General features: G+C 37.6%; 4 protein-coding genes and 1 long non-coding RNA gene across 9 annotated transcripts in view; 4 read left to right on the forward strand and 1 right to left on the reverse strand.

The window, feature by feature from the left end:
• The first annotated feature begins 8,601 nt into the window (after window positions 1-8,601).
• On the forward strand, window positions 8,602-108,226 carry LOC131677824 (protogenin). Its single transcript, XM_058957885.1, has 9 exons — window positions 8,602-9,732; window positions 88,792-89,409; window positions 89,467-89,641; window positions 89,759-90,798; window positions 91,933-92,486; window positions 92,546-92,742; window positions 92,835-92,962; window positions 93,026-94,341; window positions 97,833-108,226. Exons 1-9 carry the CDS (start codon window positions 9,657-9,659, stop codon window positions 98,430-98,432), a joined length of 4,704 nt encoding a protein of 1,567 aa, XP_058813868.1. The 5' UTR covers window positions 8,602-9,656; the 3' UTR covers window positions 98,433-108,226.
• On the reverse strand, window positions 62,896-64,906 carry LOC131677825 (uncharacterized). 2 transcript variants are annotated; one of them, XM_058957886.1, is made up of 5 exons: window positions 64,359-64,906; window positions 63,970-64,299; window positions 63,768-63,882; window positions 63,571-63,695; window positions 62,896-63,514 (listed from the first exon to the last, which is right to left on the reverse strand). In XM_058957886.1, exons 1-5 carry the CDS (start codon window positions 64,464-64,466, stop codon window positions 63,188-63,190), a joined length of 1,005 nt encoding a protein of 334 aa, XP_058813869.1. In that variant the 5' UTR covers window positions 64,467-64,906; the 3' UTR covers window positions 62,896-63,187. The 2 variants fall into 2 exon arrangements, with proteins under 2 accessions (XP_058813869.1, XP_058813870.1); XM_058957887.1 differs by having other exon boundaries at window positions 62,896-63,695.
• Window positions 108,227-116,421: 8,195 nt separating the features above from the next.
• Window positions 116,422-120,108, forward strand: LOC131695840 (uncharacterized). Its single transcript, XM_058984379.1, has one exon. The coding sequence runs from the start codon at window positions 116,422-116,424 to the stop codon at window positions 120,106-120,108; it is 3,687 nt and encodes a 1,228-aa protein (XP_058840362.1).
• A 759-nt stretch (window positions 120,109-120,867) lies between these two features.
• LOC131695851 (uncharacterized) lies at window positions 120,868-121,515 on the forward strand. Its single transcript, XM_058984391.1, has one exon. It carries the CDS (start codon window positions 120,868-120,870, stop codon window positions 121,513-121,515), a length of 648 nt encoding a protein of 215 aa, XP_058840374.1.
• Window positions 121,516-133,023: 11,508 nt separating this feature from the next.
• The window catches only part of LOC131677826 (uncharacterized), a 14,437-nt gene continuing 3,281 nt past the window's right edge, over window positions 133,024-144,179 (forward strand). The window contains exons 1-4 of one of the 4 annotated variants that reach the window (XR_009303432.1): window positions 133,024-133,350; window positions 133,447-133,693; window positions 133,754-138,645; window positions 138,728-138,897. This is a non-coding gene — a long non-coding RNA (uncharacterized LOC131677826). Of the gene's footprint in view, window positions 133,351-133,446; window positions 138,646-138,712; window positions 138,898-144,179 lie in introns of all 4 variants that reach the window. The other 3 variants (XR_009303431.1, XR_009303430.1, XR_009303429.1) reach the window with 3 other exon arrangements.

Here is a 144,179-nt window from a genome sequence, read left to right on the forward strand (position 1 = left end):
TGCGGTCAGTTGGGCTGTGCTCTTCTTCACAGTTTTTGCAGTATTTGGGTTGTTTACAGCGTTGCCCTTCAGCAATGTCATGAGTACCGGAGCAGTTCAGGCAAATTTGCTGCTCTGCGCAGTTTTTTTGGGAGTGCCCGTACTTGGCGCAGCGGAAACATAATAGAGGTGACGGATAATATTGTCGAACTGGCAAGCGGATCAGTCCGTAGAAGATATATGCTGGAGGGGTTGGGCTGTTGAAGGTGATGATTGAGAGAGGAGTGTTATGGATGATGTCGTCCTGTCGTTTGGTGATTCTCCTGAATGCACTGACTCCCTGGTTTGACAGGTTAGCAAGCATGGTATCGTTGTCGATATTCATTGTGTCGACGTCGTACACTACTCCTTGTGAAAGGTTTAGGGAGGGATGGGAAATTACCTCAACCGACGTGCCGTCGATCAGAGTTTTCATCGCAAAAAGTTTGTTGAGTATCTTTTTCGAAGAAACGCGTAAGACATATCGCGTTCCTCTAGCCTCTTTGGTAGCTATAACCGCGTTTCGAGCTGTACCGCCTATTGCCTGCTCCACAGATTTATTAATAAGGAAGGGATTCATGGGTAGTTTCACTTCGGGGGTGGTGGGCTGGGAATGCATACTTGAAGTAGAATTATTATTATCCGTACCTTTTTCTGTAGCTAGTGTCGGGTTCGTCGCTCTCAGCAGCAAGATTTGTGTGGTTATCGCATCACCAGTTTGGTCTCCCCAGTGTGGGAAGGTATTCTGGTACGATGGTCCTCCTCCGTCAGGAGGAGCGTCGGTCGCCCCCATGGGCGGAGGCGTTATATGTACACTTTCAATAAAATAATTTTCTTCTACTTACTTCTATTAAATTTTATTGGTTTGAGGTTCGTCACTACACACCCCTTCAGGTCACTTCATACAAGTCAAGATCGCGAGCGATCGATAATTTGATGGAGACGGAGGTTGTTCACTGGGTTTAAATTTTTTCTTGGTGGAGACGCGATCGATTCGTCGATTTAAGATACGAAAGTCGATGGAGTCGCGATCGATTCGACGTTTTAAAATACGAAAGTCGATGGAAGCGCGAGTAGTTTTCCTACTTGAAAGTCTGCGCTCCTGGTATTTGCTACTATTTACACAGCACTATTTTTCACTAAGAAACCGTAGTAGGCGTGGAATTACGATCGGTTATGGTGAGAAACGGCCGTTTGGCGGCTTCACCGTCCCTCGGGGTAACGGATACCCGTCAGGAAGCGGAATATAACCACACTTTTTTCACACTCTTTAACAGGTTACGGGACACGGCACTCGCGTATACTATTGCCAGAGTAGCGAATTACCGCGGCGATTGATGCCGGAAAGATCCGGGTGGCTGAAACCGAGCGGGAAAAAAGATCAGGGTGGCTTAGGCCGAGCACTTGCTTCTTCAACCGGGCTAAAACACAACCGATCACTCCGAGTGATTGATACGATCTGATGTAATTTTATATTAAGTAATGTCTGTAAGAAGATATATTTTAAATTTTATTAAAAGTTCAGATTCTGAGGTTAGTTGCTGGAGCATCCAGTAGATGTCTTCTTCTTTCAAGTCCACATGCGAATTGATCGTGCAACCTTCGTACATCGGGCTGAGCTGTTTTAAAACTGCTCGGCGCCCCTGGGCACTATTAAACTGAGGCGGCCCTCATAATTGAACAGGTGTGAAAGAGCTCATTTCACAGAGACGATTAATTTTAGTATACCATACATAACTCAAGATTTCTAACATGAAACATATTATAATGGGAAGAAGCTAACAAAACATTTGAAGACTAGAAATATCTGTGTGAGTTTCTCTTATCTCTATCTGTATAATGTAATTAACATTAACCCTCTGCTGTCCAACCCCGCTTTTTTGTGGGATACGGGGAAATCGCTATAGTATATTTAAAACACGTGTTACCACTATGAAACCCTCTTCACAACATTCACATTAATCATACAAATACATTGTTTGCGTTTTGAAATCACTATGTTGAATACATACAACGTTGAAAGTTTAAAATTAGAGGAAACGAAAAAAAATAATTTTGTGAATGGCAATGTAATTTGGTGAAAAAATGTTTATGCTTTTTTTTATATTTTTGGAGAAAATAAAAAAATATTTTTAAGGTACTAACTAGTAGTACTCTTCTGTAGCTGTGAAATTATGTTGCGGAAATAAAAGTTATTAGCAATAAAATCTTAACTCGTAAAATGGCCATGTTGGACATTTTTGAAGGGTTTAATGGAAAATCAGTAGCTTTCGTGAGCTGGCAATATATTTTCGGCTTTCTCTAGCTATATTTTCTTCAGTATAGTATCTCAGATGGTATTATCTTGAGGTGCCCTGCATTAGCAATTGTAAAAAGGAACTGTTTCTGATCTTTATTAAAAAGTCTGCATATTTCAAGTAATTTAGCTGTGTATGAACAAAAGTCTCACGGTTTTAGAAAGTTATGTTAGCTGTGAATTCGGAATTCACTCTGGTTTTCACTGGAGTTGCTAATATAACGCCAAAACCATTCATAAAAGTTTCGCCTACCAAATTAGGTTTGCTAGGCTTATCATGTTAAAAAAAAATCCTCCATGTATGAAAATACCGTAAGTATACATCTATTAATCATTAGCACCGATCAATAACCGTTCAAAACAGAAATCAACGCAAAATTTTCGATAACTCATCGAAGTGCGTTGAGGATGAACGATGAAATTAACACCAAAATCATCGCCATTGATTTCAACGGAAAAATTATCGATTCAACGATATCGCGTTGAAACGATAACGTTGAATTTACCGAATTAACAACCCTGGTCTGCTAACTAGGGGTGTCTCAGATGATTTCACAGCCAAAATCTTCCGTCGAGAGGAATTTTGAGCGATCGTCTTTAGAACTGTCATTTTGTATTATTCCTAGATCAAAACTATATCAAAATATACGCAAGAAACAACAACGTGTGAGGTTGTCCAAAAAAAACGTGGGTTCTGGGTTGAGTGGTCACTTAACGAGTAGTTACCTCAATAGTGTACTAGCTTTGAAGTTTCTGTATAAATACTGAATAGACCTATTTTGAATACAACTCTCTTTAAATCTCATTCATAATTAGTAATACGAGAATAACAAAAAATAAAAGTCTACGTAGACTTTTTCAAAGACCACCCCCCTCCCCTCGTAGACAAACGTAGACTTTTGCCAGACCCCCCGTCCCCCCTATGAGTCTACGTGGTTTATGAACGGCTCCTTATCATTTCAATGATGGCCTTGGATCTTCGTTGCCTGTGTTCAAGGCACCAGAGCAAGGTCAAGGATGTATGAAACCCGCTAGCCACCACCCTCGACCCTAGCTGCCCATAAAGGGATAAAAAATAGTTGTTAAAAAGAACTTGCATCCACAGTGTTCTGTATAGTTTTTATATTACCCGATTATTCTGAACTAACCATGCTGAATTCTTGCAATTGCAAAGAACAATCATATAAGCTATATAAAACGTATGGTATGGTATATGTGTCGATGAGCAGTTCGTACAGGATCGTGAAATATATCAAAACGAAAAAAAGAATAACAAAGCCTTACAATTTATATTGGAACAATGCTGAAATACAGAAAATTTCGTTGGAACGAATAAAGTAATTTCCTTAGTGTATATAAACTTATGGCCCGGCCCGTACTAAATATATTTCACATATTGGTTTTATTTACTACATTACGTTTTTGTGGGGGGGGAGGGGGGGGGTTGCTTCTCTTATCTTCGGCCATCACATCATATGATTTGGTATTCTTAGTACGTATAACAAACATAACGGTGTGACACAAGGTGCTAAAAGCGGAATAAAATCCTGTCAATCCTATTTTGCATTGGATTGTCTGTTCTAAAGATATTACCAAGGGGCCGCTCATAAACGATGTCGAATATTAACAGTTAGGGTGGAGCGTAATGTAACATAATTTAGCGAACTGAAAATGAATTTGAGACGTCTAGCGGGTATAATAAAACTGACAACAAGTTGCAATGTGCTTGAAGGGGAAAGGTATTTTAGATTATTTCCTTTTTTCTGCGAGACATTATTTATGAATAGCCCCCAAACAAATAATATTCCATAACGAATATCACGTGGCATCGATGTCAGAGCAGTGGAATCAAGACCAAGTTCCCTCTGGTTCGTGCTAAACTGAGAAGCAACATCTATTTAGGCACCGAGAACAGACGTCCAGCGTAAACATAAAAGTTGAGAAAAAATTTACGGTGCATCCAAAGAAACCCAGTTAAACTCATTCCGGAACCGGTTCGGATTTCTGAATGGAGTCATTATGGATTCCAAATCAAATGCAACAACCGATTCCGACTCAGAATCGGTTGTTGCAATTGATTTGGAATCCATACTGACTCCATTCAGGATTCCGAATCAAATTCCGAATGGCTTGACCGGGAAATTGTGATGGTTCTACCGTTGTTTCATTTAGTGCGTAAGTTTTACTGAATTGACAGTGGACCACACAATTGATGCCCAAGTGACTATCACAATTATACTGGATTATGCCAATCTGATGTCCGTAGTGGTCTAGCGGAGATTAGTTCAACCAGCAAAAGAAGTATTTCAAACTTATTTGTTTGACACCTGGGTGTCTGTTCTCAGTGATTTAGCTATAATTATTAGGGCATCACAATTTTTTTTATTTTTGATTCTCAAAGCCCAAGCCCCTCTCATATTGTTACAAATGTCAAAGTAAGCTCAAATGCTAAATTTCACATCATTTTGACAATTCTAGACTTCTGCCCACTTCGCTTGAAATGGGAAAATATGGAGGAAAAATATATTAAATGCTATAATTTTTGCAAGAGCAATTAGAAAATTACAATTTATACCTCTTTTTAAAGGAAATAACCTTAGTATTTGAATGGAGTTTTCTTTTTTTTTCTATAAAAATACGGAAAATTGGAGAACTGGATCATTTTGGCCCCAAAATCCCCTATTTTTATTATTTTTCTGCTTCGGGACGCAAATCATACATATTTTGCTGTTTTTCTGATGTGAAAAAATCTCAGAAATTGAACGGAACCTTTTTGACCTTTGTCCGAATACGAGAAGTTGGGGTAGGGCCTTTTGTCATTCGTATTAAATTTTATCATTTTCAATATTTTTACAATCTGTCCCAAACAATTATCAGAAGATGTCGATTTGACTGACTACACAGCATTGAATCATTTGTTTGTTATACAAGATCTACTTCTTTTGAATGATTTTTCTTGGATTAGCCTTGGATAACCTAAATTCTGGTAATCACAATTACGATTAAGAAGACGAAAATGGGCATTAGGCAATCCATGAAACGTTTCTGATCAGCTGATTAATTCTTGTTTGCTTCTTCTGACGTTACTCCGAGGGGTGCGACGTCCAACAATATCGTTGATTCGATCCAACATCAAACGAATCGGACTAACGAAAGATGTTTGTCGAACGAGTTTTTCTGTTCGCAGGAGTAGACTTGTTGACAGAACCCACCGCTGAATTGTCTTTGGTCGTCGTGGTGGATTGCCTAATTCGCTGCAGAACATTTCGATGGGATGGGATCAATTTTATGCAAAGCATCTTTGGTTACCTTGGATGAAATAATTCAGCTGTTCCAAAGTAGAGTGCGATCAAGCGAAAAACGTGATATATCGAATCCGTTCCCGGCACAATTGGATCAGCATCACTCCGATTTAAGGTAGAATCAAATAATGGACGAACGCAGCGATGGTGGAAGTTTACCATCGATTTCCTGTTACTAGCGAGTATCCGAATTGCTTGGTCTTAAGGCAATTCAAACATACTAAAATCGATTTTGAAAAAGTTTGGATGTGCAGGATATTGGACAGCTATGGCATTCTGTACTTCTTTTCATGCAAATTTAAATATCCCCGGAATGCAAAATTGTATGTAATTCGTATAATAAATAATAATGCCATTGTATTCCTCGACTAAATATCATAAAAGCGACGAGATACGTTATGAACAAAGCATTCGTTTGTCCATCTATTTTAAAAGCCATTTCTTTCGCTTTAAGATTTGGTTTAGCTTTTAAGATTTCTCGCATAGATATTGTTCCATGCTGATTTGAGCGTAGTATGTGTTATCAAAAGCATAGTGAAAAATCATGTTCTAAATGTTATCAATCGAAATAATAGGTTTAGGTTTCTTCGACAACTTGTCATAGTTTTAAGGTTCAACTGAGAAAGCTCAGGAAAGCGTCCATCTTGGAAAACGAAAACAGCAGGTTTTCCCACGCCGTTGGTAAATTCTTCATAAAAATCATTCAGTATTACTTTACCAATGCCCTGAACGCATTGATTCATTGTCATATAGATTTTTCAATCGGTGTGAGTAAAAACTGCTTTTTTTTCGTTTTCCAAGATGGTCGCTAATTGAGGCGTTCTCAGTTGAACCTTAAACGTTCTAAAACTGCCGAAGAATCCAAACCTCTAAAATGCGAAATAAGAAAGTTAAAATTGCTGTGCCACCTATGCAGTGAAAATTCAAACTACTTTACATCACCGAAAGAGCAGGTGAAACCAAGGCATTTGGCTGAAGTCATTCAAAAAATTTGGCTTTTTCCTATAGCCCTAGTTCACTAACAAGAGTTTTAAAGTTTTTATGGTGAAATATATGAAATATATATGGAAAATCGTAAACAAGAAATCTAAATTCAATGAAAATTCCCACAGTTACTCTGCATACCTCAAAACTTCAGGTAGTGTAGCTTTTTTAATAACGAACAACTTTTTTGAAAGTTGCATAATGATTGGAAGTTACCGGACAAAGTTATTTAACTTCGAAGCTAAGGTTTGTAAATAAATTTTTGAACATGTTCATTCTAAGCATGTGCGAGAAAGACAGGCAGCATTTAATATTATATTACAATATCTTTTTACCACAAAGTCGGATCAATCTACAGTCTTCTGCAATGTTAATCCTTTCATATTCAACAATCCCTCTGATGATTTTAGGCTACATAAGATGATACTGACATTTTTACTGAATTTATTGTTTCCATTGCCGATATTGCATAAATTTTTGCATACTAACTTGAAAATTCTTGTAAGTAAACTAGAAGCATCCGAACAAGTTTGTATTTGGAATGGGTCGTCTGGAGCGAATTTCCATTCGATTGAGTGGTGCTCTGAAAAAAGTCAATTTGTTGTGCCGGTCTAACACATACTTTAGAGGTGTGCGCCGCGCTGCCGATTTCAGGTAAAAATCGGAGGCGCGCCGGCGCCTGCAAAAACTGTTATTCTGTATGGCAGAATAACAGTTTTTGGTATAACATTTTATTACATAGCGTTGAAGAAAGCTGTGGATTCATAGTTTGGGTAAACTAATGTCAATATACTAGCACACGAAGCTGTCATCACAGAGTATTCAGACTTGATAAAGTTACACTGCCTATGATCGCAAATCAGTCCCATAAAGATAAGAAATCTCATAGAAAGCGGGACAAATATACAATCATGGGCAGTACAGAAGTTTGAGACATGCGTTTTGAAGAGAAAAATGTTGCTCGGCAATTCTTTTGCTCGTGAGCGAAAACTGTCAAAATCGTAAATTGTCATAATATTGATTTTTTTTCTTGGTAGAAAATGGAGTGAATGAACGTTCACCAAGGACAAAGTTCTCCATTTTTAGCCTGTGGTAAAACAATATATTGCTCGACACATTCGAAAAGTAGTAATCATTTATTTACAAATTTTAGCCTATGGCTTCACCCAATGCTTACTCTCGCTAATCCCAAGGGTGAGTATTAGACGGGAATTCGATTTTTTATGAGAATTTGACTTTATTAGTATATAGCATAGCAAGTAACCACAAGCGTGAGCTTTAATTTTGTATCCTTTAAAATATTCTGAAACAATCTAATTGGTGCTACTAGTCTTATTTTTCGCTTGTATGTTGATTTTTCACAGTCTATTCTACATTGTCCAATAAATTCGAATAGAGAAATCATTCGAGCACTCGAAAAGTTTGTATTTCTGAATAAAATTGATCAATATGCTTTGGATTTTACATGCTTTAACTGTGAGAAGGTATAAAATTTTACCGGGTCTTAGAGGCCCGCCTTGCCTTCTAGCGTTAGGATTTTAGCTTGCCTTCACAAGCGTTAATAATTGTCCAAAGATTGAGTCATGCCGCACCGTATCTGACTAGTGAAAATCGAGCTTCGCGCAAAACGAACAGAATAATCTGAACTGTCAGTGGGGCCTATAATTTGTGTGCCCACTGAGATGTTGACTTATGTCAGTTCAATACAAATGGGATAGGGGTGCCATATACGTGAATAAAACCTTCATAAATGGCTGCGACCGTGAGCTACTTTTCGAAAGCCCCTTTTGGGCTTTTACCTTTTTGTAGCTAGGCAAATATTCTTGTGACTCTCTGTTATGATCGGAGCCACCTAGTGTAAAAAGATTTCCTAAACCCATGTCGCACGCGTTGCTTTTTGCCAGAAGCGTTGCCGTACGAAACTTATACGCCACACCAACACGGTTGTCCATCACGCAACCAACACAGTGTAAGGCGATCTTCAGTTTTCGGTCGGCCGCCTTAGTGTTGAGACGTAATTTACGCGTTTATGAATGGTACTGGAGTACTCCCGGAAAATAATATAATGGATGGATACAGTCAAGAGAAAAAAAATGAACCACGAAGTGGTTCTCATTAACGTATGAAAAGTGTATCTAAATCTGATAAAAGAAGAAAAATAATACCGCACCGGAGGCCTAAACATAAAATCGATATTTTTTGAGGCTCAGCGGAGTGCGGTGTGTGGAAATTAAGCAAATAAGAAGACAGGCAGGATAGGGTATAGATTTTGGCAAACAAACCCGAATGGTGGTTTGATTCGATTGTATTGGTCTTCAAGAATACCTCGAAATTGAGGAACTAATAAAAAAGGAATTTCGTAGCATAGAAACCGCTGGTACTAGAAGATGCTGCGAGTTGTGTAGTTGTTAGATGACAATAATATATTTGCGCTTGGAGAAAAGAAGAGCAGCCATCGGTGTGTCGTACAAGTGTTTGAAATTTAAATTGATAGAAATAGTCTGTAGAAGTGCTCTAATTTGTATTGCATGAATATATGCGGCCAGCGAAATTGAGATAAGCAAATTGCAGGCAAAAGTTTGTGTTTAGTGTTTGTATAGAGTGTACCGGGGTTTCACGTTTACTTTTTGCCTGCCAACGTGAAGCAATCCAATTCTCTTGGTGTATTTCGGTCTATTACCTTGAGATGATACGAATGAAAAGCAACTGGCGCAGCAGCAACAAATGATTCATTGGTATGAAGAAAGTGTCTAAAACGGAGATGTGTATTCGGGGAAGTTGCTATTTATGGTGATCGCACATACAAGCAACTTCGGAAGCATAAAAGAAATAAGCAAATTCTATATTGATTAGAACGGTGAAGAAGGCAACAATAATGTTACTTAATAAGAAAAATCGAAAAAAAGTTATGGTGTTTACATTTTAAGCAGCATACGTAGGAGAAGGCAGTTCAATTATACACAACATCAGCATCTCTCAATGGGCCACGTTTGCTGAAAACGCGAAAAGTATCGCCAAATCTTCTGGAAGTAAACTCCAAATGGTTACATATTTTTATGGCGCTGCTATTTCGATACTGCCCTATATTTGCTTTAGGACTACTTTTACTGAATGGATTTATATTTATTTCAGGTGAGTGCTTGTATGCTTAATACATACTTTTATAGGTTCGTCTCTGTATCGATTCTTTCTGTGATTGTCGACGAGATTGGTTTGGTAAAATGATTTGAAGTTTAAGGTCACCACCATAGTAGCGGCAGTTTCAAATTTCGATGGTATCAATGGCTTAGAACATGACTACTAAGTATGCTGCTACTTAGCTCAGCAATTCTCGTGGTAGGACAGTATAGTGTGTGTTACTTTTGCGGCACATTGTAAAACACATTTTAAGTTTGTTTTCATTCGTGTTTTTCTTGTCAAAACAATCAAAATGGCGTACGAATCGTGGAAGCTTGATTGAAGGATTGAGGGGCAACACAGCGAATGCGCCACACAGTGTGTTAGAGAAATATATCTATGTAGAGAGTGTTATTCGGCATTCACCATGAGAGATCATGTTGCCGAACAGAATAAAGTAAGAAAAACTAAACGCTAAAGAGAGAAATAATAATATACAAAATTCTCCACATGTAGTTGTGAACCTATTTTAATAGGATAGGTTGGTACAATTTGCAAGAGAGCAAAGACTGATTAACTACTTCGCTTACACGTTAACATTTTAAGATATCTCTCTATCGATATTATTGCAAACTAATCATAAATGTTGCATGTGATACGGATTGTGCATGCATCAATTACGTTGCCTTACAATAATGTTCAATTACCAATGCTCATTGCAACAAATGATAACTTTCGTTTCTAATCAATCTAATGTTATGTCGATTTTGACTGATTTGTGTTTTACAACTTTCACTAACTTTTTTATTTATAGTTATATCACTGCGCAATTGGTTGAGGGGGTCTCGCATCGATTCTTATCATTTCAGCTCTCATTTTGATAGGCCCGAAACGGTCTACGAACGCGTGCTGTCTGTTGGGGTTTTCCATTGATTGACACCGGTGTAGTGGAGTGCACTGAAACTGCACCGTTTTTGCACTTTCTAGCAGAAGTGCAGAAAACTGGGTATGTTCCATTGACACTTCTGCTATCCACTACACCGGTGTCAATCAATCGAAAATCCCATTTGTATTCATGGCAAATTCATGTTTTCATTTACGGTTGATTAATAACTTTTAAGGTGTATGGGAATCCAACGTGAATATAGTTCCTCTATATAATATTTGTTTTAGAATCAATTGCGGAAACAAGCATATGGAGCTATGAACCTATTTGCTATCTATTCCGTTTTGAGTTTTCGTTGCGCTCAAAACAAGTCTTTCTCCATTCCCAAGCCATGTTATTATTAACTAAATTATTATTATAATCATATTTTTATAGTATAAAATACAGAATAAATAGTTAGTTGAGCTTCTGGTTGACAAATCCGAATTCTCGACTCTTTCGTTTATTTCCTCCCATCTGATTCTACACATTTTGTTCTTCGCGCCAGTTTGCCCTGATCTGTTTTCTGGGTTTTCTTCAGGTTCACCGAGCACTTGGGAGACAACGTCCATGCTTCAGCCGTACATTACAACAGGGAGTATCAGCGATTTGTATAGAGCAAGTTTTATGTGTGTCTGTAGGCAATTGGGCTTTAGTTAACCATTCATAAATAACGTAACGCTTTTAGGAGTGGGAGGGGGTGAGTGGGTACAACAAAGTGTGACATGTTGTGGCATATGTGGGAGGGAGAGTAAGCTAGAACGTTACGTAACATGTTTTCACTGAAGAAAAAAAAATTTTTTGGGGAATTTGTTACGTAATAGGGGAGAGGGATAGAGAAATTTGTGACAATTTGTTACATGGGGAAGGGGAGATTCAATTTTGATAAATTGTTGCTTTACGTAATTTGAGGTGTACGCCGCCGCCGATAGTTTTTACAAGCCGCCGTTTTCAGAAATAAATGGCGATTTTATATTTGTTCACTGAGTGTATGAATTCAGGTATGCCCTTTGTGAAACCATTACTTTATTGAACATAACACTTTTGTGTGATACTTTCTATTTCCAGTTTTCAGATGATATTGCTGGCCGAGTAAGATAGAATATTGAACGAATGGTTATGTCACTTGTTCGTGGTTTTACACAATTAAAACTAAATGGATCGACATGTAAGCCAGCATGATTGATTCCCCTAAATCTGGGTAAATATCTAAATGAAAATACGTTATAAAGCAGCATGGCACACATGCTCACTAGCGTGAATCAGGGGTGGCATTGCGCATCTCGAAACGAAAGGTTTATTGTATGCAAGCTTGTATGAAAAAATCGATTCGAAATGGTTCCATAATGTCGCCCCAGGGTTCTACTCAAATTTGCACGCAAGACCCGTATAACGGTTGCTGAAAGTCTGCTGATCGATCGTAGCACAGGCGAGCCGCAAGTCTACTTGCTGTTGTCATTTCAAAATGACAAAGTAATTTTCTACACACGTTGCAACTTAATTTGGATGTTCTTAGTAATGTAATCAGACATATATTTGACAACAAATTCTATTTTAGTTCTATACTAAGACAAGATAAGATAACTCGTAATGCGATGTTGACTGTTGCTGAACACCCCAACATATAAACTTCTTGCATTAAATGATCGATCCATTTTTGTAGGAGACGCTTTCATTTGCTCTTTACTAACGTCACCGACAGGATATTCATGGCTTATTTGATTCAGGCTGCAAATCATAGTATTCCAATATGGCGCAAAACTAATAACTTTGGCGGTACAGAGGGTAAGGTTTTGGTTTTATAATCCACCCATCGTATGTTCGAGCACCGGCCAGGACGGATTCTTAGTAGTCGGAAGGATCGCAGTACTAACACTGCAATTGTTCTGTACATTATTATTACACGGATGCGACTTCTGCCAAAACGAAACATAGAACGGAATAATTGGCCTATACAGACTCATATAGATATGATGGGAAGTTTTCCAATCTTTGTTTATAACTGAATCACTCTCGAATACCTATCCGCCTTTCAATTATCATATCATATTAATTTGCCGAAAAATCCAACAAAATCGATACAGTAGAACTTTGCCACAATTAAAACAACAACGCATATTGACTTAATGTTCGAAAGCGACCATTAGGTTTCAACCAAGTGTTTTGGGCTGATCTGCAAAACGAATAATTCCACTTGGCCCAACTTATTGAATGATATTAGTACTCCATTGCGCAGATGATGATACTGAAAATATTAGGACACTTCCGTAAGCCTAAGCTCCATTTCTACCTTTAGAAAATATTCAAAATTAAAAGTCAATGATCATTGATATTTATTAAAATGAATTGGATGGTGTAAATTTGTTTACGATTTTCTGAAATTGTGTAAGGATTGAAATTCTTAACGGTTAACTTTCCAACTATTAAGAAGTATGATTTAATTTAATCTTCGCAATCGAAATTTGAAGTCCGTTGGAAATATTTATTTTTTTATTTATATTCACTCAAATATAATTCATTACCGGCTGAAGAAGGGAACAGCCAGAGCATAGTTGGTAGATTGATTGTCTTATACGCAGCTCATCAGGGTTCGATTCCCAACCCCGCAAAGAGGGTGACAGATTTTCCAAGGAGATTTTTCTAACCCGATAAAAGAGACGAATTACCCTACGGTTGAAACCTCTATAATCAAAACAAAAAATACCGGTTGAAAACCACTGTGTTATACTAAAGACTGATTATACTACTACGTCATCAATTCTCGGCTTAGCTTTGGAACACGCGCATACGACAGCCAACATGACAAGAGTGATTGAGAAAAAAATCGTTTTTACTTCCCATCGCCGCCGTTGATTTTAGCTAACGGCGTCACGCCGATACGCCGCCGGTCAAAATCGCACCAACGCCGCCGATAACGATAGTTTTCATCGGCGCACACCTCTATACGTAACTTATGAATAATCCCTTAGGTGACTACGCAAATCATAGAAGTGTCTTTTCGTGCCCACTACACGCCTTTTTACCTCGCGGCTAACATTAATATGGCAAGTCACTGGTGTTACAACATATATGAATCCGTCGACAACCTCGTACTCATCGATTTCCGCCTTTGCATCAACACTGTTCGGACTGCCCCGCTCTCTACCAGCAACCGTACTTTATCTTGTAAGAGTTTATGATAGTCCGTTTCTCTTACTGGAAGCTGTGAAACATTTTTCAATATTAAGAGCCATAGTACTCAAGGAAGAGAAAGGAGTTGAAGGAAGAAACTTTAGCAAAGCGTGGAATATGGTCATATGAGCATATAGCATATAGCTTAAAATTTCCCGACAATTTAGCCTTTTGTCTTCTACACGCAGGAGTCATGATTTTTGGCATTAAATGCGAATCACCTGAGTCTGTCGAACTAACATTCCTTAGGTTCGAGTTATATGCTTCATTAACTATGAACAATTTTATTCCGAACTATAGGCTTAATCCAACTTGAAATATTTGCTTATTCGTCTCATTCATATAGTGTACCCAAAAAAGCACGCAACGGCGCTTAGCTAAACTTCAAATGTGATCAGTGAATTACCGCCGCATATCGCATATATTAAACTTTGCGTCGATACCCACCTTCATTTTAGCTTGAAGAATCTATCTTATATATATATATATATATATATATATATATATATATATATATATATATATATATATATATATATATATATATATATATATATATATATATATATATATATATATATATATATATATATATATATATATATATATGTATATATATATATATATATATATATATATATATATATATATATATATATATATATATATATATATATATATATATATATATATATATATAGTCAATGTTTGTATCAGATTTTATGATTTATGGACTCCCAAACGGCTTAACCGATTGCCGCAAAAATTTATACATAGTAGGCATTTGTTAAGGAGCGTGTTTGTGTACTATTGGTTGGCGATTATCTCCCCGATAGATGACGCTTCGGAACAAATTGTGTTTCCTCCTATTTCGTTGAAAGTCGCAGCAACGCGCGATGGGTGTTAGCTAGTTCACTTTAAAAACAATCGTTACACGCAGCGGTAGGCCTAATGTTATAATACATGATTACAAAATACAAATGTTCATTTTTTGCCATGTTCCCTTCAGATACACTATCACAATCAAAACAATTTTTCTGCATCCAGCACACAGGAAATAATCAGAAGTGCGGCCATACTAAAACGTGAACACGAAAATTCGTTGTAATGCACCTTCCGGTACATGTATTCAATTATTTCAATTGATCTGGATACCTAGTTAGAATTTTTTCGGCGCAATGGAATATGAAACATTGTGTTTAAAACAGAATTTTTTTTATGGAATTTGGTGAAATTTGGAGTCGATAATTGCATTGTTGCAGTAAGTATAGATGGATAGAAAAGAACTGTTTCATACATATATGCTGAAAATTCAAACATTTATGTTATTTGTTCCTATTATTTAGATGTTTAAGAAACGGTGCACTGATATTTTATTCTGAGAAAGGTTATAAATAATATAGCCTAATTAAAAGATTGTTCAAAATAGTGCAATCATATCCTTAATAGGGCCAAAATAGGTCCATTACCCTATAGTCAAAATATTGACGACGGGCAAGGTTTTCAACGTCGAAATAGAGACACGCCACTGACGATTTCATCAAAACTTAAGCCGTAAGCAATTATTACCGGTATTCTTCGTCAACTTTTTAGGCTACCTCAAACTCTTTTCGCCACCTACAGACGCTGAAGGGAAAATGAAATTTTACAACATTAGGCCCGAGAAAATTACACACCAAAAAAATCTGAATTTTATCGTTGACGTAATTGCAAACATGAAACAATTCAACAAACCGTGTTTTACGAAATGACGGAACATTACCATGTTCCGTTTAATTTTACATGATACATATGCTTTACATGTGCAATGACATAAAATTACACTTCCTACCATTCAGAACAAACGCTGTATGTGGAGTAAAATTACATGATTTACGAAATTAAACGTCATGTAAAATTAAAATCAAACGTAAAACTAAGTCATTTTTGATGCTTGTATATGTCAGAGTCAGGAGACGTAAATTTACACTATTTTTTCTAGGTGTGTACGTAGGCCGAACACTTTCCTATGTGACTCACGTAGGAAGGCCGAACATAGCGCATGCATAGCTGCTGTACGCAGCTAACGTGGAAGTCAACTTCCCCTGACAAAGATACGATTTCGAACTTTAACTTCATTACACAAATAGGATTTTCGATTGATTGATACCGGTGTAGTGGATTGCACTGGTTTTGCACTTTCTAGCAGAAGTGTCAATGGAACATACCCAGTTTTCTGCACTTCTGCTACAAAGTGCAAAAACGGTGCAGTTTCAGTTCACTCCAATACACCGGTTTCAATCAATCGAAAACCCCAAAAGTAAAGCGGATTGATCCAATTTGTACTCAAGATTGGAACTTTTACCAGTATCTGCTTCCCTTGTATAAAAAATAAGATGCTCTATCCTCAAACATGTAAATTCCCGTACATGTCGATCCCGCGAAAAACACAGTTACACAGTTTCAAGCGATTTCGTTACACCTAATCCACTACAGCTGTGTAAGCACGTGGTCGTGCTTATAACTGAAACCCGTTTTCATCACGGGTATTTATCCGTCCGGTTGCTATCATCCCACTCGAAAGGCACGACATAGTCCGATCAGTTTCAACATGATGTGGCCTCACAAATAGATTTATTGGATTTTATTACTGTTACCTTTTGGGTGAAAGGGATCGTGTAGGCGGGCTGCACGTATGTTAGCAAATATACCTACAGGGACGGCTTCATTTGCGATCCAACAAAACCAAAAAACGCCTGTAACGTTGGGCCCGTGAAATCGTTATATTAAATGTGTGTCACAGGGGTCTTGCCTTCATCGAATGCCATGTCGTTACACCTAAATACGTTATTGTCGTCAAATAATGCAATGTAGCTTCTACTGTGTTGAATCAGACAAATCTCAGTCTATTGATTTTTAAGTTTCCAACTATTTTTTTCAGATTGATTTCATTACATTCTTCGTTTATCTATTATTGTTCTTTAAAATTTATCTTACGAAATTAATTTTTTTTATTTGAGGAATGGAATACTAAAATTGAATAAAATTCTAGCAATAATTTGTGTTGCAAATTCAATGGCAAATAAAAATCACTTTTGCCTCTATCTTCATCGAAAGGTCTTCCGAGCATAAAATAGGATGCAATGCACAATCTCGTTATTCTCTAGTTCTGTAGAAGAAATTCCACCCCATCGCACATTTATGTTTACTCCGTGGGCTTCACTAAGTATTAGAGATGGTCGGGTTCGGGTTTTTGGACCCGAAACCCGGACCCGACCCGAACCCGACGGGTTTCGGGTCGGGTTCGGGTACTATAAATTTAAACTTCTCGGGTTCGGGTCGGGTTCCGGGTTTTCAAATCTGAATTTCTCGGGTTCGGGTCGGGTCCGGGTTTTTGAAATTTTAAATTTTCGGGTTCGGGTCGGGTTCGGGTTATTCGAATTTGAAATTTTTGGATTCGGGTCGGGTTCGGGTTTTGAACAGATCGATGGTCGATGTTAAGTCAGACCGGACTAAGTGACAAAATATTGATTTCGAGAAAAACGGGTTTAAAGTTTGAATCGCAGCATCCTCTACGTTATAATTGGAAGTTATTTTTTGCAATAATTTTTGTTTATGGTTACGTATTTCAAATCTGGCAAAAGTCGAATGTAGCTGAAGAAATTCTTTATCCGGTGTTATCGTTATCTCATTTTTTGATGTTTTGCGACTTAGTCCGGTCTGAGTTAACACCGACCATATTTCTTGACACTGTTTATGTCTATACACAACACCCTGTCTCTTTTTCTAGTAACTAATTGTCATTTACTGATGCTAAAATGTTGTATATTTTATCACTTTTATTATGTACAAAATTTCTTCTCTTATTTTATTTTTTAAGCGAGCACTCATGAGAGAGTATTCCACAATAAGTGTTTCGCATCCAATATCTGTTTACGATTTATTTTTCATAATAATCATTAATAAACCAAGTCAAAGGAAATTTGTCAGAAAATATTGGGTCAACTTTCAAATACGGGATATAAATTTCGACATACTTTGAATGCCGATGTAGCCCGGGGACCAACCAGTAACGAGGACGACGTTGTGTAAACTGTCGAATACGAATTGCCGATTCGGCCATTAAGCTGTTTTTGATTTGTTCCGATGCATTTGACGTTAAAGATACGTAGTCGAATTTTTTTCACTTTTTTCTACGCAAAATTACAAATCCATTGAACTACCTTGATCACTATACTTTTGCTAGAATTACTTTAAAAGCTCTAACCCGTGTCGCTAAATCCACTGTCAAGGAATACCGATAGTGTCAAACAAGGACGTGTTCACATTTTTGTAAAAAAAAAATATTCAGAAATTTTACGGGTTTAACATATATAATGCTACATTTAGAAAAAAAAGAACTCCATCGGTTTATGTAATAAAAGGAGAATTTTATTATTCATTTAATGACCAAATTGCCAAGGCTTATTTATTACATGCTATAAATTATACAAAACTACTCTTGCAGGAATCGTTCAAATTAGAAATTTTGGTTAAGTACGACGGGCAAGGTTGTTTGAAACTGTCACCATTAAGCTTTTTGTTTCCCCGTGAGTTAGCCGCCGTTTTTTCCTACTTTTCGGTTAAGATTTCGACGATTTAAAGATTTCTTAGAACATTACAAATTCGAAGTTCATTAAGAGTTTTGCCATATGCAGATATAACTATCGTGTAAGGTGCTACTTCAAGTTCGAGTGATTCTATAATTCTTAGATGAGCCTATGATCCAACTCGGTGCTTAAAATTTGAAATATTCGGGATCTTTGGTTGATTCTTCGTATTAATAAGATTGGTTCGAATCAGATTTCTTCAAATTATAAATTTTCTGGTTCGGGTCGGGCTCGGGTTTTTCGAATTTTAAAATTCTCGGGTTCGGGTCGGGTTCGGGTTTTACAAAATTTTCATTCTCGGGTTCGGGTCGGGTTCGGGTTTTACAAAATTTTCATTCTCGGGTTCGGGTCGGGTTCGGGCTTTTCAATTTTGAAATTTTCGGGCTCGGGTCGGGTTCGGGTCTTTAAAATTTTAGAATTTCGGGCTCGGGTAGGGTTCGGGTTTCTCAATTTTCAAGCTCTCGGGTTCGGGTCGGGTTCGGGTTCGAAAAAATTGAAACCCGACCATCTCTACTAAGTATCACTAAAATGGTTCACATTGCTAGTTCAAATGAGCTTGCTACATACCAACGCCTCTAAGTATCGAAACAAATACCAGTCCAACCAGGAAAACCACACTTTTCGCGTAATGTTCTTTAAGTTCCCATTTAGCTAAAAAGAACGAACATGATGGAAAAGGCCTAAGTTTTTTTTATTGTGAGGATAAAAGACTCATGAAGTAATAATTCTAACGTGCTTGCTATAGTGTTCGTAGGCAATGCTATTTTCAAGGTCATGTTGTTCCTTCTTCCAAATATATATATATATATATATATATATATATATATATATATATATATATATATATATATATATATATATATATATATATATATATATATATATATATATATATATATATATATATATATATATATATATATATATATATATATATATATATATATATATATATATATATATATATATATATATATATATATATATATATATATATATATATATATATATATATATATATATATATATATATATATATAATATATATATATATATATATATATATATATATATATATATATATATATATATATATATATATATATATATATATATATATATATATATATATATATATATATATATATATATATATATATATATATATATATATATATATATATATATATATATATATATATATATATATATATATATATATATATATATATATATATATATATATATATATATATATATATATATATATATATATATATATATATATATATATATATATATATATATATATATATATATATATATATATATATATATATATATATATATAAAAATAAAAAAAAATATGAAATAAAATGATGCAAAAATTATTATAATCTGTTCCTTTTGAAACAGAATTTGGTCGCATAAATTAGTAGATATTGCAGGTAGAAACAATGAAGTACTAACGGAAGAGGACAACAGGTAAATATACAAATGATTAAGATTTTACTTCGCCATGTAAACATTCTGGAACGTCAATTAATAAGTTTAGACCGGTGTGTGTGTGTTAACCATCCCTACTCTAACTGGCTGGCAGGGGTTTACCAAAAATGATGTCTCCATGTATTTATTCAAGCAAATAATTTAGTTCAATGATTTGGGAAGATGTTAGCTCCGTTCACTTCCGATAACCCATTTGGTTTACAGGTCAAGCCATCGTTCCATCAATCAGCCCCACTTTAATGTATGATTCCCTACAGGAGGTAAGAACACGACTTATATTACGTGTGTTTATTTGATTTTGATATATATTGTTATATTGGGTGGATCTTACCAGATTGTTTATCACTTATATTATTCCTCTGGCCTTCCTTCTCAACAGTTTTTCTTGTGATTACTAAATGTGTCCACAAACATTTGATTAACCCCTTCATGCCCATGTTGTTTGTGGACAACAACGTTGTTAAACAGTCATAACTTTGGTTGAGGCAAGATTTGCTCACAAAAAAGTAAGGCTAATAAATGTGATTATTGCTTTTCATTTGAGTACTAACAGTTACAAGGATCAGCTCTAGAACTGAAGTTATTGCAATTAGTCTGATTGGATTCCGATGGAGCAGTGCTTCGAGGGACAGTTTACGTTGACAACGGAAAATGAATCTTTCATATATCTTCGTTATGTTGCAATATTATTGAAAACTGATAAAGTTTATCAATTAACACTGTCTTTTGCTATGTGTTCCACGCAATAGGACTATTGCAAATATTCTAGGATAACTGTATTGAGCATTGGAAGGTAAATATTGAGCAGCTTCTAGCACTGCGAGGTAAGCACCTATCTTTATGGCTTTTCGTCTTTCTTTTACTTTATGGTGTGGGAACCGACAGCATGAACGACGAACCGAGTCTGTTCCAACAGCATGAAGTAACAAGTTACTTTATGCTTGTCCAGACATGCCGTAGACTCAGGTGATTCGCATTTCTAATGCCAAAAAATCTTGACTCCTACGGTAGCAGACTAAAAGTTAAGTCGCCGGTGAGCTCTAAGCTTGCATATATGATCCTTCCACGCTTTTCTAAACTTTCTCCCTTCAACTCCTTGCTCTCCCTTGAGTACTATGGCTCTTAATATTGAAAAATATACTTCACCTTCCAGTCCCTTGCTAATTAAATGTCGTAACAACTGTTGACAAATTGACTCAATAGGTCGTTAACAAAAAATTGTTAACAAAATAATGGTAAAAATGTCATTTTATCGTTGTCAGTTTTTCGAAAATTGGAAAAAATGGCGTCACCTGAAAGGTAGCTTCGCGAATGGATTTTGCTCAAGCACTAGGAAAATCATCTCTCTCATCGTGACAACGGAAAACAACTCGGAATCGTGCAGTTAACGGTGAGTCGAGTGATTAAACGTTACTACCAAACTCTGAGCATCGAACGGCAGGAGAAATGCGGTCAGAATGGATTTTCTAATGGTGATCAGGATCACAAGTGTTTAGTGAAAGCATTTAAGCGGAATCTTAATACTTCGATCAGGGACACGGCCAAAAAGTTGAATTTGTCCATGTCTTTCGTGACATGGACCGAGAGGAACTGCATACGTACAATATACGGTGGGAAAGTCACGGGCCCGGAAACTGTACACCCAGGTGCTGACGAAAACTCATTGTCTCATCATGGATGATGAGACTTACGACAAGGCGAACTTCTGGCAGCTTCCGGAGCTACTGTTCTTCACCGCTCAGCATAAGTTTGATGTTAAGGAAGCAGAAATTTTGCCAATGAATACATGATTTGGCAAGCTGCTCATGTGACAAACTGATTCCGCCGTTCGTGACTACTGGGGCTGTAAACTGGGAGATTTACTTCAAGGAGTGTTTACAGAAGCGTTGGCTTTCTCTGTTGAAGTAACACGAGGGTCTTACGATCTTCTGGACCGAATCTAGCTTCGTGCCACTATTTAAATGTTGGCCTGGAGTGGTACGAAGCCAATGGGATCACTTTCATGCCCAAGGGCATAAACCCTCCGGCCCATCAAAAATACTGGACAATTATGACGCAGGCACTACGGAAGCATCCCAAAGAGGTCGAATCTGAGGAAATCATGAAGAAAAAGTAGGTTTCCGTACAGAACAAGCTTCAGCCAGGTATTGTACAGAACCTAATGAGCATAGTTAATCGTAAGGTGCGAGCGTGCGGTTATGGTATTGAAGTTAAATGAAATAAATATGCTGAAATTTTGCTAACGAGTTGTATTTTATTGTCTGGAAGTTTGGAAAGCTAAGCGGTAACGCGGGAGACGACGTGAAAACTGTCGAATAAGAGTTGAGAACAGCCAGCTTGAAGCAACATTCGGTGTAGCTCCTAGCGTATAAGATCCAAGACTGATTTATGTCCTCCATCCACACCGTGCGTAGCTAGGCTCACTGTTTTCTTTGTAACCCACTCATTTAATATTTAACAGCAGGTGATCATTTGAATTTATGTGTCAAATCTAATAGACCTGAGTTATGAAATTAACATTTGAATAGCAGTTATATTGAATTGCATATTCTAACTGACTTTAATAAACAAGTGAGCAAATAAGCTGAGTACAATTTTCTAGTTGACATTTCCCCAACCAATGATTAAATGGTTATCATTAACCTCGAGTGAAACCAATGACAATTGCTTGCTTCGCTCTAAATGAAATCTAGTACAAATAAGTTCAAAAAGCAAAGCAAATGTTTTAAATTCCATCTGATTTGATGAATTTCACAGCTAAGAAATTCCATCAATCCATCAGATTGATCCAATTATGTTAAAAATCGCTCGATGAATTATATGTTCCACTAGCATGGCGGACGACGCATCTTCCGCAGTCAATCAAATCAATTCCCTACAAGAGCATTTTTGGTATAAAGGCGCAGTAGTTTTTGCACCACTTTCAAAAAACAGCTCGAGAACCGTATTTTGTGGAGCATAAACTATCTGACAATCGGTTGCAGGGTTGATTCTACTTCGTGAAAAGAGTAATTTTCCCAAAACTTGGTTAATATAAAATTACAAAAAGCTTATTTTTATTTTTTTTTTAAGTGAAAACTTAATGAAAAAGGATAGATTTTTAAGGGGTTATATATGTTGAGGTCGGCCAAAAAATCAAAATATTTTTATCCTTCTATCATATCGGAGCAATAGACGCAAATTTATAGCGTTTTTCATTTTGCTCCCTTACGGAAGCGTGGCATATAGCTTTAATCGCGATTATTTAGAAATCATATTTTTCCAAAAACGTTTTCGCGGTGACTACGATTACCGAAAAAGTTTTCAACCGATTTCAAAACTTTTTTTGCTTGTTCGTAATTTAACTGCCGTGTCCTTGAACGATTCCATTTTCTCGTTAAAATTTTTATATTATGTTATGAATTTTTTGATAATTTTTTTCAGGTGAATATAGTGTTTTTTTGGAAAAATGGTTTCCGTTTCCAAAAAGAAGAAAAAAGATTTTAATCAATCGTTCAAGGACATCACAGGTACATATAATAATGATTTTTTTTAGCTTGATGCTTTCATTTGAGCTGTTGAATCGTAGTCACGGCAAACCAATTTGAAAAAAAATTGTTTTGTGGAAATTGCTATAACTTCGACAATTATTGATATTTTTATGTTTTGAAGTGGATTTTGCAAATTTAATATGCTAGACGTATAACAAGTATTTCATAAAAATATGGCTACATACCTTTATAAAAATTCAAACTATTCCCTTTTTTCCGCATCTCAACATATATAACCCCTTAATGTAATTTCATCATGAAGAAGCTATCAGTAATTGTTTTTCTAAAACAGATGATTCGCAGAACTTCGCCTTTTTAAGTAATCCTAAATAATGATAAATTAACGTATAGTTCTACGTTAATTTATCATTATTTAGCATTACTTAAAAAGGCGAAGTTTTGCGAATCATCTGTTTTAGAAAAACAATTACTGATTACATTTACGATGGCTCTTATCGTTATAAGGATGATTCCTGAATTCTTATATATTTATTGTTCGAACGTACACGTTTTTGCCTTTCTCAATAGAAAGGTATTGCAATTGCTCTGAAAACCGACTTTTTAACGGAGGCCCGGAGGGCCGAGTGACACATACCATTCGATTCAGTTCGTCGAGTTCGGCAAATGTCTGTGTGTATGTATGTGTGTATGTATGCATGTGTGTGTATGTGCGTATGTGTGTGTATGTGACCAAAAATGTCACTCATTTTTCTCAGAGATGGCTGAACCGATTTTGACAAACTTAGTCTCAAATGAAAGGTGCAATTCCATAGGCTGCTATTGAATTTCTAATGGATCCGACTTCCGGTTCCGGAATTACAGGGTGATGAGTACGAACACGCAGAAAATGTCGATTTTAATAAATTCTGCAATGAATGTATAAAGGTGAAATTTTTTCCAAAAATATGACCACAACTGCTTCTGTGTGGTATTAGGTCACTAACATCCATTCAAAGTCTATTTGGCCACATTGGCCACCATCATCGGTTCCGGAAGCCCCGGCGGAAGTATCTAAATTCAGAATAACAGTCACATCGTTTTCTCGGAGATGGCTAGACCGATTCGACTAAACTTGGCCTCAAACGAAAGGTATTGCGTCCCCGTAAATGACTATTTAATTTCATCCCGATCCGACTTCCGGTTCCGGAGTTACAGGTTGTGGTGTGCGATCACATAGCAAATTGTGATTCAAACCGATACTCCGATGAAAGCAAAAAAGGTAAAAATTTCGCTAAAATGTCTCTCAAACAACTTAAATTTGCTGTTCTAGGTCACCGACGGCCAACCAAACTTTCGTTGACTACATTGACCACCATAGACGGTTCCCGAAGTGCCCGGGAAAAGCGGCCATCTTTCAAAATTTACGAACTCACATCAGTTTCCCGGAAATGGTTGGGCCGATTTTCACAAACTTAGTCCCAAATGATAGCTATAATATCCCCACAGATGTCAATAAAATTTCGTACGGATCGCTTATATGGGTCCGGAAATATAGACTAAATCGTCCGGTCACATATGAAATTCCCATATAAGCCGGAACTCAATTCATGGGGGACCCCATGAAATTTCAGAAATAGAATTCGTATTTTTGATGCCAAACATCTTTAAAATGCATGAAACGAATTTTTTTTTTAATAAAAATCGACTTTTTGGGACTTTGCCGATTTCGCACCTTTTTTCAGTTCAATATTACCGTGGCTGTTTTTTCTTTTTCAAAATTTTAGAACTCGAATAATGATTTATTTTCCTGTATATAGTTGTCATGTGATGAACAATAATAGAATGCAATATATGCATTTAAAAGTTTTTAATGAATATAAACAACGCACACATTCTCGTGATTCATGATTGAGAAAGGCACAATTGCACCGCTAGGTGGATTAAAATAGGTTTTTTATGACTACTATTATCTAATATTTTTAAATGCTATTCTTATTTTGAACGCTTTTTTTTGATACGCATAAATATTTGATCTTTGTTTGATTTGCGGAAACCTTCATGAGAAATACACGAGTATATATATATATATATATATATATATATATATATATATATATATATATATATATATATATATATATATATATATATATATATATATATATATATATATATATATATATATATATATATATATATATATATATATATATATATATATATATATATATATATATATATATATATATATATATATATATATATATATATATATATATACTCGTGTATTTCTCATGAAGGTTTCCGCAAATCAAACAAAGATCAAATATTTATGCGTATCAAAAAAAAGCGTTCAAAATAAGAATAGCATTTAAAAATATTAGATAATAGTAGTCATAAAAAACCTATTTTAATCCACCTAGCGGTGCAATTGTGCCTTTCTCAATCATGAATCACGAGAATGTGTGCGTTGTTTATATTCATTAAAAACTTTTAAATGCATATATTGCATTCTATTATTGTTCATCACATGACAACTATATATAGGAAAATAAATCATTATTCGAGTTCTAAAATTTTGAAAAAGAAAAAACAGCCACGGTAATATTGAACTGAAAAAAGGTGCGAAATCGGCAAAGTCCCAAAAAGTCGATTTTTATTAAAAAAAAAATTCGTTTCATGCATTTTAAAGATGTTTGGCATCAAAAATACGAATTCTATTTCTGAAATTTCATGGGGTCCCCCATGAATTGAGTTCCGGCTTATATGGGAATTTCATATGTGACCGGACGATTTAGTCTATATTTCCGGACCCATATAAGCGATCCGTACGAAATTTTATTGACATCTGTGGGGATATTATAGCTATCATTTGGGACTAAGTTTGTGAAAATCGGCCCAACCATTTCCGGGAAACTGATGTGAGTTCGTAAATTTTGAAAGATGGCCGCTTTTCCCGGGCACTTCGGGAACCGTCTATGGTGGTCAATGTAGTCAACGAAAGTTTGGTTGGCCGTCGGTGACCTAGAACAGCAAATTTAAGTTGTTTGAGAGACATTTTAGCGAAATTTTTACCTTTTTTGCTTTCATCGGAGTATCGGTTTGAATCACAATTTGCTATGTGATCGCACACCACAACCTGTAACTCCGGAACCGGAAGTCGGATCGGGATGAAATTAAATAGTCATTTACGGGGACGCAATACCTTTCGTTTGAGGCCAAGTTTAGTCGAATCGGTCTAGCCATCTCCGAGAAAACGATGTGACTGTTATTCTGAATTTAGATACTTCCGCCGGGGCTTCCGGAACCGATGATGGTGGCCAATGTGGCCAAATAGACTTTGAATGGATGTTAGTGACCTAATACCACACAGAAGCAGTTGTGGTCATATTTTTGGAAAAAATTTCACCTTTATACATTCATTGCAGAATTTATTAAAATCGACATTTTCTGCGTGTTCGTACTCATCACCCTGTAATTCCGGAACCGGAAGTCGGATCCATTAGAAATTCAATAGCAGCCTATGGAATTGCACCTTTCATTTGAGACTAAGTTTGTCAAAATCGGTTCAGCCATCTCTGAGAAAAATGAGTGACATTTTTGGTCACATACACACACATACGCACATACACACACATGCATACATACACACATACATACACACAGACATTTGCCGAACTCGACGAACTGAATCGAATGGTATGTGTCACTCGGCCCTCCGGGCCTCCGTTAAAAAGTCGGTTTTCAGAGCAATTGCAATACCTTTCTATTGAGAAAGGCAAAAACGTGTACGTTCGAACAATAAATATATAAGAATTCAGGAATCATCCTTATAACGATAAGAGCCATCGTAAATGTAATCAGTAATTGTTTTTCTAAAACAGATGATTCGCAAAACTTCGCCTTTTTAAGTAATGCTAAATAATGATAAATTAACGTAGAACTATACGTTAATTTATCATTATTTAGGATTACTTAAAAAGGCGAAGTTCTGCGAATCATCTGTTTTAGAAAAACAATTACTGATAGCTTCTTCATGATGAAATTACATTAAGGGGTTATATATGTTGAGATGCGGAAAAAAGGGAATAGTTTGAATTTTTATAAAGGTATGTAGCCATATTTTTATGAAATACTTGTTATACGTCTAGCATATTAAATTTGCAAAATCCACTTCAAAACATAAAAATATCAATAATTGTCGAAGTTATAGCAATTTCCACAAAACAATTTTTTTTCAAATTGGTTTGCCGTGACTACGATTCAACAGCTCAAATGAAAGCATCAAGCTAAAAAAAAATCATTATTATATGTACCTGTGATGTCCTTGAACGATTGATTAAAATCTTTTTTCTTCTTTTTGGAAACGGAAACCATTTTTCCAAAAAAACACTATATTCACCTGAAAAAAATTATCAAAAAATTCATAACATAATATAAAAATTTTAACGAGAAAATGGAATCGTTCAAGGACACGGCAGTTAAATTACGAACAAGCAAAAAAAGTTTTGAAATCGGTTGAAAACTTTTTCGGTAATCGTAGTCACCGCGAAAACGTTTTTGGAAAAATATGATTTCTAAATAATCGCGATTAAAGCTATATGCCACGCTTCCGTAAGGGAGCAAAATGAAAAACGCTATAAATTTGCGTCTATTGCTCCGATATGATAGAAGGATAAAAATATTTTGATTTTTTGGCCGACCTCAACATATATAACCCCTTAAAAATCTATCCTTTTTCATTAAGTTTTCACTTAAAAAAAAAATAAAAATAAGCTTTTTGTAATTTTATATTAACCAAGTTTTGGGAAAATTACTCTTTTCACGAAGTAGAATCAACCCTGCAACCGATTGTCAGATAGTTTATGCTCCACAAAATACGGTTCTCGAGCTGTTTTTTGAAAGTGGTGCAAAAACTACTGCGCCTTTATACCAAAAATGCTCTTGTAGGGAATTGATTTGATTGACTGCGGAAGATGCGTCGTCCGCCATGCTAGTGGAACATATAATTCATCGAGCGATTTTTAACATAATTGGATCAATCTGATGGATTGATGGAATTTCTTAGCTGTGAAATTCATCAAATCAGATGGAATTTAAAACATTTGCTTTGCTTTTTGAACTTATTTGTACTAGATTTCATTTAGAGCGAAGCAAGCAATTGTCATTGGTTTCACTCGAGGTTAATGATAACCATTTAATCATTGGTTGGGGAAATGTCAACTAGAAAATTGTACTCAGCTTATTTGCTCACTTGTTTATTAAAGTCAGTTAGAATATGCAATTCAATATAACTGCTATTCAAATGTTAATTTCATAACTCAGGTCTATTAGATTTGACACATAAATTCAAATGATCACCTGCTGTTAAATATTAAATGAGTGGGTTACAAAGAAAACAGTGAGCCTAGCTACGCACGGTGTGGATGGAGGACATAAATCAGTCTTGGATCTTATACGCTAGGAGCTACACCGAATGTTGCTTCAAGCTGGCTGTTCTCAACTCTTATTCGACAGTTTTCACGTCGTCTCCCGCGTTACCGCTTAGCTTTCCAAACTTCCAGACAATAAAATACAACTCGTTAGCAAAATTTCAGCATATTTATTTCATTTAACTTCAATACCATAACCGCACGCTCGCACCTTACGATTAACTATGCTCATTAGGTTCTGTACAATACCTGGCTGAAGCTTGTTCTGTACGGAAACCTACTTTTTCTTCATGATTTCCTCAGATTCGACCTCTTTGGGATGCTTCCGTAGTGCCTGCGTCATAATTGTCCAGTATTTTTGATGGGCCGGAGGGTTTATGCCCTTGGGCATGAAAGTGATCCCATTGGCTTCGTACCACTCCAGGCCAACATTTAAATAGTGGCACGAAGCTAGATTCGGTCCAGAAGATCGTAAGACCCTCGTGTTACTTCAACAGAGAAAGCCAACGCTTCTGTAAACACTCCTTGAAGTAAATCTCCCAGTTTACAGCCCCAGTAGTCACGAACGGCGGAATCAGTTTGTCACATGAGCAGCTTGCCAAATCATGTATTCATTGGCAAAATTTCTGCTTCCTTAACATCAAACTTATGCTGAGCGGTGAAGAACAGTAGCTCCGGAAGCTGCCAGAAGTTCGCCTTGTCGTAAGTCTCATCATCCATGATGAGACAATGAGTTTTCGTCAGCACCTGGGTGTACAGTTTCCGGGCCCGTGACTTTCCCACCGTATATTGTACGTATGCAGTTCCTCTCGGTCCATGTCACGAAAGACATGGACAAATTCAACTTTTTGGCCGTGTCCCTGATCGAAGTATTAAGATTCCGCTTAAATGCTTTCACTAAACACTTGTGATCCTGATCACCATTAGAAAATCCATTCTGACCGCATTTCTCCTGCCGTTCGATGCTCAGAGTTTGGTAGTAACGTTTAATCACTCGACTCACCGTTAACTGCACGATTCCGAGTTGTTTTCCGTTGTCACGATGAGAGAGATGATTTTCCTAGTGCTTGAGCAAAATCCATTCGCGAAGCTACCTTTCAGGTGACCATTTTTTCCAATTTTCGAAAAACTGACAACGATAAAATGACATTTTTACCATTATTTTGTTAACAATTTTTTGTTAACGACCTATTGAGTCAATTTGTCAACAGTTGTTACGACATTTAATTAGCAAGGGACTGGAAGGTGAAGTATATTTTTCAATATTAAGAGCCATAGTACTCAAGGGAGAGCAAGGAGTTGAAGGGAGAAAGTTTAGAAAAGCGTGGAAGGATCATATATGCAAGCTTAGAGCTCACCGGCGACTTAACTTTTAGTCTGCTACCGTAGGAGTCAAGATTTTTTGGCATTAGAAATGCGAATCACCTGAGTCTACGGCATGTCTGGACAAGCATAAAGTAACTTGTTACTTCATGCTGTTGGAACAGACTCGGTTCGTCGTTCATGCTGTCGGTTCCCACACCATAAAGTAAAAGAAAGACGAAAAGCCATAAAGATAGGTGCTTACCTCGCAGTGCTAGAAGCTGCTCAATATTTACCTTCCAATGCTCAATACAGTTATCCTAGAATATTTGCAATAGTCCTATTGCGTGGAACACATAGCAAAAGACAGTGTTAATTGATAAACTTTATCAGTTTTCAATAATATTGCAACATAACGAAGATATATGAAAGATTCATTTTCCGTTGTCAACGTAAACTGTCCCTCGAAGCACTGCTCCATCGGAATCCAATCAGACTAATTGCAATAACTTCAGTTCTAGAGCTGATCCTTGTAACTGTTAGTACTCAAATGAAAAGCAATAATCACATTTATTAGCCTTACTTTTTTGTGAGCAAATCTTGCCTCAACCAAAGTTATGACTGTTTAACAACGTTGTTGTCCACAAACAACATGGGCATGAAGGGGTTAATCAAATGTTTGTGGAATAATATAAGTGATAAACAATCTGGTAAGATCCACCCAATATAACAATATATATCAAAATCAAATAAACACACGTAATATAAGTCGTGTTCTTACCTCCTGTAGGGAATCATACATTAAAGTGGGGCTGATTGATGGAACGATGGCTTGACCTGTAAACCAAATGGGTTATCGGAAGTGAACGGAGCTAACATCTTCCCAAATCATTGAACTAAATTATTTGCTTGAATAAATACATGGAGACATCATTTTTGGTAAACCCCTGCCAGCCAGTTAGAGTAGGGATGGTTAACACACACACACCGGTCTAAACTTATTAATTGACGTTCCAGAATGTTTACATGGCGAAGTAAAATCTTAATCATTTGTATATTTACCTGTTGTCCTCTTCCGTTAGTACTTCATTGTTTCTACCTGCAATATCTACTAATTTATGCGACCAAATTCTGTTTCAAAAGGAACAGATTATAATAATTTTTGCATCATTTTATTTCACGCTGCACATCACATCACATTTAAAAATGCGGACGCATTCCTAAGCGCTCAACAAATACTAAGCAATAAATACTAAGCTAATTTTAGTTGATCAATATTTAATCTCGTTAAGAAATGCCCAACAGTACCACTACTTGAAAATAGCCATGATTAATCTCCCCTAATCTAAATGAAATTGAACCACTCCCTCTAGTTATTTCTAGTTAATAAGCTTGTAAAATGTTCTGCTTAGTTAATAATTAATTGCTCCAATAATCTCCCTTCTAAAAATCGTAAAGTGTATTACTATACAGAGAACACACAAAATGACCCGTCCCCCTAATCTTACGAATATTATATTATCCCCTCTTGAATATGTATAAGTTAGCTGCAAAAGTTTTTTTAGTGGTATCATATACAAACAAAATAATATTGAAATGTGTAACCCCCTAGTTTTAAGAAATTCAAAATGTAAAACAATGAAAAAATTACACCTTTAAGCTAAGGCAAACGGTCCTTATCAACTAAACGAATTAAAAAAATACTTAATGCGTTGAAGATCCTTTATCATTCATTAGATGGAGGAGGAGAGGGGCCTATCTATACCGATCTGTCTGATGCATTGTATAAAATTACCCATGACATTACTATAGCGAAACATGCACTAAGACGATTTCCATGTAATTTCTCGACTGATTGAACTTTTACCTGGTAGGTTACAAAATGTCTTACATGGTAGGTTGTTAAAATGTGAGACACTATCTCTGAAACACTCACCACTCCCTCAGGTATACCACAAGGAAGCCATCTTGGACATCTCTTATTCCTGATCTACGACAATGACGTAAATCTCTTCCGCAAGTCTTCAATTCAGATTATACTTACGGAAGTCGCTTTCATCTAGATCCATCATATCAGGCATTCAGTACTGATAAAGTTAATCAAAATGGCCGATATATCTTTTTTACCAAATTTCACCGCATCGAATGAAAATCTAGCTGAAACGCAATGCCTTGTATTCCATTGCAACGGAAAATTTCTAATTAGGTATCCCGAGCATGGACGCCATAGCACGAATCACTCTACTTTTTGCACCCGATCAAAACACATATAAACATCGCACTCATGAATGAGCGTCATCAGCTGTTAGAAAGAGAGCTCCCAGAAATGCACTCGCAGGACATGACCACGCGAAGACTAACAACTGCGGTAACGACTAATTTCACATCAAACATTGCATTGTCGCGAGCCGAACTTTATGTGCAGATGAAAATAAATTCTCTGCAATCAGCAATCAGTCGAATAACTTGAAATAATTGACAACTTATATCTAAAATTGCATTTCAATGTATTTTCAAGTTTATGTTTTAGTTTGGCTGTACTGCTGATTCTTTCCTGTGTGTAGGATACATAAAGATTGTATTGATTGTGGTAGCGAAGCAAACATTGCACCAATTAAGCCGTCGTATCTCGGGATCACGCATCACGTTCTTTTATAGTGAACTAAAAGAGCTAAAATAAAGATATGTAACAGTACAATGTTTAGTACAATTATGGCGGAATAACGAGATATGAGGCGGCAATTGATCGCTCGTATTTGTGGTTTTGCTACCGTTGTGCGCCATTGCGTTTTGTTTCGATGAACTATTCTGGTTGCAGTTGAAAACTGAAAAATCCAACCAGCGTCTAGCGACAATCGTTCTTTCTCTGGTTCTAAACAATGGAATCACGGCGGAAATAGTGCGCTGAATTCGAACAATGATGCGCTATTCAGCGCACTACTTCCGACATCATGGATTAGCACTAAACAAGAGAAAAAATTATTATCGCTGGTTGGATTTTCCAGGTTTCAATTGTAACGATAATATATGAATGAGGCGAATTATCAGATATTTCATGAATGTAATTTAACTTTAACTAAATATTGAATTTAGCCGATAGTTCTGAATAAATATGGCCGTAATTATGAATATACCTTCAACTTATTTCTGCACACCTTTTCTAGCCAAATAGATATTGTCATTATCTAATATGCTTCGTTCAACACCAAGAGGCGCGAAATAGGGTCACAATAGTCTCTACTGCCGTGATAGGCGCATTATTCTACGTATCACTTCTGTGATCAAAGGGCACATTACAGAAAACCAGACTCAGAAATCGCGAAATAAAACTAATCCAAGAAAATCAAAAGCAATACTATTACCTAAACCACAAATTTTGTGGATTCATCGGTAAAGAAACTAATACTAACGACGGCGGATTCACACTCATTACTCGTAGGTACAAGAAGCAAGAAAAAAAATTCTGATGGTGACCATGAAGGTAGCATAAACGATGACGACATGATCTTGCAGGACAACGAGTAAGATTTTAATGGGTCCCAAAGGCGCCGTTCGGTGAGGAGACAAATTCTAAACCAATTGTTGTGAGTAGATTAAATCACCCAAGTCTAAAATTTGGCGAACCTACTTCCATTCTTTGGTTTGTTAGAGCACGTTATGTATAAAAATGGGTGTCCCAAATTAATAAGAATTTAGAAAATATTAGTTTTTCTGTCAAATTTATTTATTAAAGAACTTTAAAGATATTATTTCCCAAGCATTAGCCGTCAACCGAAAGCTCTTCCGTTTGAAATACTATTTTTATTCGGTTCACAAATAATTTTTAAGATCTCTAGTGCTGTTGTTATCCTATGCTCAACCGAAAGTCAAACTTAATTCTTCGCTGTTGTGCTATCTTATGACAAGCGCCATTTTGCATATTTCGAGAAAAACGACTTTTAAAGTTTGAGATTGAATATCATGAAACTTATAAATGGTAGAAACAATTCAAAGAAGATAATTGATGCTTCTACCTATTCTGTATTAATCTCTCAAATATTACGAAATTCGGTTGAGTATGTTGCGAGTTTTCACTAAAAATGTAAACAAAAGTCGCACTCACACGTGTCATAGGTATGTATTGATGAAAAAAAAGTATGACGTGTCATAATCGGGCATGGAAAATTTTCCATACAAATAAAGCATCAATTATTAACCTTTATTCATATCTTTGGTTTAATTTGGTCTATAAACAATCGGTTAGATGCATTTTGAAGGAAATGAGTCAGGGAATATTTATTTTTGGTTACAGTGTTGCCAAATAGGCAATATTTTCAATTTAAAGCTAAAACTGCGTTTTTCTCCCAATACATGTATTTTTCTTTTGAAAATTATTATGCCATTGTGTTCCTAAGACATTTTTACACACAAAAGCAACTAAAACTTCATTATAACTTGAGCCAATCCCAAGATATAATTATTTGAAGCAAAAAACTCACAATTTCTAATCACTTTTCTCGCTATATTTCAATAACCAAGTAAAATTTCAAAATTCTGGAAACGCCAACTTGTAGAGATTCGTTAGACGAGTAATGTGGCATATTTAACTCAGTTTACCCCAAAATGGCGTTTGTCATAAGATAGCACAACAGCGACAAATTATAATCGAGCAAAATAATTTACGAATCAGAACAAGATTTGGATAGTTTTTTCCTCAGAGTAAATTCTTCAATTCGCCGTATTGAGTCCATTTTCTAAATTCATGCCTTGCAACATTTTCAAAGGTCCTTGGTTTTGGTCTGATGATACAGAGTTAAGGAACAGTTCTAATCTAAGGGTCAGTTGCCATATACTCCAATTACGAGTAGAAAAATTGTTAGTAACAGTGGGGTTGTAATTATTGTGTATGCTAAAAATCAATAACGATGTTTTCATCAAGTTATTAAATTTGCAAATACCTACCTCAATTTCACTATTCTATCCACGATGTAAATTTGCATAAGATATCAGCTGAAAAAAGATTGTCTGGTAACAAAAAACGAATCCAATTGCACTAGGTTTAAAATTTCAAGTGCCGTATTTTCGCGTATTGGTCCCACACACCCGAAAATACGGCACTTGAATTTTAAACCAATTGCAAACAGATTTGATTCTCTCTACCAGACAATCTGACTTTCAAAACAGTCAAATTTATCCTCAAGGACAATATAAAATGAATATCATTTATAGACAGCAATTGTGAGTCAAACAAGAACCTATTCGAAACTAAACATTACGTTTGGGGAGTCGAGCTAGTAAACCGCGACGTTTAATAGTGACACTGTTCTTGTTGGGGAACATTTTGCACAAAAGAGCATTCCTTCGCTGACCAAAAAACCAATCGAATTCACGCCATGACGTCCGATTTGGGCATAATTTTAATATTCATGATCTGTAAGCAAAATATATGCTTGCGCCAGGAACAAATCACCAAGTCTATTCTTCGTAGAATAGTGCATTGGCACCATCCGTAAAACGTAAAATATTCTCGTTATTCATCATATTCAATATTGTCATCGAAATACTTAAGTCCGGGACGAGCGCAGCACAGGTAGTGCAAACCTTAAAATTACAATGCACAATTGAAACTAACCACTTTGTTTAAAAAAGCATCACGAAAATATACCAAACTAGTTTGTCCCATCCACAAGACTCAATCAAAATGTAAATCTTCAATAGCGTTTCTCTCGGTTTTTCATTATGGGACTTATATGCATTTATAGGCAGCATACCTTTAGAAATTCTATTGGAATAATTAGAATACGTTTCAGACATTACCAAATGGAAATATTAAATTAAATTCCTTGACATACTCAAGGTACATTCCTTGTATATTGCATAGCAATACTTTTAACTGCAATTCGCATAAGTTTTGGTATTATTTCAATTCAAATATTATCGTTGCCATCGTCCAACCTTTATCGTTTTAGTTTCTCATTAAAATTGCAAAAAAGCTAACCCATAACTCCTACGCAAAAGTATAAACCGTACCTATACGCAAACATTTTTAGTTTTAATATTTCCCCGCTCTTAATCCATCTGACCATATGGAGGCACCAGTCACAACGAGTGAAAGCGAGAGTTGTCCACAGCACCCTCCAGATGCGTACAGTAGAATAATTGTGGCCTCAACCCGTGTAATAACGTCACGCCCACCACCACTCGATAAATACATCACAGTGCACATTCAACCCAAATCGTCAATATTTAGTAAACATTCTGAGCTATTTTTTATTATATTTACTAGAATGTACATCAAATGAGTAAACATGAAGAAGTAAGCATTCGATCTAGGTATACAACGTCGTTGAAAATTGAGATGTAATAAAACAGCTGGATGTCTTGAACAAAAATAATTTTGCAGTATACAGCAAATGCCTACTTATTCTGACGGTGCTTTCACTAAAAGGTGCAGTTTGTGCAAATATACCCATTTGATTGATCTCATTAATGGCATATTCGTTTTTGACAGTCCACTACACCGGTGTAGTCGGTGCTACACTCATTCAAAATTGGGTGTAATCAGTCTATCTCTTTCTTTGCACTACACCGGTGTAGCACTAAGAAAAAACGAAAACGTCATAAGATTCAATTGTGTAGGCCTCGAAAATCGGCTGTCTCTGAAAACGAAAAAAAAAAACTTTTTCCTTTATTTCTAATATAACATAAATAAATAAATAATAACGTACCATTCTAGTGATGAGGCTGATTATGGCATAAATTGTCCTAAAAGATAGTTCTTGAAATCATTTAGAATTTTAGATGACGGCTAGGTAGACTTTTTTTACGAGCATGGTGCGGATTGCACACGTTGAGACAATTTTCGAGAAAACGATATGACTGTTACCCTGCAGGCTTGTTATTTGCTCACACAATGAGCCACAAAGAGCGAAATACACCGATTGAAAATAGAGCAGCACAAAAACACTGCGATGTGCAGAACGACCGCACAAAGAGAAACTTGAACGAAATTGTGCACCAAGAGCTGCACAATTTCGTTCAAAGAGTCACCTTGAAGAGCCACTTTTTTGTGCCTCCCTTCACTGGAAAGCAGGTAGGAAGGCGAATCAAACTACAATTCAGATAAAGTTTGATCGGAAGAACGTTTTAAAATGTTTTTTGGTTGCCTTCTCTACCTACGTGCGCGTGGGACCAAGATACACACTAAAGAGCCTCTTTATTTCTACTCTTTGTGGCGTGCAGCCATGAAGTAGAATACACGTGTGGGAGCAACACGTATCGGAGTGAAGAGGTTTATTGTGAAAGAGAAGAGCGGTGGTTCGCATGAAAAGTGCAAAGAGCTTTATTTGCTCTGAGGTGCATAACATCCCTGTTACTCTGTATTTGGATACTTCCGCCTAGCTTCCGGAACCGTCCATGGTGACCATAGGGACTCTGAATGGCTATTAGTGACCTAGAACTACAATTCAAAGTAGTTGTACTCACATTTTCAGCTTTTTGCATTTGTCGGAGTATACGTTGATATAGGGATTTGATGCGTGCTCGTACTCATCGCCCTATAATTTCGAAACCGGAAGACGCAACCACACATACATACACCGTTCCGGCGTATATGAGAATTTCATATGGGACCAAACGTCTATATATCGGCCGAATGACCATTTGGTTAAAGCTCTCAATCAGGGCTGGAAACGTGACATTTTTTTATGAACGTCATAAGCTTACAAACTTTCACGCTGCTGCCCAAGCAGGAAAGTCATACACGAATTTCATGGTTGGTGTACGTATGAATGTCGTTCATGAATGTAATCTCTTTGGTGTGCGTGAATGCCGCCACACAGCAGTTTTGTTTCCCGCCACCAGAAGTCATTTCAAAAGACATTTTTATGCGAAAGTTCGGGAAAAAACCAACGCGACCACTACGCTGCAACTGTACCTAAAGCTGTTATGCATGTAAACGGACGAGAGAAAAGCAAAAACGTTCGTGCTGCTGAGCGTGCCTGTTACATGTTCGTGAAAGTTCGGTTATTCGGCTTGCTGCCGTAGTTGAGTTTCGTTCGCTAGCTGTTGCGAATGTATGTGAATGGCCCGTGTGTTTATCTTTCATCATCTGTTCCGTTGGAACTGTTGCAAATAAATTTCATAGCAGCGGTTCAAAATGAATGTAGTGAACGACATTCATGGCTTATATTTGCAAGATTGGAATGTGCGGCAGTCCTTTTTTCGCTTGCTATAGGAAAGGACTGCAAGCAAAATATTAGAGGTCACATAGTATCGTTGAAGGGAAAGTTGTTGGCCATTGAAAATCGATAGTTTTGTATATTTACAATGCTCAGAGGGGGGGGGGGGTCCGCTGATGCCTCAAAATGGAAATGTTTTCAACTTTTCTGTGATGAGGAGGAAAAAGTTGTCCGTTGAAAATCAATCCGCCGATGTGTCAGAGTGGAATTATTTCCACCTTTTTGTAATGAGTTTTATTTTCTGGTTGCAATTGAAAATCGAAATAGTGAACTGGCGCATTTCGATTTTTCTCCTGTTTAGTTTTTGCCTAAATGAAGCGCATCTGGTATAGATGACGGGCAAGTTGATTCTCTAACATGTACACAAAAAAAACAAAAGGCACAAGTTCGAAGTTCGATTTTCAACTGCAACCAGAATATTGAAGGGGAAATTGTTGGCCGTTGAAAATCAATAGTTTTGTACATTTTGTAACCCGCCAGGGTAACAATTTTGCACTGGGTGGAAATATACCCTTTTTTGCGTATACACTCCGTAGAGTGTATTGTTCACGTAAAATTATGCTCACCGCTGTTCGGTACCGTTCACATTTAGTTGTAAATTTTTGTTCATTTTCGCGTTTGTGAACGGTTTTATTCGTACAGATAGGTTAGATAATTTTTGTTTTACGTTTGTGAATTAGTAACATAGGGTTTAGGTAGGTCTCCGCTCTCCTCTCGCTGTAAAAGTGATTGCTAACTATGCTGTACCATGGCAATGACAGCTATGCGGCGGTGTGTTTTTTGGTGGTTGGTTGGTGGAGTGAAAAAAGGCGGCCATCGAGATAAGGTAGAAAATGACAGACCACGGTGAAATTCAGACGTCCCCGTTACACCAGTTCGGGACAGTTTCCAGCCACAATAGCCGTAGTGCGAAGTGCGCGTGTGTGACGGAAAGTTATCCGTCGTAAAGTGCCGGCCCGTGGTTTGTGCGCTTGTTTATTTTGTGGTGCTGGATCGCCGTCGGGGGAAGCTAATCATCAAGGAATTTTCGCTTCCCCGGCTAACCGCAAAGGATCCAGACGCACCAATCCGCCCTCGCTGGGAAGGATAAGCCGAACGAGCTTTGCTCTCCTTCCCAGCTAATAGCCAAGGAGGGTGAAGCAGGGTGGACAAAGGCTCCCCCTGGGAAGAACACTGCGGTGTCTTCCGGGATTCTTTGCGGCGAGCAAAGAATCCGGTGATTCATCACCACCGTCGCTAGGGAGGTTCCAACAAAGGAGCCAAGCTCACCTCCCTAGCTAAAAGACAAGGACCGCTGCCGGAGCAGCCAACGTAATCAAGGAGAACTCGGCCGTTGCTGTCCCGGCCGGTCGGACGAGACCGCCCACCTTTCCGCCCAGCAGTAGCAGCTCAACGGCAACAGCAGCAGTGGAGAGTATTAGGAGGAAATAAAAGTCGGTAAATTTGATAATTTATTTGTTTAGTTTACCTTTTTTTTTGTTGTGACGAAAATCCGAAATTCTGTAGAAGCACCTAGGCCGCCCTGAAACGAAGGGTACGCCGGGCAAATAAGAACCCAAGTAGCGGGCAAACCCCTACTTACAATTTACAATGCGCAGGGGGGTCCGCCGATGCGTCAAAATGGAAATGTTTTCAACCTTTTAGTAATGAGTTTTATATTGAAGGGGAATTCGTTGGCTATTGAAAATCAATAGTTTTGTACATTTACAATGCACAGGGGGGTCCGCCGATGCGTCAAAATGGAAATATTTTCAACTTTTTGGTAATGAGTTTTATATTGAAGGAGAAGTTATTGGCCATTCAAAATCAATAGTTTTGTACATCTACAATGCGCAGGAGAGTCCGCCGTTGCGTGAAAATGGAAATATTTTCAACTTTTTGGTAATGAGTTTTATATTGAAGGGGGAATTGTGGGCCATTGAAAATCAATAGTTAAGTAATAATAGTTAAATTATGCGCAACAACAAGCTTTGCCGCCTACACACCCCATTGGTGAATTTTAGGCTGATAAAACGGGGACATTGACAAAATCGAGAAATATATTTTTTTTCTTTTTAATCAACCGATGTTCTTAAATTATTCTTGTTTTGTCCCTAGATACAGCCACTTAACTCTTTTCGGATCTCTAAGATAACAAAATTATGCTCAAGAAAGGATTTACTCGAAATTAACTTGGTTTATCTGCTAGAGCCCATCAAACTGCTATCAATTTCTTTTTTTTTTTTCATTTTTCTTTTGATACGCAATTCTCACTTCGACATAGATCTTTCATGAGGGCCTAAATCAGTGATGCCGCAAGTACAGATTTGTCTAGAAAGGTACAGATTTCTGAAGCATTTTTGGCACAGATTCTGTACGGTATCCCTAATAAACATCTAATGATCCAAGAGCCTAACGACCTGTACAGGGTATCATCCATACAATATGTGGAATCGTTGGACTATATGGGTTAAAGTTTGTGTATATTTTTTTTTATTAGGGTACAGATTTACACATTTTTTAAAAAATTACAGATTGGTAGAGATTTTTTACATGACAGAAAGGTAAAATAATTTAACCCTGCGATGCATCCCAGTAAACAGTTGAGTTAGGCAGCAGTGATGGCAAGAATCTGAAGTGGAGCTGGTACTGATTGAGCTTGAACTGAAGCTGACATTATAATGCAATATGCGAGAAACATGCTTCCAGCAAATCAAAGGGATGATGTCTAATAAAAGCTGAGTGAATCTTCTCGGAGTGCATACGTTTACTCTGACGTACTCCATTTGAATTCCTGCAAGCCGGTTTCTCGCATCTTATTGATATTTCCAACCCCATCTCAGCTTCTCGCCGCCACTCTGTTGGCCACCTTTGGTTGGCAAACAAAGTGGCAGTGAGAATTTGAGCTGGAGCTGATATTGACATTACCCAGTCATACTCATCCGGAATTCTAACTGGTTTCCCACTCTACTTTTACAGTGAACGGCAAGTTACGGCACCGCCTTTTAGTTTACTGGGTTCTTGCGGAATTCCAGCTCAAATAAAACAACCAAGTCAGAATGTCTGGTTTGATTTCCCCGAATGGAAAATTTTAACAACCTCGTTATTGTTTGGGTTCAGAATCCGGTCCTTTTTTCGATAGAAGAGTACAGATAGAAATGATTTTTCAACTCTCGGTACAGATTTAATTGTGGCAACACTGGCCTAAATCGCTAATGTAAACAAACTGAGTTTTCGCTATTATGTGACTAAAATACTGCAAGGTAGCGGTAAAAATGATCGAAAACATTTCCTTTTGAGATTTCCACTATGAAAATATGTCAAAATGTAATGGTGGATTACGCAAAAGATGATTTTTGTTCGTTTAATTGTTTCTTATGTATTGGCAGAAAATTATTAATGAAACAATTTATTTTCCTGATTAAAGGAGAAGAATGACAATGAATGAATTTTGTCTTGCAATACCATCATTCTGTAACCGGATTATGCTACTATTGCATAAAAACAGATTCCATTATGTCACATTGGCGGTTGCCCGTGTGCATTGTAAAAGTCCAAAACTATTGATTTTTAACGGTCAACAACTTCCATTCGTTTTCAACGGCCAACGAATTCCCCTTCAATATAAAACTTATAACTAAAAAGTGGAAAACATTTCCATTTCCACGCATCGGCTGACCCCCCTGCGCATTGTAAATGTCAAAACTATTGATTTTCAACGGTCAACAATTTCTCCTTCAATATAAAACTCATAACTAAAAAGTTGAAAACATTTCCCTTTTCACGCATCGGCGGACCCCCCTGCGCATTGTAAATGTACAAAACTATTGATTTTCAACGGCCAATAATTTCTCCTTCAATATAAAACTCATTACCAAAAAGCTGAAAACATTTCCATTTTCACGCATCGGCGCACCCCCTGCGCATTGGAAATGTACAAAACTATTGGTTTTCAACGGCCAACAATTTCCTCTTCAATCGAAAACTCATTACCAAAAAGTTGAAAACATTTCCATTTTGACGCATCAGCCGACCTCCCTGCGCATTGTAAATGTCAAAACTTTTGATTTTCAACGGTTAACAATTTACCCTTCAATATAAAACTCATTACTGAAAACTTGAAAACATTTCCATTTTGACGCATCGGCGGACCCCCATGCGCATTGTAAATGTACAAAACTATTGATTTTTGACGGCCAACAATTTCTCCTTCATTATAAAACTCATTACCAAAAAGCTGAAAACATTTCCATTTTCACGCATCGGCGGACTCCCCTGCGCATTGTAAATGTACAAAACTATTGATTTTCAACGGCCAACAACTTCTCCTTCACTATAAAACTCATTACTGAAAACTTGAAAAAATTTCCATTTTGGCGCTTCGGTGGACCCTCCTGCGCATTGTAAATGTACAAAACTGATTTTCCACAGCCAATAACTTCTCCTTCAATATAAACCTTATTACCAAAAGGTTGAAAAAAATCAATTTTGTCGCATCGGCGGACCCCCTGTGTATTGTAATTGTCCAAAACTATTGATTTTGAATGGCCAATAACTTCTTCAATATAAAACTCATTACCAACAAGTTGGAAAAAAACATTTTGGCTCATCGGCGCACCCCCTGCGCATTGTAAATGTACAAAACTATTGATTTTCAACAGCCAACGAATTCCCCTTCAATATAAAACTCATTATCAAAAAGTTGAAAACATTTCCATTTTGACGCATCGGCGGACCTCCCTGCGCATTGTAAATGTACAAAACTATTGATTTTCAACGGGCAACAATTTCTCCATCAATATATAACTCATTACTGAAAAGTTGAAAACATTTCCGTTTTGACGCATCGGCGGACCCCTCCCCCCCCCCCCTCTGCGCATTGTAAATGTACAAAACTATTTGTATGTGTTTTAATTTGTATTGTTTTCATTTATCATTGCTGCGTAAGTAAAACATGCCGTGCGCGATTAATAATTGTACAGTGAGTGACGACAAACATGTGTGGTACTGCAATGGATCATGCGGGAAAAAATTCCACGCTGCATGCGTTGGTGCTCAGAGGAATCATGAGCAAAGAATACTAACATACATGCTGCCAATATGCTACGAGTGCCAGAAGCGTCTCGTGATGGAGTTAAATTTCGATAAACTGTACAGACAACAACAAGAAGCCATCAACCTCAACAAGCTAGTTATGGAGTCGAATCACAAACTCACATCCACGTTTAGCAACTTCAATGTCCGTGATGGATTTGAATGTATCGAAATGCTCTTAAACGAGTTGAAAGGCGAAATTAAAACAACTGCAGCTAATCATAATAACGCGGTTGCACACATAGCCAAAACCTCGGAGTTGTGGAATGAGCTGGCTGCTTCCAACAAAACTGGCAAAACTGATGTCGTTGCCACAAAAAATCACTTAACATCATTATTCGACATATCGATGAAAGCTACGAAAAACAACATCGCAGCCTATGTCAATGAACTGACCACCGATATGACACGCGAGTTGAAACAAATTTGTTCAGAAATTGAAAAGGTCAGCAGCGTGATAACTGACATGGCTAACAACTGTTCGGCTCAGAATATGAGTTATGTAAACCCAATATTCACGGATGATATTATCGATGAGTTAAAGCAAATTTCTAGTGCAGTAAACTCACTGGAACAAAAGACTGCTGCTTCACCCGCAACAGATTCCTCCCCTAGTTTAGAGGCTGAGATGTCTGTCGAGGCAGCCAGTAACTCAGGCTGGCGTTTCCTTGGCAACTCTAAGGTATGGAAGGCTGATTGGTCCGAATACGACGCACGTAAATTGCGTCGTCTCAATCAACAAAAAGCGGCGGAGAAAGCAAGAATAAAGAAGAAACGGAATAAACAGAGGCCCGCTAATGCACGTGACACCACCCGTAACAGTAATAATAATACTAAGCGTCGCAAGAATCACGGTTACAAACACCACACAATTTTCGACAAAAATAACGGATGTAATTACAACCACAGCAGATTTGCGTACCACGATAACAAACGCCGCGACATCGACAATCTTCCGTTGGATAGAGAGCTACTGGCTGAGGCAAAGAAACGTTTTTCGAGGCCACCTTCAACTTCGTTCAGACCTACCATTGCATTCCAGAGAGGCGATGTTTTAAACCCGTGCCCTACCGATCAACCTAGCACCTCACATCGAACAGCTGCTGCCACACCTATGTACCCCTCCGGAATTGGCGCCTGTCAGTGTTTTTGCCGCTATCGACGCGCTCATTAGTGCAAGATAATAATGAATTGACAAATCATATTGCGATTCAAGATTTAGAAGAGGTAGAGCTAGGTCTAATTAATTCCCATAAAACTAATACTTCTCCAAGAGAATCTCAGTCAAGAACAGAAATCTTGGTCTATTGCCAAAACTTTAACCGCATGAAAAGTGCAGCTAAGATGAATGTGATTCAAAACAAAATATTAGGTTGTCATTATTCCGTAATTTTAGCAACTGAGACTAGTTGGGACGAAACAGTGAGAAGTGAAGAAGTTTTCGGGAGCAATTACAATGTATTTAGGGATGACCGTGATTGTCATGTATCTGGTAAGAAGTCAGGAGGGGGCGCTTTGATTGCGATTTCAGCAAAACTAAATGCAGAAGTTATCAAAACTATAAAATCAAAATAATTCGAGCATGTGTGGGTGAAAGTACATGTTAAAGACGAAACTCACGTTTTCGCTTCGGTGTATTTTCCTCCAAATTTTGCTCGAAAAACGACTTACGAAAAGTTTTATCATGCTGCTGAATGCATTATTAATAGTCTTTCCCCGCACGTAAAAGTTCACATATATGGCGATTTCAATCAACGCGGTATTGATTTCATACCAGATGCTGATAATGAGAGCATCCTACTTCCTGTTGTAGGGGAAAATGAAACTTTGCAGTTCATTTGCGATAAATCTGCCAGTTTAGGACTTAATCAAATAAATCACATAAGAAATCAGCGACATTGCTATTTAGATTTATTAATGACGAATATAGACGAAGACTTCTGTGTAACGGAATCACTTACTCCCTTATGGAAGAATGAAGCTTATCATACAGCCATTGAGTTTTCTATATTCTTGCATGTTAACGACAGACCTGGTGATAGTGAATTTGAGGAGGTATTTGATTACGAGTCCGCTAACTATGAAAGCTTGAGGCAAAAAATTAATGCAATAAACTGGCAAATGATTTTAAGAAATGAAGAAAATGTTGAAGCTGCCGTAGACATCTTCTACAAAATATTATTTGAAGTCATTCACGAAGATATACCATTGAAAAGAAGAAGGCGTCACTATAACTCAAAACATCCCATCTGGTTTAATAGAGAAATCAAAAATTTAAAAAATCGTAAGCAGAAAGCACACAAAATCTACAAAAAATACAACAGCGAAGATAACTTAACAAACTATTTAAATCTATGCGATCAATTGAACCTTGCCATTGATATCGCGTTTGAAGAGTACAATGCAAGAACAGAACGCAATATAAAAACTTGCCCAAAAAACTTCTTTAATTACGTAAAAACTAAAATAAAATCGGATTATTTCCCAACAGAAATGCATCTTGATGGAAAGGTAGGCGATAACTCAGAGGAAATCTGCAATCTTTTTGCAACATTCTTCCAGGAAGTTTACACTACATTTTCAGAGAAGGATCGAGAGCGTGAATACTTTTCATTCCTCCCAGAACTTTCAAGAGATATTAACATTAAACAGATAAAAGTACATACAATCATGGATGCCTTAAAAAACTTGGATAGCTCTAAAAGCCCTGGACCTGATGGCGTTCCACCGGTGTTTTTAAAAACTTTGTCAATAGAACTAACCGCTCCTTTATTTTGGCTTTTTAACATGTCTCTAGAATCAGGTTGTTTTCCTAAAACATGGAAAAGCTCTTTCCTAGTTCCAATTTTTAAAAATGGTAAAAAATCCGATGTGCGTAACTATCGTGGAATAGCTATCATCTCGTGCATTCCCAAGATTTTCGAGGCGATTGTTAATGAAAATTTATTCCACCAAATCAAGAACAGAATTACCCATGTGCAACATGGTTTTTTCAAAGGGCGTTCTACAAGTACAAATCTACTCGAATTCATTAACTACACATTAACAGCAATGGATAACGGAAACTACGTTGAAGCTCTTTATACAGATTTTAGCAAAGCATTTGATCGCATCGACATACCCATGCTACTTTTTAAATTAGAAAAAATGGGGTTTGAGCCAGGACTTCTTACATGGGTACAATCATATCTTACAAATCGTGAACAAGCTGTTAGATTTAAAGGGATAAAATCAATCCCAATTCAAGTTACATCAGGAGTCCCTCAAGGGTCTCATTTGGGCCCGCTATTCTTTATTTTATTTGTTAACGACATTTCCTTCATTCTAAAAAATGTAAAAGTTCTTATATATGCTGATGATATGAAACTATTTCTAGAAATAAGAAATGGTGAAGACTTTCAGACATTTCAAAACGAAGTAAATATATTTTATACATGGTGTAATAAAAGCCTGCTGAAACTGAATGTAAAAAAATGTAATTCCATAACATTGAGTAGAAAGAATAATATACAGAACAATAGAATCTTATTGGGAAATCAACAAGTAGAAAAGTGTGACAGAATAAGAGACCTAGGAGTTATTATAGATTCCAAAATAACATTCATAGATCATTATAACACAATAATTAACAAAGCAAACAGCACACTAGGTTTTATTAAACGCTTCAGCTATAATTTCCAAGATCCCTACACAATAAAAACATTATATGTAGCCTATGTGCGTTCAACACTAGAATATTGTAGTATAGTTTGGTCGCCTTTTTCAGCAACGCATGCAAACCGGATAGAATCAGTACAAAAGCAGTTTTTGATGTTCGCTCTTCGTAAACTAGGTTGGACTGGACTACATTTGCCATCTTATGAAGCACGGTGCATGCTAATTGACATACAAACCTTGAAAGATCGTCGTGAATTTTCTATGGTATCATTTGTAAACGACATTGTATCACATCGTATTGATTCAATCGAACTTTTATCGAAACTAAATTTTTATGCTCCTTCTCGACAACTACGTAACCGCAGCATCTTTTGTACAATTCGCCATCGCACTAATTATGCCAAGTTTGGCCCGTTAAACCAAATGATGAATATTTACAACAAACATTGCGAAAGCATTGACTTCACTATGTCGAAAACAAAACTTAAGCAGCAGTTTAAAGTAAACCAAAATTTTAACTAGTGTTAAGTTAGTTTAATAATTATTGTAAGAAACCGGTCTACATCTGATTGACGACTTGAAATAAATAAATAAATAAATATTGATTTTCAACGGCCAACAAACTTCTTCTTCAATATAAAACTCATTACTGAAAACTTGAAAACATTTCCATATTGACGCATCGGCGGACCCCCCTGCGCATTGTAAATGTACAAAACTACTGATTTTCAACGGCCAACAATTTCCCCTTCAATATTCTGGTTGCAGTTGAAAATCGAACTTCGAACTTGCGCCTTTTGTTTTTTTGTGTGTACATGTTAGAGAATCAACTTGCCCGTCATCTATACTAGATGCGCTTCAGTTGGGCAAGAGCTAAACAGGAGAAAAATCGAAATGCGCCAGTTCACTATTTCGATTTTCAACTGCAACCAGAAAATAAAATTACAAAAAGGTGGAAATAATTCCACTCTGACACATCGGCGGACCCTCTGCGCATTGTAAATGTAGAAAACTATTGATTTTCAACGGACAACTTTTTCCTCCTCATCACAGAAAAGTTGAAAACATTTCCATTTTGAGGCATCAGCGGACCCCCCCCCCCTCTGCGCATTGTAAATATACAGAACTATAGATTTTCAATGGCCAACAACTTTCCCTTCAACGATACTATGTGACCTCTAATATTTTGCTTGCAGTCCTTTCCTATAGCAAGCGAAAAAAGGACTGCCGCACATTCCAATCTTGCAAATATAAGCCATGAATGTCGTTCACTACATTCATTTTGAACCGCTGCTATGAAATTTATTTGCAACAGTTCCAACGGAACAGATGATGAAAGTTAAACACACGGGCCATTTACATACATTCGCAACAGCTAGCGAACGAAACTCAACTACGGCAGCAAGCCGAATAACCGAACTTTCACGAACATGTAACAGGCACGCTCAACAGCACGAACGTTTTTGCTTTTCTCTCGTCCATTTACATGCATAACAGCTTTAGGTACAGTTGCAGCGTGGCGGTCGCGTTGGTTTTTTCCCGAACTTTCGCATAAAAATGCCATTTGAAATGACTTCTTCCAGCCTTGCTCTCAATAAACAATTACAATTACGTCTATATATCCAGAACCATATAACCGATCCGTACGAAATTTTATATTAGTCTATAGGGATAATATGCCTTTCACTTGAGACTAAATTTATGTGAATCGGCCCACCCATCTCCGACAAACTGATTTGAGTTTGTTAATTTTGAAACATAGGACTGCCGAAACCTTCTATGGTAGTCAATATGACCAACGAGACTTCAGTTTTCCCTACCTGACCTAGAACTGCAAATGCAAGTTGTTTGGCACCAATTTTCGATTTTTTAATCTTTTTGCATTCATAACGTGATTACCCTCCATACAAAGGTCGGACAAAACCTCAAAAGTTTCCTGAATTTGATGAAAACTTCACCTTCACCCTTTTGTGACACTGAAATTATATTTAATGATTATTTTTATTTTTTTTAAACTTTACTTAGCACTTAGGGTAGTTTAAAAATCCAACATTCACGAATATAAAGTGCATTATATCTGAAAATTCATTCTCAAAAAACTGAATGTAGTGGATTTTTAACATAACACATTTTTTATAATTGTTCATGAAATTTCCCAAGTAATAATTGAAGTTTTATAGCACGCTACAAGTGCAATCTTAATTTTAATAGACAGCTATAAAACTACTATAAAACCTCAATTGTTACTAGGTTGAGAGACATTTTCAAATTATATTACGAGCCCTGAGTAATTAAACATTACCATGCTTCTCCTTCAGATATGTCATGGAAACTCACATATTTTCATACATCGGGGCAAAAAAGGGCAGAACAAGACATTCATTTCCAGAAAGTACACTAGTGTTCAAGCACATTTCAAGCGATCTTTCTGAACTGTTTCAAAACAAGTTTGGATCGGAATTTTATATGTGACCGCACGCCACAGCCTATAACTCTGGAACCGGATGTCGGATCGGAATAAAATTTAATAGTATTTTACGGAGATGCAACACCTTTCATTTGAGACTTAGTTTCAAATCGGTGTAGCCATCTTCGAGAAACCGATGTGACTGCTATTCTGAATTAGGATCCTTATACCGGTGCTTCCAGAACCGTCGATGATTGCCAATGTGGCCAAAGAGGCTCTGAATGGCTGTTATTGATCTCGAGCTACAAATCTAACCCGTGCTCGCATTTTCGAAAAAAAATTCACTTTTTTATATTCATTTCAGTAAGTATATATTGAAATCGAGATTTACTGCGTGATCGTACTCTACCATGTAATTCCGGAACCGGAAGTCGGCTCCATTAGAAATTCAATAGCAGCTGATGGGAACATTGCACCACAGATAACAGACGTTTAGGCTCGATTTGAATCGTGTGTAAATACCCGCTACTGAAATTCCGAATAAATCAGACATCTGAAACACGTTTGGCAAACGTTTGTAGATGGCGCAGTGATCGATACAATGCAGTTAGAATTCAGCTGTCAAATATGTGTAGCACACAGTTGCGCAGATGGCAATAGTGGAACACGGATTTCCAACGTTTATCAATTTGAAAGTTTACACGACGGCGCCGATGGTTGGGTGGTTAGCGTGACCGCCACCCACCCCAGTTGGTCTGGGTTCAATCCCAGTCGAGGTCGTTGAGATTTTTCAGAGGTGAGAAAAATCTGAGGTCACGCCTTCCTTCGGAAGGGAAGTAAAGCCGTTGGTCCCCGGTCCATGAGTTGATGGGTCGATATCCAATCCAGATAGTGGGAGTGTCACCTCTCTGGCGTCGGTGTTTGGCCTCGTAGCGGAAATAGGCCGACGGAAAATAAACAGAATTGGAAGAAGAAGAAAGAAGAAAGTTTACACAGGTTTTTGAAGAAATTTTGCTCCAGCGTGAATGTCTGTTATCTGTGATTGTACCTTTCATTTGAGAATAAGTTTGTGAAATTCGGTTCAGCCATCCTGAAAAAATTGAATGACGCTTTAAAATTTCGTTAAATCGAAAAGCTTTCATGATAGAAAAAAACTGTAGAATAAATGTGCGACTTAGGCAGTCGACAAAGGCATCGTTGAAATCCGAATATATTGCATTATTTTGAACGATTCCTTGCGTTTTTTGGGGAATGGGTATTTTGTGACTGCTTTGCACAATACTAATATTACTAGGATATTTTAAAATAAAAATCAGCGTTTTGGAAAATATGGAATACTTTCCGTGAAGACTTGCCATGTGGGATACGTTCTTACAATCCAGAACTGTTCCGTCTAGTTCTGGACGTCTGGAAACTTTAGTGTACACGTATTCTCATGAGAATACATTCGTATCGTAACAAAGTTGCTTGTAATAGCACTCCCGAAAACTTTAGTGAAAACATTAAGTCACAACTAACTTTATTTGAAGAGTTTATTCTCTATAACTACTTCTGGGGGAATTTAACGCAACTATTTTCTCAAAAGATGTGCTGTTTTATTTTCTAACATTTTCCAAAGATTCTAAACCTCTAAGGTTTTAAAATGATGTGATCTTGACCTTAAATAACAGTTTTAGAACATTTATTTTGATTATTCATATAATTTATAATACAACAAAAATCAAAAGCTCATAAAAATCGATCCTGACCTGCTAGACAAAACGGAAAACGCAACTTGTCTTTCTTCTACTTTCCAAAAGTGTTATTTTGTTATTAATCATACTAATTTTTCGTCTCAACTCACCTTCATCTCAACTTCACAAAAAATCATTTTCAGCAAATGTTGAAATTTATTAAATTTTTCGGTGAGCAGTTCTATGTTTCATAGGCATTCAACCTATTCTAACTGCGCTCCCTATCGAAAAATTGTCTCTAATCCATATTTCGATACATCCATTGAATGATTGAAAATCCTAAGGTTATGAATATTAATTTCCGAGCTCCGGATTCAGTTTCTATTGGAGCCTTCTCATGAAGATATTTTAGATGATATTGAAATGGTTTGACTACCATGTTCAGTTTCCCATCATAATAATTGTCTAAAAGTCCCCATGATGCCTAAAACAATCAATATGTTGAGAATTGCTCGTACGATTATTGTTGCGATATTCAATTAATTTAGTCAGCAGCTATACCTTTTTTCTTCAATTTAATTAATTTCGTTTCGAGGGGGTTTAACCCCCGCCACCCTGGGCTTGGCCATTGTGGCGTACACATGTTGGAATTTATTTATTCGTCAATCAATTGTAGACTACATTATACAAACATTAATTGCTTATATACTATACTGTATACTATTCCTATGTACTATGATGCCGCAAAGAGTTGAAAAATTGTTTTAAACTTGTTTGCGGCATGGTAAGGTCAATACTTTCACAATGCTCGTTATACACAGCCATCATCTGGTTTAGTGGTCCGAATTTAGCATAATCTGTACGGTGATGACCTATCGCGAACAAATTTCTATTGCGTAATTGACGAGTAGGAGCATATAAATTTAATTTTGACAATATGTAAGATGAGTCAGTACGCTGCATGACGATATCGTTTAGAAACAAGATCATAGCATAGTCCCGACGTTCTTTCAATGTTTGAATATCTATCAACATACAACGTGCGTCATAAGATGGAAGAGGGAATGCTGTCCATCTTAACTTGCGTAGTTCATATAATAGAAACTGCTTTTGGATTGACTCAATTCTCACTTCGTGTTTTTTATGAATGGTGACCAAACAATACTACAATATTCTAACATAGACCGAACATATGCACGTAAAGAGTTTTAGTTGTGTAAGGATTTTGAAAATGATATCCGAAGCGTCTTATAAAATTAAGCATATTACTAGTTCTATGAACAATTGTGTGGTAATGTTCCACAAATTTTAATTTTTTATCTAAGATAACTCCTAAATTTCTTATTTTATCGCATTTCTGAGCGGTTTGATTACCTAATGTAATTGACACGGAGGTCGTGATTTGTTTTCTGCTAAATGTTTTGAGATTACATTTTTTAACATTTAATTCCAGTAAACAAAACATGTATAAAAGATTTGTGTTTCATTGGGTAAAACATTATAGTCATTATTATTTCTATTTTCTAAAAATAGCTTCATATCATTCGCGTATATGAGAATTTTAAAGTTTTTTGAAATAAGAGAGATGTCGTTGACATATAAAATGAAAAGAAGAGGTCCTAAGTGTGAACCTTGAGGAACCCCCGAAGTAACTTTAATTATATCAGATTTCATCTCATAGAATTTTACTATTTGCTGGCGATCTGTTAAATACGACTTAATCCAATTAAGAAGTCTCATCTCGATTCCCAATTTTTCAAGTTTTAAAATTAACATGGGAATGTCCAGTTTATCGAAAGCTTTGCTGAAGTCAGTGTAAAGAGCTTCTATATGATTTCCTTTATCCATAGCATTTAAACGTAACGTGACAGACTAAATTTTTGCCCATACGCATACATTTTTGACAAATGCTTTTCAAATATTGCGATCAACTACAGTTCGTATATATTGTTTTCTGTTTCTACTGCATATGTTTGATACCGTTTACTACTGTTTGATTTCACAGCAACCAGTTAGCTGTGTAATGAAGATATCAATTTAATTTCATTACCTCTATGAATATTAATAAAAGAGGTAAGGGTGACTTTAGTTGGATGTTGATATAAATGTCACAACTAGATACCCTGACTACGAAATGAAGGATTTCTATTCATCCCGAGTTTTGTGGGTCCATGTCCCTATATTTAGCGCACGAAGACTATAACTATGTTCAATGAGAACAAAACTCATATTTTCTACGCATATGTTGTTGGGAAATCCCCACTCGCCCAAATAACCGTCGAAAATCGTAATGGTGCTTCTTCAATCTATCATTTTGTCTATTATATATTTCTCTTCTTAAGCTATGGAATTTCCGCTCTACGCATATAACTTAGCTTACGCCTTTCTAATTAGTTGAATCCTGTTCAGCTTCTGTCCGATTATAAATCGATGTCTTGCAGTGTAGGTACATGAGCGTGAACATAATATGCGATGTACAATGTGGGCACACAGCTACTGCGTGATTTCGTTGAAAATCTCCTCATAGATTTAAAACACTACTTAAGTCTGTTTCTTGCAGACCTTACTCGAAGCCTAACTATTGAACGCAATTTTCGGTCTACGCACTTTTGAATGCAGTGTAGAAGAGAAAGAACATCTTTGATCCATTAAAGAAACGAGAAAAGACCGGTTATTAGATGAATTTGACCATCCCACATCTCTCCTCTTTTATTTTACCTGTCCTCCCCACCTTCAGGTTTCACCGCACACCAAGGAACAAAAGCTAGATGGTCTACACTTCTTTGCGCTAACTCAACGTTTCCAAACCAACCGAAAATCCAATGGAATGCGAATTTGATTCACGCATTATTGATACCTGCTTTTCTACACAGTTCTGGAGCTCTGCCGAAGAACTAGAAGAGAACACGCACAAAACTGTTTCGCGGGTTGATGAACTTTTTCGGCCAACTTGTATCAACAACTTACGCATGGCTGCGTATAGTGTACAGTTATGTGCTCTTCGCTGAAGAGGCACCGAATTCGGATCCGGGCCTCTTCACGCACATTTCTATTCTCTGAATCCAATTCAGTTCTCAAGCGAAGAAAATGATTTGCAGCTTAAACTACGAATAGCGGATTTTGCGTCCGTAAATCTGTTGCTCAATTGCATCATAATTTACTATCACGATGTGTAACATCGTGACGGCATACAGAGAGACTGAAATAAAAATCACATTGGGGTATAACTAACCATTCCTATTAATCATTACTTTTTTTTACGTTCCTCGCCAGTTTTCATGAATAAATACGTATAGCAAGGTGATTGGGTTGTTTTTGAAAATTACTTTATTATAGACAAATTAAATGCTGCGAGCGTGTAACCGTCGGTATCAAATAGCGTGAAAGCGTTCGATACATTTGTCATTTGGGTTAAATAATCGAACCAAGGATTCCCAGACGATTAAATGTAATCCTGCACACTTATGTTATAGTCTAATCTGGTGTGAAATATGCAATAAATGAATAAGGACTGTTTGTTTCCATTTTTGTATATTGATGCTACTAAGGGAGATATGTGTTACATCCCATTATTCATGCTTAAGCCAAACATGATCCTTCACTGACAGAACGTCAAATCCGTTGTTTGGAAAACTTGAGCGAATTTTGCCTATGCTGATGCAAAAGAAATATAATATTCTCTAAAAATTATGTCTACCGATCTTCCTACCGGGTTCGTTCCGTAATCTTGGCAAGAAATAATTGGTGGATTTATTCAAAGGTTGAGATGATGAAATTGAGTATTTACGGTTGTACTCTAGGTGGTTTTGTAACCTTTACTGTTGTCGACAGCTTATTAAACAACCTTAATGAGCATCGGATTCCGAGTTTGATTGATATTAACAAATACTAACTGAACTTTGTATCTGCACAGTCTTTGACTGGCACACAATTTTTTTTCGAGCGCATAAAATGGACCAACATTATTTTTCTTTAAATCGGTTGGGATAAAAAAACGAAACAAAACTGTTTTGATCAAAATAGTGCTAGAAGCTGCTCAATTTTTACCTTCGGGTGCTCAGTACAATTCTCCTAGAGTAGTTCAAACTGATAGATTTTATCGTTTTTCAATAATATAAGAGAACGATTTTAATTTTTCATCGCTAACTAAAACTGTCGCTACCAGTACTGCTCTAACGAAATCCTTTCAACACAATTGCAATAATTTCAGTTCTCCAAATAATACTTAAAACGGTTTTCTTTCATTAAATTTATTACTTTTTGTTTTATAGCAATAGAGAAATGTCTTTTTGAGTGAATTTTATTATTATTCTCAAAAAGGCATAAAACCTAATTATTTAAAAAATGCATGTTTTTTTAAACTATTTTAGCTTACTCGGTTAAAAATATACCATAACAGAACTATACGCAGGCTTGTTATTTGCTCACACAATGTGCCACAAAGGGCGCAATACACCGATTAAAAATAGAGCGACACAAAAACACTTTGATGCGCAGAACAGCCGCACAAAAAGAAACTTGAAAACGAAAAAGAGTAAGATCTGTGCACTAAGAGCTGTACAATTTCGTTCAAAGAGTCACCTTGAAGGGCCACTTTTTTGTGCCTCCCCTCACTGGAAAGAAGGTAGGAAGGCGAATCAAACTACAATTCAGGTAAAGTTTGATCGGAAGAACGTTTTTAAAATGTTTTTTGTTGCCTTCTCTGCTTCCGTGCGCGTGGGACCAAGATGCACACTAAATAGCATCTTTATTTCTACTCTTTTTGGTGTGCAGTCATGGAGTAGAATGCACGTGTGGGAGCAACACATATCGGAGTGAAGTGGTTTATTTTGAAAGAGAAGAGCGGTGGTTCGCATGAAAAGTGCAAAGAGCGTTGTTTATTCTGAAGTATGGTTTTTGTTGTAGTGTTTCGGATTCTCCTCGTCAGTAATTAGCACCAACTGGGTGTCTAGTTAGACGATGTATCTAAACTAGTACCCAGTAAATCCATAGATATGCAAATCAAGTGCATGGAAATGAAGATTAGTCATTCTTCTGAAAGTTGAAATATGTAGGTCTATAGACCTAAGAAATACTGCTCCATGGAAAATTTTCTCTTGAATAAGAATGACAAGAGCTGAAAAAAATGTCTAAGATAAAATACATGGAAATTGGAATACAGTAATGATATGCTTTTTTCAAATAGCCAGAACATTTGGGTTGAAAAAACGGGGATAAAGATTTTTTTTCGATTTTTATTCGATATAACAAAATTTGAAGCAATCAAATAACGATTTTCAGATGTTTGGTTTCAGAGAATATCACCTAATTTCTGTACCGATTTTAATGGCTATTTTCGACAAATTTAAGATTAAGGGGGTCCTCTTATATAATTGTGGTAAAAAATACCTAATGCACAATATTTTTTTTTTGAAAGCAGTAAAATGACTTAGACATGTGATCGGAGGGACTGCTCTCGAGTCTTGTTCGTCTCGGACTTACTCTCTGCCAGAGTGGATTGCCCTACAATCCTCGGACGTCTGGATCTTCAAGAACGCGTTCGAGCTCTACGTAATAACACTCTTCTGCGAGTTCCGTTCAGGAGAACCAAATATGGTTTCCAGAGCGCTGTTACCGGACTCCAGCGAATTTTTAACAGTGTGGCGACGGCCTTTGACTTCAACCCGACGCGGAATGCGATAAAAGCGAAAATTTTGGCAATTTTAAAATGTAATTAGTTTAAGAAACCACCATTGGGGCCAAGGGGCCTGTTGGTGAAGGTAATAAACATAAACAAATGTGCGTTACTCTGCAAAATGTTTATTAAGGATTCATCTATAAAATCAAATTTTTCGAGTGTAGGGTGGCAAAAATGGCGGCTTTCTTGGAACAAGATTTTTCGAATCTGCGGGCATTTCTACAAAATCGCAATATTTTGATCATTAATGATTTTTACAAGTGGCCAAAGTGGAAAAATCATGCGAAAAAACGATACTTTATTTTCAAGTTGTCGCCATTTTGTTTCTATATCGAATTTTTTCATGTTTTTTAGGTTGGGGCGCCTCTACGGAATGTAATCTTTGAGGTTGTTTTGGTTTGCTGCTAGGAGATGACAAATTGCGACTTGTATCGTGTCCGCAGATAAGGTCGGTTTTCAAAACACCTTTGGCTGGAGCTATTAATGAATGTTATATTAATAGAAACACGGTTCTCTCACTTAGTTTAGAGTATATTTACATTTATTTCGTAATAAAAAGTGTTTTGAAAATATACTGCTACCGCCCGTTAGAAAATGTCAGTCTTTGTAATGTTTGATGTATTTCCAACGAGATGGTGCAAATATAAAGACATATCGAGCTGGATCAGAAATTCAAAAAGAAATTAAGGTGGGTTACTGGTTTTTATCTGATTAACAATAAATAACCCCTGGATGCTGAGGATAAGTTGAAAAATGAGACCACAGACAGCAGATGTTCATTTATTCATTTTATTTTTTTCTTTGCATTTTTACCATTCATAAACCAATTTTTTTGGATAAAAAATAGTTGTTTTTAAAAATTTGCATCACCAACTAATAGGGTCTAGAGTATTTTTTCAAAATCTAGCAAATTTTATTGTTCAAAAGAAAATCGTCGTATTATTTTCAAAAAGCTCTTCACCAATTTGACACTTTTCACTGTATCTCAATAAAAAGTAATAAGAAGTAGATTTCATAAGATTGGAATACTTCTCATTTCATATTCCTGCATTATGAACGAAACGAAAAGGTGGCAATATAGTTGCCACCAGTGTTGGGAAAATCATTATCGTTAAAAGTTTATTTCATATTCATTTATGAAAAATCTCTTCGAGAACTTTGCTAAAAAACATCGGCAGTATGAAACATTGTCTCCGAATAATTCATGCCCGAACAAAGATTCAATTATTCAAAACATCGAAATTCACTATCGAACTTTTGCTTAGGTTACACACGAAACGAATTTTCGCACCCATAAAACATCGCAAAAGAAAGATTCGGAAGTGAATTTTGGCATCAATGACTCCTTGAGTTAAAACTCGCGTGTTGACAATATCGCATGGGATAACATTTTCAATGATAGAGTAATGGCAGCATTAAAAAGATACACCAAGTATTTATTCCAACTCAACACAAGATATACACAAAACCACAAGAGCCAGTAAATCGTAAAATTTTTAGCAATCATCAGTGAAAATATACCTGGTCTACAAATACAAATGAAAATGAACAGCAACTTTTACTACCGGAATTTTTTTTCCAGTATATGGGGATAATTTCTCGTTTTTTCGATGGATCAAAGTCACCTTGTTATTGGTCCTTGTCAAAAGGGTTTTAGTTGAGGTTCAGTTTTTCACTTCGTATACACAGGTAGAAGAATAAAGTGAAATTTAATTGCAATGCAGAGGTAGATGCATATTGGAAAGAACGTCGAACCGAGGACCAAGAAACAGTTCAAGCGCGGATTTTAGTTTTCAGCCTTGCTTGAAGCATTTTAAAATCTCCTCGCATGGATCTACAATTTTTACGAAATCACTGGTACGTTAATTAATGTGACGTTAACGGTTGTCACATGTCGTTCTTTTTTTGTTTTTTTCAGCCAAGAAAATATATTTCAAGTAAAATTAATGAATTCAAGATATGTCTGGAGAAAATCTGATTAATCATGAACACGTACTCGAGTATGGATGTAACCTATTGTTCCACCTCCTATTCTCATTCGACATCGAATAGTATAACATAGTACCCGCCGAGTCGGTTGATGGCCTGTTCTTTTGTGAGGACTCCTCTGAAATACATCTGTCTACCACGCCGACCGCCACGATTTCAAATCTTCAATTTTTTGTCGATCATATTCGCCATTGAATCTGTGCGTGGATCCAAACGAGCAAATATTTCCATAAATAGGTCTTGTTCGACAAATTTTCGGGCGATAAGTAAATCAGTGTAGAGTAGGTTATGTTAGTTATGCTAAACTGGTTTCAGGACAGTTGCAGTGGTTTATGTTGAAAATTTGTAGTCCACGGCATCGGAGCTTGCTCTAAGTGATTCATCAACGTCATCCACACATGCGCCAATCCCAGTCCTCCTACATCTGGCGCAGATGGCATCGCTCCCTTGCCCAAGGGTGTAGGGACATTTGGGTGCGGTTAGCGGATTCGGCAGGCCGATATGTGAGAATGTTAGCATAAGCTCCGATGTTATGTACACAATTGTCTACATAACCCACTATAGAGGTTAACAAGGTTGTATGTAGTACGAATAGTAACTTTTTCAGAGTAAAAACAATGACGATTAGCAAAAACAAATGCGCATAAATAATTTCAGAATAATTTTATTGGTAAATTCAAAAATACAAGACAAATGTAGTTTTGCACAAAACAAAAAACAAAATCAGTTGAATCTAAATTATAACTGGTAAAAATATTATATAAATTTCACAAATTAACATTACGCATCACTTTCTTCCTCTATATTAGGAGCTTGGGCGACTTTTGTCAATCAATCGGGGTTTAGTTTCAAAACCATTAAGTCCTGAATACTTTTGTCGTTCAGGCGTTGCCGATGATCAGTTAGTATCAATTTCAAGGCGCTGAAGGCACGTTCTACCGTTACTTGCGTTGAAGATGCTGACAAAATTGCAACAGCAAGGCGAAACATGTCTGGGTGTCTGGTTTACCGATCAATCCAGTACTGAAGTACGTCGAAACGTTTCAGAGTTGAGGTTGTTTGTGGGCTAGATGATGTGGATGCTGAAGGACTGGACAAGGTAGAGTGAAGATTTCGAACATAATGTTCAGATGGTGGCATCGTTATCTCTTTAACGAGCTCAAGTAAACGGGTTTCAGTTGGTTCCTAGGGTAAATTCTCCTGTGACGTATCCTTGCCAAAATAGTTTTCAAGAAACGTCTCAAGAAAATCCGATTCGTCATAAACAGGTACTGACTGACTACTAATTTCTTTTCCTTCGATTCTATCCAAACCGCTCCACATATTTAGGAGATAAGTCTTAAAATGGATATTGTTTTATAATATGTATTTTAATAGACTATGTATATTTTACCTGAACTTGATCCTTGTCATAGACAGATAGACGATTCGAACCAAGATAGTTGAACCGAGGATCCATATATAAGCAACATTTGAACTGAATTGTGTCAGTAAGCGTTTTAAGCCGTGTATCCATCGTTATAAGCAGTTTTTGAGCTAGATTGTTTTCTGGAATGGCATTCAATCTTGCTTGACAAATCAACCATTCACAAAAAAATTCCGACAATGGCACATGTTCTCGCTTCAAACTAACAGTAAGAAAAAACACGGGTTGCAGGGCATCGCAGTAAAAGTCCACAAATTTCCATTGGAGTCCAGTAACAGCGCTCTGGCGCCCATAGTTAGTTCTCCTGAACGGGACTCGCATAAGAGAGTTATTGCGCAGAGCTCGAACGCGAGCTTGAAGATCGAGGCGTCCGAGGATTGTAGGGCAATCCACCCTGGCAGACAGTAAGTCCGAGACGAACAGGGCTCGAGAGCAGTCCCTCCGGATGCTTAGAGTATCGAGCTGTATTAACTGACAACGGTTTTCGTAGCTTGGCAGCTGAAATCTGTTTTGCCAAGGAAGATATCGGAGTGCAAAGCGTATGAACCGGCGTTGGACGGCCTCGATTCTGTCGACACCGTTCTGGTAGTAAGGGTTCCAAACAGCAGAACAATATTCCAGTGTTAAGCGAACCAGCGCGCAATAGAGATTTTAAACAGTATACGTCATTAAAGTTTTTCGCTATTCGGAAGATGAACCCAAGCTGTCTTGATGCCTTATCCACAATGGATGATGTATGTGGTTTGAACGTTAATGCCGAATCCATGATGACTCCGAGATCCTTGACGTTGGAGTTTCTTGGAATACTCGAGTCGAAGAGATGGTAGTCAAACTGAATCGGATGGCGTTTCCGCGTGAACGTAACGATTGAGCATTTGCTCGGGTTCAAAACCATTCTGTTTAGATCACACCACGTACTAAAGCTCTCCAATTCACTCTGAAGAAATCGGCATCGGTTTTGTCCCGTATTTGTCGAAACATTTTCATGTCGTCGGCAAAAGAAAGGCGGGGTCCTTGTAATTTGATGTTGACGTCATTAAAGTAGAGGAGGAATATCACTGGACCGAGATGGCTTCCTTGTGGGATGCCGGATGTAGCGAAGAATGGTGTAGATAGACAGTCATATGTTGTGAACGAGAGCAGGTTAGTCGTTGTCGATCGTTTAGGCATAAAACCGTGTTGGTCGTCTGCAATGTAATGTTTGCAGTGAAAGAAAATAGGGTCTAAGACAACCAGCTCGAATAGTTTTGATACTGCACTTAAACACGAGATTCCCCGATAATTGTCAATGTTCGATTTGTTTTCTTTTTTTGTGAACTGGAAACATGTGCGCTGCTTTCCAGCAGGAAGGGAATGTTCCAGTATTGAGTGATAGCACAAAGACTCGCCGAAGTGGTTCAAGAAGCCCGTTGATGCGCTTTTTGACAAAAATCGAGGGGACACTATCTGGGCCCGGGGAACTAGATGCTTTCAGCTTGGAATTTGCTGCAAGAATGGCAGCATTATCGACACAAATTCGGTTGATGGTTCGTCCTAGAGAAGGAGTTAGATTTGAAGCGGCAGCGACTTGTTGTGGGGAAAGGCTCTCGTCGGAAAAAACGCTTGAAAATTTGTCGGAAAACAATTGGCAAATTTCCTTAGTGTCGGTGCCTAAAACTCCATTTAATGACATACAAGATGGTAACCCGGATTCTTTTCGCTGCTCGTTCACATATTTCCAAAACGACTTGGGCTTGGATTTCAGTTCACGTTCAACGTTTCGCTGGTATCTAAAAAGGCACGCCTGCTTTGCTGTTTGTATTCGTGGTTGAGTTGAAATTAGTGGTTTCGTAGTGCAAGTGTCTTATGCTTCAAGAATTTTTTAAATGCTGCTCGTTTGGTAGTTTTTAATCGTCTACACGCTCGTAAAAAGTTACTCAAAAATGAGTTTAATCCCACCCATTTCCAGATAAAGTGGAACAACCCTTAAATTGAGTAATTCCGGAGTTACTCAAATTTGAGTAAGCCAGCCTGAACCAAAAACTGAGTAATTATTACTCGGTTTTTGAGTACAATATTATCTACACTAAACCCAAAAGTGCTTCACTAGTACTCAGATTTTGAGTTCAACATTGCTCAAATTTTGAGTTCAGTACAAATTTAACAAAACCAAAAATTAAGTAATTATTACGCAGACTTTGAGTTGAACATTACTCAAATTTTGGGTTCAGTAGAACTTCAACAAAACCAAAAATTGATCGATTTTTACTCATATTATGAGCAGAAGCTTACCCAATTTTTGAGTAGACAACAAAGCCAGTTGTAATTCCTCAGTTTTTGGGTAGAATATTACCCAATTTATGAGTGCAATATTCCTCTAAGAACGGTTGGTTTCAAAATCGTCCAATGAAGGACGTTCGTTGGACCAATTTGGGCATCGTCCAAATAACCGTTCAACGAACGTCCATCGTTGGACCCGTGTTGAACGATTTTGAAACAATTTTTTGGACGTCTCAGTGGGATTTCATTAAAACCCAGTAAAGTTCAGCCGGAAATGAGCCGGAATTGCAGCTGTTTCCAGTCAGTATTCCGGCTCCAGTGACACAATCGATTCTAATTAGAATAGGTTGTGTCACTGGAGCCGGAATACTGACTGGAGCCATCCGGATTATGACTTGCAATTCTGAATGGTTTCTGTAAGAAGAAATGCAACAACCGATTCCTATTTAAATTGGTTCATGATCGATTGTTGCATTTGAACTGGAACTAAACCGGTTTACATCCAGTGAAGAAATTGGCCGTCAAAATTTTGTTTTGGATACAACACAATGCAGTCTTTCTTTTCTTATGGAATATTTTTACAATAATAATTAAAGAAACTTCTGTTTATTAAATTTTATGGTTTTTAGTAAGTATTGTATAAAAAAGTTGTCCTTTTATTTGTTGTCAATACGTGCGCGGGAAACTTCAATAAAAGTTTGGACGAGTCTATTCACAGTTGTCCTCTGACTGTGCGGAATTATATTATATATGGCACATGCCAGAAAGTCCCAAAACATTCTAAAATTAGGTGGCACCTCCACTCCGAGAACTGCGTGGCATTTGAATAAAATTTCCACTGCATGAATAGAATTGTTAGTCTCGAATATAACTTTTTTCTCACAAATGACGGCATAATTTCCTCTTTTCATCGGGCTTGCTACGCACACCATGTGTAGTATGGAATCAGTTGCGGGGGATGCCATGTATGTATCTAAGCACTCCTAATGATGATATAAAATCATTACATCTAACCTTATGTATATTATATTGCATTTACCCCAATCCAACGAATTAAAATTGAAGCCGAATGTTCTTCGCCTACAGTTGGACAGCCTACCAGCGTTCTTTTTTGTCCGCGAATTGGCATATGAGAAATTATTCTCAAGCATCCTCGAATGTGATCTGTGAATAGTTTTACAAATTTAAAATTTTATGACAGACCTTTGGGCTAAATTAAAAAAAATTATATCTCACCATCTTCTACTCTAGAGAATCTGGACGGTGAATAAGATAGACACTGAGAGAAGACATCCTCGATTTTGAGACCTTCTGTTCTGTTAGGATACAATCTCTCAAACATTTGACGAATCTAGAAAAAGTGATATGATATAAATATTCATATGTTCCGTGAATACCATAAAGTGAAATAGTAAATAATAAAAAATAAACATGTTACCACCAATCCTTCATATGAACACAGGTGTGGAAACATATCCAAGATATCATTAACGGGTTTCTTTTCTTTTAATAACAGTTTGAGGACTGGAAAGCATCGGTCCATTTCATCACAAATATGTTCTGCTACTGATGCCGATGCAAGCATTACTCGGAGCAATTGAGCCCGCTCTACAAGTTCAGTTGAAACGGACTCTTCTACAGGCATAGTTCCTCGATTATATTTATGTTTTTCTGCAGGTAGCTGTTTGATGACATTCCGGATGCGATGAAATATCATGCCAGTATGAGCACCCTTTTCCTTGCCTCCGTTGCGCCAAAAGAAAAATGACTAGCATGAAAATAATTATAATTATATTAGAGAAATTAAATAAGCATAGAATAACAAACCTCATCAGGAGCAGTTGGTGTGACTCGCGTATTACTAAGTTGTGGAAATAATTTTACGATTTGAACAGCTGCCGCATGCTGTTGATCAACAGAAGGATACCTGCGCATTTAGAGATCATTGGTTCGTTACTCCGAAAAAGACCAAAAAGATTCCGTGAAAGATTAAGTTCTAAATTTCTTAAAAAAAATCTAAATGGTAAAAGTATGAACGGTATTTGATTCGTAATTCTTTGCATGCTGGGACACATCTATTATTTTCTGAAGAAAATCGGTCAGTTTATTACTGTTTTAAAAGTCTGTAAATGTCTGGACCAGGCATACGCAGAACTTTTTTTTAATCACCGATATCATACTTTTTGATCTGCCTCTCGTTTCTTCTGCTGCAAATTTTGTGCATTGGACGTATTCGGTCTATCCACTAATTGAATATTTACTAGAAGTATATGCTAGAAAATGCATGAAAATTCTCGACAAACATATGATTACGGCCTAAAAGCCAACTGTCAAAATCCACTTTGAATGGAAATTCCGGACAAACCGTTACACGCCAATCACAGATGTTGGTAGTAAACGAAAGAGAAAAGTTTTCTCTTTCATAAACTGTTGTGAGCTGTGTTCGACTAGTAACGGTTTGTCTGGAATTTCCATTCAAAGTGGATTTTGACGGTTGGCTTTTAGGCCGTAATCATATGTTCGTCGAGAATTACAGCAAAAGAGACGGGAATGAAAGTATGCTAATTCTGCATATTTTTGTTTCTCAGTGCAGCAAATCTGTCCACAGTCTGTAAATCTGGCATCGCTGTTGCTCGATTCAACGACATTGCGGCTTAGTTAGACCCTTTGGTCGATTTACGATTGAACTGTATATGTAAACAAATAAACACGCTCGCTATAAACAGAAATTGTATACCTTTAAATTCTGTTGGTTTAAATGTTTAAGTTATTATAATTCGTCGTCGTCGGTCGTCTTTATAATTTTGTGCCGGAACATGACGAATTACGCTTTCTAAGTACCACCGTCAAAGACGCATGTACGTTCTTATGCCGAAGTTTATAAATCGAACCAGATTGAAGATGTGAAAAGAATGGTCAATATTGAAATCAGGATGCGAAGAACTGATAACTATGTGGTTTCCTCTAGCAGTTTGTACTGTGTTTCATACATTTCTTTACATTGATAATCAGAAGTGAAGTTGTTTGGCCGTGCTTCATTACTATGCATACTTCATAGTTTCATAGGCTCAATGAAGTAATAATGCATGACACTGATTGACTACGATGTTTTTTGAAATAGAAGCTTCACAACGAAAGGCATTGCTTTTCTCTGCTCATAGACAGTGTTAGATCACCTGCATATTTGCTCGAAGGACTACTAAGGGCCGATTTCTTCATTCTCGCTTAACGTCTTAACCAGGTTTAAACGTACTGGTGAACCCGGTTTAAAATTTAAGCGAGGATAAAGAAATTGGCCGTAAGCCCTATAAATATGTATAGGCATTGCGCATTTCGCCGCAAGGTTGCTCTAGCGGAGAGATTCGTGCGGTTCAATGTAAACAATTCATTCTATCACACTTTAAGGAGTGTTCATAGTTTGATGCACTAGTAGAGTAACAAATAAAACTTTCTACTTGCCTTTGACCGTCCATTATTTGAGTCTCCATTTGCTTGCATGCGACTCGTGTAAGATGATTTAAACCGTCCTTATCTGGTACGATCCCTTGATCCAAAATTGGATACAAAATTTTCATTCGGAGTTTTGCGTCATCTTCGAATGTCGAACGGTTAATCTGAAAACGTTAAATATGTATAGTACGACAAGCGCTTACAGTAATTATAGTAGAAAGTTTACCAAATTTTGAACATTAGTGGAAGTCTCATCAATTTTATCTTTGGTCGGATTAGCTTCAGAACTATAGTTTTTTATTATGTTAAGAATTGTTAGACGGGATCCTTTTTCGATTATCCCCATTTCAACTAGGTCGGCATCGTTGAGCAGAACTAGGTTCTGATCGTTTATTTTTTGGGCTGAAAAGAGCGAATAAGTATATATAAAGGTTTAAAGTGACATCTCAAGTTGTTTGCACTACCTTCTTGATTGTTGTTTATTTTATTATAAATTTATTTCCAAGTTTATTTCCCTACTAACTATCTACATATTTCAAACTTATATAGTAGTTTTCTTCTGAATCTCCGTATATACTCCATAAGTTGTATGTTTTTTTCGTTTGCAAGTTCTTGTGTGATATGCGAATAACTTGACTGTCAGTTTTGAGTTTGTAACTGTTGTATTGTAAACAATGTTCGCATTCGAGATGCTGTATTAGGCAAACAATTTGATTATCCGATTGCAATATATCTATTATCAAACCATAGGACATTTCGTTGCATACTTGGTATTTCGCTATCAGTCCCGGCCGAAAGCTTGTGTTATTTATTTTCATATGGTTTATATATTTGATTGAATCTGGTAGATCCCAGATCAGGAGTAAATTATTTAGAGATTTTTTGTGTATGTGCTTTGACGAAACGATATCTACCGTACCAATTTCGTATGAATGGTCAAGAATAGTGGTTATCTGTGCTAGATTCAGGCGCTTAGCAAAGCTGTTTGTTAAATTGATGAAATTGTTGCATGTCTTCGCTTGGGATTTCGACTCCTTGAATTTCGCTTCGAAGCGTAAGCAACTATGATTAACAACTGGCCCATCCTGACGAATTATGTAGGGATAATGAGAGATGTGATGGAATTTATTGGTAGGGTTGATGGCAGGGAAGCAGGATTTGAACAACTTGTAAAAACATTCGATTTCGTTTTCCAGATCGTTAATCTGATTCAATGTTAGCTTATTGGAGAAACTATAATAAGTTATTTTCATGAGAGCTCTAAGCAATGATGATAAATTTGAATTAAATCCGAGAATCTGGTTGAACATAAAAGGGAATGCTCGAAGGAGAAGCCAACATTGCGAAGCTGACTGAGGAATAGCATGTCCACGTGCTTTTAACTTCTCGCAAGTAAAATTAGCGGTAGGTTTATCAGCCGATTCAGTTATACCGTATTCGTAATGCTGTATAATTTGGTTGACTTGACTAATCGTTATCACTTTATGGATATTTACAGCTTCGTTCAAAACACATTTGATTACGACCATGACGACGCCTTCCAAAAGATCATGCATTGGATCAAACGTGTTATTTTCCGCTATGTTGAAATATTTAACTTCATTCAGTGCTGATTTTCGAATGATTCCGCATTGTGAAGGTGTTTTAGTTCCGCTTTGAAGAGCATTTAAATCACCTTGTATGCTTTCTTCAGTGCGATGAGGGAAGGTATCACCAATGTTTCCACAATGAAGTGCAGTACGCGTCGCATAGCACATTCTACAGAATAGACTTGATTGGGGCCCCATTAACTCGAAAATTTCATGAATTGCCAGCGTGTCCCCCAAAACATGCACTAGAACTGCCCTCATCGTAAACTTTTCACTCCCATATTGTACTACAACACCATCATCTGATTCAAGCTCACGCAAATCTTGAATCAGCGGTTTCATAACGTTATTGTAGCCATATTTTTTTACATCTCTTGAGCGAACTGTAAGCGTTAGATATATCCTGTTGGAGGATGAATTAATTGCGGGGTGGAGATTCTCAATTTTAACACTGAAATTGGTAAGTTTTTTTTTTGATTTGCGTGATCCCAAAGGGTTCAGATATTCGACATCGTCCAGATGAAGCGAGAGTCGTAATGCATCGGGAAACCGTGTCAGGAACGGGTGTGTTTTGAAACGTTGACCATCTTTGAAACCGCACAAGATATCGTCATTCACTGCTTCTTCTGCTATCATCTTGCGAGCTCCGGGATTCTTCATAACCAGTGCTAAAATGCTGGTTAGTGGAATATAGTGAGCAACGTCTTTCACTATTTGTACACTTTTTCTTTTGCCTAGTTTGGTAATCGCAGGGACAGTTTTAGTGATTCTAGTTCTTCCCAAGACTTCTTCCCTAGGGTTTGGCACAGCACAACCCGCAACTCCAGACAAATATGCTAGGTTGTCTTTTGGAGAAGCTACGTCTGCAAAAATTCCATCCAAAGATGCGTCGTTTATAAATTTCAAAGCGTCGGTATCGTTTAATGGGATCGACTTCGATTTCAAAAATTCTCTGAATAGATTCAACATGTAACACTCGTAATCTTCTATAAGATTCGAGGTAACCTGTAAGAACTTTTTGATTTTTGTCTCGGGAAGAGATACATCTTTTCGCAAATCTGTGGCGAATTTACTAATTTTCTTAGTAATTTCATCCAACGACGGCGCCGTTTTAAAGAATATGGTATTCGTTATTCTCAACAGATAATCATCATCTACGAGCATATTTTCCGGATGATTATTTTGAATTTGTTCAACAGCGTCATGGTCGTATGAAATATTTGTAGAATTTTCTGTAATTAGTGGATGAACACTCTCTATGTGCCGTTTCAAGCTCTTAAACCTCTGGTACAGTGAACCACATTCTGAGCAAAGGAAAGGTTGAGCGGCTGCTTTGCTGGTGTTCAAATTGTGTACCAACCGGAAGTGTTCCTTCAATTCATCCACGTGTCCAGGAATCATCTTCCCACAATTTGGCACATGGCATGAGAAACCTGAAACCTTACACTTTTTTCCAATATATATATATATATATATATATATATATATATATATATATATATATATATATATATATATATATATATATATATATATATATATATATATATATATATATATATATATATATATATATATATATATATATATATATATATATATATATATATATATATATATATATATATATATATATATATATATATATATATATATATATATATATATATATATATATATAATATAACGTGAATATTACCTCGCAACTTCATTGCAGTTTCAGCATCCACCTCTTCCGAAATCTTCTGCATGCTGGTTGTTCAAATCCACTCTTTCAATTAAAATGTATTTTACACACTACAACTCTAGCTTCAACTATTATAAATATTTGAACAAATTTTTATTTGTGAAAAAGTGATGAGCGATAACTAAACGAGCGTGTACCTACTAATGGAAAATGGCGGATGACGCTTGGAATTTTTAACTTGGCGAGAAACGGCTTTTCCGTTTGGTAACTCCAAAACGGTTTCTTGTGTAATACCCAAAAATAGAGTCAGAGTTACTCAGAGATATTATACATGACAACTCAATTTTTGACGTTTACGAACATCATTCAAAACTGAGTTAAAAGTACTCAGAATCTGAGTAACTTTTTACGAGCGTGTAAGCACTGTTGATTGCCAGGGAGGGTGTTGATTTGTGCTGACTGTTCGTTTTGGCACATGACGGTCGATTAGGTAGTTAAGAATATTAGAAAACGTAATCGCTGCTTCGTTCGCGTCATCATTGTTAAGATTTTCGTCCCAGTTTATATCCAACAGCGTGCTAACGATGCAGTCGTAGTCAGCGTTTTTAAAATCGTAGACGATAGAGCTTGAGACGTCTTCAAAATTCAACCAGCGAGTACAAGATGTAGTGGGGGATGATGGCGCACATGTTGGACTAAAGGTGTCGGAGCGGCGCAGCAGTACGGAGCGTAGTCCCGGGCAATTACAAAGCAGAGGTCCAATATATTATTAATTTGCCGAAGAGTTGCGCTACTGTAGTTGTCCAAGATACAACTGGCATTGTTGATAAGCACAGACTTTTCGATATCCAATCGTAGAAATCCATTACTTGCCTGGCACCAGGTCAAGCCAGGTAAGTTGAAGTCGCCCAGTATAACAATATCATCAGACGGGGCAGCGATCGAGGTGATGAAAGAAACGGAGGAAAGATGTACATCGATCAGGCTGTAATCACGAATTCGGTCAGGTGGAACATACACGACACACAGGAAGAGATTGCGATCGGCAAGTTTCACTGATATCCACACTTGCTCGGAACTCGCCCACCGCTCATCGTTGATCACTCGAGCTTTTATACCATGGCGAACGACGATGAGTACACCACCACCTGATGTCTTGTGGCTGTTGAGGGCATTGCGATCACAGCGGAAGACATCAAATGTTGAACCAAACACCTGGCGAGACAGAGTACGGTTGTCTAGCCACGTCTCGGTTAAGACGATGACGTCATAACAGCAGCCCGTGGTCGCGAGCAAATAGCTGTCCGTTGATGAATTCAAGCCACCAATAAGAAAAAGTGTTACCCATTTCACTGAACCTATTTTCTAGAGAGAGATAGAAAGATTTTTGATCGCATAGTGATTTGAGCATTATGTAAACCGAGTTCCAACGTGTAATATTTGCTATAGGAGCCAAGTGTGAAATGAACTGCTCTCGATACTTGCCCTGGCGTGTCGATTTCAGCAATTTCTTTACAGTATCTATTCTTTTGGTGCATTTTTTCAGAACGTCCCAAACTGCTAGCTGGCAAGAATGAGCCGCGCATCTGGTGCTTCCTACCGCATAAGGCTCTATCTTCTCGAGAGTTTCGTCGTCGGACTCCTCGGTGTCTGACCCGCTGCCAAACCCTACAATACTCTCGTTCTCGAACTCATCGTCTATTGCCTCGTCGATGGCCATGAAATCTAACAAAAGATTAGGGTTAGAGTTGTCCAAAATTGCTTCGACAGCTTGTAACTCTGTTTTTAAGAGTGATTCCGAGGTCTACATGTTCTCCGACATATGTGCTTGCAGCCGTTTCACCGAAGCAACCATGTTTGCTCCATTATCATGTGCAATGGTAAACAATTGATCAGAGCCAATCCTACATTTTCGCATCGCTTCTTCTTGCAAAGTTTGTTGCAGGTTATCTGCAGTTTGACTAACCGTCATCTCTTTGATTACTGAAAGATACAAAAAACTCAACAATGTAGCATGATTCATACAATCATAATATGCAATATTACACAAAGAACGGCAGACAACTCGACCGTCCAAGAAAAACTGTACGTTTACGCCGAAGGAATGGTGGTTTCTCCGAGAAGCACTATCTATTTTCAAGTTTACTATACGACCTTCCATCTCTTTAGCCATAATCTCTGCAGCATCCCAAAGAGGTTTCACGAGTGTTTGGAATCCTATCCACTCAGAAAAACTCAACGGTAATGCATAGTACCGAGTATTATTGCTGCTCGATCGGTTTCAACTATGACTTTGCTTTTGGATTTTTTCGGCGGCGGAAGTTCATTGTCAGAGGAAGATATAGCGCGTTTGGGTGCAGGAAGAGACAACTGAAGCATACCTAGCTTGGCAGGATGTTTTGTTCTGATATGTCTAAGAAAGTTTCCGTGATTTAATTTTCCTTTCTGCATGTAGTCGCACGTATCACTGACATTGCATAGGAATTTCTCCTTTTCCATTCGCATAGCCTTTTCTATTTTCGATTTTTGTGTATTTTTCCCTTCCATTACTTTTAAATGTTTATCAGTTTTTAATATATAACTCACTATGATATGTTTCGATTTTTGATACTTTCCACTGGAATACGTATGATCGTTTGTCGAAAGCTACGTGGTATGCGATGAAATGCGATGTTTATTAAAAAAAGAAGTAGGTTTTTTAAAATATTTTACCAGCGTTGCCAAGTGATAAGATTTGTTATTTTTGCTTTTCTCATATAAAGAAAGGCTATGCAATCACTGTAAAAATCGACTTTTTAACCGAGGCCCGGAGGGCCGAGTGTCATATACCATTCGATTCAGTTCGTCGAGATCGGCAAATGTCTGTGTGTGTATGTATGTGTGTGTGTATGTGTGTGTATGTGTGTGTGTGTCATTTAAACTCACACAATTTTCTCAGAGATGGCTGAACCGATTTTCGCCGATTTTTTTTACTTTTCATCTGAAAAGTATAACGCTCCCATAAGCTGCTATTGAATTTTTAGTTGATCCGACTTCCGGTTCCGGAGTTACGGGTTGAAGAGTGCGTTCACACAGCAAATTCCCATATAAACTGGTACCACCATGATGTGCAAATGATGTAAAACATATTAAAATTGATGTAACATTACTCTAGTTTGCGGGTCTGGATCACTAATGATCAATCAAAGCAGCTTTGACCACATTGGCCACCTATGACGGATCATGACGCCCCCGGGGAACCCGCCAAGTTCCTAAGCTAATATCACACCCATTCCCCAACGAATTCTCTACCGATTTTTACAAACTTGATTTCAAATGAAAGATACAGTAATGCCATTGACTGCTGCTGAATTTCATTCGATTCTGACTCTTGCTTCCGGAGTTACAGGGGTGTTAGTAAGTATACACTGGAATTTCCCATATAAATCGGTACAATCGTAATACCTCAGAGGCTAAAAACTATTGAAATGGTCACCAAATTACTTCTAATCGCAGATCTAGATCACTGATTGCCAATCAAACATTCTTTGAATATATTGTCCATTATCGATGATTCCGGAAGTCCCGAATTCATATTCCACAATTAAAGTCACATCGGTTCTTCGGTGATGACTGAACCGATTTTCTCAAACCAAGTCTCAAATGGAAGGCAAAATATGCAGTTGAGTATTGCGTCGCCGCCCCTCCTCCCCCGCCTTGCCATTACACCTCCCTCCTTCATCACTCCCCTCCCCTTGGACCACCCTCACGCCCGCATTTCCTTCATCCACCCCGTATACCGAAATAAGATGAAGGATTTCTGACGCATCCCCCACTCCCACTCTACTAACCCCCCATTCCCTACACGTTCAAACCCATTCCACCAACATTTCAAAATATAATCACATGAAGATAACATTGAACTCATGCTGATTAAGCTAATTAAATCTTATTCTTTTGCCTTTCTCATATAGAAAGGTTATGCAATTGCTCCAAAAACCGACTTTCTAACCGAGAACCGGAGGGCCGAGTCTCATATAACATTCGACTCAGTTCGCCGAGATCGCAAAATATCTGTGTGTATGTATGTGTGTATGTATGTATGTATGTATATATGTATGTATGTATGTATGTATGTATGTATGTATGTATGTATGCATGTATGTATGTATGTATGTGTGTATGTATGTATGTAAGTATGTATGTGTGTGTATGTGCGGATTTGTTAACAAAATGTCCACATCGGTTTCTCGGAGATGGTTGAACCGATTTTTACAAACTAAGATTCAAATGAAAGGTATACTATTCTCATAGGTTGCTATTGAATTTCATTTTCAACCGACATCTTGTTCCGGATTACGAGTTGAAGAGTATGGTTACAAAACAAAATTTGTTGATTTGTCCACATCGGTTTCTCGGAATTTTCTGAACCGATTTTGACAAACTTGATTTTAAATGGAAGGTCCATCAGCTGCTGTTGAATTTTGTGTGGATCCGAGTTCTGGTTCCTGAATTACAGGGTGATACGTACGATCACGCAGCAAATCTTGATTCTAATGAATTCTGCGATGAATGTAAAAAGGGGATTTTTTTCCAAAATGTAAACACAACTGTTGAATTTGTAGATCTAGGTCACCAACAGTCATTCAAAGTCTCTTTGGCCACACTGGCCACCATCGACGGATCCGGAAGCATCCAAATTCAGAATAACGGTTATATTGGTTTCTCGAAAATGGCTAGACCGATTTGATCAACTTAGTCTCAAATGAAAGGTGTTCCGTCCCCGGAAACTGATATTAAATTCCATCTACATCCGACTTCCGGCTCCGGAGTTACGGGTTGTGGAGTGCGATCACACAGAAAACTCCGATTCAAACCGATACCGCGATGAATGCAAAAAGGTGCTCTTATATATACTTAAGTGTAATAAGAATGAAAGACATTTCCATAATGTTATATTGTACGAACCAGCTATTAAATCATAGTTTGGAGAAATGAGAAAGACACAATTGCACCTCTAGGTGGATTAAAACAGGTTTTTATATAAGCATTAGATCAGGAATAGTATTTGACAGAATTGAATTATTAAATATACATACATCATTTGCAAATACGACTCGCGGTACTCATTGAACGAACGAAACTTTGCTTTCTTATATTCACATTATTTCCAAAACAATGGAAACCATATAACACAAAAGTGTCTTTTCATAGGGTGAAGTGCCTATTTTCACCATACTAAGCAAGGTGCTTCACTAATTCGTTAATTTCTCGCCCTACAATCAATTGAATACGTAAAAATTGACATCAACAGCTTTGCTTCGTTGTTAAGAACCAATGTAATAACACAAATGCACTGAAAACAGTGAAATTCTCGTGTTTGAGCGCAACGAAAACTCGAATCGAGTGCCCCTATTGTTGCGCTACAATTTGACTCAATGCGTTGAACAAAGATGGCAGACACTGCTCTAACCAACGGCTTCAAATGGGTAGGGTGATAATAGAAACATGGCGCAAATGGGCTCATCACCCTATATAAGCTTGCCTATGCAAAATATTAGTCAATTGCTCAGGAAATTAAAGTGGAAGGCAATGCTTTATGGCAGACAAAAGAAGAAAAGAGGTGGTGTTTCCATTTAATAGCATTTTATTTATTATTTTACTGAACCCTGCCCAACGTTTGTAAATTCAAATACTTTAATGAATGCTGTATCTGAATGTTTAATGGTCATGTATTTTTAAGTGCTTAAAAATGTAAACAAAAGTTATATCAAAAAAATAACCTATGCATATCTTGGATGCAACTCGTTTGTTTACATTTTACACAAGATTTTTTGGAATGTCCACCAGTTAGCTATAAACATAATTCTAGACCGTATACTGTGTTCAATAGTTTTTAAACATGATAACTTTTTTTAAATTTATACTCAATGTTGAATATTACAGAATTCATCTAGCAGCACTGTTACTGGCGCACATATGAAGTCAAACGCAATTGCTATCAGAATCATGATACTTATTTCCTAAATAAACATGAAGGCAACAAATCCTGATTGTATGAGAGTAAATAACATGAAGAAAAAAAATCTCTTATGCAAATATCATTCAAGATGATTTCGGTGGCCGAATTTTTGTTTAGGATATTTTAGGTACAAAAGTTCAGGAACGAACTTCTCTCATCCAGATTGTTTTCAGTGCAGAATACTAGGCTACGAACATCGCATGTATAAAAGTTCGCTAGCAAACTTTTCGACTGCGATATTTTTTTATGACAACTGTTTTCGTATCAATATCGCCAATGAAAAAGTTCACTTGTGAACTTTGATATTTTGAGTTTTTCCCACCACTGGTTGCCACTGCCTTATAAAGGATTAAGAGAAACGGACGATATGAAAGCTGACGGATAGGTATTCTAGAGCGAATCAATTATAAACCTAGAACGGAAAGCTAGAGCTGGACTGACCGTCTTTCAATTTTCATTACCTTTGTTGCTCTTAGTCCTAAATTTGCCGAAAACAGCCAACAAAATTTGTTGCTCTTAGTTCTAAATTTGCCGAAAACAGCCAACAAAATCGATACAGTAAAACTTTGCAATAGTAACAATCACCTATTTGCTAGAATTTTTCTACAACTGGTAGTCTAACTCGCCAACATAGGACAAATCCGAAACTTTCCAGTTAGATTCGTAGTAGATGACAGCACATTTTATATACGAGCTAAAAGGCAAGCCGGGACTCTAAGGCCCGGTACAATTTTATACCCTCTTACAGTAAAATCATGAAAAATCCAAAACATATTGATCATTTTTATTCATAAATACAAACTTTTCGAGTGCTTGAATAATTTCTCTATTCAAATTTATTGAACAATACAGAAAAGACTGTAAAAAATAATATATAAGCGACAAATGAAGGACTAGTAGATTGTTTCAGAATATTTTAAAGGATTCAAAATAAAGGCTCACGCTTGTAGTTACTTGCTATGCTATATATCTACTTATAAAGTCAAATTCTCATAAAATACGAATCCCCGATGAATACTCACCCTTGGGATTAGCTATAATAAGCATTGGGTGAAGCCAAAGGCTAAAATATGTTAATAAATAATAGCCACTTTTTGAATGTGTCGAGCAATATCTTGTTTTACCACAGGCTAAAAATGGAGAACCTTATCCTTGGAAAACGTTCGTTCACTCCATTTTCTCACAAAAAAATCAATATTATGGCAATTTACAATTTTAACAGTTTTCTCTCACGAGCAAAAGAATTGCCAAGCAAAATTTTACTCTTTTAAACGCATGTCTCAAACTTCTGTACTGCCCATGATTGTATATTGGTCTCGTTTTCTATGGGATTTCCTATCTTTATGGGACTGATTTGCGATCATAGGCAGTGTCACTTTGTCAAATCTGAATACTCTGAGATGACAGCTTCGTGTGCTAGTATATTGACATTATTTTACTATGAATCCACAGCTTACTTCAACGCTATTTAATAAAACAGTATGGCAAAAACTGTTATTCTGCCATACCGAGCACAAAAATGGCAACTCTGTTCTTGAATGAGATTTTTCATAAAACAATTATTCAGATAAAGACTTCATTGAAGAAAAATTGTGAGGTTCTGTTTGAACTAAACATTTATTACAGTGATGAAACTTCATGAGTATGCGTTAGACGGGCACAAAAATTGACTTTTTTCGTAACACCACTCAATAGAATGGTAATTATCTCCATACGCCTCATTCCAAAACTACAAACTAGTTCGGATGCTTCTGGTTTACTCACAAGAATTTTCAAGTATGTAAGCAAAAATATATGAAATATCAGCAATGGAAACAATAAATTCAGTAAAAAATGTCAGTATGATCTTATGTAGCCTTAAATCCTCAGATGTATAGCTGAAGATGAAAGGATTAACATTGCAGAGGACTGCAAATTGATCCGACTTTTTAGTAAAAAGATATTGTAATGTGATGTTAAATGCTGCCTCTCTTTCTCGCACATGCTTAGAACAGGACACTTTCAAAAAATCTTTTAATCTTCGAAGTTTAATAACTTGGTCCAGTAACCTCTAATCATTATGCAACGTTCAACAAAGTTGTTCTTCATTAAACAAGCTACACCACCTAAAGTTTTGAGGTATTCAGAGTAACTGTGGAAATTTTTATTGAATTTTGATTTCTTGTTTCCGATTTTCCATATATGTATTTCACCATAGAAACTTCAAAACTCTTGTTAGTGAACTAGAGCTATAGGAAAAAGCTCATAAATGGCATATGGTTTCTAGAACTAATTAACACTTGATTTAATAGTGTTCCGAAAAAAGTTCGAAAAAGTTGCCAGCCCACTATGCGTGCACAGTTCTAGGTAAATGTGTTTTAACTTAATCGAAGGTAAGTTTGTCAAAGCTTTTGAAATATTTGTAAAAACTGAAATAAATTCATCAAAATTGATTTTTGGATGCAAACATACGTGCCAGGAATATTGTGTGCATCACCAGTATGCACAGTTGATGTCGGAATGCCTAGCGGGCCTGCTAGGCCATCTTGCCTTTTTGTGCATGTAAAAAGTTTATACGAATCTATGACGCACACCATATGTGATATTTCCGTAATATCTTACTTTTTCAATGAATTTTAGCGTCAGTTAATGTAATTTCCAGGCTCAAGCTCTTACTGCATGCATAACGCTTTGTAACCGAGAAATTGATAGCCACCGGGCCTGGAAGACCCGCGTGCCATTTTGAGGGTTAATAATAGAACAAATAACCTAACACTCCTGCATCAATCTCCCCTAAAATATGGCTACAGCTCACACAGAATTCATTTCATGAAAGCAACTTTCAGAGAGCGCAGCCAATATCAGCAATGTCAGTGAAAAGTGCACTGCACTAATCCACGGACAGTGTATGATTGATTTGCTCAATAAATCACCCAGGTGAATGGAATTGACATATTGGCTTTGACTAGGCCCGAAGGCTATCCACATCTGGTACTATACAAATCTTCTCGGCTGCAGCTTCAAGATCACCCACGCACGTAAAGTCAACTTTTGTGTCCACATACAACAGAAAAAAACGTTCCAGACTGAATGTACTTTGTGAACTCTTACGTGACATACAGTCTACCATCGTATAGTACTTACTATCAATGTTCATATTATTGTTTTCAACATATGCTTGTATTTTATTTGCTTATTCAAAATTGTTATGAGGTCTATCTTTTAACTGTTTATCATTATGTATTTAGTACGCCTATGTTATTAAACAGCATTATTTATGTGTTGCTCAACTGAAGTCATATACAGGAAGTGGGATTTTGCAATTCATTATGTCGTACGGGTACGATGCAAACATGTGCAATCAAGACTACACCGTGCCGTGTAGTATCAAGCAATACTGTAACTCTGAATCACAGTGGAATTGTATGTACCTACCTCAACAAAAAATTTTGTACGATAAGTTTCTTATTTCATTCATCCTGCAGTTTCGCGATACACAGTGTGTTGATGTTATGCAACGGTGGATGTGGACATAAATACACTCACCATAATATTTTGGATTCCGTCAACTTCATCTATAATTTGTGTATTTTAGTTACAAGTACTTATAGGACTTGTAACCCCGTTGCGTTGAAAATAGAAAAAATAATATAATAGCGACCGTACACCCGATAAAATGGTTACCAAAAAGAATTCATGCTCATAATCCGATTTCTCAATTGCAGCAATCAGCAAAATCCGAACAAATTCAACTTTAAATTGCCCGCTGTACTATGCTTCCAACATAGTGCGCTGTATAGCGTTAAGGGATTCGTACTGAGTGATCAGTTAAACTAACAATTCGATTTTTGGTTATTCAAGGTTAACAATATTGTACGTTTCATTGGAAACGAGTCATTCAATCATTTTGGTGTGACGAATTTAATTGGTGCATTTGATAATAAATGCTCAAAAACGTCGAAAAATATGTATTGCCCAAGTTTAATGTGTGCTAATTATTTACTTTAACTGAATTTGTCAATTAAACTGACTGAAAACTGCACGGACAATTCGTGAACTATTTTTGAATTATTTGGGAACAAAAGAGATTATGACTACTAGAGGGAGCAAAGCGCTACTGTCTCCATGTATACAGGGACTGAATTAATAATATCTAAGAGGGTTTAATCTCCAAGCAAGCGATTCGACCTGTAAAGCATAGTTTGTTATCTGGTTGTTTAGTTAGTCTTCGAGTATTCGGCCTCTCGAAAACAAAAACATCTAGTAAGGTTTTTGAGTTTTTAACCTCTGGGCAGCCGAATACCGAGAGTAACCTGTGTTTTCTAAAAAACGGCTATTTGAACTTCAAACAGTCGACCGTGAGAGTATTGCCTGAAAATTCAGAACTTCTCTGCATAATTGTCCGGATCTCTGTATATTGCAACAGTATTTAGACAGATTTCGTTATTTTCACGCTGCGATACATTTATTGGGTTGGAAGCCAACGAGTGATAACACAAATGGCATAGGTTTGTCCGGAAACAGTCCCGGCATCTTGTCGCGTGCCCTCATGATATCATTGTGGCGTTAAAATCACTTTATCCACTATAGGAACACATGGCCCAATATAATTAGCAAAGCTTTATTATTAAGTAGCATGAGCCCAAACTATGTTGCCATTCACCCTTTTCTCCCCACGGTGCCAACCGAGATCCAGGTCAGCTTAAGCCATTTTTTTCTTGAACCTGGAGCTGAGTCGGGTTCTGTCCCCAACCGCTATTAATTCGTGCATTTTGCCAGGTTGGAGTCTGACTCAGTCTCAGCGGTTTTAGTTTATATCGACTGGGATATATGGTGTATGGGGGATGATGGGATAGGAATGGGAAATAAACGACGCGTGCTTGAAACTACTTGTGTATCCGTCATACGAAGTAAATCTTTCGGTACAGTTATTGGTTGTTTTAAGCCGCTCCAATTTGTTTAATAATCTGTACACGAATAAAATCGATAGTTCTCTTTTGTAGGTGCGGTTTGTTCACTACCTTCGGTTAATCTTTTCAAGACTATTTTGTTATTTTATTTTTACTCTTTTTTACTTTTTTTACTTCTATAAACAATACATGAAAACAAAAAAAATCAATTGAGACAGTGTGTCCAGATCAATAATGGAGTTGCAACCAGGCGCGGTCGCGAAAGTTGATTAAAGTATAAATAAGAAAAAACACCCCGCCATGCCCGGCTGGCCGGAGTTCAAGTTGCCAGATAAAGATTTTCGGAAATTGATCGCAAAACGACTTTCGTGCAAATTGCTGAAATAATATTGTCCTACAAGAGATACCTCCTGATATTTTTCCTTTCCTACTAACACAATACCCGCTCACAATCGTCTGAGCTCTCGATCGAAGCAGATCGTTTTTCTTGTGCTGTGCATAGAGTAAATCACTATATATACATTGTGAAGGACAACCATTGTTTGAGGCTGGCTTTGTTCGCCGGTGCCTAGGTTGGTGAAGTGAATAGTGGAATAACCGGACAAGCCGCTAAATAAGCTAAGTATCTTTTTTTCATTTCCCTTTCCCCCGATCGGTCGCTACTTCTTAGATCCCTTTCCCCTGAATATAAGTTTCATCTCTCGTTTACACCACGTGCTATCCTCGTGCCTAAATGGCCGAGGGCGAAGTAACATTGGATGGGAATGATATTCCCATGGATATACCGCATAAACCCGAAATTACTCCCTCCCCTGATTCCCCCAGTCCTCCCCGTATTAAAACATACCCAGCCAGTTCGACTGGACCCTGGGTGGTCTATTTCCGGCCCATCACGAAATCGCTTAATATTTTAGAAATCTCACGGGAGCTGACTGCTAACTACCCGGCCGTAGCTCAGATAACACGTGTTAGAGCTAATAAGATACGCATATTAGTGAATGACCTCGACCAGGCAAACCAGATTGCACGCAGCGAGCGTTTTACAAAGCAATTTAAAGCGTATATACCTTGTTTAGCTGTGGAGATCGACGGGGTCGTCGCCGAGCCGGGTTTGACGTGCGAAGACGTGTTGAAGTACGGAGTTGGTTGCTTTAAGGACCCCTCACTTGAACATGTGAAGGTTCTGGAATGCAAGCAATTGTATTCCGCAAAAACTGAGAATAATAAGACAACTTATTCATTGTCAGACTCGCTTCGGGTGACTTTCTCCGGGTCTTCCCTCCCCAACTATCTCCTCCTGGATAAGGTTCGTCTACCTGTTGCAAGCAGCTGGGCCACACAGCCACCTATTGTGGCAATAAGAAAAGGTGCGGCAAATGCGAGGGAGAACATGAGGATGACTCTTGCGGTTAAGAAACTGAAAAGTGTATTTACTGCGGGGGCCTTCCGCATGATCTTAAATCATGCCCCGCGTACAAACAGCGCGGGGATAAAATTAAGCGCTCCCTTAAGGAACGCTCGAAGCGCTCTTATGCAGAAATTCTTAAGAATGCTTCGCCATCTGTCCCTTCCGAAAATTCCTTTGCTCTTTTGGCTGACGTTGAGCAAGAATCTGACGACCCACAAGAGGGAACATCTTTGGTTAACTCAGGGGAGTCCAGGAAGAGGAAAAATCTAGCCTCCCCTAGATTGCCTCGTAAGGGTGCCAAGGTGTCGTCCACTCAGAGTGCGCCAATTACAATCAATAAATCCAATGGAAGTGATGCACTAAAGCCGAAGCAAGTTGCTCCAGGACTTGGAAATTTTAATTCTAACAAGGAGTATCCACCACTTCCAGGGACACCAAAAACCCCAAGTGTTCCCTTTTTTCAAACAGATACTCAGTACAGTAGCGGACTAATGAAATTTTCTGACATAGTGGACTTAATTTTCACAGCTTTCAATGTTACTGGTCCTCTTAAAAGCATTCTGATACATTTTCTCCCTATGGTGCAAACATTTTTGAAACAGTTGACTGCTGCCCCTCCTTGCAGCGATCGTATCCTTCGATGGCTAAGTCATCAAACGAGGTCACTGATTCGATCACTGTCCTACAGTGGCATTGCAAAAGTATCCTCCCGAAAATCGATTCCTTCAAATTCTTACTAAACAGTTTAAAATGTGATGCTTTCGCATTATGTGAAACCTGGTTAACTTCTGATATAAATCTCAACTTCCACGACTTTAATATAATCCGTCTGGATCGAGAAAACCCTTATGGAGGAGTACTTTATCGCTATGCTCGACATCGCTACAGTTAGATTGCAGGTGGAAGGTGATCCCTGATCCCCACGGTAGCGATCATTTGCCTATCGTGATTTCAATTGCTAACGGTTCAAGACCATCGGAAACAATCAATGTCTCGTATGACCTCACACGGAACATTGATTGGAAGAGTTACGCGACCGCGATATCCGTTGAAATCGAATCCACTCAAGAACTTCCTCCGGAGGAAGAGTACAGGTTTTTGGCTGGCTTGATTCTCGACAGTGCGAATCAAGCTCAGACTAAACCAGTACCCAGCGCGAATACCCATGGACGGTCTCCCACCCTGTGATGGGATAAAGAGTGCTCAGAGCTGTACGCGGAAAAGTCCACTGCATATAAGGCCTTCCGGGAAGACGGGTTACCCGCTAGCTATCTACAGTTCGCGTCGTTAGAAAGGCGAATGAAGAGTCTAATGAAAGCCAAAAAACGCAGTTATTGGCGCCGGTTCGTCGACGGGTTAACGAGAGAAACAGCGATGAACACTCTTTGGGGTACGGCTCGACGTATGCGTAACCGTAATAGTACCAACGAGAACGTGGAATATTCAAACCGTTGGATATTTGCTTTCGCCAAGAAGATCTGTCCGGACTCTGTCCCGGTACAGAAAACGTGCCGCGCCGCGTCTCCTCACGATATCGCGAACGAAACACCGTTTTCGATGGTGGAATTCTCACTTGCTCTCTTATCATGTAACAATAACGCCCCAGGGTTAGACAGAATCAAATTCAACTTGCTGAAGAATCTACCTGACACTGCAAAAAGTCGCTTGTTGAATTTATTTAACAAGTTTCTTGAGGGTAACATTGTCCCTCTTGACTGGAGGCAAGTGAAGGTCATCGCCATCCAAAAACCAGGAAAACCAGCCTCCGACCACAACTCGTATCGGCCGATTGCAATGCTGTCCTGTATTCGGAAGTTGTTCGAGAAAATGATCTTGTTTCGCCTCGACAATTGGGTTGAAGCAAATGGCTTACTGTCAGATACACAATTTGGCTTCCGCAAAGGCAAAGGGACGAACGATTGCCTTGCTTTGCTTTCTACAGAAATCCAAATGGCCTATGCTAACAAAGAGCAGATGGCATCAGTCTTCTTGGATATTAAGGGGGCTTTTGACTCAGTTTCTATCAACATTCTGTCAGAGAAGCTGCACCAGCATGGTCTTTCGCCAATTTTAAATAACTTTTTGCTAAACCTGTTGTCTGAAAAGCATATGCACTTTTCGCATGGCGATTTAACAACATCGCGATTTAGCTACATGGGTCTTCCCCAGGGCTCATGTCTAAGTCCCCTGCTCTACAATTTCTACGTGAATGACATTGACGATTGTCTTGCCAATTCATGCACGCTAAGGCAACTTGCAGACGACGGCGTGGTCTCTGTTACAGGGCTCAAAGCTGCCGACTTGCAAGGACCATTACAAAATACCTTGGACAATTTGTTTGCTTGGGCTCTTCAGCTGGGTATTGAGTTCTCCACGGAGAAAACTGAGTTGGTTGTTTTTTCTAGGAAGCGTGAGCCGGCGCAACTCCAGCTTCTATTAATGGGTGCAACGATCAACCAGGTTTTCACATTTAAATATCTCGGGGCCTGGTTCGACTCTAAAGGTACCTGGGGATGTCACATTGGGTATCTGAAACAGAAATGCCAACAAAGGATCAATTTTCTCCGAACAATAACTGGAACATGGTGGGGTGCTCACCCAGGAGACCTGATCAGGTTATACCAAACAACGATATTGTCGGTGATGGAGTACGGGTGTTTCTGTTTCTGTTTCCGCTCCGCTGCGAACATACACTTCATCAAACTGGAGAGAATCCAGTATCGTTGCTTGCGCATTGCCTTGGGTTGCATGCACTCGACCCATACGATGAGTCTCGAAGTGCTGGCGGGCGTCCTTCCGCTAAAAAATCGATTTTGGGAACTCTCATATCGATTGCTCATCCGATGCGACATTCTGAACCCGTTGGTGATTGAAGACTTCGAGAGGCTCGTCGAGCTTAATTCTCAAACCCGATTTATGGCCTTGTACTTCGACTACATGGCACAGAGCATTAATCCTTCTTCATATACTCCCAACCGTGTTCGTTTCCTAGATACTTCTGATTCTACTGTATTCTTCGACACATCCATGAAGGAAGAGATTCGTGGAATCCCGGACCATATACGCCCGCAAGTGATCCCCAATATATTTTATAATAAATTCCGAGAAGTCGACTGTGACAAAATGTTCTACACTGACGGATCAAATCTCGATGGGTCCACTGGCTTCGCTATCTTAAACAATACTATCACCGCTTCATTCAAGCTCAATGATCCCGCTTCAGTTTACGTTGCAGAGTTAGCTGCAATTCAGTACACCCTTGGGATCATCGACACTCTGCCCACAGATCACTACTTCATCATTTCGGACAGCCTCAGCTCTATCGAGGCTCTTCGTGCGATGAAGCCCAAAAAGCAATTCCCATATTTCCTGGGGAAGATACGGGAGTCCTTGTGTACGTTATCTGAAAAATCTTATCAAATTACCTTTGTTTGGGTCCCCTCTCATTGTTCTATCCCGGGCAATGAAAAGGCCGACTCATTAGCAAAGGTGGGCGCATTAAATGGTGACATATACGAAAGACCAATCTGCTTCAACGAATTTTTTAGTGTTTGTCGTCAGAGGACACTCAACAGTTGGCAAACCTCGTGGAGCAATGGTGAACTTGGACGATGGCTACATTCCATTATCCCAAAGGTATCAACGAAGCCTTGGTTCAGGGGGATGGATGTGGGTCGGGATTTTATTCGTGTAATGTCCCGACTTATGTCCAACCACTACACCTTGGATGCGCATTTGTGGCGTATTGGGCTTGCGGAGAGTAGTCTGTGCGCTTGTGACGAGGACTATCACGACATCGAGCACGTTGTCTGGGTATGCGCCGGGTACTTGGACGCCAGGTCTCAGTTAAAGGAATCCCTTCGGGCCCGAGGTAGACCACCCAATGTCCCAGTCCGAGATATACTGGCAAATCGTGATTTCCCCTATATGTCCCTTATTTATACTTTCATAAAAACGATAAATATCCCAATTTAGCCCCTCTCTTTTTATTTCTCGTTTTAGAAGCTTTCTCCTGCCTTGTGGGACCGATCAGCTCCAGACTGCAACTATGTAACCGCCGTCGCACTTACCACTACGGAAACTGAAGCGAGAGCGACTCAAGGTCCGATGACTTTTGAAGGATTTCCCGCGGGTCCGAAGAATACCATCCGCCAATCCGACCTACTAGACTGAGGCGGTAATCTTTCGCTGATCTCCCGTTTGCCCGAAAGTTGCCAGTTTTGCTCTTCTCTCCCGGTCACCATCTACGCTTTCTCTCCCCTGTCCTTGATACAACTGCTTCTACAGCCCCCCTCTGAATATCTTGACCAAGCATAAGTCTCCGCTAAAAAAGTTCAAATTTGTATTCTGTATTCCTAGTTTTAAGATAGTTGTAATTTTACCTCTTTGTTAAAACTATTGTCCCCCATCTTGTAAATAGAATTGTATCCCTAGTCTTAAAACACCTGCGAATTTTCTAATAAATATTTGTTCCCCCTTTTGTGTACCAAACTATATTGTTAGTTTTAAGATAACTGTAAATATTTCCTAAAAATTATTACTATTGAATTCCTTGCTTTAAAAATTAAAAAAAAATCTTTTGCCCTCTCTCTTGTATATAGAATCTTATTTCTAGTCTTAAGATAGCTGTAAAATTTTTTCTCTTTTAAAAAAAAATATTTCAACATTGTAACCTCCTAGTTTTAAAATATCCAAAATGTAAAAACAAAAGAATTTGGCACCGCCAAGCTAACGCATTTGTGCCTATCAAATAAACGAAATGAATAAAAAAAACACAATACCCGAGCAGAGTCTGATAACAAATTGAGAGCTAAACATGATGTTGTGATGTAGTAGGGAATGATTGCTCAGGTTGTTATCATTTTGGTCGTTTTAACAGTTAAAAGATCAAAATCGAAAGCAGAAAAATTGCACTATGACATCAAACAGAAAACTATTTATGCTATCAGTGAAAGCAAATTGAAAACTCATTGAGATGGTGAAATTATTTCAATGATAAAATAAGTAATCAATCTGATGTTTGTCAAAGAAATAGAAACAAACATTTTTTTCTAAAAATGTAAGCACATCAAAATGAGATCAAAATCTGATGTCATATCTGAAAAAGTTTAAACTGATATCAAAATAAGATTTCAATTTGATGCTTGATATCAAAATATGTTGTCTATTTGTTGTAATTTTGATGTTGGACTTTACTCGGGTACCTTTCCCGTGATTCTCGTGGAGATGCCGAGGTAGTCGCGGACTCTATGAACAGCGTCTAACTAACATTCCTTACCTTCTCCGGTAGAACAGCAGTGGTCGTGGCCGGTATCGTTATTGACCATTTTATGGAGATGTTGAGTCAGTGAAACAAGCACAGTGAGAATAATTTGCTCTCCCAAGCATCATTTTTTGGTTTGTTGTGCATTTTCACTCATTCGGTCAATCACGAAGTGTAACTACGAGCAGTCTGCCTAAGCTAAGCTAGCCCAATAGTTTCGCTATTTACGAATTTCCGTTCATATTATTATGATTTTAAAACTTCTATAGGTACACTAGCGCAACTTTTATTTTTGAGTAAATTGGAATCCAAAATTAAACGTTTGGAGCCTGATCTATAATGTAATCTAGGTGTAATGCGAAGAGCGGGGTTCAACATGCGCGGCACGATTTTCACAAGGTCCGGACAGTTCGTGTGCTTCGCGGACGACGTGGACATAATCGGTAGAAACAAGGAAACGGTAGCAGATCTGTATACCCGACTGAAGCGCGAAGCAGCACGAGTAGAACTGAAAATAAATGTGTCTAAGACGAAGTACATGCTGGCTGGCGGAACCGATCTCGATAGGGAACACTTGAGCAGTAGTATTACGATCGACGGCGACGAGTTCGAGGTGGTTGACGAGTTCATCTATCTAGGCTCATTGGTGACTGCTCAAGCTGGAAGGGTAAGGTGGGTGGGGCATGTTGTGAGAATGCCGGACAACAACCCCACCAAGTTGGTTTTCACCTCCAACCCGGCAGGTACAAGACGGAGAGGAGCGCAGCATTCCCGGTGGCTGGACCAAGTGGAGCGGATCCTGGCGAGTATCGGGCACCTGAGAGATTGGAGACAAGCAGCAACTGACCGAGTGACGTGGCGGAATATTGTGGAACAGATTAAATCATGACAATATGATGTATAATCAGGAAATATGTAGTCTGATCTACAAATACTAAGCAAAATATATTTAATAACAATGTGCATCGAAAATATGCTTGTTATATCTGCTAGCATAACTATTGGATCATTAGCCCTGGTATGCACACTGAGTTAGAATCGTTTTAGGCCAATGAATTCAATTATAGTAAAAGCTTTTTAACTTAAGTCAACCGGCATATCTGTATGGTCTATCTATCAAGAATGCTTATATTTTTTTCCTTTAGACCAGCGGTTCTCAACCTTTTTCGTACCACAGACCCCTTAGAAATTGCCCTGGGTTGCAGCGGACCCCCAAGGATAAACATCGATTTTGTATGCTATCAATATATTATTTTCAGTTTGTTAGGAAACAAGACTTGAAATTCCAATTTGCGCTTGGAAAATATATTTTTCTTCGCACGACCCCTAGTAATGACTTCGCGGCCCCCTAGGGGTCTGCAGACTACTTTAGACTAAATTGCAACCAAATTGCAATTGCAAGAAACCGATTCCAATCAAGCTAAGCTTGTAAGCTGATAGAACCAGGGAACCAGTTTTCAGCAAATCAAAGCGAGTATGTCATACTAAAAGCAAATAATCGGCTCTATTTCACTCGGCTTGTACTCCTCGTTTTGATTTTCAAAGAAAAATTTTGTTTTGAATATATAAGTATTTGGATTAAATATATATGTATGCGTATACCATGATATTCGGTCAATTGTACGACTTGTATGTCATTTTACCAAAAGAATCATTCTGTCGAATGCTATTTGGCCGAAATGATGGTGAGTAATAGTAATGCTAACTATTAAATGTTGCATGATGTTAAATTAAACTTTGTGCATTTACAAATAGAATAATATTACATAATATTGTGTGCTAAAAGTAACCGCGGAATACTCTGATATTGTGTGTCTATGAGTACAGGGTTTTCAAATGGAATTCATCGAGATGCAAAACACTATCTGATATCATTTTGAATGTTGACTGAGACCTAATAAAAACTTGCTACATAAAAAACGGTTGTGTTGATTGTATACCTGATGATTCTATTTTTTCTCTTTTCGTTACAGTATCTGCTTTTGTGAACAAGGCAGGGCCCGATCGATTACGTCTCACGTTGTCCCCTCCGGCACACGTGATCATAACAGCGACCAAGAACTCTCCTGTGTATTTACCATGCCACGCAGAAGCCGATATCGACCCGAACGACTGGGCCGATTCGGAAATGGACATGGATGACGTAGAGTACGAAAATACTGCCAACGAGGAAGTGGATATTCTACAATCACCACAAATAGAGCGCCAGGGGTTCTATGAAGATACGATAGATCTCAATAATCTTGCGCATGACAACATCAATACCAACACAAATGACAATGATCTGGAGGAAGAGGATGAGTACGATGAAGATAACTCCGATCGGTATCGTAGATCGCTATATGGTCGGGACGATTTGATTGAGTACGTGTGGTATCGAAATGGGTTGGAATTTTTTAGCACAACTTTCCAAAACCAGAATCATAAGCAAACGCATAAGGGATTTCGTCTCTTTCCTAACGGAACGCTGAAAATACCCTACAACCGTCAAATGAGCAATATTTCAGCTGGTATCTATCGGTGTAAGGCGAATCTGACAAGGCATGGTACAGGATCAATACTTTCCACCGAGAGTGTGGTTACTGTTGCATGTGAGTTCAGTAAAACTTTTGGATTGTTTCTGTATTACAATTAATACCTATTTTTAGATTTGGAACGAGACAATGCCCTTATATCCGGAAACAACACTGTAGTAACTACTGCTCACGGGCCTTTGGTGCTACATTGTCCATTTGCCAGTCACCCGCCTGCGAACATCACTTGGATGGTTAACAGGACACAGATACTCACCAACAACTACCCACTGGACGCACAAGAAAATAGGCGAGTGGAAGGTTTATTTACAATTTGAAATATTTTTTTTCTAATATTCTTCTAATATAGGCTCGTCTTTTGAGGTAAAAAGTACGTTTAATTAGACCAAACTTGTTTTATTTGCAGGTTCTACCAATTGCAAAACGGAAGTTTATTACTCATAGACATTAAACCATCAGACGCCGGAAGATACCGTTGTAATGCTACGAATAATTACGCTGCAAAGAATTTTCGTAGCTATGGCTATGTTGTCATAGTTCAGTCTTCTTCTTCAACAGTGGCCGTTGAACGACTGTTACCCAGAATGCAGCAGCAGGTACAACATGTTCATGTTGGTTCCACTCTGAAGCTTAACTGTGCTGGAGAAATGGGTCGGCCGCGATGGACATTTACACCTCGTCGAGGCAAAATACCGATTCAGTTGACAAACTTCACCAATCAACTATTATTTAACAATGTTTCCGCTGAAAGGCACGAAGGGGTCTACAATTGCTCTCTCGGTGCTGATTTCCATGTGTTCAATGTTACTATTATAGTACCACCCATGTTCCTCAACAATATGACCTCATATACATCATCTGTTGTTGCCTCAATGTCATTTAATTGTAGTGTAAGCGGGAATCCTCAGCCGAAAATTACTTGGTTCAAAAATGGCAGAGAGATTAAAAACAGTTACATAATTCATTACAACTACCATATCCTTCGAATCCATACAATCGATCCGGAAGATGAGGGTCTCTACCAGTGTATTGCCAAAAACGATGCTGGGGAAAGTAGTGTCTCCATGTATCTATCGATTCGAGATAAGGATAAGTACCGGCGAATATCAAAACGACCCGATAGTATCCAGTGTTTCCCGCTCGATACGACTAGTTTATACGTACGGTTTGAGCGCAGTGTGCAACAGGTCAACACGGAATATGTTATGTACTATCTCGCTTCCGATGATCCATACAGTTGGTACAGTTCCCCTCCGACTCAACTCTTAACTAACAGCAGTATGAAGATTAGCGGACCAATGGTAGTCCCTTTTCGGAATTATACAGTATACCTGCGTGCTTGTTCCGTAACCAGTGTCCCCGATGCGGAATATGCCGGTCCGGCGGGGAAAAAACAAGTCATTCCCTCGAAACTGTCCAAAGGCGTCGAGTGCACATCACAAGGAGGTATGTAATTACATATATGTTACACCAACAAGCATCCAATACAATTCTTTAGAATCAAAAGTTTTAAAAGCAATAACGGGTAGAAACGGACAGCCAATTAATTGTAATTAGAAATGCCACATCAACACTATAAAATTCAATAGAATTCACTTGTCCCTCGTTGTTTCCAGTAAAGTTACAGATAATTTGAAAAAAACTATTGATTTCAAAAAATGTCAAATATCTTTGAAAATACTCGAGATAAGAAAAATTGTGCGTTAATAAAAATTATGTATTTTGACGATTGTAATAACTTTGTACAATATAAGAAACCCGTAGGAATGATAATTGAAAAGATATTTAAAAAATATTTTTGGGGTCATCCAAATATAACGAGTTATAACTTCTTCAGCATTTAAAGAAGAGACTTCATGTATTCAGCAAAAATATTCGTAAAAGAAATCTCCACATCTTTTCCCAAGATGTTAGATCATTTCTTTTACCAAAAAAAATAGTTGAGGAATCTCACTTATAGGAGGATTAATCACGTAAAACATATCAGCAAATGACAAACCTTGCTATTTTTGATGAGTAGTCCGAAAACACTATTGACGTAAACTCAGCCGTTTCCTCGTTAGCAACCAATCACCATTTGAAACAATTGATTTTTCAAAAATTTCCAAATTACTTAAAAATACGCAAGATAACCCATTGTTGTGATATAGAAAGTTTTCCATTTTGATAGTTCAAAGCTTTTTACTGAACATAACGAGCATGGCAGAATGATATTTCAAAAGTTATATAAATTAATTGGTTTTAAAGGAATCATCCACAAACAACCAGCAATAATGTTGAAGATATCAAAGGTAAAGACTTTGTGTCTTCAACTAAGTTGTTGAGCCAATAACGCTCTACAACTTTACCAAAGACTTAATTTTAATATATGCATTTGCAAGAAGGTTGGTAAATATATCTCACTTTTAGGGAAATTAATCATTGAAATAACAACACCATATGAAAAGGCTTATAGTGTCGAAAAAATCCTCCGACGACGTCATTGACCCAAATTTAACGATTTAGGCTTAACTAATATATCGCACGATTTTGGCAAAAAAAACACTGTATCGGTAAAATTAATAATTTTTTTTGTTTCAGTTCCCGTGTTGTCGATATTTTTGCGAAACGGCATCTTTATCTGGTGGCCCCGCTATGCTGGTTTAGAACCGACCGCATATGTGATTCAAATCAAACATAACGACAATAGTAACTTGACATTTCTGACAGATAAAATTAACGGAACTAGACAGATTCTGGATGACTATACAACTCATGAAGAAGTAGAACCGCTATTGACGAAAATAAATGTAACTGTCAGCCAAGTACAAGAAAGCATTCTGGACGAAAGCAATGGAAAACGAAAGCGTCGACGTCGCGCATTTGACATAGGAAATAATCCAAAGCAGATTTTTGAATCTCTTACCGGCACTCAACTAGACCCGGAGTCATATAATGGTAATACGGATTTAGCCACCCAGGCTAAACACGATAAAAAGTTTCGTCAAGTGTTGATTACTCAGGTCAAGGTGTCTGGAAACGTAACAGGGATACTGTTTCCGGATACAAAAAACATAGTCGTAAGGATCTTAGGATCGGTTGCTCCTGATGGAGAGCCATTGAAGCAAGATCTTCGTTTCGTGCAGTGGAAGACAGTAAATACGATAAATACATTTTGTATGACATCTCATTATTATGTTATTATCCTTTATAGATTGACTCATCTATTCGTCGCCCAGATACGGTAAATCGTTTCCAAGCAAACCACGTGGATGCACGAAGTGTACAGTTCACTTGGAGTCGTTTTATTGCAACCGACCTTATCAATAAATGTTTGACGTTATGCTATAAAAACGTTAACCATGATGTTTTTATTAGGGGAGGTTCAAATCGAGTAAACTGTGTGAACATGTGAGTCCGTATGGAAAATATGCATATTTTCCCAAAACCTTAAAATTCGAATGAATTTGAGCTAAAATAATAAACGTTTTTTAATTACTTAGACAAAAAGATGCAACACATTTCAATTTGATTGGATTACTACCATTTACATTGTACAAAGCATTTCTAAAGCCGTGTCACTCCAAGGAACCGATCAGCGATGTGTTGGACTTTCAAACAAAGCAAGACGGTAATTATTTATAAGTGGAGTGAATGGGATTTAGATCAACAAAAGGTTTTGTCTCTTTTTCAGTTCCTGGACCAGTTACGAACCATGCATTGGTGCGAAAGGATGGACTTGCTCTTACATGGGGCCCCCCGGAAAATAGGAATGGTATCTTGCAGGGATACCTCATTGAATGGGTTGACAAAGACAAAGTACACAGCGCAGTAAATTTGACAGTTAGCGCAAATCACTTTCAGTTCCCCAATGTTTCCACTGATGAGAAAATCAACATTTCTATTAGAGCTATCGGCAGCACTGGTATTGGTATACCAATTTATATGAATCTTTTGAACCATGTAGATGTAACGTACGAGAATGAACCAGTTGTGCACATTCCTTGGATAGAAATAATGATTGGAACGCTTATTGTCATGTTTCTACTACTATTTTGCAGTCTTTTGTTAGTACATAGAAATCATTGCAAAAAAAGACGCCGCAATCAGGCGGCGACTGCTGCATCAACGGCAATGCAAATCCACTCCGCAAGTTGTAATGCTGACGTTCATGAAATGCAAACATTGATCAGGACACCAGAGCAACTACCAGTATTAATACCAAACGGAAACTATAAACAACATCAAACCCAGAAATCCATGACTCAGCCACCTATCGTAAATAACTTAGAGGGAGCTAGGGATCCTAACGTAGCCTTGAACCTTATTACAAGTTCTGGTACCATAAATGGAAAATCTCAACCATTGTCATCCAACAAAAATGGGCTTGTACCACAGACAAACATTTCTTCCCTCACAACAACTACACTACTTCCAATTCAACAACCATCAGTATCCTCACAAGTTTTAGGTAGAAACATAAGTATACAGTATAAAAGTCCGTTAAAGGTTAGCACTAGCAGTGAAGATCCCATCTTCGATTTACAACAACAAGGAAATTTCGCCACTAGTAGTAATAGTATTTATAATAGTCTCAATAGTAGTTATTTGAATGTTCATCAGCACTGTAACACAAAAGCTGCAGGAGGCTGCAACAGGAAGGACAAACATAACCATTCAAATATTGCGGGTGTAAGAGTTCGACTGCAACCGAAACATTCCTCTAGAACGAATGACGCTACCATTGCAGCGGAACAAGTGCCAAGTTCTGCTGCTACCTCGACGTCGCTCTCGTCTGCCTCAAACTTCTCAGGCCTATCATCCGATTCGAGTGGTTCGAATGTCTCCTCCTGCTCTTGTAACACACAGTCGCGCCGATCCCATAATTCTATTAGAAATTGCTGTACCTCTAACCATAGCAACAGCAGTAATGGATATATTGTCCTTGGTGCAGCTCCTGTTGCATTGAATGCAACCCCCGTGGGAGTACGCATTACCGAGAATCCACAGGTAAGTGTAATATTTTACAAGTTCGCCTATTCGTAGGATTTTATATTCATATGGAATTTATATAAGCGTGTAAACAAAAAATACATTTGAATATGTGAAACTATAATGGTTTTTTATAAGTTTTGTTTCAGACTGATGTTTCTTGATCATATTGTATAGAAATAATAACAAAGTTCATTATTGCAAAATAATTTATTTAATTTCGTTTAATAGTCTCTAGTTAGTTTTTTGACCCCATAACCCTATCTATATTTGTTTAGATACAATTAAAGGTTAAGGGGACTTTCTCTGGATACGGCAGAAAATCAAACATTATTTAAGATTTTTTTGTGGAAAAATGAAAAGACATAGGAACTTCTGCTTTTGATCGTTTGTTCTTTATTTATAGATAATCAATTTTTTTCGAAAATTCAAAATGGCGGATCTTGTCGGCCTCCATGCGCGTGAGTAATCGTCCTACTTTGTCAAGTGCAGAGCCTCTCGTAGTTAACTGAAATGAGAAATGGATATAATTATTTAAAATAGGTAAAATTTCCTATGACTTATACCTAATTTCAATAAATTTTGATGAAAAAACCTAATTTGTAGACGTTAAAGAAAAAAAGTGAAATTTGTCTCTATGTTTTTACTGTAAATTAATTCAAAATTTATAAATAAATAATTGTTCATGCCAATGTTAGGTATAAGTCAAATAAAAAAGTATATACTCCCAAACATCTTTTAAATAAAGGAAATTCATCCATTGAACAAGACCTATTGTTGACGTTAGAAGAAAAACCATGGTTTCGAGAAAAACGCCATTTTGAAGCCGCTATTTTGAATATTCGAAAAAAAATCATTTTCTAATAAATAAATAACGAATAAAAAATCAAAAGCAAAGGTACCAGAATTAATATCTTTGTTATTCTGTCGACGTTGCAGAATGAAAGTATAGCGAACAATTCACGTCTTTCAACATGTAGGGGTACATGGGGAGACTTGACCAGGCGCAAAATTCTACTATTGGCTATGACGTGTTCTATTAGGTACTTAAAAAAATTTCAAAAATATTTTTATACTTGTTTCGATCCCTTAAGGTAATTTCCAAAGCTTGGAATGAAAAATACTTTCCATAAAGAAAATATTCCGAAATTAATAAATTTGCGTTAAATGTATTTTTCTATCTAACTTTGTATTGACATATCTACTTGACTAATAATTACTTTTTAAGTACTCATATGTCATCTTATTCCTTATGAAGCACTGAAATGTATTTACAAAAATCGGAACATTGGTATAATTAGTACTAAAATTTGCACGACATTTTACGCAATAACTAATGTTCGGGAGACTTGACTAAGATTTTATGGGGAGTCTTGACCAAGTAGAAATATGCTGAAGAAAGATTAAAAATTTCTGACATTTACTATGCTGTGTTACCTGTGGTAATCTCAATCAAGTCACAAAAAAATCCCACCTCAAACATCAGTCTATATCTACTAGTAAACAAAGTTAGCAGTAATATGGCTGATTTCGTGACGTGTAAACGTGCAATGTAAGCAGTACAGTTAATTCTTAAAAGGAAATACATAAAAAAGTCGAAATTTATTAAACGCAATCATTTTATATTTCTTATTGGTACTTAAGGATCTCGTCAATATGTAAACATACGAAGACAGCATGTTTTATGTCATAATTTCGTCTTTTGGTTTTTCAAAATTCTCTTGGTCAAGTCTCCCCAGGCTTTGGTCAAGTCTCCCCAAAAAAATTAAAGTGTTGTGTGCAGAACAGGACCACAGTGACGTTGAAAATGTGGTGTGCAATATAATTCGCGGCGTCGACGTTAAAATATGATGATGAGATATGTTCTATCAACGACTATGCGGTAAACTTGGGTAGAAAGCCCCACTCCTACCAGCAGAAGGCTTACATTTCTCTTAGTCTTGAATTTGCCGAAAATAGCAAACAAAATCAATACCATAATCGAAATATTGCATACTTACTCTCTTCGCGGATATGGTCGGTCAAAGTATTCATTTTGTCGAGTAGTCGTTGACGGGTTGTCAAACATCAATTTGCCACACATATTTGAAAGCTAAAAAGAATTACTTAGACAATGCGAAACCATGCATATGATATGCATTTATTTAAATTCTTAACCTGCCTGGCTGCTACTGCTGTTCTTTACGACTCGACATTCGACGGGAGAATGAGCTCGCCCGAGGAAATATTTTCCTTAAATAGTCGAGAATGACGTCATTCATAGAAGCGTATTATGCTGGGTGCTCAAATCTATCGTACGAGACGCTATAGCCACGATGCTACTTGTTTGGCAAAAGAGCAACTACTGATTCAAATAGGCACGCGGCACGGCTCTGTCTGAGAAATCTGCATCACGAATGGTAATTTTCCCTTTTTTCGTAAACTTTTCAATTTTATAGATTTTCAAAAGACTGCTTTTATTGCAGAGATAACAAGCCGAGAAAAAACGCTGTTCAAGATTTACATTGTCATTGAACCTTATGGATGGGCAAACATGTTTTGGTATTTTTTCTATATATTCTAAACAAACCTGGTAATTTTACTTGTGAATTGTGATTCAGTGCTGATACAGAATACAATCCAACAGATAACTCATTTTCGACAAAAATCCATATGGGACTCTTATGCTTTTATGGGCAGTATATTTCAATGACTGTTGAAGGATTTTTTAGAGATTTACGCAGGTTTAGCTGAAAACCTGCTCATGCCTCCCCATGTTCCCAAAATACTTTGATTCTGCGGTATCGGCAGAATAATTAAAATTTTGATTCTAGTACCTTGCAGAACTGTTATTTTTTATTATGTCGGTGTATTTCACCCGCACACACCGTATGCAACGAAATCGTGGTGCTCTAAGCTTACTGTATGGCATAGCAAATTGTTCTGTAGGATATACGGATAAAAATGTAGAATAAAGCTATACTACGAGCTATACTATTAGAAAGAACCTGAATAAGTGGTGGAAAAACATCAACTATTGAAATTATGCAGGTCCTAAAGGTTCATTATATGAAAACCTTTAGGACCTGCATAATTAGTGCCTCCGGAAGAGTTACTCAGGATAGCATTGTCAAAACTTCCTCGAAGACATTATTGTTCCAAAATTTGTTAAAAATTCAGATGGAGCGCCGCCCTAGCGGCCGTGTTTCGTACTACGTTCACGCAACCACAGTAAAGTCTAGATATTAAGCATCAACTTTGCTGTAGACGCTCTACTTCTCGAACGCGAACGTTATCAATTTATTCCACGCCTTGGGTCCTGTAAAAATTTAAATGACTTTTGGTGTAGGACTTGTCTAACTATGATAATGATTGCACAGTATTGTTGAGCCCTTGTCAAGCCTTTCCTTACTAAAATTTTCATACATGTACTAAGAGCAGTAGAAAACATAAGAAAATAAATATTATCTTGACGTCTTCGAATATCCCAAGTGTGTCATATTAATTCTTACCCTTACTTCTAATTCCAGTATTCAAAAAGAAACAACATAGTGGGACACCATTCTCCATCAGCCGTACTGAACACTTCGTTGTTCGATAGTAGCCAACACAGATTATTAGATTTAACAATAGATAGTAATAGTGTAGAACCGTATGCCGATGACGTAACTAACTGTGATCAAAACGATTATGCTATCCAACCAGCAACTGAAACCGTTTATACGTGTAACGAAGATTCCCCAGATGAACTCCGGTTGCAGCAGAAAACCGCGCAAAATCACCTCGACTCTGTAGAAAGCACTCTGGAAGAGGACGACAACAACAATGAACAGCAGTCAAACAGCGCGATAAACGACCACCACAGTGAATGTGTACAACTTCGTCGTCAGCAATTACTCGACCCAAGGCATTTGACATATTGCTGCACTGAAAGTAGTACTGCCAGCGCAATTGAATGCACTCTCGATAGCAGTCACGAGAACGGTGATTTTGATGACGGTAATCAAGTTGGTGATACGGACAATACATCGTCGTTGCTGGATGATAGCAACCTCAGTTCCAAACCACTGCACCAGCAGCACACATCTAATTGGAGCTTCAGGCGTCCAATAGTCGGACCGAACGGTTAGTTACACCGGCATCGTCATTTCATCATGTAATCACCATCATTGTAAGCAAGTAAGATGACTTATATACTTCACTTTATCATGCATTTCGGCTTATTAAAAAAAATTATTTTATTTCTAATATAATAAGTTGCAGTAATGGTTGATTGAGAAACAGAACATTGAATCACATGTTAGAGGCTTATTCCAGTTTATACTGCAGTTTAAATAATTCAAACTAAGATATTCGGCGTTTAATGTTGACGATCCAATAATACTTGTTCTATCAAAATGCTCATTTCGAATGATCGAAAGTAAAAAAAAACACAGTGTTTGGATTTAATAATTTGCAAAAAAAAATTAATCGGTGTAATCGCTATGTTTAAGAACAATTTTCAACATTGATGTTCGAAATTACCTGCTTTCTATCCAGTCATCTGTCACGATCACAATGAAAACCAACGTACCTAAATGCAATAGAGGTTAAATTGTAAGTTAAAATTGTTCTCGAGAATAAAATATTAGTTGCTACGAAAAAAGTAAATTAATGAAATACGTTATAACCGTACACGACGTGCTATGGGAAATGAATCTAAAATGTGTATGTTGGAAACTGTTGGCATAGCACCTTACTATATATGGATTAAATCAAGATGACAGTTTAAAGAGAGTAAAGTAATCGGAAATTCATAAAAATAAGCATAAGATGTATAACAATCTGGTACCTGAGACAAACAGTAGAATATAAGATAAATCATCAAACAATAGCACTGTAAGACAGCAGTTTAGCGAGAACTGAAACTATGGAAACACAACAATACTGGCAAATACTACCTATACTACCTAATGACTGGTTTATTGGCAAATTTTTACTGTTTGTATAGTTTCCAACACTAAATTAAGTTCTCAAAATTCGAAAGGATCGCTAAATCACATTTTTGTAGAAAAGCTTCAACTTCTAAACTATTTTGAGCAACAGGAGAACGATGCGCATTTTGTAAACGAATATTAAGAACAGCTAATTGAAACATTAAAACTAATTTAATATACATAACAACTTAACACAGATAGTATGAGTATCGGAATTAAATTTCGAATAGCTATCTAACGCTTAAAACAGAAATTGTGATTTAAACTGTTATGCAAACCAATTGAATTGTAGTTACGCAGATACGAAAGAAGAGATACGTGTGTCATGCTGAGGTCATTAGATTTAATCATTACTTTTCCTTAATCGGTGGAACGGATAAGTCCATCTCTCAAGCTCGCAACTAATGTGTACTCGAATATTGGCAATTGAAAACATGATTTGGCAACTGCAATGGAACAGGGGATCGAAACAGATAGATCAACGGCAAAGAAACGTATTTAACGTGCCTTGCTTGTACAAATCGACACAAGAAAATATAAACAGTAAAACTATATTATTATAACGAAAAAATGCCACTTAAACGCCACATAGGCGTTGCTCTCAAAGATCCACTTTAATTCAATTTTGTTATTTGGTTCATCATTTGTTTCGTTGACTAGGTTTGTAATTTTATTTTCCACAACTTTTGCAAGAACGAATTAACAATAGGACGGGTAAATCAACCTCAATTTATCACAACTTTTCGAATCCTTTAAAAATTGTCGGAGCTATGATTGGAGTTATCGCGAGACGTTTTAGTGCCATTCATAGTTTCGCGTAGAAATGACAACAAAATGAAAATTAGGTAGTAGGGTGGTATTACATTTTCAAACACACGTGCAATATTAATAATAAGGACAAAGGTAAATAATATACCCTATTTACCGAATCTCGGTTCGAAGACTTGACGGAAAACTTTAGATAAGATATACCTGAGAACAATGGATATAGTCCAATAGCTTATTTCCATCTGATTTGATACATTAAAAAGACATACCTAAAGTTGAAATTTTTTTTGCATGGATGAATCATTGAACACGTTCTATTCATTATCATTATTATATTGCCAATTTGAAACAGGAAAAAATTTGAACAGGAAAAGGTTGCTATAACAGAACAAAAAATGCAATCGCGCTGTTCCAACTGTTTCGCAGGTTCACCATAAATGCAATTGAAACGGGGTAGTTATATGATGAAACCAACAAAACAAAAAAACTGTCTGTGTTTGATATATTACTGGCTTACAGAAAAATATTGTTTATAACACTAGTATACAGTTATTTTCTGACAATGGTTTGAGTAACAAGTTCCTTAAAAATATAGAAAAACCATTTTTGCCAAAGTGCGCGAAAATACAAAACAATCTAGCTTGAAATTTATCACAATGATTCTACATGATATGAGCTGCCTGATATAAAAAATAGGAAGACAGAACTGTCTTCGTAAAACCACATACTAATAAATATAACACTCAAAAAACATTTACACCCGTTTTAAGGTTATTTAAAATGCATTTTTAGTTGGAACTGGGCTTATGCAATGATGGCGCTACTGATATATGCGCAGGTAAATGGGGAATAAAGCACTAGTGGAAAATTATTCCAGAACATAAGGAATAAGCCATTTGCAAATGAGTGCCTGTGATCATGTATAAAAGGTGGAGCTAATATTCTGGCAAAATCGGCGAATCGATATTTTTGGAGGAATTTTCCCATAGTTGTGGTAATACCTCCTTCGCTCGTAAGAATTGTTAATAAGGTTCACTTCCAAAAAAGTCGGCAAGGATAAACCTCCGGTGTATAAATTAGTCAAGCTGTGTGATATGGTCTCGAACTTTATGGCCCATACTCATTTTCAGATTCTATGACGCACCTCTTGTGCATTACAATGTCCCAGACGTTATGACGTAGCCCGTTTCGAGACCTTACGACCTGTGACGTTATAACGTAGTGCCCATTACAACGCAGCAGCACTTTGGACGTTGTGTCTTAAGAATGATTTCAGATCTTTTTTTTGCTGTTATTTTTGGCTAAGACCAAGATTGGTTATCTCGCCGATTTCAGATCTTTTGACGCATTATCGTTTTCGGATGTTATGGCGCACTGTTTGAACCACTTGGACTACATACGGGAAACGTGTTATTTAAGCCAATATATTCTGATTCCTGATAGCGTAATATTTCTTGTCAAGTGCATGTCAAATGCGGTGGTAACTCTGTTGAATACTCTCCAAAGCCAGCAATAGCGCTATGGCGACCTTAAGGCTAGTTTACAGTTCGGGAAATGGGTCACGGGATTTCGCACGTAATTTGCGTCGGGATTTGATCAGGGAAAATTTCCCGCCGAGATCTCTCCAAACTGTTAAACCAAAAACTCTGCTGCTCTTTAAAAATACAAACAGTATCAAACTTGCAGCGAATTGCAAACCTTATAACAATACTATTTTCCCCGTCGGCAACAATTTGTGTTGAATTGTTCCCGGCCGGATTTCTGTGTGGAGAGTTTTAAAATCCCGTTATGTTTCCCGCGGTTGGGTTTACACTTCAGGAAAACTGTCATTTTTGTGTAGACTCATTTCCTGTCACGGGATTTGAAATCCCGAGCTTCCATACACAGGGACCCAAATCCCGTGACACGTTTTCCGAACTGTAAACTAGCCTTTAGTTGGTTCTCCTAAAAGGCATACGCAGGAGGGAGTTATTACGTAGATCTAGAATGCGGATCCAGATCCAAGCGTTCGAGAATTGTTGTAGAGCAATCCGCTCTGAAATTTGAAATTGATGATGATGAAGATGGTCCCACCTCATACCCCTACGAAGGTGTGAGCTGAACAATTTATCTAATAGATAATTGATATTTTGACACATGACTAAACCAGTGAACAAAACAAATATGGAGTGGTTAACAGTTCAGACATAGATTTTCCTTCAAAAGACCGCAACCAAATAGGCTTCAAATATTTCGCAAACAACCAGAGTCCATCAAGCACATTTCCATCCCGGGAAGATGTTTGATGGAATCGAGAATTGAACCCAATATCCTCAATTTTCGACAATAACAAGCAAGACTCCTCCCGCCTGACCAATATATCGCTACTACCACATACACAAATAGAAAGAATCGAGTATGGTGGCAGTGTAGAGCCCAGCCGATTTATATCATCAACGTCAGACCTCAGACTAATCTACCACTAACCCAAGGCAATCAAGAGAAACTCCCAACTGGGAATATCCTAGATTGATCGGGAATTGAACCCGAAGTCTTGTCATATCAGAAAGAATCACTCTGGCGAACAGTAAGTCCGAGACGAATAGGGCTCGAGAGTAGTCGCTCCGGGTGCTGAAAGTATCGATTCAGGGTACTAGATACCTTCAGCATAGAGTTCGTTGCAAGAATTGCAGCATTATTCACGAAAATTCGGTTGATGAATTACCCCAAAAAAGGAGTTCGACTCGCGACAGCAGCGGCCTGTTGTGTAAGTCAATTGTTGCAGTAGCGGAGAATGGATACAGTTAATCCTTTTTTTGTTTTTTTTCTGGAATCAAATTTTTGATAGCAAAGCTAAAGTGTGTACAACTGCGTACTATGTTGCCTATTTCTATATTTCTAAAAACCACTGTTTCTGTAAATGATTTCGACGATTACACAAAATATTCATGAAATACTACGAAAATTCTTTTAAAGGTTTTTTTTCCTGTCGGTAACATGCATGTGGTTTGCTAAATTAGCAATGCAATTTGTACTGTAATAGCTGTGGATAATATTCAAATCTATAAACATCATGTTCTGTCAATAATATTAATAGTTTTGAAGAAAGTCACGTCGGCTATTTACGGTATAACAGTTTTGTTTGGTTAGCTTTTTTAGTTCACGAAAAAACCTTTGAATTTAAAAAAAAAATTAAATACTTTATTTAAATACTTTTTTCCTATACATAATGAAAATGTTGGAGAGTGCTAATGATGGGGATCGAGAGAACCGAATGTTACAGGGATGAAAAATATCTGTAACATTCGGTTGTATGATATAAACGAAATTTAAAATTTTATGTGAAACTTTTATTGATAATCGAAATATTAGAAAGCTATTTGGCCTAACAAAATAATCAAAAATTAAATTTAAAGAAAAAACTTAATAAGAATTGTTACAAATTTAATAACAAGTAGATGACTTTTGAATTTTTATTACATTAAAGGATTTTGCGATAAAATATTGAGATAAAAAATACTCGATCTTCGAATTAACAGTATGAATGAGGAAAAGCAGCAGTTTCCCGTGATTTTTTTAAATTCTGCCGTATATATTAACAGAATTTACATACATAAAAACAACTGCATTACTAAGTTGGCAAACCACATGTACATTACAGAGAGAAAAACAAAACCATTTTAATATATTTACCCTAAGTTCTTATGAGTTTATTGAGTAACTCATTGAAATCACTTAAACGGCAAAAGCTAGAATTTTTAGAACATAGCATCCTAAGCAGTTTTAAACTAAAAAAGCCTGTCAAATGAGATAAATGCACTTTCTCCTTAATAACCGTTGTCAAATGTCTGTTATTTCAAACCCAGTTTGCCATATGGGGTACACCACTTTTAGTCCAATGCTGTTCGTGTGAAAAAGGAAAATTCCTAGTTTGATAATATAGCTTATGAAACTCGGTACAGATGTTATTTAGACCAAAACAATTGATTTGGTCCATAACTAGAAAATTTTGGCCCCTTAAAACCCAAAAAAAAACACTTAAAAACTGCTTGATTCAAATTAAAAGTTTGTATGTTTAATTTCCGAAAATCTGTGGACGATCTCAATTGGATCTCGACGGCCATCGAGAACGTACCTCAATCTAAACCAGAATTACCTCTTATATCACAATTTCAATGATCTGCATTCTTATATCTCAATTTCAGTGATCTGTATCTCTGGAATCAGATGCTTGATTTTTAAAATCCATTTTTTTACTTGGACTTCGAGTTGCCGAATAAAAACAGCAGGGACAGATTAAGGAAACCCCGAAAATGTTATTTTTGGAAGTAATTAACATTCACGAGTTAACCATATCGTGAAGATCCGTGAGCAGGTTCCCGGTAGCCACCGATGTCCAGCTCTTTCTGGTGAACTAAGGAAACTAAAAACAATTGTGCCAATTTTCTTAACTTTATCACAAAGTGCAGTGGCGGATCCAGGGGGAGTGTCCTGGGGTTCTGGACCCCTCCCGAAAATTTTCAACTTTTGAGAAATTTTAAATTAGTTTGAATTTTATATTAGTTTCAACTCTAAATATTTTCAAGCCAAATTTGACCATTATTATTATTATTAAATGAGGTTTTTACATATTGTACAATTTTAAAATCGAAATTTCCAACATCTCCTAATTTTTTTTCTGGATCCGCCGATCTCTAGGATAATAAACTTCGTATCAAAATCCTTATCATTTTTAAGCGTGAGATAGATGTTCTGAATAATTATAATCCATCCTAACAAAGCGCTGTACTGCCTATGATCGCAAATCAGTCTCATAAAGGTAGGAAATCCCATTAAAAATTGAAAAAATATATGATCATGGGCAGTATACTGATTTCGAAGTATTTTTTTATCCAATGCATCTATCTAGCTCCTACCTATCATTACCCACTATTTACTTTGACATGCATACGGTGATGAGCCTATTTTCACCGTACTAAGCAAGGTGCCTCACTAATTCGGTAATTTCTTGCCTTACAATCAATGGAATGCGTAAATTGACATCAACCGCTTTGCTTCGTTGTTAAGAACCAATATAATAAAACAAATACGTCGAGAACAGACGTATTTGTTTTATTATATTGAGAAATTCTCGTGTTTGAGCACAATGAAAATTCGAATCGAGTGCCCCTATTGTTGCGCTACCATTTGACGCAATGCGTTGAACAAAGATGACAGACACTGCTCTATCCAACGGCTTCAAATGGGTGGGGTGATAGTAGAAACATGGCGCAAATAGGCTCATCACCCAATATCCAAATACCGATCGCTTGATTTACAGTTACAATAAAAAAATGGAACAGTCCATTGAAGAACCCCACACAAGAGTGAAACACAGGCTTGATTACAGATTAAATCATCTATTGAAATAATGAACATTTCAATTTGTTGTCATTTCTCTAAATTCCATGTCAATAAACTAAGCAGAAGTTGTTTTTAAATGATAGTGTTGATGACACTGAGCTTCTATCAAAACAATTTACTAAAACTTAAGAAATGTGTTCACATTTTTACTTGAATTAAAATGTGTTGTCAACAGAAATGAAAATTATTTGCATTTCGTCAGTTAATGTGCAAAAACACCGAGCCAAACTCATAGAGTCACATAATCGATGAGAATAGAATTTGGCAAAAGAAACATTTTAGGATGAACAATCTTCACAAAAAACTCTTTGACACACATCAGAAAATCTGAATATCGAGTACACGGTTTAATTAAAAAATAATAAAATTTGACTATTTAAACGACAATCGATCGCATGCACATGCGCATAAAGCAAAATTACTGATGATTCGATTTAACATGCTAGGGTGGGTGCTCCTATAGTTGAGGTGTACCAATAGTTGCAGTAGTGGGTTATACGCCTAACTAAGGTACCAACCATCAACAAATATGTTTTTATCGATTCATCGCACTAAAATTATGCGACAATAAAACTGTTAAAATAAATTTGCTCAAATAACTATGGAAAAAAATGATTTTCTTAGAATTTTTAGCTCCCTTGCACCTATAGTTTATATAGTGTACCTATAGTTGCAAGTCCCATAAGAAAGCAATGGGATTTGCAACAATAGGAACCGAAATTAGCGATTGCACCACTATTGGTACATGTGTTCCTATAGTGGTACAAGCGGTTTTGAATACATAAATTGGCTATTAAACCATCTTTATATTTTTCCTATGAAGTAGGGACTGAAAGCTTTCGTTTAATGTATTAACATTGCCCATAGGTCTATTCATCGATTTTTTGTCAAAAGTTTTCCTTAAGTATGCGACTATTGGTACATCCACCCTAGCAGTGAAAATTGATCATGGGATTATGACTAGTGTTGTAATGTCGAATCTGATGGGAGTCGATAAAATATTCAACTCAAAAAGAATTATCTATCGTTCTGGATTCAATCCCATCACCTCAGGCTGATGTTCCTTTAATCATCATCAGCGTATACGACAATAATGTCTAAAAGCTACATACACTTCCCAAAACTAGAATATACTAGATTATTCCTCTTGAAATTGTTCATCCTACAAAGTTGTTCTTGAAGAATGCTATTCATTCCGGCTTAACATTTCGATAGTGAACTAACCGCTTCTGAAAAATTTTAAACCGGCGGATTTATCAGGTCCTGAAAATCGTATGTTTCAAACAAGACGCGATTATACGAGATTGATAATTCTTATAATTTCTATTATCCGAGAAATCCGCCCAACGTTTTATTTGATTTAAGAAACCAATTCGATTGGGCCCCAATTTAATCACAAACGAAAATTGATCGCTTATATAATTATTTTTCATGCTCCGAAGTGCATTTCTACAAATGAAAATGGCATTATTCAACGAACAAATTAAATAGAATCTGTCTAAGAAAAGCACGGACATTATTTTGCATTTTCTGACAAGCGAAATTTATTGTAATCGAAGTGTATGTATCTACAATAATTAGTTTCATCAGCATGAATGTAGATAACAATTACTATCATATATGTTTAGGTATCCCTAACTATAAATTAATTCTATAGTTGAACAAAGTTACCATTAACAATGCACTCCATTTTATGTTTTACTCGGTATTTATTTTCATATATAGGTTTTCTATGATATCAATCAACTCAATCATTCTGCACAATTTCAATCCTCTGTTCTGTAAAGCTCACTAAGACATATCACCAAAACACAATCATCCACAGTTACTGATACTCGCAGCAAAACACCTCCCATTATTTTCCAATCCATCCGATATATAATATATTCACCCATCCCCACCGCACAAATACACAAGAAAACCAAATAGAATCATTAGATGGAAGTATCATCATTACTCGCCACACTCGAATACATCTATAGCCAAAGCATTTCTCAGATATTGTTTTTAGATGTATAATAGCAAACAGATACATTCACACACTCAGAGTAGTGTCCGGTAACAAGACAGGAAATAATTCATAATTCGCACCACACAACAAGGCTTTTCGTGAACGTTTTTCACATTCCATAATTCCGTAAAATGAGTTACAACTGACAGTCGGTAATTTTATCCATTGTTTCCTTACAAGAAATCGAATAGTATTTATTATTATCAGTTCTTTTAACTGTGTTACTTTCAGTTTAAGCGAACCCATTAATTATGAAAGAATTATTTAACGAAACAGAAGAACATTTTATTTATTTCACCCCTCCCGAACAGATACACCCATACAGATGCACCCGAATCAAAATATAGCAAAGTTGATTAATTGAGGAACAAATTATTTTGATTCAACTATACTTAATCAATCATACATATTCATTTCCTAAGAACAATTATTGAACACAGAGCAAGTAAAGAGATCGAACAAACCGTACAGGATAATAAAGATTGCGAAGCATTATGTTTGAAAACTATTATTTTATACTTAATCTGTTAGTTTTCACAAGTTAACAAGGCTAACGAAATAACCGTAATTGTTTTATTTTTATATTATCATCTTGTTTTCAAGCAAGGCAAGCGCGAACGAATGATTGCATTTTTGGATGAATTGTTATCTACCTCATAACAGCAAGATCATTTTATGACTTTGTTTTTAAATTCTAGTAAGAAAATACATAATAAACGAAGTAATTTTATTAATTAATTTTAGTTATTCGTGTATAAAATATACAGTATACAATAAATTAAATATAAATACAGAATATTGAAAATAATTTAGACATATTTTTGTATCCGAACATTTCTTGCCGTTGCAGCTTTTGCCAATTCGTATAGATACGAGCAAATTATCTTAACTAAACTACATAAATCATTTCTATTTAGCTACCACCCATAGATATAGAAAAGCGTAACGCAAATGCACCTTTCCCTTTTATCTAAACTCTAATTCCATGGCTGGTTAAGGTTCAAGTTACCTCTTTTGAGCATGTGTTAGTTTTGAACGTTGGGTAGTATGGGTAGGGAAAATTGTGTTCAGCTTTGCCACCGGATTATCCATTTAAACCTTTTCAAAATTCTAAAAGAAGAATATCAGCCGATTTATTAGATCATAACGATTCAAATCACGCAAAATAGCTGCTGGAAAAACTGTCGGTTTCGCTAAATGGTGCTTTTGAAAAAGTGGCTGTGATTTTTTGTCACACTACCACACCGTGCTGGGGTACGTAACACAACAGCGCAATAAAAAAAAACCACAGCCACTTTTTCAACAGCACCATTCAGCTAAGCCGATGGTTTTTCCAGCAGGTATTTTGAATGAATTGAATCGTGATGATCTAATAAATCGACTGATATTCTTCTTTTTGAGTTTTGAAAAGGTTTAAATGGATAATCTGGTGGCAAAGCTGAGCACAATTTTTCTTACGCACACTACCAAGCCTTGAGGTAACTTGAGCCTTAAGTTAAACATAATGTCTATTATGGAAATGCCTGTTACGTTCTTATCACACTTGTCATCGTACCATAATAGCGCCTAACATAGCTATGTTTGTAATATGAAAATAACTCCCATTTGGCTATAGCCGTTTACGTCAGTTTGCCAGCATCGAATTTAGCTGAAACAAGATTTGTTGTTGATGAATTTGTGCTCCCGCGATTTTTTACATGGATTCAAACATTCTTTCAACTAAAACTCCGAAGCTGCAACCAGAGGATCTAACTCGTTATTTAGAAAACATTACAATTGTGGATGAAGTTAATCCGTACTGTATGCGATTCGACGACGAGACGCTGCCACTAATAGAGGATTACGATATGTTATTTGCTTATTTAATTCGGAAATTATCATTCAGAAGCGGAGCTCCTCATCAAAATGTTAAATCATTGGATTCCTAAAAGACTTTCCAATCCGGCTTCGTTAAGGAAGTGAATATATAAGCATAATCAGGTATCAGCATAATCAGGTATTCGTCGTTTCCGGAAAGGTTGGTAAAATAAAATTTACAATTCTCGACAAACATATGATTACGGCCTAAAAGCCAACAGTCAAAATCCACTTTGAATGGAAATTCCAGACAAACCGTTACTAGTCGAACACAGTTCACAACAGTTTATGAAAGAGAAAACTTTTCTCTTTCGTTTATTATCAACATCTGTGATTGGCGTGTAACGGTTTGTCCGGAATTTCCATTCAAAGTGGATTTTAACAGTTGGCTTTTAGGCCGTAATCATATGTTTGTCGAGAATTCTAGTGATTACCCTCTAAGAACGGTTGGTTTCAAAATCGTCCAATGAAGGACGTTCGTTGGACCAATTTGGACAACGTCCAAATAACCGTTCAACGAACGTCCATCATTGGACCCGTGTTGAACGATTTTGAAACAATTTTTTGGACGTCTCAGTGGGTATACATAGGGTGATGAGCCTATTTTCACCATACTAAGCAAGGTGCCTCACTAATTCGGTAATTTCTTGCCTTACAATCAATGGAATGCGTAAAAATTGACATCAACCGCTTTGCTTCGTTGTTAAGAACCAATATAATAACACAAATGCGTTGAAAACAGTGAAATTCTCGTGTTTGAGCGCAACGAAAACATGAATCGAGTGCCCCTATTGTTGCGTTACCATTTGACTCAATGCGTTGAACAAAGATGGCAGACACTGCTCTAACCAACGGCTTCAAATGGGTAGGGTGATAATAGAAACATGGCGCAAATAGGCTCATCACCCTATAAAGTTTACTTGAAAAGACAATTTGCAAGTTCCATATAAGGATTCCTTAAGTAATTGAGTCTCCATTTGATTAGGGTGACCATACGTCCTGGTTTCGCAGGACATGTCCTGGTTTTGCATCGACTGTCCTGGTGTCCTGATAAGTCGAGGAAAATGCCTGATTTGTCCTGGTTTTTCTCCTGTAAACCTAATATATTTCTATTTATTCAGTCTTCGCTTTTCACTATGATCCAGATCGCAGTTACGACTGACCGCAACTATAACTGCAACGTATACTCCATCGGAATGCGACAAACAATACTTAATACAGTCGAATCTCCCAATTCTCGACAAACATATGATTACGGCCTAAAAGTCAAAATCCACTTTGAATGGAAATTCCAGACAAACCGTTACTAGTCGAACACAGTTCACAACAGTTTATGAAAGAGAAAACTTTTCTCTTTCATTTACTACCAACATCTGTGATTGGCGTGTAACGGTTTGTCTGGAATTTCCATTCAAAGTGGATTTTGACAATTGGCTTTTAGGCCGTAATCATATGTTTGTCGAGAATTGTACCTTCCGATGGTTTTTTTTTAAATCTCCCAAGAGTGCCTCGTCAATATCGATGAAACAATGGCTACCAGCGCTTCTTCTCGGCTTAAATCACCTTTCAATCCGGACCCGAAGAATTTCCTTTGGTACCTCTAAAAAGACACATCGTCGTTTTGTTGCTTTTGCTTCTACTTGAGTCCTCTTGGTTTTTTTTCTCTCGAGCTGTGGATCATGGAATTACTACGGTGTCGATACCAGTACCTAATCAGTCGCTCTGCTTGTTAACAGTGCAGTGAATTAAACGAACGTTTCTACCTAAAGTCTGCTGTCTTTATGAACCGTGCCAGTACTATAAACAAACAAAGCAATCGAATAATAAAATTCATCCCAAGACAGTGTGAACAATAAAGCACCGTTACTTTCATCGGTGCGATATCGATCGTTCATTTCAAGGTGTTTGAAACTCAACAGCAAAATTCAACAGCAAATTTGGAAATGCAGTTTAGACTAACGGAAGTCGTCGTCATACAAGCCCACCACACTCGTTACTGATAACGTTTAAAACTTGGCCATAACGGAAAGTTACGCTCTGGAAGACAACATGCAATACGTCGTTGAGCATGATAATGTTAGGAGCAAGATACCCGTTTATATTGACTATGATAAGATTGATATGCGTCTGCACGATCTAAACCTGGGTACTGTTAATAAATTTATTACAACCATCATGTCGGAATACGTAAGATGGAATCCTTTAAGGTTGAAACCTGGAGAAAATTTTTCTAAGTATTTCCAACGGTGTTTGTTTCATGAGAATGCAAGTGACGGAACCCATTCCTTCAAATCTGAACATTCAATTCAAAGCAAAACGCGTGTCAAATCACGCTGTGTACGCATGAAGGACAGACCCCTGCGTGACCTACGTTGTTACGCAAGAAGACACACTACGAGAAACCATGCACACAAATTGCAAGCATCACGCAGCCCTTTATCAGCATCAACTAAATCACAAACCACCGGAGTTGCAGCTCAGGCACCAACGAATACTGGAACAAGTGAACCTACGCACAGCGTGTCCGATCATTGTGATGCGCCTGCTACTTCCCAATCAACTGATAGTACCACCGATAATAAAGTAAATAACAAAGAACACGGATACGCGATCGTGACCCGTAGGCCCCACAAACAATTCAAACCACTGTAATAGTGAAAGCCCATACCGTCGCTGTTGTGCTATCTTAAGACAAACGCCATTTTGGGGTAAACTGAGTTAGTTATGCCACATTACTTATTTGAAAAATCTCTACAAAGTGGCGTTTTCAGAATTTTGAAATTCTACTTGGTTACTTAGATATAGCGAGAAACATTATGAGAAATTGTGAGTTTTTTGCTTAAAATCGCTGTATCTAGGGATTTGCTCAATTTATATTGAAGTTTTAGACGTTTTTATGTGTGAAAATGTCTAAGGAACACAATGGCATAACATTTTCAAAAGAAAATTACACGAGTTGTGAGAAAAACACAGTTTTAGTTTTAAACTGGAAATAAAGCATATTTGGCAACACTGTAATCAAAAATAATATTTTTTTTTCTAGATTCCCTGACTCATTTCCTTCAAAATGTATTTCACCGATTGTTTATAGACCATATGAACGCAAAGATATGAATAAAAGTCAAAAATTTATGATTTTTTTCTATGGAAAATTTTCCATGCACTATTATGACACGTCATACAAATTTTGTCATCAATACACGCCTATGACACGTGTGAGTGCGACTTTTGTTTACATTCATAGTAAAAACTCGCAACATAGTCAACCGATCTTCGTAATATTTGAGAGATTAATGCATCAATTGTCTATGGATTGTTTATACCATTTATAAGTTTCAAGATATTCAATATCAAACTTTAAAAATCGTTTTTCTCGAAATGTGCTAAATGGCGCTTGTCGTAAGATAGCACAACAGCGACGATACAACATTAACAGCGAGGATAGCATGAACGAAAGTGATATACCGAGAGCAGATTAAGTGATTCACAAGCAACAGGAGGCAATGAAATAAATAGATATTCAACAACAAATAAGATCTTTACGCAAAGTAACAAATCGCGTACACAAGATTCGATGGAGACCCTAATAAACATCTTATGGTCCAAGAGCTTAACGACCTGTTCAGGGTATCATCGTGTATCATCGTGTTCAGGGCTTAAAGTTCGTGTATATTTTTTTATTAGGGTGTACAATAAAATTCGATATATTTATTTTTATTTACACATTGATAATATTAAAAGATCCACGGCTCAGGTAATGCATTGAGGCGTATCAAATAAATGAAATAGCTAATGGACTATTAACATGCCTTCACGCTTGGACGCTGAACAGCGACTAACCGCCGAGTCTAGCATCCTACATAACAAGGAGTATGGAATGTCGCGCTCAAACCAGTGCTGCGAAATTTCAAAATCAGTTACTTATTTCTGCTTGTATTTGCCGAAACCAAAATTCAGATTCGCCGCCTCCCTCATTTATTAACTTTCTAACTGACTGAAACTTCATGTAGAATGGATTGCTTGACTGCAGAGGAAATATAAATTCCTTCAGCAACCAAAGCATTTATTTGGTTTTACGTGGACAGTTTGAAGGCAGAAGCTTCTACATTTTCGAGCATAAGTGAACTGCATAATCTATATTTGGGGCACTTTTGCTCAATAATCCCTCTCATAGGTAGAACGGAAACAAAATTTAGTTTGCTTCTGAAACCGAACATGTCCGAGCCTGAATACGCTGTGTCGGGAGAACGAATGACGAAAAACGAAAAACCAAACATTTCATTCATCGCGACGGGCATGAATTGAATTTTGTTTTCTTTCAAGTTCACGCAGGGATGTCAATTTTTTCAAGCTCTGGCTCAAACTGATATTATTTACACCAAGCTATGCACCAGTTTTCATATAACAATCGATTAAACGGAGAAATTTTTAGTAACAACGGTAGGTTTTGCAGCTCTCAAATCGAGAGATAATGGTTGTCATTGGAGATTGTCAGGCATAGCGCAGGGAAGCTACTTGGAATCGCTGATGTTTCTGATTTACGTCAATGTCGTTTTTTTAGAACTGAAAACTCCTCGTCGGTCCTGCACAGAACATCTCAGCATGAAACGTTTGCTGATGGTGGTGTAGCAAGAACTGCCTTTGTGTAAAAGTTCTTGGTGATCGAATTCCGACGAAAGACTTTCTGGCAGAGCTCTTCCTCCCAGATTCCCAGAACTTTTTTACTGTCGAAGCTCTACCTGCCAGACCCCAGAACTAACTGCCAAAAAACATGCGGAAAAGGCCATGTCGATTGAGAGGTAGCGAGGGGGAAGCAGTACCCTTTCGATTGTCCTGGTTTTTTACTTGTCTGATATGGTCACCCTACATTTGATTATTTTCTGACGTATCCATGCATACCGCCAACATACCCCTAGGCCGGGGTAAGTTGACGGGTTTTCCGTGTCACATATTTTTGTCTTTTGAAAACAAAGACAGTACAACAAATACTTTATTAAAATTCAGGGATGTTGTCAACAGTCTACCCTTTATGCAACGTGTTGTATTTTGCAAGACATTCCCAAATCAAAACGGTAAAATATGAAAACTGAAAACACCGCCAACTAGCCCCGGTCTCCCCTAACGATTCCGAAGAACAAACTGTGACTTCAATATAACCATTTTGAACACTCGTGAAATTACACAGATTTCTATTGTTCCAGTGCGTGTTTGACTTGTCCCTCTGCTCGACACCGCTGCGGGTGACTTTAGTTAGATTACATGCGGAAGGTACCCAAGCAACCAAAAGTTCGTATAAGGGAGCTGCACAAGTTTCTCGTTTTAAGTAATTTTGCAATACGTTTTATGTTCTAATAGCAGCTTCCATTAAAGTTCCATTAAAGCTTAAGCAGCTCGAAAGTTCGCTGTGAGCTTTATATGAACTTTAAAGTGTGCTTTTTAAGTATTATCCGAACTTCTGGTTGCTTGGATAATCCCTAATCCCCACGGTAGCGACCATCTGCCAATCGTAATTACTATTGCTAATGGTTCAGGGTCAAGGAATTCAATCAATGTTTCGTATGACCTCACACGAAATATTGTTCCACATGATAGAAGACAAGTGTATTTCATCGCTATCCAGAAACCAGGAAAAACCAGCCTCAGATCACAACTCGTATCGACCGATAGTAATGCTGTCCTGTATCTGGAAGTTGTTCGAGAAATTGTTATTGTTTCACCCTGACAATTGGGTCACTATATGAAGATTATCCTTTATTGCATAAACTTATAAATATAACAATATACATGTTCAACCTTCAAAACTTCAGAATGATTTTTAATTGATTTTCCAAAAAAATGTAAACATGTCCTCGTTTGACACTATCGATCTTCCTTGACAGTTAATTTAGCCACGTGGGTTAACATTTTTTAGTGATCCCAGCAAAAGGATAGGGATAAAAGCAGCAGGTGTGGTCGTGATAATTCAATTTTATAAAATAATTTTTATTTGTTATTTGCGTTAAAAAAAAGTGAAAAAAAGTTCGATTACGTATCTCTATAGTCAGCTGCATCGGAAAAAAAAATCAAAAACAGTATATGGCTTAATCACCCAATTGGGTCAAAAATGGAAAACCGAACAAGCTCATTGTTACGTATATATTCAATAGGATAGAATTCGCAGAGCAAAACTGAGTTCCAGTTACCACTGTACCTACTCTACCCTTACTGATAACAGTGATAGTAGTGGTGAGGCAGGACAGTAGATCGAGTACCGTGCCGGGTACATAGCACAGATCAGTCAGTCAGTTTTCGCATACCGATCGGTGAAGAACTTAGAAAAATTACAGTCCACTAAACCAAACCCGATTATCACGTGTGTCTTAATTAAAACCAACAGAGTGAATAATTCACAAGGTGTCTCTAATCGAGAATCCGTATTCCGCTGCCATTAAGCACGTTTTATCGCGAGTGCGTTGCCGACCAGTTAATTAGGATTATACCATTCATTTCTGGTCCTTCGAGCCGGATAGGCAAAGACCGCGAAAGACACTTCGGTTTGCGCATAGTTTGAAACAGTGGCATTCAATTGCGACCATTGTTCGTCAGTGTCTGGCATTCGAATTGTCGATAGTTTCGACTCCAATTGATCAGTGCCTTCAAAATCGGCGATTCCATTGCTGATGTAAAGTGGATAAAGCAATTAGTTGCAGTATATTCTGGATCAACATAGTCACACTTTGTGAACCTGAAGCTAAAGATTGTTAGTCGACTAACCGCATGGATGTTCCCCGATCGGATACTACAAGAAACAGATAAGTAGCAAGTGTGTGTGGGATCGAGTGGTTGAGTTGATTTGGCTAGGCGTGATTGCTATGTGACGTGATGCCACCATGAACGCACTTTGTTAGATCAATTTATTATAAGGTGCACAGCGATTGTTGCGAGACAAAATTGAGACAAATAAAGATTTTTCGTTTGTAGTGGTTGAGATTCTCCGGTTGATTACTAATCATTGGTATTTTTCGATTTCTGTATACTGATATTCCGACGATAATTTATCGGTTGAAACCTGTCAGTTCTGTCAATTCGGTCTGTCGCTTGAGGTCTCGGGAGTGATCGTAGTGTTCTGAAGTGATTTAGTGCATAATGCCTTCTGTGGATCTGAGGCAGTTGTTGAAACAGGAGCGCCAGGTGAAATTATCGCTAGAAAATGTACAGGAGTTTGTAGACAACTATCAAGAGGAACGTGATAAGGGCATGGAGGAGCTACGATTGAAACAGTTAGATGAAATTTATAATAAATTTTGTGATGTCAGAGTGAAAATTGAATTGCTGTTAGACGAACGAGGTGCAGGAGCGAAACAAGATAGTGATGATGAGACCGCCGGGAAAGCTACAATCATGTCGAAAACTGTGCAAGATGAAAACGCGAGATCTTTTAAAGATTTTGAAAATTCGTGTTTCAGACTCAAAAATGTTTTACTTGGTAAGTGCACACAGCGCGCTGGAATAATTGCTGATCGTCAGCCGATTGTTGCTGGTTCAGTTCAACCCTCCCGTACGAAATACCCGGAGCTGAAGCTTCCTACTTTTTCCGGGAAATTGCAGGAATGGATCAATTTTCGTGATAATTTCAAGTCATTAATTCATGATAACGGAGACCTGTCTACAATTGATAAATTCAATTATTTGCGCGCATCTCTGAAGGATGAAGCTTTACTTCAAATTAATCAGGTTCAAGTTACTGCTGCAACATATAATATTGCTTGGACTATCCTTGGAGCAAAGTACGAAAACCATAAATTAATTGCGCAGGAGCATCTCAAGGCGTTGTTCATGGTCCCTGCAATGAAATCAGAATCTTTCGAAGCGTTGAACGCTATTCTAATGACCTTCAAGATAAATCTTCAGCAATTAGAAAAATTGGGTGAGAGAACAGATAACTGGAGCACGATCCTCGCGTTTATGATGTCGCAGAAGTTGGACAACGATACTCTACGTCATTGGGAGACCCACCATAGTTCAAAGGATATTCCGAAGTACTCAGCTTTAGTGGAATTTCTGGAAAACCATTGTTCGATCCTACTTTCAACATCTTCACGCAGAGGAATAGAGTACAAACGTCCATTTAAGGCTCCCGCTGTTCACACGGCTATTACAGCGACCAGCAACTGCTCAATTTGCAACGGCGGATCTCATTCGTTGGAACAGTGTCGACGGTTCAACAAAATGAGGGTGATTGACAGGAAAATGGCCATCCGAAGACTTGGGTTATGCTTAAATTGTCTACTTTCCGAACATTTCGTTGCGGAATGCACCAGAAACCCATGCGGCAAGTGCGGTCAGCGCCATCACCATTTGTTGCATCCCTTCGTGCCCAGCCAACTTGGTGGAGCACCAAACACCAACCAAAACCAAACACAGAACAACCCGAGAAGACCTCAAGCCGCGAATTCACAACACCAGTCGCAATTACAATCGCACACAAATGCTCAATCCCGGACGAACAATTCTCAAGTAAACCCACAACAAACACCAGTTCAGAACACAGTCTCGCAACCAACACGACAGCCACCTCCCACTCCTACTTCCGCCACGTCACTCCACACTGCTACACTACACAACACTGTACATCATCGAAACACTACACTTCTGTCAACCGCAATCATCAAACTAGGCGACCGATCAGGAAACACGATCATCGCTAGAGCGCTATTAGATAACGGTTCACAGATTTGCATGATCACTGAAAATCTGTCCCAGAAGCTCAATTTCAAACGACTTCGTGAAAATTTGCCTGTGAAAGGGGTTGGAAGTTCATTGACCATTTCCAAGCAGTCTATCCTTGCGAAGGTTTTGTCGCGATGTTCATCCTACGAGACAGCTGAGTTGAAGTTTTTCGTAGTACCGCAGATCACACTGAATTTGCCACAACGAAGTTTCGATATAAGTTCCTGGAAGGTGCCTGCCGAAATCCAGCTTGCTGATCCAAAATTATTCGTATCCAATACCGTAGATGTGATTTTGGGAGTGGCAATCTTTTATGATCTACTGTTGAACGAGCAGTTGAAACTTCTCGATGAAGGTCCTATTCTACACAACACCGAGCTAGGTTGGATTGTGGCTGGAGAAATATCCGATGATCCAACTACTACGTTCAGCGCTACAGTTGCCACATCGATAACCACCGAAGAGGTCTACGAACAACTGTCTAGATTCTGGGAACTGGAGTCATGTCGAACGAAGAGCTGTCTGTCCATCGAAGAGTCAGCATGTGAATCTTTTTTTGAGCAGACGACATCACGAGATAAGGACGGAAGATTTAGAGTAGCGCTTCCAAAGAAGGAGTTCATGATGGAACGGCTTGGGAATTCCAAATCGATTGCCACTAAACGCTTTTTGGCCCTTGAGAGACGATTGAATGCTAATCTGGAAATGAAGGCTCTTTACACGGAATTCATCCACGAATACTTGTTGATGGGCCATATGAGGGAGATCAACGATAACGACAGGGACCCAGTCCATGCATATTACTTGCCGCATCATGCAGTGATGAAGCCCGATAGCACCACGACAAGGCTCAGAGTGGTGTTCGACGCTTCGTGTGCGACAGATACGGGAGTTTCGTTGAACGATGCGCTCATGGTTGGACCAGTGGTCCAAGAGGATCTGCTGTCCATTTTGGTTCGATTCCGGCTTCACAAGTTCGCAATTATAGGCGATGTGGAGAAAATGTACCGCATGGTTAATGTTCATCTGCAAGATCAGCCTCTTCAAAGAATTCTGTGGAGGGAATGTATTGACGAGTCTATTCGTACATATCAACTATCCACTGTAACGTACGGAACGTGTTCAGCGCCCTATTTAGCGACTCGGTGTCTTAACAAGTGCGCCGAAGAAGGAGAAGAGAAGCATCCACTGGCCGCCAGTACTATAAAGAAGAACTTTTACGTGGACGACATGTTAGCAGGTGCTGATTCGGTTAAAGAGGGTGTTAAGCTTTGCAACGAAGTTTTATCACTTCTTGGTTCGGCAGGATTCAATCTTAGAAAATTACACTCAAACGAGCCAGAGATTTTGAGAGGCATTCCATCATATCTGCGGGACAAGCGTGAGGTCCTTGATATTGATTCGACTTCCACTGTAAAAACGCTGGGTCTCATCTGGGAGCCATCAACGGATAACTTCTGGTTCAAGCTGCCGCGGTGGAATCCTGCTACCCCTATTACACACCGTATTGTTTTATCAGATGCAGCTCGTTTGTTTGATCCCTATGGATTAGCAGGGCCAGTAATTGTTCGAGCGAAAATGTTTCTCCAAGAACTTTGGAAAGGAAAGTATTCTTGGGATGAACCATTGAGCCAACAATTGCAGCTAGAATGGTTGGAGTTTAGGAGCAGCATGGAGAGACTAAGCGCAATTTCCGTACCCCGCTGGATTGCATTTAATGACAATGTAGTCGCATGCGAACTCCACGGATTTTGCGACGCCTCGGAAAAGGCATACGGTGCTGTTATATACTTACGCTGTGTTGCGCAGAATGGCCAAGTGACCGTTCGACTAGTGATGGCAAAATCCAAGATAGCACCATTGGAAGATCAGGGCAGACGAAAGAAAAGGCAATCAATACCCAGATTAGAATTGTCATCAGCATTGTTGCTAGCGCATTTATACGAAACAGTATCAAGCAGCATCCAGATTTCTGAAAAGGTCTACTTCTGGACTGATTCGACCATCGTTAAATATTGGCTATCGTCACATCCATCCAGATGGCAAGCATTTGTGGCCAACCGCGTATCGGAGATACAACATATAACTCGAGGAGGTACCTGAAATCATGTGCCCGAAATAGACAACCCGGCCGACATTCTCTCTAGGGGAGCCTCACCTACTCAGCTTGCTGAATGCACGAAGTGGTGGACCGGAGCTGATTGGCTGCAGGACAATTCGTGTTGGCCAAAGATCACCGAAGTTGCTGAGCAACATTTTGATTCCGTGATCCTAGAAGAAAAACCGCTGGTTGCTACTGCGTTGCAAATTTTTCCACCCAACGAGATATTCCGACTACACTCCTCCTTGCTAAAATTGGTTCGATTAACTGCGTGGATACTTCGGTTTACCGTCAATTGCAAGCGTAAAAACAGAACTTTGATCAGCACAAAGACAAGTTCTCAGGCTCTTACAGCAAAGGAGCATGACAGCGCGTTGACTACTTTAGTTAAGGTGGCACAATCCGAGTGCTTCCCAATAGAGATTGCTGATCTGGCTGCATCTGGCGAAGTGAAATCCAGTTCAAGGCTACGCTCAATGGACCCTGTGTTAACAGAAGGAGTAATTCGCGTTGGTGGACGATTAAGGCACGCTCATGTGTCATACGAAAGAAAGCATCCTATGATATTAGATAGTAGACACCCACTTACAAAGCTTATCATGGTTGATTATCATCATCGACTACTTCATGGAGGGCCACAGCTGATGCTCTCTTGTATGAAAGAAAGATTTTGGCCTCTGTATGGGAGAAACCTCGCGAGAAGAGTAGTACACGAGTGTGTACCTTGCTTCAGAGCAAAACCTAGTGTTCATGAACAAATAATGGGAGATTTACCTGTGGAACGAGTTTCTCCAGCGCCAGCGTTCCTACGCGTCGGGATAGATTATTGTGGCCCGTTTGATGTCCGTAATTCTCAGCGCAAAGGGGATTGGGTGAAATGTTACATATGTCTATTTGTATGTCTTGTTGTTAAGGCTGTTCACATAGAAGTCGTGTCCGATCTCACGACCGAGGCCTTTATTGCTGCCTTAAAAAGATTCGTTGCAAGACGAGGAAAACCTGAGAGCATATCTTGCGACAATGCAACTAATTTCGTAGGTGCTCGACGAGAATTGCGTGAACTACATAGATTATTCCGAGCAGAACAGTTCAGGGATTCCGTCGTCACAGAAGCAGCTAAGGAGGCGATAGAGTTTAAATTCATTCCTGCAAAATCACCAAATTTCGGTGGGTTGTGGGAGGCAGCCGTCAAATCACTCAAAGGTCACATGCGGAGAGTAATTGGTACCAGTATTCTAAGACCAGATGAATTTCTGACAGTTGTCACCCAAATTGAGGCCTGCCTAAACTCCAGGCCTATCACACAGAGATCTGGAAGCATTGACACCGGGGAACTTTTTGATCCAACGACCCCTTACTGCAATTCCAGAACCGAGCTTAGCAGAAATTCCGGAGTACAGATTGAGTAGATGGCAAAGGATTCAGCAATTCGGCCAAACTATTTGGAAACGTTGGTCAACCGACTATTTGTCTGATCTACAAAATCGCAACAAGTGGACAAGAAAAAGAGATAATTTAAACATCGGAACGATGGTTCTGCTAAAAGAGGATAACATACCTCCTCTCAAGAGGCAGTTAGCACGTGTTATAGAAGTCCATCCAGGAACTGACAACAACACACGAGTTGTTACAGTTCGAACGAAGTGTGGAACATATCGTCGAGGAATCCAGAAAATTTGTATTTTTCCCCATCCGGGACAATGAGCCGCACACCTCGCAACCGCTTGTCAACGATTAATTGTAAGCCCCCAATGGGGCACATTTGGCAGCTAGCGGTACATTGTAGCCGTGAATGCCAGGGGGCGAATCACAAGTTATGTTCAACTCACTGAAGTATATCAACGGACCCTACTGCTTTGCTTTTCTTCCGTTAGGGTTGTGAGCATCAAACTACATTGTCCCTGGATAATTGCTACCAAAGAAGTTTCGCTAGATGACCGTTCAACATATCTCATCATCTGAATGCAACCATATTGATTTCAAGCCCCCACGGGGGCAACTGTCGGCAGGGTGCGGTACATCCTACCGCGCATGCTACGGGGGCCGACCCTTAAGTTACGTTACACCCTCATTTTTGTTTTCTGGATTCCAATCGCTTTGTACTCTCCAACAGATGTGATGTGTCATCCACCATTAGTTAGTCAATCGCTCGTGTTTATTGATGACTCCGTAGGATCGTCATCCATCGCCACACTTCAACAAGATTCGACGTCTCTGTTATGGACAGGTGGCTGTCAGCCTACAATAGATGAGTATTCAATGCCCCCAAGGGGCAAACTTGGCACTGAATGGAACCTATTTCCATTATCTAGCCAGGGGGCGACTTTTAAGTTACGTGTAACCTGTACACGCTAGAGTTCCAGACTTAAGCTGGTCTATTCTTCCGCAGGTCGCTGGATTCAACTCTCAACGCTGTTGTCAACATTGAATTCTCCGTCGATTGATCCTCAGGTTCCACAGAAAAATCTCCCATTATTTGTTCATGAACACTATGTTTTGCTCTGAAGCAAGGTACACACTCGTGTACTACTCTTCTCGCGAGGTTTCTCCCATACAGAGGCCAAAATCTTTCTTTCATACAAGAGAGCATCAATCGTAGCTCCTCCATGCCCTTATCACGTTCCTCTTGATAGTTGTCTACAAACTCCTGTACATTTTCTAGCGATAATTTTACCTGGCGCTCCTGTTTCAACAACTGCCTCAAATCCACAGAAGGCATTATGCACTAAATCACTTCAGAACACTACGACTCATATTTGGCAGGCTTATGAAACTGATTTCCCATCGATTTACATGTGTTCCGAAAACGTCAATATTGAATATAACCAGCTAATGAATCTTAGTTTACATAAATGAGAAAGGCACAATCGCACCACTAGGTGGATTAAAACAGGTTTTTTTTTCTTTTGGATACTGCCCACCCACTGAGACGTCCAAAAAATTGTTTCAAAATCGTTCAACACGGGTCCAACGATGGACGTTCGTTGAACGGTTATTTGGACGTTGTCCAAATTGGTCCAACGAACGTCCTTCATTGGACGATTTTGAAACCAACCGTTCTTAGAGGGCAGTTAAACTCATTCCGGAACCGGTTCGTATTTCTGAATGGAGTCAGCATGAATTTTAACTCAAATGTAACAACCGATTCTGATTCAATCGGTTTCAGAATCGGTTGTTGCATTTGAGTTGGAATCCATACCGACTCCATTCAGGATTCCGAATTGAATTCCGAATGGTTTGACCGGGTGCTACTGCCGTTTGTTGATGATTTTAGGCGATTTTGACGTTGTCAAACTGACCCCCATCGATCGAGGGAAAAACGATGCTACCTATTGTTTATTGCGTCTTGATATAATTTCATCTGACATAGATTGTTTCAATGAAAACTTAAAATTAGAAATTAAAACTTACGAACAATACGAAAATGATCAAGTACGAAACACATTAGACGACACATTAAAATCGAAGAGATCAGCGAATTCGTTGAATCGCGATCAAACGAATCGAGGCGGGTCATGCTGTCCGTACTGAGTATTTCGTGACTTCAGGAACAGGAAGTTACGATAACGAGTTAGTGTTGTTAGTTAGTGTTGGTTTCTGATGAGGCGAAGCCGAAACGCAACACAGTATGAAATAAGGATTTGTGCCCTCCTGTACAAAGACTGGTTTTTACCAACAAATTTTCACCCTATCGAGAAATTTTGGTTTTTACCAAATTTTCCTCCATAGGGTGAAATATAGCATAGTGCTTTCGCATAGGCCTGCTAAGCCAAGACAAGTTTCGGTTTCACTGTGTCTCATCGGCATAAACAGAACTTCTGCTCGAACGGGACATCACGTTTGATCAGTCGTTCGATTGAAACACAAAGTGTGTTTTAGTTTTAAGGGATTTGCGTCAAGCCGGCGCTAATCTATTCCGACAATAAGTTAGTGTTGGTTTCTGATGAGGCGAAGCCGAAACGCAACACAGTATACGATAACGAGGTTGTCTCTTACCCAGTTAAACTCATTCCGGAACCGGTTCGGATTGCTGAATGGAGTCGTTATGATTCCAAATCAAATGCAACAACCGATTCTGACTCCATCGGTTTCAGAATCCATACTGCTCCATTCAGGATTCCGAATCAAATTCCGAATGGTTTGACCGGGCAGGAGCGTACAAATTCAGCTAAGTAAGCAGAGCAGAGCTGTCAATATCGTCCTTGTGAGGTGATCCGTCTTACATCCAGGGGTTCGATGTTCAACAGACGACAGCGATCCTCGTATGGTGGCAAGTTAATTGGGTCTCGCCACGGCAAAAACAGCAACTTTACAAATTTTCGTTAAACACCTTAAATCCAGGCGATACAGTTTGCATGGTAAGGGCTCTTTGATTCCAGCAATGAGCGTAGAAGCGAGCGATGATTTTAAGCAAAACGGATCACAAAACCCCTTAGCAATTCTAGAGATGAAAAGCTTAAGTTTTCATTAAAACAATCTATATCATGATAAATCGATTGCGTTATACACAGCTCATTCGATTCCCATTGACTAATCCATGCGCGGTTGTGTTAGTGCGAAATTGAGGTTAAATCGGGTGGATTTTTTGTCAAATGAGGTTAAATCAGATGGCGAATTGAAAACATAGCGTTATATGTATGTTATCTATACACATTGCAACTGTGTTGGTGTCCTAGACGTCAAATAAGTCAATTTCTCGCATATAGGGTTGGAGATTGCAGCGATCTTTCTAATCCAAAAAGAGGCGAATGACCCTAAGGTTGAAACCTCTATAATCGAAAGAAAAAAATGCGAGCGATTACTACGTATTTTGATTACTTTATTTGGGATCGGGCAGTTTCTAGAAGGTGTGATCATTGTAACGCAGAAGTGTACACCTAATATTGTCAAAAAGACCCAAAAAATATTACCACAGAGAACAGACGTCCATCTTCAGCATTCAACTTGTGTAAAATCTCTAACGGTTTCGAAGGTAGTTTGGATATCTAAACCAGGTGCGCTACTGTCATGTTTTTTGTAGTTGAATTGACAGCGGTTATTCCTCTACCCAGTCAAACTAGTCCGGAACCGATTCGGACTTCCAGCATGAATTCCAGCTCAAATGTGTCAACCGATAGAGTCGGAATCGGTTGCTTTCTTTGAGCTAGATTCCATGCTGAATCCATCCAGGATTTCGAACCGGTTCCGGAATCGATTTGACGGATAGTTGGGATAGGTTGGTGTGGCTGCGCTAGTGTTTTTCGTATATTAATTCAAATGTTTACACGCGTTTTTTAAATATTTTTGTTCGATCATGGATGTCTGTTCTCTGTGATATTACTGAATACCCAGTTGAAGCAATTTTTAGGATTTGAATTGATAATTGATGGTATTTTTTTCTGAACGTGTTTTATCGGTGGCGAATCTAGGGAGGATCTTGGGCGTCCGGATTTGTAAGATATTTTAAATTAGCTTTAATTTTATATTGGCGGCTCCAAAGGTAAAATTGCCTGATTTTACCGACTGAAACTAGTAATCGTTTCATAAACGGTCGTCGAAGGAACCTTCCATACTTTCATGTATACCACCAGTGTGGTCCACACTATCTCGAGATGTTGATGGGATTCTATCATTGCACGTCATCAGGATCAGCACCAAAACGAAATAAAATCCTTTCCCGTGCAAACCCTAAACTGCCCACTGAGACTTCCAAAAATGGTTTCAAAATCGTTCAACACGGGTCCAACGATGGACGTTCGTTGAACGGTTATTTGGACGTTGTCCAAATTGGTCCAACGAACGTCCGTCATTGGACGATTTTGAAACCAACCGTTCTTAGAGGGTGGCAATCCATTTTGACACTGATAAAAATCCAAACGTTAATTCTATGTGCTTCAACCCAGTTAAACTCATTCCGGAACCGGTTCGGATTTCTGAATGGAGTCATTATGGATTCCAAATGAAATGCAACAACCGATTCCGACTCAGAATCGGTTGTTGCATTTGATTTGGAATCCATAATGACTCCATTCAGGATTCCGAATCAAATTCCGAATGGTTTGACCGGGAAACCGCTTAAGATCTATATGAAGAAGGAATGCTAATGTTATCAGCTTCTGTGTGTCAACTGTATAAACTATGTATGCAAACACATAAGCTATAGCAAATGGTCTCTATATGCCTCCGCTGATTGCAAAAATCTATGTGTAAAATCAATAGGCATAACATTTACATTTTTTTGAGTGGACGTTGATGTAGTTTGAAAGTTAGCTGTTGCCAAAAAGGAAATTAGACGGAGATTAAACGAGACACCGCTATCTACGTCATTGGTACGCATCAATCAATAGAACGCAGTTTTTTATACGCGACATCGCGACCTACAACACAGAACGCATCTGTAGCCAGGGCCGAAAATTCTCATACCCATTCAATGAACGATGAAATTCACTGAATTCACCTTCGTCTTTTCGCTGCCTCCTTCGTTACTAAATTCACACAAAGGGAAACAATGAAGACAACGCTCCTTCTTCTTTCGATTCTATGAATGCGAGTAGCAGAAGTAGTGACTTTCGTTTTCCTATGACAATACGAAAATTCAATCTCGTTTTAATTTCAAATCAGTAGTTTTGATATTTATTTTAATTTTCATTAAATGAAATTATAGCAATGTGCATCATAAAATGCAACTAGAACGCCGCAAACACAGGAAATACGCACACCACTGCCCCTTCAGTCGTCCAATATCATCGCTAGCTTGCTATTCTCCCAAATCGAACAACGACAAATAAATATCGTTACTAGTTTCTTTTTGTTTGGTCAGCGCTATGTGCTAGGCGAAGAGACTAATGTCGTTCTCAATTTCGAAGCGAAAACGAATGTGTGGAGGAAAAAATGAAATTGAATTTACCCGCATGCTTTGTCGTAGGCCGTTGTCTCATTTTCGGTTTCGTAATGTTCTAGTGGTTTAGAAGGTAGCATCGCTCGCTCGTCATTTTCGTCGGATTTTGGTAAACGAAAAAAACATTTTTCGACTCTGTCTGTAGCATAAGTCCAGTTAAGCTCAGCCGGAAATGAACCGGAATTCTGGCTGGTTCAAGCTCGTATTCCGGCTCCAGTGACACAACCGATTCTAGTTAGAATCAGTTGTGTCACTGGAGCCGGAATGCGAACTGGAACCACCCAGAATTCCAGTTCATTTACGGCTGAATTTTACTGGGACGTCTCGCGAAATACATTTAACCCTTTATAAGGCAGTGGCAACTATATTGCCACCTTTTCGTTTCGTTTAAAACGCAGGAATATGAAGTGAGAAGTGTTCCAATCTTATGAAATCTACTTGTTAAGAGTCTGGAAACTCTTCTTATTACTTTTTATTGATATACAGTGAGAAGTGTCAGATTGATGAGTTTTTTGAAAAAAATACGGCGATTTCCTTTTGAACAATAAAATTAGCTCTATTTTGAAAAAAATACTCTATAAGTTGGTAATGCAAATTTGTAAAAACAACTATTTCTAATCTGAAAATTTGGTTTATGAGTGGTAAAAATAACAAAGAAAAAATAAAATGAATAAATGAACGTCTGTAATCTGTGGTCTCGTTTTTCAACTTATCCTCTGAATCCAGGGGTTATTTACTGTTAATCAGGTAAAAACCAGTAACCCACCTTAATTTCTTTTTGAATTTCTGATCCAGCTCGATATGTCCTTATATTTGCACCAATCTGGTTGGAAAAACATCAAACATTACAAAGACTGACGTTTTCTAACGGACGGTAGCAGTATATTTTCAAAACAGGCTGTGAACCATTTGGCGATTTTTTTAACCTTTAGTTAAATTTTTACAGTTTATACGGCAGTTTATAACATAGTAACAGTTTATACGTTTGTTACTCAACTCTTAGCAAAATAAGCTAGTCGAAATCAGAGTTTTTCGATATATCCTGAAATAATATTGAAAAGTTTAAAGATGACGCCGTAATAATCGAAAGAGAAAGTAAACAAAGAGAGGCTCTCATTTGCTCTTAGGACCATTTGACATGTTTATCGAGAAACCACCTTTATGTTTGAGCAAAATTCATTTAAAATCGAATCAAAATGTACGTTCCTGTACCGTTTTACTCACAAGTGGTATAAAAAGAGTTCAAGTCACGGTGGATTAAAATCTTATTCTGCGGCACTCTGCATCATCCCATCGCTTGCTTGAAAATGCTGTGAATCAATTTCAATTTGTGAGAAAGAAAACTAAATAAATGAATATTGAAAAAAACTGGATAAACTGGCTCAAATTTCAAAAAAACTGGAAGATTTTTCCGATTGTCTGTTTGACTGGATGTTGTAAAAAAACTGGAAGAATCCAGTTTGAAGACCTATTTACACCCTCGCTGAAAATAAACGTGAACTCGATGCGCACCAAATTGTTTTTTTCAAATATCTCACTTATTAGTGCATGGAAATTGATGAAACTGGAACTAAACGATAGTACATTAATATACTTAGCGAATCCATGCACAATTATTCGATATAATTGAATCAATGAAATAATATTCATATTCCACGGTGAAATATGTGGATAATTCACTTGTTCACCGAGAGTGTAAACGAGACGATGGGCGGAATTGATACGGAGTGGTGAATATAAATGTCATCGCTGTTCACGGTGAACGTTCGCCTTCGAATACTAGATTGCATTCTGACAATCTGTAAAGACTCTCGGTGAAAATGAACGTGAACATGTGTTGAATACCTTCCTTTACCTGGCAGTTTAAGGCCTATTTACACCCTCGGTGAAAATGAACGTGAACTCGATGCGAACCAAATTGTTTTTTCCAATATCTCACTTATTAGTGCATAGAAATTGATGAAAATGGAACTAAACGATAGTTCATTAATATACTTAGAGAATCCATGCACAATTATTCGATATAATTGAACCAATGTAATAATATTCGTATTCCCCGATCATTTTAAATATTCCACGGTGAAATATGTTCGCAGTGGATATTTCACTTGTTCACCGGGAGTGTAAACGCGACGACGGCGGAATTGATGCGGAGTGGTGAATATATATGTCATCGCTGTTCACGGTGAACGTTCACCTTCGAATACCAAATTGCATTCTGACAAACTGTAAACTGCCAGTTGAGCGTGAAATCGTTGTTCGCCGATGAAACTGTTCACGCCGTCGTCCACCATGAACAATGGAAGGTATTCAACACATGTTCACGTTCATTTTCACCGAAAGTCTAAATAGTGCTTAAACTGGAAGGTTGGCATCGCTGACCGAGAGAGCGAACCATTTCAAAAGTTGACATATCCCAGTCAAAAACCCCCCATTTAATCGCTCTTAATTGGGTCATTAAGCTATATATAGTTTTTCGTTCCATTCGATAAATTTTAGGTCCAATATACGTAATATAACATTATTTCACAAAAAAATTCGTTGTAATACGTAAAAGCGATTTCTTTGTTTTTTAAAATAAACCTTATGTAAACTTGGCAACCTTGGAAAACTGCGGTTGTTTACATCTGGCCCACAGAGAACAGACGTCCATCTTCAGCGTTCAACTTGTGTAAAATCTCTAACGGTTTCGAAGGTAGTTGGGATATCCAAACCAAGTGCGCTACTGTCGTCATGTTTTTTTTTGGCTGAGTTCGACAGAATTGACAGCGGTTATTCCTCTGCCCAGTCAAACTAGTCCGGAACCACTTCGGACTTCCAGCATGAATTCCAGCTCAAATGCATCAACCAATAGAGTCGGAATCGGTTGTTTTCTTTGAGCAAGATTCCATACTGAATCCATTCAGGATCTCGAACCGGTTCCGGAATGGATTTGACGGATAGTTGGGATAGGTTGGTGTGGCGGCACTAGTGTTTATCGTATATTAATTCAAAGGTTTACACACGTTTTTTAAATATTTTTGTTCGATCATGGATGTCTGTTCTCTGTGTCTGGCCTATCAAGACAACACCCAAAATGAAAAAAAAAACTATACGCACACTTAATGTTTTCTGCCGAATCTCAGCTTTTTTGCATCTTTTGCCGAAATCTCAACAGCTGAGATTCAGCAAACATTATTTTTTGCTGAGATCTCAGTAAAAGTGACGTTTGAGTGCTGAGACTCGGAAAATATTTCACCGAAAATCAGCAAGCTAATTTCACTTTACTGAGATATCAGTTTCTAAATTTGCTGACTACACAGCTGTTGAGAAATTACCGAGCCGATTTGAGTGTGTGCATTGGATGGTGTTTATGTCAAATAAAAATAACCCTGCGGGAAAACTGGGAAAATATGCATTCATTTTTTCTGACGGCATAATTTGTCGTGAAATTAGATATGTCAAATGCTTCTGATAGTGTCAAATCAAGACTGTCAACATATTTCTTTATTTTAAATTTAATTTTTTTTTCACGTTTGTTGAGTTGGAAAAAACATTGTGGCAATCACGAAAATCTGCTTTATCGTTGTATGCGAGGGGCAGTTCACTCCCCATTCAAAGTGAATTGGAAATACCCAATTGAAAAAATACACGAGAAATGCTTCAATACACCTTAATACATTTAATCCGCCGAAAATACACTAATGCATTAAAAGTACGTTACCTCTGGAAGAATTTTTCAATACGTCGATAATACGTCGAAAATACGCTAATACACAAAAATACATTAGTACCGGAAATATTTTTCAATGCGTCGATAACATTCCAATTCGTCAAGTAATACACTGTTGATACAAGTCATACAAATATTACATTGATTTCATGCCAAATGAAACTAATTCAGTATATTTCTTATTATGACATAGCGTATGGTTTTTTCAAGCTAGATTGTTTACTTTTCTCGGAATAGACCTTTCTCGTCAAAAAAATTTATATGCTGGATCGCTTTATTTTTTATCCCCGATTCGTTGCGGCATATTGCCGCGATGATTTGGTACCTCTAACTATTGAAAAAATCAAAAATAGTGCGAAGTGCTCATTTAACCCCACATTCTGATTACCTAACTTGCCTTGTTTCCCCATAATTTTACACCATTTGACCATTGTATGAAATGCCTTAACCTCACAAATGTGACAGGTGCTGGTCCTTTTGTTTACAGTTTGGACTTAACAAATGTGGAATCCATTACAATAAGCTTAGTGCCAATAATTAATTCCCAAGAAATTTTACCGCAAACCTACTTACCGATTCAGAGAACACTAGAAGTAATTGATAAACAAATAATTAGTTCACTTATTTGATCTTGCATATACATTTTCCTGCAGTAGGGAATAGGACAATTTAATTGTATGACGTTCTATAGAACATTTATACTTCCAAAAACATAATTCCCAATATATTTCAAATGCTTCCCAATATATCTTTTTGAGAATATGAATAATCTCTAAGTTCAAGATGTAATCAACAGGACCACCACCTGTCACATTTAGTACATGACGTCACTGTGCAATGACCATTTGGATGAATCTCCAGTGGGGAATACTAAAATAAGGATGCTAGATCTGCATATATATTAGTAAGTCTGCAGATTTTTCAGTTTCGTTGCAGATTTTTTGCAGATCACGATTATTTCACAGAACAAAGCCTATAACAGCTAATTTGAACCAGTCTTTAACGTTTTTGATCATTTAAAATATCAATACACAACATTTTTGCGTCAAATTTATTAAGTCTTTTGTGACAATCTACAGACTTTTATATTTCCGCTACTGGCTATTGTATAAAGGGAAGTGGCATCACTGATGCTAAAATAATTCATTCATACATCTGTCAAAACCTGAGACGGGACATGCGAATAGAGAAAAAAACAGGTGTGGGCCAGAATGAGAGGGCATGTGAGCGATATGCGAACCAGAATGAGAGCGTATTTATTCTCGGTGGTTTGTTTATTTTGTCAGTTGCGTGAGTGCGAGCACAACGGGTGCTCATCTGTTACATTCGAACTCACGTAACTTCCATGTAAACAAACCACTGAGAATTGTCAAAAGAAGTTCATCTGGCTCGTTTTGTGGGGTTATATTGGTTGGTGTAAAACCTAATTATAGGAAATCTACACAAATCTGTCAAAAGGTCCTAAGTGGACTGTTCTGCTAATAACTTGGCCGCATTTACGTTTGCTCCACAACATTTGCATATGCTAGCCGAAATCAAAATCTTTCGATATAGAGTTCTATGCAAATGATTTCACTCACACTACTTGGGGGTTTGTTTTCCTCCAGCTGTCATATATAAAACCACAGAGAACAGACGTCCATCTTCAGCATTCAACTTGTGTAAAATCTCTAACGGTTTCGAAGGTAGTTTGGATATCTAAACCAGGTGCGCTACTGTCGTCATTTTTTGTGGCTGAGTGCGACAGAATTGACAGCGGTTATTCCTCTACCCAGTCAAACTAGTTCGGAACCGATTCGGCCTTCCAGCATGAATTCCAGCTCAAATGCGTCAACCGATAGAGTCGGAATCGGTTGTTTTCTTTGAGCTAGATTCCATGCAGAATCCATCCAGGATTTCGAACCGGTTCCGGAATCGATTTGACGGATACTTGGGATAGGTTGATGTGGTGGCGCTAGTGTGTTTAGTATATTAATTCAAATGTTTACACACGTTTTTTAAATATTTTTGTTCGATCATGGATGTCTGTTCTCTGTGATAAAACTGTCAGCCAATTTAAACATTTGAATTAGCTCTCGTAAAAAGTATTTATAATGGTGTTGAAATACTCTATGTCGCTGTACAACTTATTCGTGAGAATTCCGGTTGGCCATAATCCATCATGAAAATAATCCGACCGAAAAGTTATTTTCGATTTGTTTTCCTCCATATTTGACAGGTGGAGGAAAACAAACCGTTGAACACACTAATACAGTTACAGATTGTCAAGTACTCTATATACCGAAAGAATGCTAAAAAATTTTACAATGATGTAATAGTCGAAAGAGAAAATCGAGAACAAAATAGTTTCTTATTTTCACTTAGGACCATTTTATATGCTTGTCTCGAAATAATTTTCTTCGTCATCATGAACGTTTTGTTCCGGAATCTTTGCTATCCGTTTCAATTTCGATTATCCGTTTTTATACTGGACACTCAACATAAAGTATGAGATAATTGCAGCTTCTAGTTTTCCGGGCGCAAAATCTACAATACGCAACATTGGCGATTACCAGCGTATCAAGAGGTTTGGCGAGAACTACGGAGTTGTTTACCAGGTGAAGGACCCAACAACACTCAAAAGTATGTTGCACTCAAACGGATTATGCTGTACAGGTGAGCCAATCAATTTCAATTTAAATGTTACGAATATGAAAGTATTTTGATGGCGAATTTTTGGTTTGGTCAACATTTAAATCGAAAATTCCCCAGCCGCCGTCCGGGAGATATTCCTATTGAAAGACCTACAGCATCTCTCGAATGTTGAGCAGTTCGACGTAGCCGTCTTGGATTCGAGCATCTACATGATCTTCGGAATATTTGAAAATGGACCTGAAAAAGATGCTGAATAAGTACAAACCGTCATTCATGCCTGAACTTAGCAAAAGCAACCTGCATCAAATGTTGGATGCGACAGCCTTCTGTCACATTGGATTTGACATCGAGAATTCATTAGTGGGTCGTGACGGTCATGTAAAGCTAACCAGGAAAATGATCCTAATGCGATAAATGTTTCTAGGGGCACTCCTGATTTAAGCAACTGACCCAGTGTTTTGCAACTACCAGATTACCAATAAACGTTTACCAGCTGTAGTGGTCAACCAGTGCCAGGAGATCGTACAGTACAAAGCGCAGGATTTATTCCGACAGCTGATGGTTTACGTTTCTACCAAGAAAATCGCTATGATGCGCGATTGTACCGCCTTATTTCGACGATGTGGGCTGATTGCGCCGGTAATACAGCATCTTTTCGTGGAATAGGCTGACAATTGGTTTAACCTTTAAGGGCGATTCATACGATAGGTCAGCTTCCATCAACGGAATAGAAAGTGCTTTATTCTAAAAGAAAATATGTGCCCTTTTTTAAGTTTGGCCGTTTTCACTGAAATGTCAGACGTAAGGTTGCCACTCAGTAAGTCCATCCGGACTTATGGCTAGTTAGTATTCCGGCTCCAGTGACCTAACCGATTAACCCTTAAATGCGCAATGTTGTTTTAAAACAACATTGCGAAAACCATCTCAAAATTATCATAGTAACGTATTAAATCTGTCAGACAATTTTCAGAAAATTTGAAAAAAATTGCTTTGCGCCTTTAAGGGTTAAAACTAGAATCGGTTGTGCCACTGTAGTCGAAATACTAGCTAGGACCAGCTGTAATTCCTGCAACTTTACTGGACACCAGAGTGGCAGCTAAGATGGAGCACATACTGATAAAAATCCGACTAATTTTTTATTTAAAATATAAACGGATAAACGGTATCAAAGCATACAAACGTTTATATCACAGACTAACAGACATAACACTATGAGGGAATTCCCTCAAAAAACATCGATCCGACAATTTTCCCAGAACACTAGCTCCACCTTTTATTCACAGTCCCATACACTCATTTACTGGTGGGTTATCCCTCAGGTTTGGGAATAATTTTTCACTAGTGATCTATCCCCCATATGCTTGTTCATATGTCAGTGGCGCCATAATTTCAAATGTGGCCACAGTCCCAACTATAAATATATTTAAAATGAACCTTAAAGCGGGCGAAGCTTTGTTTTTGAGTGTTATGTCTGTTAGTCTGTGTTTATATGCCAACTACATATGATTGTTATATGTGCATTAGTTATGAAATCAATATGAGATTAATATTTCTTGTAGATTTACGCATCAGATGCGCATGTCAGCAATATTTATATGCCACCTAGCGGTGCAAAAATCTTTGTGTTAATTTTAAGACATTTCTAGTATGCTTTTATCAGATATTGTGAACTCAAAGTCGTAAGCAAAACACGAATCTGTAATTGCATGTAATAGCTATAGTGATCTATGTATTACAATTTTCATTCAATCATAAATACAATTTACTGTAGGGCATACTAGAAAAATAAAATACTTCAGCTTAATTTTATTATTCATAATACAGCCACAGAGCTGTGATACAGCTTTATTCTACGTTACAACGGATCTCTTTTTTGAACAAATGTGGTTCAATCCATGTAGGCTCCCGTTTAATTTTGCTGTCGTTCTTCAGAATGCAAATCACATTCGTTCGAAAAAGCGGTCTGTAATGCAGAATAAAGGACGATTCAGACGATACATCAGCTTCCATCAATGCAACGGAACGTCAAGATTAGTTACATGCAGTTAAATGGAAGCATCCACACAACATCAATGCCACGGAACATTTTGATGTACGGCACATGTGAACCGGCACAAGAGAAAAGTATAAAACTTATCCTGACGGTACGGTGATGTTTCGTTGACGTTGACGGAAGCTGATGTACCGTCTGAATCGGGCTGCAATGTACCTAGACAAGCGTCACCTTGATGCAACCGTGATATAACCGGACTACCAACTCGGTTCAGCCTTTTCGTATTTACGTCCAGCAATTGTCATGTCACACTTGCTCCGCATGGTACTTTTCCTAGTGATTCAACATAGTCAATCGTTATTAGCTTGACTGAGTCGACATTTGTTATTCTTAATCGAGATGTTCTCCTTGCGCAGGATCTATTACTTAGATGCTATGCTTAGATCAAGTCAAATCGAATGTGATCTCAATCTGTGGAACAATTATTAGAGCAGCTGGGATACTCAACAGACGAAACTATCCCAAATGATTGTTTATTTGTTTATTTGTTGTACCGTCACCAACAGACCCCTTGGCCCCAATGGTGGTTAATGTGGATTGTTGTCATGAGATTGCTCGTTCTCGAACATAGGATTCGACAATTCCGTTTGATTGGTTGTCATCACACCTCCCGCGGTTTCAATTCCCAACGAAAGTGGAGCCAGTGTGAATTTGCGTTTAATTTTCTCTATGAAGTGTTAATATGCGAAAATCAAAATTTTCTTCTCCCAGATGAGTATCTCTAGCAATTCTGGCTAGTTAGTATCCGGCTCTACTGAAACATGATTTTAATTAGAATCGGTTGACACTGGAACCGGAGTTAGAGCCAGCCAAAATTCCGACTGAACTTACTGGTTAAGATAGAAACGTGTTCGAAAGTTCCGTTCTTTGAGGTTAGGCTTGCATGTTTGTGTCGTCTAATTTGCGTCTAATCGATCGCTTAGCTAAGTTTTGTCGGTTCATCGCAACCTGAATCTTTGCAGCACCGCCAATCATCCACTCCGTGTCAAAAAACATTACATAGTTGGGTGTTTTCCGGTTGCCTTGCTTGTTGGAAATTACTTTGTTGACAAAAAGTAACATTTGACAGATCAAGGTTCACTCAGCTCATTAATGAATGTGATATTAAGCTCTACAAGATGACGACACGAATTAACTCATGATGAATAAAGTTCATGTTTGACAATTCTCGGTGGTTTGTTTACCTTTTCAGTTGCGTGAGTGCGACTGCAACGGGTGCTCATCTATTACATTCGAACTCACGTAGCTTCCATGTAAACAAACCACCGAGAATTGTCAAACGAAGTTCATCCAGCTCATTTTGTAAGGGGCCCGTACACGAGGCGTTAGTAATGTCATTACTGAGCAGTAATGCCACTTTTAATGAACGTGTAAGGCGAGTAATGATGGAATTCCCATACAATTCCAGTAATGACACTACTTAGTAATGACACTTTTATTGCTCGTGTAAGGGCTCCTGTAGGGGTATGTCGGTTGGTGTAAAACCTAATTGAGTTCTACAAGATGACGACACGAATGAACTCATAATGAATGAAGTTCATGTTTGACAATTCTCGGTGGTTTGTTTACTTTGTCAGATGCGTGAGTGCGAGCGCAACGGTTGCTCATCTGTTACATTCGAACTCACGTAACTTCCATGTAAACAAACCACCGAGAATTGTCAAAAGAAGTTCATCCGGCTCATTTTGCGGGGTTATGTCGGTTGGTGTAAAACCTAATTAGGACTCACACACTTCATTTACAGTGTTGCCGATAAAATAATAGAAAAAATACAAAACAGTGCTGACGAAACGAATATTTCGCGTCTCACCATTCTTGATTTGATGAAAAAAATATTCAACATTCTTGCATTTTGCAATTTTTAAATTATCATAAAAAAACAGGAAATGTGCTAGAAACCTCATTTAAACGGAAAGGTTTATAAAAATATGACATCTTTCGATAAAAAATAAGAAATAGGGGGTTAGGCGGGTTAGGTCGACGAGAAAGGTCTATTAAAATATTGACTGTTTTAATACATCAATACCAATTAAATTCTACAGCGTCAATATTTTAGAACCCTTACACCGTTAATATATTGGCAATTTGCGGCAAAACCAAAATTAGTCATGCGACACCTATGATTCAGCTCATGAACTGGCAAAGTGATACAGTTTGCTTTTTTCACCCGCAAGTGAGTCGTAGCTTACTACTAAAACTTCATTTTCTTTTCGGAAAAAGCTTACCCCTGCCAAAATATGAATGAAACGAGTAAGAAATTTATTTGCAACTATTCTGAAATAACAGCCATTTGCAACTATTTGGGTCATACATTTCTTCGAAATGTAATCGGGGTATTATTGTGGTTATAAAAAATCGTTCTGTAAATAGAGTTCCAACTCGAAACCGAGACCCAATCAGTTCCAATGCCAAACTCCTTCATATTTTGGACTACGTAGGAGATTCAGTGAAGACTATCAGAGAGAAGGATCGGCTGTGTATGATACAAAGCTCCTATTAGCCGGATATATTTTTCCTCACGTGATCTGGAGAGTTTCATGAATTTACACCATCTCATAAAGGTTTAGCTTAACTTAAGAGGAACGGGAAATGATGTTGCGGCGGCTACGGTGCTCAACAAATTACATTTCGGAACAGCACACATATAGCTTTGTGAATAATATTAGAAATCACCATGTTTTACACTCTTTTCGCAAGATGTTTACTCTTCATCTTATAAAATGATGGTTTTCCTTCATTTTCATAAACAATTATCAACAAATTGCTCGGTGATTTGGTGTTTAAAAGTTATTTTTTACCAATGTTTACAGAAAATATATGCACTATGACAGAACAGAATGAAATCAGCAACACTTTGCTTCCTGCGCTATCTGTGAGCTGTTTCAACGTAGAATCGCCAATTGGTCACCCAGTGCAATTGTTGTCGTGCGAATCGGTCTCGAAAATTTTGATGGTTCTATCTACTCCATTAGAACGAAAAAGATAGCACGATGAGCTTCTTTGCCATCTCGTTCATGCATCTTTCGAATATGCGCTTCATTTCTACATAACCTCATTATAAACAAAAAATACAAAGTAGCATTCATGATTCAGTTCGGTCAGGTCTTCGGGTGTTTGTCTTTTTTCTCGTTTTTCACCAAGTACGCTCGTTTTTCACTAAGACTAAAGAAAATAGTTTTTCAGCGTGTGAAAATTCATTGTAGTTGGTAAAATATTGCACAAAACCAACAATATACGTTTTTGTTTCGATGGAGACTGCGAAGGTAATTGTCTTTGTAATTTCATAAGTGTTTTTCCAATCATCGCAAAGCAAGTTAAGTCTCTTATCAGTTTTCAACTTTATAGATTCGGGGCGGAGTTGCATTTGCTATTGTTAAGCCTTACTACATTAAAGCGTACATAAACAGACCGCTGGATGGCAAAACAAAAGTATCAGCGGGATAAATTCACATTTTTCGAGAAGCTAACGAACGTATCATCGGAGGATATTCCACAGGACACCATGCGGGAAAAAAGTTAAGTAGCTATAATTATTTGTCATTCATCTTGCTTAAGGCTTGTCTATGCACAAAACCGTGATCTGCAATTGCCCTTGCTTGCTTGTTTTACGAGGTTATGTACAGCCATCGGAACTTGCTGATTATACACATTCAAGTGCCACCGAAGATCGAATCTATATTAGTATATGTTTTAAGATTTACGTATTATGTATTTTTATACATGGCCAGAACGTTCAACTGAGAAACGAGAACGAATTGTGTAATTTGTTTTGCATATCTGTATGTGCGCAATATGTACCTGCATCTATGTTCTGCAAGTGAATCTACATATGCATTTGAGTGCATCTGTATTTGCCGTATTTGCATGTTTATTTTCGGTAATTGTCTAGTTTAGAAGATTTAGTAGGTAATTGTTTACTTTAGGTACTTCTTCCCTTGTAAGTGGAAAGCATGTTTTTCTTTCGTGAATATGCTAGTGTAGTTGAAGATTCATAAAAAAGAGGGGGAAGCGAAAATTTTAATAATTCATTAAAAAGTTTAAAAATAAGTTGTACCTACCTATTATTGTGCTCCCAAAAGTAAGAGTTTTGGCGAAGCTTGCTTAATGCGGCTCTGTCGCATAGTCCAAGGATCCGAAGCGCGAAGGATCCGACGGACGACGTGGCCTTTTTACTTGTCATCAGAATCGCAAGCAAACCTGTGATCCACTCGTTTGGCCGGTATACTCAAGCATAGGGAGTATCCCTAGTTTAACACGAAGAAACAATCGATGTGGCGTAGCCACATTAGGTATTAACAATGTCTTATTTAGTAACAATAGAATAGTACTCATTGAAAAAAATAAAATATTGTCGCTGCCTAATGTGGCTATGCCACATCGTTTCCTTCGCGTGCTGTCCTTAGGATAGCCCCTATGTTTGAGTATACCGGGCAAACGAGTAGATCACAGGTTTGCTTGTGATTCCGATGACAAGTAACAAGGCCACCTCGGCTATGCGGCATAGTCGCATTAAACTAGCTTCGCCAAAAGCCTTACTTTCGAGAGTACAATAACCATACGAGCAAGGTTAGTAGGAACAACAGTTGTTACGGCATTCAATTAGCAAGGGACTGGAAGGTGAAGTATATTTTTCAATATTTAGAACCATAGTACTCAAGGGAGAGCAAGGAGTTGAAGGGAGAAAGTTTAGAAAAGCGTGGAAGAGGATCATATATGCAAGCTTAGAGCTCACCGGCGACTTAACTTTTTGTCTGCTACCGTAGGAGTCAGTGTCTTTTGGCATTAGAAATGCGAATCACCTGAGTCTACGGCATGTCCGGACAAGCGTAAAGTAACTTGTTACTTCATGCTGTCGGAAGACTGGATTCCTTGATTCAAAGTTTGAAAATTATCCTTTTTGATAATTTCCGAACTGCAACGAAATGTTATCGAACATTTCGGTCCTATTATCCTAGAGCCTTCATTTCTTTATTTTATTATTTTTATTTTAGCTGCTTTTTTGTTCCGTTTGGTTTAGGTTACTGGTGTTTTCAAGGATGGATTAAATACCTGAACAGTAAAAAACCCTCGACATAAGGCCGATACAAATATTTAAAAAAAAATTATGTCTCCATACAATTTTTTTTCTGAAGGGGTCTTTGTGTTTTCTTGGGCGTTTTAGTTCTCTGATATTGCTTAGCTACTGCGCAACACGCAGTAGGTCGCCACATCAGAGAACTGAAACCTTCATCTGATAGTCGTACGGATTTATAAAAGGTACGTGAATCGTCAGTCCAATTAGAATTTTAGAATTCTTGAATTTTAGAACTTTAGAATTTTAGAATCTTGGAATTTTAGAATCTTAGAATCTTAGTATCTTAGAATTTTAGAATTTTAGAATTTTAGAATCTTAGAATTTTAGAATTTTAGAATTTTAGAATTTTAGAATTTTAGAATTTTAGAATTTTAGAATTTTAGAATTTTAGAATTTTAGAATCTTAGAATTTTAGAATTTTAGAATTTTAGAATTTTAGAATTTTAGAACTTTAGAATTTTAGAATTTTAGAATTTTAGAATTTTAGAATTTTAGAATTTTAGAATTTTAGAATCTTAGAATTTTAGAATTTTAGAATTTTAGAATTTTAGAATTTTAGAATTTTAGAATTTTAGAATTTTAGAATTTTAGAATTTTAGAATTTTAGAATTTCAGAATTTTAGAATTTTAGAATTTTAGAATTCTAGAATTTTAGAATTTTAGAATTTTAGAATTTTAGAATTTCAGAATTTTAGAATTTTAGAATTTTAGAATTTTAGAATTTTAGAATTTTAGAATTTTAGAATTTTAGAATTTTAGAATTTTAGAATTTTAGAATTTTAGAATTTTAGAATTTTAGAATTTTAGAATCTTGGAATTTTAGAATTTTAGAATTTTAGAACTTTAGAATTTTAGAATTTTAGAATTTTAGAATTTTAGAATTTTAGAATTGTAGAATTGTAGAATTGCAGAATTGCAGAATTGCAGAATTTTAGAATTTTAGAATTTCAGAATTTTAGAGTTTTAGAATTTTAGAGCTTTAGAATTTTTGAATTTTAGAATCTCAGAATTTTAGAATTTTAGAATATTAGAATTTTAGAATTTTAGAATTTTAGAATTTTAGAATTTTAGAATCTTAGAATCTTAGAATCTTAGAATTTTAGAATTTTAGAATTTTAGAATTTTAGAATTTTAGAATTTTAGAATTTTAGAATTTTGGAATTTTGGAATTTTAGAATTTTAGAATCTTAGAAATTTGGAATTTTAGAATTTTCAAATTTTAGAATTTGTTGAATTTTTAAATTTTTAGATCTTCAAATTTTAGAATTTCAGAATTTCAGAATATTAGAACTTTACAACTTTAGAACTTTAGTTTTTAGTTCTTAATTTCTTTAGAATTTTAGAATTTTGTGGTTTCAGAATTTTTTTTCCCTTTTTTTAATAAGTTTAATATTTACCCCCTTTCCCTTTTTCACTTTTGAACAACATTCAATTAGCTAGAGATTACTGAGTAGAGAAAATAATGAAAATGTAGAGCAATAGTACTCAAGTGAGATCAAGGATGTGTAACATACAGATTGGAAACACATGTCAATGTCCTCGTTTTGCCAGTCTAAATTTCACCAAGGGGCTGATAAAAACGGGTTTCACTGTATAAGAATAGTACAATATTAGAATTCTAGAATATTAGGATGTTAGAACTTTGGAATTTAGACTTTCAGAATTTTTCGGACTTGATTGATTTGGCACATATTTGCCTAATCATAGCAACCCTGTTGGAATAGCTCCATCGTTATACAAGTGTAAACTAGACTTACCATCAACAGCCACGGTAATATTGAACTGAAAAAAGGTGCGAAATCGGCAACGTCCCAAAAAGTCGATTTCATGCATTTTAAAGATGTTTGGCATCAAAAATACGAATTCCTTTGAAAAAAAATTTGAGTTCCGGCTTATATGGGAATTTCATATGTGACCGGACGATTTAGTCTATATTTCCGGAACCATATAAGCGATCCGTACGAAATTTTATAGACATCTATGGGGATATTATAGCTATCATTTGGGACTAAGTTTGTGAAAATCGGCTTAATCATTTCCGGGAAACTGGTGTGAGTTCGTAAATTTTGAAAGATGGCCGCTTTTCCCGGGCACTTCCGGAACCGTCTATGGTGGTCAATGTAGTCAACGAAAGTTTAATTGGCCGTCGGTGACCTAGAACAGCAAATTTAAGTTGTTTGAGAGACATTTTAGCGAAATTTTTACCTTTTTTGCTTTCATCGGAGTATCGGTTTGAATCACAATTTGCTATGTGATCGCACGCCACAAACTGTAACTGTAACATTGCCTGTCTCGTCTGCAAATTGTAGCATGTAATTTTGACGGGGAGCCCTTACGAGAGTCTAGCTCTACAGCTCCAATAGGACAACTCTCGAAAAAAAAAGAATTTATGCATGCGAGCACATGCGACAAACACATTAACATACGAACGCTTACGCCCTTCACGATAATATACGCACATCTACGTTCGCGATCGTGCAAACTTGAGAATATCCCGGTAATAAGATGAACGTGTTAGTATTTATGATGTTACAAACGCGAACACACAAACGGCCGTGTTCGCGCGAGCATGAATCGGTCTCGTCCGGAAATCTTTATCCTCCGTCCTAGCAACTTAGCGGCCGTTCATAAACGTGAACTCATAGGGTGGACAAAAATCTACGTTTGTCTACGAGAGGGGAGACGGGGGGTCTATTTGCAAAAATCTGCGTAGATCTTTATTTTTTTTGTGATTTTCGTATTACTAATGGGATTTAAAGCGAATTGTGTTCAACATACTAGTCGATTCAGCTAGATGCATTTATGCAGACACTTCGAAGCTAGTACACTATTGAGGTAACTTCTCTTTAGGCAACCACTCAACCCAAAACCCATGTAATTGGACAAAGCAACAACCTTTCTTGCGTATATTTAGATATAGTTTTAATCTCATGAAAAAAATCTAGGAATAACACAAAATTACAGTTCTAAAGACGATCTCCCAAAATTCCTCTCCGTAGAAGGTTTTGACTGTAAACTCCAGTCGTGAATTATCATCTCAGACACCACTAGCAGACACGCATGGACCATTAAACGTATGAACCAGCAAAGTTCAAAAATGGTCAAAGTTAAGCATTAAAACCACCATGATAACAAGAAACGCCCGATTTTTGACAATAGGTGGTCTGATTTTTTAAATTTTTAATTTAATAATTTTGGTGACTCAAGCTGTGTAGTTAAACTATTTCAACAAAGCGTTCACTCGAGTTAATCAGCTTGAAATTTCTTTTGCAATCGTTTACACTAATTTCAAAATCTTGAAACACCCGTTAAATTTTACGTTTTGACCCGGCGCAAATCCGTGCAATCCGATTCTACTATATAAATATTCGGAGTTAAGATTTAATACTTAGCGATAATACTTACTTAGGTGATATGACTATTGATTACATAAGAAAAATAAATATTTTCGGAAAGATTAGGACAGTTTCGTCCCCTTAATCGAATAAGACAATTCAGATTATCCCATTCTTAGAAATATTGAAATTTGCTACGAAAATTGAAATTTTGCGTGCATGTTTAGTTAAATATTTCAGTCTAGATAATACTTAACATCGACAGTACAATTTCAAATTGTTATCTAAAGTTTATCACATTTTGCGCTCCACTAATGCTCAAAAAGTACTTGCTAGCTTAGCAATCACGCACTGTTGGTAAAAGTAGCATTTCAGCTAAACTTTAATT

The sequence above is a fragment of the Topomyia yanbarensis genome, chromosome 1 (genome assembly GCF_030247195.1).
Source record: "Topomyia yanbarensis strain Yona2022 chromosome 1, ASM3024719v1, whole genome shotgun sequence".
NCBI lineage: Eukaryota > Metazoa > Arthropoda > Insecta > Diptera > Culicidae > Topomyia > Topomyia yanbarensis.

Excerpts from the sequence above, each read along its gene's own strand:
- LOC131677824 (XM_058957885.1), top strand. The coding sequence starts at position 9,657 with ATGGCGCTGCTATTTCGATACTGCCCTATATTTGCTTTAGGACTACTT. Across the intron at positions 90,799-91,932 it reads CGAGTGCACATCACAAGGAG|TTCCCGTGTTGTCGATATTT; the intron begins GTATGTAATTAC and ends TTTTTGTTTCAG. Across the intron at positions 92,487-92,545 it reads GTTTCGTGCAGTGGAAGACA|ATTGACTCATCTATTCGTCG; the intron begins GTAAATACGATA and ends TATCCTTTATAG.
- LOC131695840 (XM_058984379.1), top strand. The coding sequence starts at position 116,422 with ATGCCTTCTGTGGATCTGAGGCAGTTGTTGAAACAGGAGCGCCAGGTG.
- LOC131695851 (XM_058984391.1), top strand. The coding sequence starts at position 120,868 with ATGGGAGATTTACCTGTGGAACGAGTTTCTCCAGCGCCAGCGTTCCTA.
- LOC131677825 (XM_058957886.1), bottom strand. The coding sequence starts at position 64,466 with ATGCGCAGGTATCCTTCTGTTGATCAACAGCATGCGGCAGCTGTTCAA. Across the intron at positions 64,300-64,358 it reads CACCAACTGCTCCTGATGAG|TCATTTTTCTTTTGGCGCAA; the intron begins GTTTGTTATTCT and ends TTTTCATGCTAG. Across the intron at positions 63,883-63,969 it reads GTTCATATGAAGGATTGGTG|ATTCGTCAAATGTTTGAGAG; the intron begins GTAACATGTTTA and ends CACTTTTTCTAG.